This window comes from Vanellus vanellus (assembly GCF_965231255.1).
Source record: "Vanellus vanellus genome assembly, chromosome: 11".
Lineage (NCBI taxonomy): Eukaryota > Metazoa > Chordata > Aves > Charadriiformes > Charadriidae > Vanellus > Vanellus vanellus.
This window is the reverse complement of record NC_138916.1, coordinates 4,624,528-4,768,706: the sequence shown is the minus strand read 5'-3', so window position 1 is coordinate 4,768,706 and position 144,179 is coordinate 4,624,528. Positions and strand designations below refer to the sequence as shown.

The window sequence follows — 144,179 nt, the reverse complement described above, 5'->3', positions numbered from 1 at the left end:
GCAGATACAGTGGAAAGATATTTAAGGAAACCGTACACTTGCATTGCTTTCTCTATCTGGATCTTTCCAAATCCTTCTGAGACCCACAAGTATACTTATTTTTCTATATGTACATAGTCACTTAAGCGGGGTATGACATTCACCAGTATTTTTGAATATGAGGAATGGAGTTGCTTATATTTCAACCTTAGGAAACATCTAATCTTATTCCACCCACTTACCATTACTTTATTGATTCCTGTGTAGTTCTGTAAGGTGAAAGCAGAGTAAACAAAGGATAGATTTAAATCACAGAATTGTAAGGATCTTTCCTGGGCTTTTAAGAGCTTGGGAAGAGGTGTTCTCAACTGATTTGTACATACTATGTTAGCAAATAATTTACTCCTTTGTGATTCCAGTACTTGGAAATCACATCCTAGGGTCCTGCTCCAGTACATACCGCTCTCCAGTTATTGCAGGGAGAACAGTTTATGCATGCAGAAAGCTTATCTAGACTAAGCTTATTTAAAACAAACAAACAAACAAAAAAATTGTTCCTGACCTTTTTTGGCTTTTGTGTTAATTGCAAAATTTTAACATTTTGGATATGAAGCTCTGTCCCTTCATATTAGGATTTTTGGACCCCTTTCAAATGTTCTATAACATGATGCACTTCCTTCATCTAAACTTTCAATTTATACTGTAATATAACGTATTAGTAACGCTGTTAATTCATCTGTTAGTTTTCCCAGTGAAACTCTCCATTTCTCTATAGCTCTACATTTCTTAGGGGGAAGCTTCATACTGGTGAGAAAGGGAAAATTACTAAAGAAAACATACACTTACACATATGCATATATATAAAATATATTTATGTATAAAATAACTGGAGAAGCTGATCTATGTAAAAGATTCTTCTATGGAATATGTAGTTGGTACTTTCTGGTATATTTGCATGCTATGAATAGAATTCTCTTAAAAATACGGGGAAGCATCAGTTAATTTTGGCTGGAGGGAGTTGATACCTATTAAACATGCTAAATTTTTTAGAAAAAAGATTTCTAAAAAAATCTTTTCCATTTAAGACCAACTGATTTCCACAGCAAATATTCCTTTTAATACTTGAGTGAATTGATCTGGTTACTTGATTATCAGGTCCCTGGGAATTTAGGGCTAGTATATTTTAGCCTCTCTTACCTGGCTTTTGGTCTGAGATTAGGAGAGGAAAATAAGCTTTCCAGATTTTTCAATTCCTACTTGATTTTTAAATTTTTAATGGATTATAAAATAAAATTTAGAAGAAAAAGCATTTTATGCACCTGCAGAAGAGACTGCAATTGTGTAGATATATTTATACTGAGCTTCTGAATTCATGTGGTCAGTCAGCAGCCTTCCTCACTTCAGTGGTCAGAGTCAGTTTGAAACCTTTGTAGTAAACATACGCTGCTCAAACATATATTTTGCATTTAGTTCTGGCTCTTTTAATGAAGGCATAGTGTTCTGAGCCCTTAATGTATTAAGCTTCTCAGATTAAATTTTAAATGCTACTATTTAAAAAAAAATCAGAAAATTTTAAACTTTGTATTATGTAGTACCTTCACTGTGTTTTTTTTTCTTTGGCATCCTTCATTTGAATTCCATTTGAATAGGCTTTACATGATAAATAATATAAACCAAGGTGCAGTATATGATATTAATTATACATGTAGGGAGAACTTGAAAAACGTAAGGATGGGGACCCCTGCTCTATAACACCACAGGGTCTGTTCAGCTGTGACTAAGCCAAGAGCTCTTGATTCAATATTGAGTGTAATCCTTGTTGTGCAGTGACCTCTACAGCTAGAGGGATGATAAAGGCTGCTTTTAAGCTGTCTGCTGCTCTGTGACTGGCATCTGCAAGTGCAACCCACATGTCAAAAGCAATCTGCGTAACTAGTGTAGGAAGACCCCAGGGGTTTCAAATAAAGTTAAACTTGTAACAACCTGTCCTCATTTTGTTACTGAATGACAATCATGAGATAGCTTACATGTGCTGATGACATCAGTGTTGTAAAAATGCCATGGATGCGTTCTTGATAAAACCTGACAGAGGAAACCTAAAAACTTATAATGATGGCAAACTTCTGTATATGCAACACAGAATTCAATATAGGCACGGTTTTTCCAGAAGTTTAACTGTGGGTTGTTTCACTTGCAATTATATCTACTTATTACTGAGTTTTCTGTCATGACTTCTTTCATTTCCTGTGCAAAGATTCTAGGTCATGTCTTCCATTGGGGATTAGCGCTGATGATAGTGGAGATTTGTCAAATAGAAAATCAATTCATTGTGGCACAGGGGCCACAGGTGATGATTGTTCTATATACTTGTTTTGTTACATCTACTATGGCACAGTCTCAGGGATGGATTAAAATCACAGTCCTGTTCCACTGAGTGCTGCTGTGCGCACTGGGACATCATCCCTGTTCCAAAGAGCATCCGTTTGTACTGTCCTGCATCGGTCACCTCCAAATGGTGGAGGGAAGAGTATTCTTCTCTCTCTGCAAGATAGGCAGGGAGCAGCTTGGCTGACTAACACAGGAGTTCTGGTGCAAATATGGTTTTGAATCCAGAGCTGGTAAACTGCATCAGAGTTGGTAACCTCAGCATTGTTTTCTCTCTCAAACATCAGATTTGAAATTCCCCAGCATTACAAGGTGGTTGTAAATGAAGCCAGAGAAGACTAACAAGATCTTCAAAGGTTTTAGTAGAATTTCCAGTATCTCTGAGTGAGTAGTAATTACATTATGCTTGTGGAACGAGCTTCTCTGTTCCAGGCTAACATGATCACATAGTTCCTGGTTGCGTCAAAAAGTTTAAGGAGTGTTAGAAGCAATCACTGCGCTAACGGTATGTTTTTCTTGTACCACCCCTTCAAGCTGTTTTGTAGTCTCTTGGTCCAGACAAACCCCTCTGCTAATAGGTTTGATGATGCTTGTCTGCGAATGCGCTTGTCCAAATAGGTATGTTAACTAAAACCTGATTTATTCATTTTTTTTCTCCTTTCTTATTATCTCATCCATTTTGCATAGTGCTAGTAGTACTTTGGTGCCTGTCCACATTTCACCACACCTAGAAAGGCAGGCAAGCTTTCTCACAATTCAGATACAGTAGCATGCTGGAATACAACAAAATGCAGGCCAGGCCTCCAGAAATCCTAACAGCGCAGCCTCCGGGACATAGCACAGAGTGTGGTGTAGGGCTCTGGGCTGTGGTTGCTTACACCTGGCTTACACTGATATTCTCAGGCACTTGTGCATGTCAGACAACCTTAGCTGTGAGCAGCTGCTTCCAAACGTCTTCCAAATCCCTTTGGAACAAAGCCTGGAAGTTTGGTAATGGAGAGGCAAATGGCACTTAGAATGGCTGTGCTGCTGTTTTGTGTTTCTCTTTTAATGATTAAAAAACAATCTTGATGTGCTGTTAGTTAGCACCGACAGAGGAAAAAAGGAAATTGGCCTCCCCGTGAGACATTTATTCATCAATTAAAAATGAGATATCTCATTTTACAGATTAAGTATCTAGAGTGTGTGACATGCTGTATGCTATGGATGGTGTACAATCGAATGACAGAACAGAATGCTGGGTGGACTCCGCCGAAAGGCTCCAGACTGCTGGGTTGCTTCCGCAGGAGCAGCTTGTAAGTCTACAGATGCACACAAATTTATAAGATGATATGAGGCGAGTCTGGTTTTTGTCTTTCCAAAACAAGAAGCAATTACTGTTTCAACACAAACACTAACTTTTTTTGCTCCCAACAAGTTTTGTTTAAGAACATGTTGTGAAAAATGAAAGCAGCAGCAAAATAGTGGAAATCAAAAGTGTTACCTGATATGCATCAAATGTTATCTACTTCTGCAGGGCTTCAAGGAAGCTCAGCACTTCTTAGTTTCAGGTCCCTCAATTTTTCATTCCCCAAAATGAAAAAAACATATTTTTCATGGAGCAAATATAGCAAGTAAGCAAGAAGAGGTTCTGGTGAAGCAAATACTTGATATAGTCAAGGGCTCAATTATGCATCAGTGGATTCAATTTATAGAGCAGAGAGCATCAGTCTTGGATGAAGTCAAACTCCCACACAGAGCACTAAAGCATGCACTGACAGAATGAATTAAATAGAGTGCTAGCCAGAAGTCACTTCTTCCAAAAGGTAATTTGATCCAGTCCTGCAGAAATTAGACTCCAGAAGTGGAATATTTACATCTCTTGTTTGAAATAAGTCAGAACATGTAAGAAAAAATAGCATGTTTATTACTGGCTGGCTTGTTCTTGGGTGAAAACTTTTCCTTTGATACAGGCATAGCTCTCCAGAAGTAATTGAGTGAGAAGACACTCCTGTGCACTTGATTTACAGAATCTAAGCATCTCAGACTGTGTCAGTGATAAATTTTTCCTGGATGTGTTTTGATACAAGTGAGCAGTTTGTGTGACATCTGGATAATGCAGGTGTTATAAAATGCGTATAGGACTAAAGAGCATAAACCCCCATCTTCATCTTCTCTGAGTTATAGGACCAAGAAAACCATATTTGTGAGAAAGTGATGTTCATCCTTGTGTTCTTGGTACTATATGGGCTGCTTTGATACACAGAGAGTGTCAAAAGAGATATTAAAGAACAGTGTTGAGGATCCAGAATGAGGCCAGTTGTGTTCCTGTTTGCTTTTGTGTGCCAGTAAAAGCTTTTATATGGCTGTGGTCAGCTTCCATATGACCCTAGGAAATGAATAGACCTTATCTATTGTTGCAGACAACCAAATCTTGGCTCTCAAGTACTGCTGTATGGGCTTGTACATCTGAACGTTTGGTTTGCTCCTGTTACTCCTGTTGGAAGGAGCATTATCTTTCAGAACCACCTGACAGATTGGAAGACTTTTTCTTTTCTATTGGAAAAGCCTTTGTAGAAGCAGAATGCATCAAGCAGCCAAAACTGTTTTTTACTTCAAATGCAGGGGAGCAGAGAGTTGCCATCAAGCTGTCTTAAGACCTTAAGTTTGACTGAGGCCTTGAAGTCCCATCTCAAATCCCAGATGATGAAATGCTGGTTTACTGCCAAAAGAAGGGAAATAATATGCATTTATCTCTGATGTGTTCTGCTAGGGAAGCTGCTATCGGGTCATATTAGCTGACATAGACGTGAGCAAACACAGAGTAAGTTGTGGTGAAGGACTCTGTTCTGTGGCCTTTCACAAGCCTCACCCACCCATATATAAAAGGCTTAGAGGTGGTTTGGATCTTCTCCAAAACTCAGTGCCCCATCATCTTCTTCTTACTTCATTCCATTAATGAGTTAGCAGCTCCACTTGAGGTTGGTGGACACTACAAAAATGTGTTGGCATTAGACCTCACTTTTCTGTGGCCTGAGCAATTGGTTTGGCATGTGATCTGCGGGTCAGGTTGACTGCAGTGAGCTGTACAGTGTGTTTTGCAGATATTTTTCACTCAGTTGTTGGCAGGGCCCCAGGATACTGCGGCTCACTCCATTGACTCTTTCACTTGCATTTCCAATTTTCTTTGCATGAAGACTAAATCTATCACGGCCAACCTTTCCACTGGCCATTAATTCGCATTGACTGGTTGATTGACTGGACTCCCATGCTGCATCACTTTGAAAGTTGATAGGATTACTAGAAATGCAAGAAATGGCTCACACAATGACTTAAAAAAAAAAAAAAAAAAGTGGGGGGGGAAGGGGATGATAGCCAATTTGTCAGGATTCCTACAGTGAGTAAGTTCACCTTCTCAGAGTTATCCAAAATTGCTTTTGACTGGTGGCAGCCTTAATAGACCAATTGTCATTTTGATTGACAACCCTACAACAGAGTATAATGAGGCTGGTATAAATTAAGTGAAGACACAATGACAGGAGCGGCTCAAAGCTGTCTTCAGGGTACATCCAGACTGCAGAGCAAGTGTGGACCCAAGGCTGTGCTTGATCCCAGCCCTGCCAGCAATTCCTCACTCCCTGCACGCAAGGCTCTGTGCTATCATGTAGGAGACAGGTTTGAGGCCACACTGGGAGGCACCATGGACTAAAATGCCTGCCTGCAGTGGTGAACAGGACAGATGTATGGCGCAAGAGGTGCTCAGCACTGTGTTTTCAGTCTGCTCTGCAAACAGCATAACGTCTCTGTGGAGTCCTGAGACAATGGCAGACAGGACTGGAAGGCAAACTGAGCGTGTCTGCTTGTATGGTATAGCCCAAGTCATAGGCTTTACACTGACAATGTAGAAGCACAATGAAAGGGCAAGGATTTACTGGGATATAGGCCACTTTTTAGTCTAGACAACAGTATAAAGCGCTCTTTTGTGCTGTGTTCTTGTTGCCTTTAGAATAAAAATCTTAAAAGCTGCGTAAAGGGCAGGTATGTTTTCTATTGCCTTTCTTTTGTGGTTGATTGATGTTTGCAGAATTGTAGTTTGCATACATTTTTTTACTGGATATCGAGGAGCAGAGGAGGCTTGTGTGTTTAACCTTGGGTTGAAAAGAAGCTTAATTCCTGTTTCTCCCTGAACTTTCCTTCAACTCCTTTTTTTTTTTTTTTTTTTTTTTTCCATCCCTGGAAAGAGCAGGTTTAGGTACTGTAGGCAAATCTGGTTACTGGTTCTCTCTAACTACAGCATGGAGAGTGAAGTATTTGAGATGTGTTGGGTTTGGCGATACAGAAGGTGTTGCCAAGGTACTGAGACATAATCCATTCCTTTGGCCATCAGGAACCTTGGGAGCACAACCAAAAGTAGCCTGAATAAAGAAGGAAAAGGTGGTATCGTTGGAAAAATTGGGAATGGCTGGAAATCACAAAATTGCACAGGGAGAACTCTGGAAATGTTTTTCACAGAATTCTAATTCCTTGAATCAGAACAAAACTCAGTCTTTTTAACAGTCTTAGCAAGTTCTCACAAAAATGTGTCTTTGCATTTGTAGCACAGAGCGGAAAGTGTTCACATCGGTGCACGCGTGAGACAAACGTAGAAACTGTATCCAAACGATGATGTTCATTCTGTTATGAACCTAGAGAAGGTAAGAAGTGGGGAGATTGTCTCCAAGGAGGGAATACATGAAGCAGTCATAAAGTGAAGATGCTGCAAACCAGCCATTCTTGGGGTTTTGAGGACAGTGGTAGTGCCTCCTGCTGTATTTGACTTTTGCAAGGCTCTTCCTAACATCGCAGGTGTTCAAAACATCCAAACGCTTCCACTTTCTTTTTCTAACTCTGTGTGCTGTAGTTCTCTATCAAGGCAAGAATTTCTTCAGAAACTGTTCTTCATCTGCTGAATTGGTATTGGTTTGGTTTTCTTCACTTGGGTTGTAATCTTGTTTGAAGTGGTTGCGGGGCTCAGTATTGCCTCAAAGTAATTTGGGTGTGGTACATCGTCCACATCAAACACTTCCCTGTGGCAAACACACGGGCGATCGTGTTCTTTTGGGTAACATCAGCATTAAGGCCAAAGAATAAAGCTGGAAGGCAGGATTGCTCACACCCCGAGAGGGATGTGTCTGTGTTCTGAGGCTCAGAGAGAGCCCTTTGGGCAAGGGAAGCAGTTTCTTGTTGCCCTCTATTGGGAATAAACAGAGAAAGGGTTTCTGCTGCCGCCTTTTCCTCACAAAAACACTCAGCAGTTTAATTTTTGATGGAGAGGAGAAGAAATTGATTATTTCTTTCTCAGCCTTTATTGTCAAGTGAAATGTTCTCTCAAGTTAGGATTGCTTTCCTTTTTGCACCTTGAAGACATGTTGCCATCAGCTTTTATATCAGTAAGGCTGCTCTAATTCTTTCCTTCTGCTGATTTTGTGAAAACAATTATGCATGATCCCTATGCTGTAACTTGCTGCTGCTCAAAAGACAGCAGTACTGGTGAGATTTTCCACAGCCGCATGGCCAGAACTGTTTCCAGATCAGTCTATTCGTGTAACACCACATGCCAATCCCAGAGTGAGTGTAAGCTTCTGAAATTGTGTATCCTCACAGGAAATGAGAAGAGTGTTCATGAGGATGACAAGTGCAATTTTAAAATGTGGATAAGTCCAACTTCCAAGACTGATAGTGGTAGGGGATAATTTAGGAACTGAAGATTAGGTTGTTCCTCTCCAACAGCACTTCTAGACCTATCTGCATGTGTAGATTTTCATACTGGTAGAACAAAATCAGTGCGTCAGAGGAAAAAAAGTTGGTTTATATTTTTACAAATATATTTGTCTGATAAACTGATAGTTGTGCAATTCATAATTAATCTGATTAAATTAGAATTAGATTGCTTATCAAATTAGCTTCCTGTGCTGGAAGCTTTTTCCTCAGGTTTGTAAGCTAAAGGCACTGAGGTAGAAACAAACAAACAAACCAGCTCATCTGCTGGAATAGTAATAAGTCAGAAAACTGTCATCTTTTACGATGCACAGCTCTCGTAGGACCCCTATTCTTTTCATTTATGAATAGGCAGAAAGGGATGGATTTAGAAAAAGATGTCAGATGTGACAAAGTGAGAGAATCAAACACAGATGCTGAAACTGAACTTCATTAATATTTTTGTAAGGGGAAGGAGACTGTATGCAAAAGTTTATGTAGTTTCAGGGTAAATGAAGTTTATATGGTTTCCCTTTACACAGGGAAATAAGAGTAAGCTTTTAGTCTCACGAAGAGAACAATGAAGATGAAAGAAAAGCTCTGTCTCCAGGGGGGGCAGATAGTGTGTTTGCTGTCTGCAGATGTATGCATTGACCTGAACAGGTTTTAAAGGTACCATTCAATGAAAAACGACTACTGCAGCCCTGCAGGTTGTCTGGGGTTATGCATTGATTTTTCACAACTGCGTTTGAAGGGGAGGAAATTAACATGGGCAAACCGATCTTTGGAAGGAAAAAAAATGAGTGATCCTTTAATCTGAAGTTATATACTCAAAACAATAAGTACTAGTCCAAACCAAGCATGGAAAGCCACATGTGAGATTCAGAGAGAGAGATATTTGTATCTATACTGTGGACCAGACCTAAATGGTGAGTATAAATACAATGTTGTGCAGCATACATCTCTTACAATCACAGCTGTGTCTGCAGCACAGCAAAATGTCAAATAAGCTGGCAGGTAGCAGTACTGGTAATGCCAGTAGTGTGGCACAGCCCTTCCAATCGTCTACGCGCAGCTACAAGCAGAATTGTAATTGCTCTGTAGATACTCTGAAATCAGCAACTGCAACCTGCACACTGCAAACCCAATTGCTGCTTGAACAACATTTCTTTCTACTGCTCTATATTTTAGTGTCAAGTTTATACTTTCTTTAAGGACTAATTTCATTTCCAAGACAGTCTATCTGAGGAACTGTCTGTCAGAGCAGTCAGAAACAAAGACATATTAAGAAAAACACTAATAGAAAAGCATGTATTTAACCAGTGCATCTAACCACTGCACCAGTCTTGAAAAGGATCACATTTGGATTTCTGAATCATTTCTGTGTCTAGAAGATGGATGGATTTTTATGTGGTGTCTTGGATTTTTTGTTTGCTTGGGCCCTTATAATCCAGAAACAATATGAGTCTACTTTTTCTTTTTTTTTTTTTTAAATAGAAGAAAGGAAGTGATAGCTCTGTGTTTGCCTTCTACTCTCTTATGGAGGGCAAAGCAGCTAGATATTAGAGTACCGTATTCTAACTGTATACTGCTTATTGCAGATTTGATTGTATTATGCCTGGATATGCAAGGCTTGCGAATTTTGTATCTGCAGAGCTTCTGGTAATACTCTCATCTAATGGTATGTTATGGTTTTCTTTTTGCCTTGCTGGCCTTATAAAATGTATGTTAACAGTGTAAGAGGATTTTAAAAGGGTCTTTACATACCGCTTATAAAGTATCTCCAAAGACTAGTAGGAAAACAGTTTGCCTTGCCAATGAATGCTGCCTCTACCAAGATAAAGTTTAATTTCTCGTTAGAGCTGTGAGAGTGATTTCTCAGTGTCTGATTTATGGTGGTGAGTTGTACTCTAAGTTGCTCTTTATCTGTATACCTGTGTGGTTTTTTTATAACAGTCTTGGAACTTTTCTGAAATGGAAGGAGCATTACATTGAGAAGTGAATTTGTGTGGTTTATGGTTTTTTTTTCCGAAAAAAAATGTCCTGGATAAATATGTTTCCTGTCTAATACTGAGATTTTCCAAGATCAATCAAAAACTCTGTTCTCTTGAAAATAGAGCAACAGTGAAGGATCTCAAAGTAAAAAAAAAAAAAAAAAAAAAAAAGCACAGTAAAAGAAGTGTTCCAGCTATGACACATGCTAATAATATCTTGCATGGTTTTGAGCGGTTCCTCATGAGGTCCTGAGTCACGTTATAAAAACATCCACTGGGAGGAACAGTACTCAGGTCTATAGCATTTATGAGCCATCTAAAAATCTGTGTCCAGTTCTGTACTCAGTTTAATCGAGCCTCAGGAAGTGCTGGCAGATTTTAGCGCAGTACATGACAGGTCCTAGGAAGCTTTCCTAGCACATTTGGAAAAGAAACTACTGAAGGCCAAAAAGTACTGAATGCCTCAACTGGGCCAGGAGTGACTGGAATGATTCCTGTTGGCTCATCTCGTGGAAATGGTTGTTCTCGGGCAGATTATGCTCCCCCTGCCACTGGTTTAAATCCAGAAGAACTTCACATGGACGGAAAGAGAGGATGAGCAGTTCAGACATTCAAAAATGAAATTGTCCCGGGAGGTATTGCTTTTTAAACACTTCAGAGTAGCAAGTAGCTGGATACCTGTCTCCTGGAAAACGTAGTTTCTGCTGCTCTTATATCTTTGGAGGAGGACAGGGAAGAGTCTGTCACTTTTTTGAGTTCATTCCTTTAATCGTCGTTGTTTCCATGTCCAGTGCTTCTAAATGATAGCAACATCTATCTTTTCTTCCCACAGTGGCTCAGTTTAGTAGTCCTGCTTTTAACGAGCTTTTTATTGCAAAAATTTTCTGGTTTGCTATTTTCACTGTAGACATCATGTAAGCAGAAGATGACGGTTTTTGCATATCTGGAATGAGACTTTGCCTTAAAAATTTTATTCAGTTACACAAATAAAATCCTGAATTCAATTTTTGCCTGACCTGCTAGGGAAGTAGCTTTGTTAACTCTGGTAATTATTACATATCTTATTACGGTCTGTCAGTTGCATCTAATGTACTCTTTCCTATTTTACTGCATAAGCTCTATACTAGGTAGAAAACAGGACAGGAGACTCTCGTCAAGTCTTGTGCTTGAGTGGAATTTTTTTTTAGTGTGTGCATGTTCTCTCTCCCACCTGGTCCCCCACTCTTTCTTTATCTGCATTGCAATGCTATTGATGATCTCCCGTCTACCAAAGTCAACAAAAATACAACTGCCAGCCTCACTGTGCACACAGGGTAGGAATGGTCTATGTCATCTTTCTTCCACAATCTCTCTTGTTCCATTGTATCAAAATCTCCCTTTGGCCATAGCTAGCAGGCAAAATAGCACTAACAGCATTTTTGTGGGGGTAATCTGTGGCCACATCAGCTGAATGTGTCCTGATATGCTTCTCCATGGCCCCAGCGACTCCTACAACTCTTTCCTCGTTGTCCCTCTTTCCCTCCTTTTCTCACTTCAAAATGGGAAGCTTCAAAGCACTTAAACTGTATGTTTCTGTGTATTAAGAAATGGGTTAGGTTTTTTTTAAGACCCATTAGTCCAAGAGCAGTGGGTCCTGTATGGGAGACAGGAGTTTTCTGGAGACCTTCAGTATATTAAATAAGCAGTGGAGATAGCTCCATCAGGCTGTACCATGCAAAGTGAAGGAAGGTAATAATATTAGCTGTTGTTTTAGATGTGAGCCCCACATCAGGCTTCTGCCACCAAGTTAGAAGAGAGATTCTTGTTCTCTGCTTCTCTGACTGTCTGCACGCACATTCCCAGGCAGGAGCTGAGTGCTATGTGGTGCCTGAAGTGAAGGCTGCAGCTTCTCCTTGAACTTGGACCAGGCTGTGATACTTCCCTCACAAGTTTCTGTTCTTGAACATATGGTTGGTCTGCTCTGAACTTACCACTCTGCTATACTGCAGCATTTCCACTGACTTCACTGAAGTTGTTCCTGATTGGTGTCACTTGAGGGGACTGAGCTCAGTGGCACCAGGAATAGCTCAGTAATCAGGTTTGCTCCGGGATTCTGAGAACATGACGTGTCCAGAATTCCTCCAGACCATAACGACACTTACCTACTGCTTTCTGTAACTGCAGTGTCAACAGGCAGGAAGAGTCACTGCACTTCTTTCTTGTATACAGACTCGGTCCTGGGTCTAGGTTTTGCTTCTCTCTGAAACACCCCCTTTTGCCAGAGGCAGCTGCCACAACCTGCATCTCCTTAACTGGTTGGATAAATGGTCTTGTCCCTGTTTTGCTCTTCCCCATCTCCTGCTATTTCCTACTCTTTCCTGATTTGTGTTGCTGTCATGTTCTCTATTTCTCTTCTGAATTGTCTGATAGAAGTTAAAGTAAATAGTTTTTCTTCTTTTTTATTTAGCAGTTCCAGCTAGTCTACAATAGAGCACTTGTGTACAAAAAATACAAGCAGGAGTATGAGCAATAAATAGTAATGCTCATTAATGCTATATATTTTCCAACCGTGTGAATTCTTTCTTCTAATTATTTTTCCTTCCTCAAAGCCAATTAGTTTAATGTGCTAACAGGAATTTACAATGGGGTTGCCAAGCCATATGTCTCTGAATCTCCATGGATTCCCAGTGTGACTTGGTTATGCACTGAGAAGTGACAGATGTGTGACACTGAAAAGGTTATTCAAACCTGTTCTGTTTTTCTGTAGCTTTGGGCCAGGGTCAGTTTAAAAAAAAAAAAAAGGGTTACCAATAGCAGTACGTATTTTGGGAGTGTGGGACTGTAGTTTCTTGTCCTTTGGTCCTGCAAAGATTCCTGTGTGTGCTGGGGTTCAGATGCAAACAGGTCTATTGCACTTCCCTGAACTGATCATAGAGATAAGTATGAGCATGGGAGTAAATCATGCAGAACTGGGACCTTAAACCTGAGTGGAGCACGAGGATATAACTGTAGCACAGACTAATCTGGTCAGTGTTCTTGAGTACAGGGTGCTTTACATAAATGCTCCATACTACCAGAAGGCATTTCTTTATTGAAGGGCATTTTCCCTAACCTTCTCCTGGCCTGGGTGCTAGTAATCAGAATCTGATGTTAAGTGTGAGGATTGCAAAAGAAATACCACTCCCTCTGTTGATTGCTAGACCTGTGATACTGATAGATGTTATTCTTTTGGCTGAGCTGCACTGTCAGCACTTCCCGTGCCATGGATTTTTCTATGTATTGTGATTGAGACGTGCAGTGCCAGCTGAAACTGTTGGCAGCTGAATGGGACACATTTGTGGTTTTTGGCATTTGTATATGATGATTTGGGACTGGGTTTGAGCACTCCAGCTCACCATCTGAGTAAAATACTCATCTGTGAGACAATTTGCAATTTTAACCTTTCCATTAGTTTTTTTATTATTATAAAATAATTATTTCTTTCTAATTATTTCTTTCTAATAAATAATCATTTCTTTCTAATTATTTTCTTGTTTAAATGAAATTGTTACTGTTCAGGAAGCTCAGAGCTTGTGTCTGAAGCAATCTGGGATGTCCAGAAGATAGCACTAGATGCGATGACTTGCAGGATTTGTGATAAGGATGGCGCTTGAGTAACCTTGACAACCAGGGAGTGCACTATTTCGTCGTCCGTGTTAATCCATGCACAAACCCTGGGAACTTGCTGGGCTTTGGGCAGGAAATCTGTAAGGCTCAGAATGCACCTCTGGCCTGCATGGTGATCCACTGCTGTACACCGTGATGTAGATGCCTTGTACAAAGGCACCTTGTTTTGTGTGGTACAGAATGAAACCCTCTTGTTTGGAAGGCTACAAGTCTCACCCTGGGTTCAGTGGTTTGACTTGCTGCTGGAGCTCCACCAGTGGTCGTGCACTGCCCTCTTAATGTGTCACGGAATCGCAGGTATGCAAATACCTGTTTCCTTCCAAATAATTTTAAAGGGATTTCTTGACAAACCCCAATGCAGTAAGTTATTTAAGTCTGTGATGTGATTGAGGCATATGTCTGGATACACATATGAAGATGAATTCATCCTTGCATACCTTATTAGTTGTGTTTTAGGCATATATATTATATTCATATAGCAATTCCTTCCAGAAACAGTTTGGAAGAGCAAATCATAGTTCTGGAATAATCATTCAAGCTTTACTTGTGTGTTCTATTTATATACCTGCTACTGATGTTTTATCTGAGAACACACAAAGCATTTTCTTAGCAAGGTTCGTGATGCTGTCCTTTCAGACCTGGACTAATGTTCTTTAGCTTTATTCATGGTGCTGCATCTCGGCATAAGTTGGTTTTTGTGCCTGGATGAAAGATGGTTATCTAGGCATTTGTCACTTCAAACAAATCTTTTCTGTCTCTCTAATCAGTGGAGTGAACATAGCTTTTACAGTCACTACTTTGTGTTCACCACCTCTGCTCCCTTAAAGCATTTAAACTAACAACTGGCCCAATTCTGCTATGTTTGAGGCCAGTGGATGGTCCTATTGCATTAACTGGAAGCTGGATGGAGACCAAAAAGAGGGATAAGAATTAGGTTTATTTTGAGCTCTATGCATCTAATACCCCTCTCAGCAGCGGCAGTATCCAGGCCTTAGCATGGGGTTATTTTTTTTTTTTTAAAGATGCAATCTACAATATGTAAACAACAGATATAGTGTGCTTTGTCATATAATCATTTTAGAGGGTAGTAATGCTGAAGAGGAGAGTAGATTATTTCAAGGATTAGGTAGAGGATGAAGGTTAAGCAAATGGAAAGCTAGGATGAATATCAGAGGGGTGGGGGGGGAAATAATCTTGCTATTGCAGTCCAGTGGAACAGAGAGGAAACTGAAGGACTACTGACTGGGTTGTTTCAAAAGGGGTAAGAAAAATATTTAATCAAGAACAAACCTCGGTTAAATTGCCCAAATGTTACTTGCATTCTCAGATTGATGTAACTTGTAAATATAGCATTTGTTCCACCTGTGTTAGGGGCTGGTACAAATATCCACTCACTTTTGGAAAAGCATTGAAGTTTGGATACATGCTTAGAACAAAACATCTGTTTGGAAGGTGTGTTGAATTGGGGGTCTAAACCTTTAGATGATTCATGGGGAATTGTAAACATTGTATTGCAGAGCATCCTTTCATATCAGTACTTTGTATTGCCGACTACAAGCGCTGCTTTTTAGTGCTTTGCGGTATTTCTGTGATGCACTCCTGTCCGTCTGGACTGGGATGTCATGACAGGTAGTTCACATCCAGCCATATGTTCACATTGCACAAATGAGATCTGCTTTGTTCAGGTGTCATAATCTACTACGTAATAGGCACTTCAATGGTAACACTTGGGCAGGCTGAAAACAATGAACTACAAAAGTACTTGGCTCACTTGTTAGTAGGCTTTACTGTCCATAATACAGTATTAGTTTAAATTACAGTCTTTAATTCTTTATGTTATTTTGAAAAGCTGTAGGAGTTGTGTTAAAACTGCCACATTTTCCTTGTGACTTCTTCAGAGGAAGCTGCCAGATGTACTCTTGTCAAAATTTCATGCTGGAAGATAATCAGTGGACCTCTGCTGCATTGCACTAAAGTTGTTTTTTCCATTGTAACCTTGTATAATAATGGGATCCTAATGACTTTGCTAATAGACATCCAGAACGCAAATTGACTTTTTTTCAGCTTTATAATATTTTTCTTAGAAGGAGCAACATAATGGAATCATCAACAGGGTTTCCAAAAGTTCTATCCCTGTTGGTTTTTCTCTGGTAATGTAGTCTCTGTGTGCTGATACTTAACGCATGAGATCACTGAGATAGTACTAGGAAACTAGATTTAGTGTCACTTTAAAAGAAAAAAAAAAAAAAGTGTGTTTGATAGGTGGTGCAATTTGTGGAAAAATAGTCTAATCCTAAATGGAAATCCAAATGGAATTATGGGCCCTCGTGAACTTTCAGGATTGTACATTTAATGATAATGAGTTTCACTTTATCTTCTATACTTTGTGGTTGAAGCTGCAGGGTTGCAAGCAAGCATTAAAATTCAATGGAAGAGACTTTCCCATGGGGAAGATATGTGTCTGATACTGATCAGTCATCCAGAATTGACCCTAGCTGGGTTTTTTTAGGGCAAAACCAAGAAAGATGGGTTGAAGGTATGTATAGACAGAAGAATTATTAGAAAAACAACAATGGTTAGAGACCACTAGGAGTGACTAGGGCAAGTGTGGTAGCATACAGGTTTTGGAATACCAATGCTGGATATGCCTATCATAATTGTAGCTAAAGATGATGTTGTTCTGGCATGTGTAGGGCTCAGCTACTCCTATATACTGTGAGGTAGATTGTCTCTAGTCCAGTTTATGCTTTCTCTGATTTGTCATTCCTGTAAGGAACTCTCATTCACAAACATTAAGTGCTTCTTTACTTAAAATTTCAACAGAAATTCCCTATAGCCATTTCTGTGTGAAAGCTGTGCGTTCATTCTCCTTGGAAGTCCAGTGCTTACTGCTGTAAAGTTTTTATTTTTTCTCTCTTCTGCTTCTACCTATTCAGCTTTGGCTTCTGGTGGCTGAGAATAGCAACTGCCAATGCTCCCTGGTCTTTGGAAGGCTATTCAGGTGGAAAAGAAATTGTGCTTTCTTTAGCTCCAGTGTCACTTGACTTTCCCACAGTTACAAGGATTTCCAGGGGAATTGTTTTCTTCTACTTCTCCCTGTGCCAAGGACTAAAAAGGTGATATTTTTTTCTTGGCTCAAATTTTTTTATTTATTGTGTGCTTAAAACCCATAAGAGAATTGCTAGTACTTCCTTCTGACTTCAGTGATATTGGCCCGAGGCCTGAGGTATGCTGAAGTCTGGCTACTAAATATCCTGAAGTTTGCTCATGAAATGCAGATCTCTCAGGCTGTGATCTCTCTTCAAGTCATAGAGTTACAAATTCCACTTTCTTGGCAGGAGATCATGGGCCATTCTTTATGCTTGACTTATCTATTTTCTATACTGTTGCAGAGAGGTTTGGCTTTGCACTTTCACCATCACTTGTGTCTTAGCAAGCTTCCCCTGATTCCAAATGCTGCTGTGTTCTGAGTCACACGGCCGAACTCCAGATTCTTAGATACCTTTTAGCCAGACTCCAATTTGGGGCCTGGTAAGACAATATAGGTACTATAAAGGACTGAGCAAGGGCTTCTGACTTTGGACATCAGACTTATTATATTAATATCACTCTTGGCCACTTTTGTGAGTGGCACAACAAACTTTTGTTGTTGCTTTGGCTATATGCTTCCATCTTCCCCAGTTTTCTTGCCTTGCAGTCCGTGTTCCTGTGGTCCTTATGTCTGTCTTTCCTTTTCATCGTAGTACTCTGCCAGTGTCATTACAGCACTAAGTGAAAGCACCTTTAACTTAGTCAGCAGTAGAGCATGACATCTTCAAATGTCCACCCTTCTGCTCTTATTTATGTTGCCAAGTAGTAGGCAAGCTGAGTAGGCACCTAGGTACACAAACTGAACTGGGCAATTCACTGAGGTTAATTCTCCCGTGTTGCTGGGCAGAAGACACACATCACTGTTACAAGCAGGAATATATTTTTTTTTTTTTTTTACTTGTTTTCCTCAGGAGCTTTTTAGCGTGTGGATTATGAAAGAACATAAATAGCATGTTCAGCCAGAACTCATGGGAGAGTGTTTTAGTCACCTGTGACCTCTGCTTCCACTTGTAAAGATGCAACAATTGTAATTACCATTGCTGCTAAATTGCAGTGACACTGGCAATGCATGGGGTCTATAGTATATTTGTGCTTGTGGCCATGACCTTTCAATCAGGGTTGAACCTGAAGACCATTATCATCGCAGTCCATCCTGTATTAACTTCCCAATAAACTAGAGAGAAACTGTTTTGTCAGCCGGAGTTTATGCCTGCGGCACAAGATACTGAACCATTTAACTGCTTGCAAATGTCAGCAGTTCTATCTTATCAATTACAATGCCTCACTGAATTTCAAACTACTGTCATGAAGTATGAAAATACTAATTTCTTTCCTATGTGAAGTAAGCCATCTGTGCATTGTTCAATGCAATACTATCTTCCCACTCTTTAGAACACTTAAATAGTGTCAGAGATGAGTCATAGAAGTGTGTTGGTCCACACACTCTAATTATATAAAGTGTATTAGTATTCATGGTGTTTCTTAACATTCCTGCAGCTTAAAAAATGGAGCTGTATGAATTTCAGTTCAGCTGTCAGTCAAGCAAATACATGCTGATGTAAACTCATGTAAGATATCAAAACATGTGGAATGCAATTTAAAAGAAAACCTGCTGAGTTCACTTCTTGCACAGCACTAGAGAAGCTGAGTGACAGTATATGTGCATTAGATCACTTAGAGATTGTGGATACAGGTGTGTTTGCACTGCAGCCTGTTACGCAGGTCTGCAGGAGAGCCCAGAGATGCCTGAGCAAGGCATGGAAAGATGTTCCTCAGTGGAACATCAAACCAGGTGTAAATGTTGAATAGTAGGTGACAAAGTGAGCAGCCAGCAGGAGCAGCACTGAATGGGGCAGCTTTCGGGGAGCAGCCTCTAAGGAACTAAAGGGGCAGCAAAAACCACCGAGAGGCAAAGCTGAAGCTTGGGTACGGCCAAAGCTGCACAGTCCAGTTCAGTTCCCTCCCAGCTTTGGGGATGGTGTGTCCTGGATGCCAAAACAGACCTATCCCATAGGCCTATCCCAAGGCTGGCTTTCGGTACATTCCAGTAGGTCATGGTAGGACTATAATCTGGCAGCATAGAGCTTCCTAGGTAGTTTACAGCTTCCATAGGGTTCCATACTGCTGTGGGCACCAGAACTAGCTCATGGGAAGTTAGCCGAGAAAACTGCACTGAACCATGCTGTACAGGATTAATGTACCCCATGAAACCAACGCTGACCCAGAAGCAAGGGAGGTGGTTGTGCCCAGTTCAGCAACTTCTATGCATTTCTCTATCTGTAAAAATGAACAGTGTGCTGTTTCAGAGTAGTCCTGTGAGAGCAGGCAGGTGCATGCAAAGAGCTGTGAATAAGCATAATGATGGTAATGGGTATTGTCAGTCTGCTCTTGCCCTGAAGAAATGATGCGGAATGAAAGTGCAGTGTGAATTTTCCTGGAGGTAATGTGAAGCTCATTTAAACCGAGCTCCATCTGCAGTTTGGTGAGCCTTATGCGGCAGGGTGTTTTCTTTGCATTCAAATCTTGCGTTTATCACAGGTATTCAGTGCGATGAGATTCATTCCTCTCTTTCATTTACTTTCGTATTTTGTTTTTGTTCATTCTGTTTCATCACCCCCGTTTTGTTGTGCATATGTATTTTCTACATAATTGAAGAACATAGGTCACAACTGATATTTTTGCATGTACAGCAAGGTGGTATGGTTTTGGATCCAAGTCAGTAACGCTTTCTGTATCCATGGTTTTGTTTTTTGTTTGTGTTTTTTTTGTTTGTTTGTTTGGTTTTTTAAAAAAAAAAGGACTGTTATCCTTAAGTCAGTGGCTTGAGAACCAGGAAACTGGAACCAGTCCCTGACTTTGCCACTGTCACTGTGTGTGGCCATAGGAAGTTTTGTCAATTTTTATATCTCGGTTCTCCATCTGTAGTCATGGGTATGATGCTACTACCTCCTGGGTCTCTGTCCTGTATGTAAACTTGAATCTATTGTTCGGATTTAGATAGAGGTGACTGTTTAAATTAGAAGTTCCAGGGGCTTCTTGAATTAAATTGTATTCCTGTGTTTTCTTCATGCCAGGGTATTCACAAACAGTTAATGTGCAGAAACAATGAGCCCAGCCAACAGTGTTGAAGAATATGTGTTATGTTGGCTCTTACTGCTAAGACTAGAGGTGGTTTATTGAGGGAGAAGGCAGGCAGGTGAAAGTGAGGTTTTTATTGCTTCCTCCTGACTGAAGAGTCAGATTCCAGACCAGACTGGTCTGATCCACAGTAGGAATTTGCCTCTCATGCCTGGAGTGTTGAGGTGTGACACGTCCCTTTCTTCTGCAACTGAAACAGGATTTAGTTGCTCCTAGAAAGAATTATATATGGAAAGTACTTTCCACTAGTTGCTGTCATCTCAAGCAAACAGTCTGACAGCTGATTTAAATGTGAGTCTATTCTATTGTACACTCCTTGAGTAGTATCCTCAAGAATACTGTATCAAAGATGCCATCTGAGTACTCTGGATGTTTATAACTAAAGTTGGGTAAAATACTGAACGATTTGATCTTGCCCAAGCTGGACTCCATTGGCTAGGTAGGTGTCTTTCCCAGTTCACCCAGAGGAAAACAAAGCCACACAGATTTTTATATACTACAATTGCACGTAGACTTGGTGTTGACTTTGCCTGAGGACAATTCAAAACTCAAAATGAAAATAAAGGTTCTAAATACCAGGGCTTCTATCGCAAAGTTGCTGAGTGAAGAGCTGTCATGTTACATTAAGAGCACAGTTACTGCAACTGATTACTTCATATAGTATATTTGCCAGTCTGTCTCCTGTGTAATCACGAGGAATGCATTGACTTAAGAATAGCTGTGCATAAATAAGTTGCAAAAAAGTCTGGGAGACAACTGAAAGTTCCTTCCATGATTGGAAGTGTGAAAAATATGCCAGAGATATCAGAAAAATACTATCTTTTCATAATGTATTCCAAAAGGTATAGACCAGACTCCCAAGAGTTCTTTAAAAGATTTGGATAGAAAATTGGCACAAGTATTAACACTTGCTAATGCTTAAGCCAGGGTTAATAGGCTTAGTACATGGAAATACTAATCCATGGCACTGCCTGAAGAGCATCGCTGTGTTTTGTAGAAAGGAGTTAAGGAAATAGCTGCTGAGGCTTGCGGTGGTCATGAAATACAGTGTGTTCCATGGGAGTGTTCCATGTTTGTCTCTTTGGAGACAACTCTTCCGAAGTCATCTACAAAATATGTATTCCCAAATTCTCATGCTGACTAAAACACTTTGGCTTTGTCCAAAGCCCTGAAATATAAATACACTCACTGTAAATTTCCTCTGATCTGGGTAGATAAAACCCAACCAAAAATCTTTTCAGTGAACTTACACAATTTGGAATTGCATCAGGAGAAAGAGCAGCAGCGACTTAACCTGTTCACATAAGTCAATACCAAGTTGCTCAGACACATAACTGTCCCTTTGAAGCCTGGTGGCTGACATTGATTCTCCTGTAGGATTTTGTCGTTAAAAATGCTTCTGGTTTCTTTCTTTCTGCCATAATTCATTTTCTATCTTCTTTCTTGCTCACCAAGTCGTCTTACTGCCAAAAATTTCATTTTTATTTGTCTCTTATCACCTGTTGGCATTTCTATTTGTTAAAGGTTTTTTAAGAAGGGTTGGTTGAGTTGTTTCAGTAAAGATTTGTTTTGCTAGACTTATTTAATTTTTTTAAAGGGAAAATATGCTTTCCATTAATGCAGTCATATTTCTGTCAAAAATGGAGAGGAGAAACTCTCTGAAATCTCACGTTTACAATTTTGCTTTAAACAACTATGATTTGCAATGAAAACTCAAGGAATTTCACAGGAAACCTTGTTTGTGTTTGGAAAACGTTTAATAGAATTTTTTCTCCACCTGTCTTTAACTTTGAATATTTCTAAATCCTTTCCACCTTGCACTGCTTCCTAAACTGTCACTGCAAATATTCCCTCCAGAAATGCTGAATGGGGACACAAGAAGGTTTTTGGCTATTTCTCTGAAGGAAGATCATGGTGCAGTAGCACTGTCTCGTCAGCATTGGGTCGATATTATTGCGTCAGTATATTATCGCGTCAGTATATTGGGTTGATATGGAGGATCAGAAAAGGGCTCTAGACCTATTTCTAAGGGTGTGTTTTGTATTTGTTCCAGATTAGCTGTGACCCAAAAGTTACCATTTAATGACCTTCTGGTTGCCTATGTGTTCAGCTCTAACCACCATCTACCTCATAGCAACAATACGTGTTACAGAGCTCTTCATCCGGAGATGTCTGGACATCTCTTAGAGAATCCTACCTGCTTTTACTCCCCTTCTGTACCCGGTAAAGCAGAGTTGCAGAGATGCTATATTTTGTCCTGTATCTTATGGTGGGTCAGTGGCAGATGAGGCAACAAGAATCAGTATCTTCTCTGGTCCAGCAGCATGTGGGAGGTTCAAAACAGGGAAAAGAATATGAGGGTTATCGCAACGTGTAGATACACTGTGGAATTACTGCCATAGGGTTGCAGATGCCAAAGATTTCCATGAACAAGTTTGTGGAAGAGACATTCATACTATCTAGGCACCACTAAATACTTTGAAACCAGGAAGTCTCTGAGCTGCAGTCTGTAGAAAGATATTTGGGGCTAGTACTTTCCCTCTTGCTTTCTTCCCTGTGCATCTAGCTTGGTCACTGTGCGAGGCAGGACACTCAAGCCAGAGGTTTAGTCCAGCTCTGTGTGGCTGGACCTCAGCTAGAAGGTGAGAAATGAATTAGTTTGTAAATGTAACTGTCTGATCTCTAAAGACTGACTCAGAAGGGCTGAGACACATCATCAGGTCAGTGTCACACAACATAATCTCCTGTTGCTTGGGCAGTACCTGCTATGGGGGCAAACATCAGGCTGCAGTTTTGAGTGCTGGCAGTCTGGCACCTTTTGTGAACACTAAATTAATTTTTAAAATGAAAAAGAGCTGAACCATTGCCAAGAAGTTATGAGGCTGGGGAAGGTACATGAGGCTTGGGAGGAGGCTGCACAAAGAGCACCAAGTGAGAGATTCTTCCGGACAAGATCCGTGCTCTGAGCCATGTGTAACTGCACTGAACTGGAACGTGTTAAATGATTGATAGGTGATGTAGGCTGTCTCCAAGCAGCACAGAGACCCCAGAGACTGGTGAATAATGAATACAATTCTTCTGCTGTTAGTGGTATGACTCACTGCTTGCTGTCTGTTTTAACCACCTACTGCAGGGGCCAGAGAAGGACTGGGCGGTCTCTTAAACCTGGACTGCAAGAGAAAAACAGCTAGGTTTTGAGCTCGCACTGCTGCCTGGTCGTTCCTTATCCACCTGACTATAAAAGATACGAACAGCAATTACTCATAGAGGCAGCCTGAGCAAGGAGGACAAAGTCTGTCCTGTGTTGTTTGGCAGTGGAGGACCTGGATCCACAAGTTATTTGTCTTCCTTGGTTCTCTTAGAAACCAGGGAAGAAGGAAGGTGACAGTTATATGAAGCTCTCCAGACCTATCTCTCAGAGCTTCTGCCAGCAGGCACCAAAGGATTCCCTGTGCGCAAAAGCCTGGAAAAGTGCTCTGACAGAGCCCTTCTGGTAAGGAAAGGCCCTCGAATCACTGACCCAGATACCCAGCTGCTACGTGTGGATTGGTACTGGTGCTGGCAAAATCCTGATGCTTTGTCCCTTCGTTCTGTTCATTTGACCAGGCACAAAATAGTCAAAAGTTAAGTCCTTGGTTTCCTCCCCCAGCACTGACGCTTAGAAAACCAGAAGCCATTCCTAGCTGGTATTTCCACTGGTAATGTCGCTGTCAAAGCTCGTGCCAGTTCCACTGCCCAGTGTTAGGGGCAGCCCAAAGCTGCTTAACAGCATGTATAAAACCAAATTTTGTTGTAACAACAGCATGGTGTTGCAGGATGCCAAGAACGAGGAACAGGTTGCAGTGGTCCCTCTCTTGAGCACTCTCCTTTGCTTGCCTGTTTCTGGGTGTCTGTCTTTGCTCACAAATGCACGTGGTGAACAAATGCAGGTCCTCAGCTCCTTGGAAAGAGTCTTGAATGAGACTTTGATGCAAGTGCCAACCACCAAGTCATAGAGCAATATTGCAGAAGGTGAGTGGAATTGGTCAAGCTTTTACTAGATCTTTCTGGAGCCAAGAAGAGGATAGTAAAAAAGATGAAACGTGTCTCTGTTTGCGTCCCATTTTCTCCCACAGGGAGAGCACTGTAGACTGGGCAATATATCTTTACTTTACACTTGATTCAGCCAGAAATTGTGTAAAATAGCTTAGCAGACTATACTTCAGCTTATTAGAAGTATAGGAAAGCTAAGGCAGTGTTTTGCAAGCAATTTTGCTTATCTTTGGACTTCTAAATACAGATTTAAGCACAGAGCCGTTGACGTGGTTGTCATAGCTGTGTTTTCACCTGTGATGAATTTGATCCACAGCTAATCACATATGCCTGAAAGCAGGATTTGACCTATTGCCTGAAATTCTTGAAAACAGATGGTAAGAAATGCCTGGTAATATGCTGGGAGAACATAACCATGCTGCTTTGCATTTTCTTGTAGTAGGGAAGCTTTCTTTAAAACAAAGGGATCAACTGTAGTGTTGTTGCAAACGTTCCTCTCCACTTTGAGAGTGCTTATTCAGACGTACAACTGGAAGTTGTTCTGGACTAACTTTGACCTCAGATATACAAGATTTGTAAGTGATGTGAGATAAAAGTGAAGATTAATAAGTTAGTCTAATATTTGTAATGTCATAGCACTGAGAGATCAGGCTCAGTCAAACAGAAGCCCAAGAACTGCACGACTTTATTTCTTCTGTAGGTGCTTTGGCATTTTTGTACCTCATTGAAGTTGCTGTGTAAATCAGCAACTCTCAGAGTTTATTCTGCAGTAAACAGTAAAACTGCAAAGAGCACAAAATTTGGGAGACAGCCTGTTCTTTTACTGTGTAATAGAACAGCAGTATTTAGGAGTATGTGGCTGTTCGGCAGGCAGTGTACAGCACTATATACTGACATTAGGCTTAGTTATATTATAGACTTCTGAGTCATTGACATACGTTGATTAACATATCACATAGCTCCTTTTTCCAATGATACCATAGCTAAGACTGTAGAAGGAAATGGTGGGACAGGGCAGGAGAAAAGAGAATGGAGGAATAGAGAAAGAAGAAGAAAAAGGACTGAATAAACCCAAGCGAGGAGAGGAAAAACAAAAATGTTCAGGGAAAAAAAAATGCCAGACACAACACTCCTTGTTCCAGGGGCGTTGCTTGAACGCATCTTAGGGCTGCACTTCATGAACCCGTGGTGGGATTCTCTGATGTCTTGGCAGATATTTTGTTCTTTTATAGTACAGAAAGCTTTCAAAGTGGAAGAAAATTCCTGAAAGTCCAAACCCAGTAACTGGCAGGTACAGCTGTAGCAGCTGTATCTTAATTGCTGAGATGCACTAATCCTCCCTTTGATAATCAGACTACTCTAAACTTAAAGTACCTCATCATCCTCCACCGGCTGTTTTGTCTGTTTTGCTGATGGAGAATCTGTCAGCTGATGAGTGAAAGGTCACAGTTTCATAGGTTTTGAACTGCAATGTTCAGTTCACAAATTCATTAAACCTACTGCACCTGGGCCTCTCCTGGCCTGCCTAAGGCTTGCCGCCCTACCGTCTTCTCCAGCCCAGGGCCAGCCTTAGACTCAGGTCTAACTTTCTTTGGTGACTGTTCCCTGCCTGCCCAGGGCTGTTACTAATCAGCTACTTGTGTGAGATTTGGGAGATATTTATTTATATATATATATCTGTTTTGGGATCAGACTCTTGTTCATATTTCCTAGTTTTGGCCTCTGCAGCCAACGAGAGGGGGTTTTTTAGTGTTTTTTTTTTTTTTTTTAAGTGCTGTTCTCTGATGCCCCATTTTCCATTTTTATCCAGAAGCTATTGATTGTCTGCTTGCTAGTAGGAAAGCCAGCATTTCACACCAACATCCTGCCTCTTTTCACATCTCAGACTGCTCCAAGTTTATAACCACCCCTCATCACAGTAAGTATTTTTCTCTGACGTATATCCACGTAACCACAGGCATTGATAAGTTATCCCCCTGGTTAATCCTTCTTTCTTCTGCAAGAAACTTTCCTTCCTTCTTTAAGAAGTTGAAAACAAAAATCCTTTGAGGTCATTGGGAAACTGGATTGTTCCCTAGATCAGCCTCCAGTTAGATTAATTAGGTTAACTAACAGATTAGTTAGATCATTTTAGTGACTGCACTGTCTGTCCTTCATCCATAACAGTGTGTGTGTCACATGTTGGTTGTCTGCCTCTCCTCAAGCGAATTTGATGACAGTAATGGGTGCTCTCGTTTGCTTTTAGACATTCAGATAAACAATCTTACCTGTCATTAATTCTGCCCTTGATGTATCCTTCTGACAGTACTTCTTGGGCCTCACCAGCCTCATGCTGTGGAAAGTCTTGCGGAATAGCTCAGCTCTGCTTTCATGTTTTTTATTGTACTGCACTTGTGTCTAGAAACCACACCTGTGATCTTGAATGCATTTATTGTAAGAAGCGGCCCTTGTTCTGCAGAGCTGGCAGTCTAAATAAATGAGACAGGTGACAGAAGAAAATGAAACGGAGGCACCAGCAGGCTGTGTGACTTGCTTGACCTCGCATGGCTGTTGCGAGGTGCCACATGCAGGGCCTGTGACAAAGCTGGGAAGACGATCCAGCTGTCTGGGTCCCTGTCTCTTTGGCACATCCTCTAGATCAGACAGTCTCCCAAAGCAGCAGGTAATCAGACCTTACAAATAGTCTAACAGTGCAGTGTGGCTGTAAATCAAAGCAGTGCAAACATTTGTCAGCCCATGAAAAACTACCAGGAATAAGTATATATTCTGTAGAGCCTTTGTTTCTTAACTTGGGATTACTAGGGGTTTATACTTGCTTTTTTCAGGGGCAGCAGTGATTGAGAAATTGTGGAAATACCAGCAGTGATGCAACTACTCCTGTAAACTACAAGATCATTCCCAGAGGGAGTGGTTTCTGGGAAGGCAGCATTAAAGTTCCAGAAAGATGCCTGTGGCAATAAAATAGCCTGTCTGGGGATCAGCCACGCTGCTCCTATTAATTGATAGGGTCTCAGCAAGAATGTTCTTTGGTCAAAGTAGGAAACGCTCAGATCATCATTGTCTTTAGGTTCCCGACTCTGTACACAGCTATGCAGGGCAAGAGAAGGAGTGAACAAGCACACAAAATCTACAAAAAGATGGAACGGCTTCTTTTAGAAAGGGGGACCTGAGGACGTTTCTGTTTCCATTAGCTTTCCTTTTGCCCAGTTTTCATTCAAGGATCGAAGTCTTGGTTTTATGAGAGTTTGCATAATATCAAGTGTATATGTCAGCTGTTGTGTTACTTGTTCCTACCCCTAGAGACACGCTTTGAGATCATCTGCTGAAAAGATTAATTTACAAAATAACTTTTTCACAATATTGACGAAGACATAGCCAGAACCTGGTAAGGAATGGTGAGTTAAACTACTAGACTGGTTTTTCCTTTGTTAACATGATAGGGGAAAGGGTACTGTGGTAAGGAAACCAACGTAACTTGGCCAGAAAGAGCTACAGTATTGCTTTGGAGACAGTTTTTGTATATACCCAGCAGTGTTTTGTTAGTGCACTAGGACACAATACTTATCTTAAAGCTAGTTAAAAGGCATTTTGTTACCATCCCATTGATTTGGTATGCTATAAACCAGATCTAACATAAAACTAAGCATTTGCAAATAAGTGTTTATCAAAGGCTGTGATAAAGGCAGTTGGCACAAGACAACTCTGGGTTTAAGGTATTGTTACCCTGATACTGCAGTAAGAGGGAACGCGCCCAGTGCAAACTGCAAGGATGCACTCTTGTGGCGAAGAGGTGCTATACAGGGAATAGGTGGAGTTTAAATCACCTTCTGTTCATAAGTCGAATGTTTTCACACTCAAATAAGCTGAAGAGATTATCAGCTATACTAGGGATTTTTCACTGCAGTATCAATACATTGTATTAGTTCTCAGGTCGCTGGAACTCGTGTTTGCTCTGCTGGAGGATGCATTTGTACTTCTGTTTTTCTGAACTTCTTAGGGGCAGGTGCTATTCAGCATGCCTCAGTGTTTGCTCCCCTCGTCAAGTGTTCGTAGCTGCCTCCCAGCCAGCTGTCAGAGGGCAGAAGTCGGTGGAGACATAGCCAGCTGTCTCCGAGGCACGCTGCATGCTTTAGCGAGCCTCGCAAGCCATGAAACTCTGTCCCTGCTGCCTTGTCTTTACAGACAATAGGAAAACCCCGCAGCTGAGGCTGTGCAGGACTGTCTCCCACCCCTGTCTTACACAATGCTCTTGAGGTTTATTGAGGAGAGTACCAGGAGAGGATGGCATGGGAAATGGCTGGTGGCGAACACAGCTATGAAGTAATAATGTTAACCACTGAGCAGCAAAGTCAGAACTGGAGGGGGGAAACCTTATGACTAAGAACTGGCCAAGAAGAACTATGGATTCATTGTAGTGAGCTGCTGAAAGACTCTTGAGCCTGTGTTTTAAAGGTGCTCGAGTGCCTGCTGATACGGATGGAATTTTGAACCTAGCTGGAGACTGTTTTTGGTCTTTCTTCTAGGTCTTTGTTCATCCTCTGTAGCTCACAGCTGATCATGTGCTTTTTTTTTTTTCCTCCCACTGATTACCTACTTTGTGTTCAGAGAGGTTCTTTTTTAGCAGTTTGCTAGTGTGTGATTGCAGTCTTTAGCATGAGTCTCCCATCTCGTCTCTGCCATTCAGGGGCCTTGTGTTACATGTCTGTTACAAGAGTTTCCTTGCAGAGGAAGACAGGGGTATTTGCAGACTGTTTATGTAAGGTAGTAGTGCCAAAAAAACATTTGAAACAGTACATAGTTAGGTCATTGGCAGGGTGTTTTCCAAACATTTCTTACCACATTCTGCAGAAGAAGTAGTAGTCAATTGACAGCTAAATCAGCAACATAAAAGGTTAATACCAAACAAATGTGAAGAGTATTGTCGCAGTCTGCCAAGCAGTTGGCTTGATTATGAACGTGACAGATGGAGCCCAGGTACCAAAGCCAACATCTGACATACAGAGGAAAACATAGCCTGTAACACTGCCTTACTTGTCTCATAATCTCCTTCTGAAGGTAAGTGGCTCTGCCTTGCTTTCAAGAGACCCACAGCTACCCTGGCAAAGTTAGAGCAGGACTTTCTAGGACAGGCAATTGGGAAGCATCATCCTGAACTGTCAGATGGGTTGAGAATGATGAGAATGATCCAGTGCAGCTGAGAGAGCTTCCAGTGGTTGTTAGACTTGTTCCTGCATGGAGCTGAGCGCCCTTTCACCTGTGTGGCCCCCCAGTGTTCATGTGCACAACCAAGTGACAGTGAGTACAAAGGTCTGGGCTGTGACTAACTCTGAGGCTATTTGGATGTCTATGGGTGGGTGAAGAGCCCAGAAATAGTGTAAGTGCCACTGGAGGTTGAGTAACTAACTGAAGTAGGTGATACTGAAGATTCCAGTTTAACAGATAATGTGGAGCATTCCTATAAAGCCCTTTTTATTTTGAGCATTTACTATATTAGCATATATAAGCTAGGGACATAGGGCTGATCAGGGCAGATTTAAACAGTTTCCAGGATTCCTAGCTGAGAAGGGGTTGGGAAAAGTGAAATAAATGGAATATTAAAAGAAGGAAGAAATCATGGATAATTACTGAGTGTCACTGCTTCTCCAAACTGCGAGTTTTTCCCCTGTGAAAACATGGCAGTTTAATCGAATGGAATAGATTAGCTTTGGAACATTAATGTGAACATATTTTCCTCTTGCAATGTTAAATAGTAACCATTGCCAATGGGTCTGCACTGGAAACTGTGCATCACTCTGTCCTGTGCTGCACTCGGATGGTAAAGCTCTTCTCCACAACTCTGTGTGGCTATCATACAAAATTAATTCCCTGTCCCCATAAGGCTGACCTAAAGCAAATATTGGTAAACAGATACAGGCTGTATGAACATCAGGCAAAAAAAGATTTCTAGATGTTGTTTTCAGAATATAAAGCATGCTATAGATTTTTAAAGTAGAGTGAAATGATCAGGGACCTTTAATCCAATACTGGAAATACCATGTGATTTTCCCAAGATGATGAACAGGAAAATTGGTGTGATTTAAATTAATGGAGGCAGTTGTCTAGAAATCATCCTCTTTGCTTGAACTTTATAGTTCAGTTTAATTCAAGATGTATTACCTGAACTAACACATCAGCTTGGTAGGAGAAGAAAAGAACCCTTCCGTAGCAACTCATAAAGAATTATCTCTGAAGGTCCATATTTTTGGTCTCTTCTGGATGAATAGAATCATAGAATCATAGAATCAGTGAGGCTGGAAGGGACCTTTAAGATCATCAAGTCCAACCATTAACCTACCCTGATAAAAACACCACCACTTCTAAACCATGTCCCTAAGCACCTCATCTACCCTTTTCTTAAACACCTCCAGGGATGGTGAATCCACCACCTCTCTGGGCAGCTTATTCCAATGTTTAATAACCCTTTCAGTGAAAAAATGCTTCCTAATATCCAATCTAAACCTGCCCTGACATAACTTGAACCTGTTTCCTCTTGTCCTATCACTTGTCACCAGGGAGAAGAGGTCAGCTCCCAGAATACCGACCCGTAGTAGCTGCAGTGATTTAATAAGAATGCTGCAGGTTTACCTGATTGTCGCTGACTTCCTGTGTGGAGACAACTACCAAAGGGCATAGTATTTGCACAACCTTCTGAGAACTAACCATCATGACTTAAGAATATTAAGAATTATTTTCTCCCCTCCTCCCCCAAAATATTTGCAGCTGTTATTTCCTTTTTGTACTCGTCTTACAGATTTTCAGCACATGTCAAATTTCCAGAGCAAACTGGATTTGCGGAACAAAATTATCTGTTTAATTAACCAGCTAAACCCACTATCCACCCATGTCTCCCAGTGAATGGGCATGTCCCCTGCTTTCAAGGCTAGCTTCAGCCCCCGGGAGCTACTGCGTGGCTGGGAGACAGGGTCCCACTATGGCTGACTCCCCTGCAGTCAGCAGGCCCAGCTGGTGGTTTTCTTTGAAAACTGTTCCTCTCACGCCATCTCCTGGTCAGCTCCTTGAGATTAACTATAACTGGGTCTGAGAGATCCTCCTCCTAACCCTTCCCTGGTCTGCTGCCCACAGGAGGTGCATCAGGATGGTAAGATGTCCTTGTTTGGTGAAAGCATTACCATGCTCTTTCCTTCTTGTTCCTGTTGCTTTCCCCCCGGCTTATGCTGAACAGCAAACACGTGGTGCAGATGGCACTTATGAGTGAATGTGTTGAAGACAGCTGTTTGTATTAAATAGCAAGTCTGCTCACAGATACAAAAATCTCAGAAAATACTATGAGCTCCATCCCTATCTAGATAGAAGCTCTACGTGTGCTGGATAGTCCTTTTCTTGAGGCAGGCTTTTCTGTAAATGGTGACAAATATTGACACCAAGGAGGTAATTTCTCCATAATTACTCACACTGAACTGTTGTGTAACTTCAGTGACTGTGACTCTGCTGTCAGGTGCAGCCTGTTGGATTAGACTGGTTTCTAGAGGAGCATCTTGAGCTGCTGGGAGAGAAAAGTTGAAAGTAGACGCTCTTCTTCGGAGGGGTGTAGATCTTACCTTTGGGGACTTAGGAGTAGTGAGCCCACAACTGATTAAACCAACAAAAGTAGAACTAAAGGTCTGTAATCAGTAGAGTAAACGCCCAATTACTGGGAGGAAAAAAAACATGAAAGTTCTGGGGTTTTTTGCCTTGATAACTACACAGGGGTTTTTTCCATCCTAAAAAGAATAGCTTGTTACCCAACTTTGTGTTTCTAAAGTGTAAGTAGGCACTAAAAAGAAATTATCTTGATCACTGACTTCTTATGCCTATTTAATTGGTGTATTCATGCATCATTTAATCAATAGAGATGAAATTGTTTCTTCAGCTGATTTTGAAATTGCCACAGACAGTGATAGTCTGAGAACTTGTGCTCTTAACTTTTGTTACAGAAAGAGTGTCTTCTACAGCTAAATAGGGATAATAAATTTGAAATGCAATCACTTTTTTTAAAAAAGTTAGAGGAGTTCTTGGTACTGCACATCCCCCTGCCCCCGTCTGCTTTAAGTAGATTATAATCACATTTTCCTTTTTATTTTTTTTTTTTAATGTTGTTCTTCTGTGTGTTGTGTGAAAAACCCACACAAACAGGGGAAACTGATTGACAGTCTTGGGGAAACAGTGAAACTGCAAATACTGCCAGGCACACAGAGCAAACTAACTGAAACAACAGGAAACAAGCCATTATGTTTAGGCAATATATGTTGTAACAGGAGCCAAAAGGATTCTGACAGATGTGTGATTTTTTTTTTTGAAAGGAAGAAGCTATCCCCATCACAGATGAGGTTCTACTTCTTGGTGAAATGTTTTTACATGCTGTTTCTCACTTCACCATGACTGATGTGGTCCACTGGAAATTTCAAAATATCAGAGGGTGATGCAGCCTCCACAAAGTCTTTATTTGGAAGATGTAGCTATCTTTGGCTCAATTCCCTGGATGGGAACTGTACGGCAGAGTTCTGCGACTGAAGCAATGTAGAATTCACTGCCTCTGGGGACACCACCCTTTCGAAGTGGCCCTTATGCATCTCATGGACAGTAAAGCCTTTGTAAACAACCTCCACAGGGATTTAAAAACAAACAAACAAGCAAAACTAGGTGCTGACTACCTGGGCCAGCTGAGAGCTGGGTCTGTACTAGTTAAAGGGTCTCGTTGAGCTGTACCAGGACCAATAGGAATTGTGGATTGCTAAGGTGGCCAGGGGCAGTCCAAAAAGCTCAGTGCTGTATCCCTGTCACCAGCTGTTCCCCTGCAGCTGTAGCTGGCACTGAGGAACTGCTGCAGGGTCTGTTCAGGAGCACTCTGTCTCTGGGATCTCGGTCTGGGTGACCCTCCTTACCTGAAGAAGCCAGAAGACATTGGGCCTGAGCTGCAGCTGATGAATTTTGTTGTGCAGGTACCATGCTGGTATTCTGGTGTGAAGAAAACTTCAGAAACCCAGCTTCAGGTTATGTATGTTCAGCTAAATCCCATCTGAGCTGTCTTAGCTGCAAGAAACAAATTAGAAATTCAGACAGATGGGAACCCCTCAAAAAATGTATGCTATTTGGTCTCCCAAAAGGATTTCGTCAAGTTATTTAAAGCTATGCATCCTACTACCTTCTCTGTGTCTGGTCTTTGAGGCACAACTCAAACTGAACTCATGAGAGGTTTGTGTTTCAGCATGGGAAATGCAGAGTTGCCTTTTTGCATCTCTAATGGCAGCAGCAGCAGCAAATAGCAATGACCAGGTGAAAAGCTCATTTAGGTCAAGCAGAATTCACTGTCTAGCCCCTGTAACAGGCGATAAGCATGTGATGACTTATTTTTAAGCGTGAAAAAAAATTCTCTCTTTAGCTCCTTTAATGCATATACAGCACCCAGCATTATTGCTTGGTATGTGGCTGCCTGGAGTTAGCCTTCAGAGGAGACTCAGCAGTTGTATCTTGGGCTGTGAAGTTCTCATGTAATGCTGCAGGCATCAGGTAGGAGTGATCGCTTTTTCTCGGGTATCCGCAGCTGCTGGAAAACCTGTATCTCCAGAATGCACAAATACATGAAATCAAAGATTTGTGGATGAGTAAATCTGAAGCTCAAGCATTTGCCTCAGAAGGTTAACAAGGCTTTTAAAAGGCTTTGCAGTTTTAGTTGGGATTTTTAATTGGAGCCAACAACGAACTCTTCAAACCCCCTAGAGAAACACGTGCAGGCTTGTCTTCCACCCAGCCCTTCCCCTGAAGTGGGGCAGGGAGAGGCTGACCTGAGAGATTTGTTTCTCCTGAACATGCGGTAAAGTTAGGTATTCAGAGAGATTTTGTGTGGCTCCTGGGAATGTTTCTAATCTATCCCAGAAAACGGGGCAGGAACCTGTGTGGGTACAGCCGCACCCTTTGAACAAGAATGCAGTTCTCTGCTGTCCTGGGAGCTGCACAGCTCTTTGCACCTGCAGCAGAGTCAGTGAGAGCAATGCCACCGAAAAAGAATAGGGACACAAGAGACCCAGTTCACGTTAAATGGTGGCCTGCAGCTTAGCGTGGTGGCAAAATAGGCCCTTTTGAGCCTGTTACGGGGGCTATTCTGGGAGATGCTGTTCTGGCTGCTGCTGAAATGGAGTAAGAGCTTGCTGTCTTTGGCTACCCTTCTCCCATCCCTCATAGTAGGCTGTGCTCTGCCGATGTAACTGCACATACAGTCACTCCCTAACCTAGTTCTGTCAGAATGATGCAGGTTAGGTTAAGTATTTTTTTTTATATGGGAAAAGTAGCCTCAAGGCCAGGTTCCCTTGCTCAACTTCTGTTACAATAATAGCATGTGACATTCATATTATGCTCTGCTCGAGCGTGTGTGATCAGCTCCTGATTGGACTTAATGCCTCTGAAAATAAAAGAAACATGGAACAAAAAGCATGATATTTTATAAGCAAATAGTGCCTCAGAAATTGGGCCGGTTCCTGGAAGAGTTAACTCATTTAGAAACCTTTTAGTGAGCCATATTGATTACATCGATGTGTTCAGAGCAGCTGTGGATATTGCAGTAACAATTAACTGAGGCAGTTTATCAGCGCATCAGTTATTTTACTGGTATAAAAATGAGCTTTAATTGGACTAATGATGATGGGCTCAATCTTATGTTGAAGCTATCTGGCCATCACAAAATTATCTCTCAGTGAGCTCATCTGTTTTGCAAGGAAGAAACTCATAATCTCATAGGATGGAAGATGTGCTGGCTATATATAGTTACTGATTTTATTTGTAAGGAATATCATGACTTCACAAGTGCAGTGGCACTAATCTCCTCGGTAAAGCATTTATCCTAATCTAAAGGGAGCTGTTTGCTACAAAGCCAGCCGTGTACTTAAAAGGGCCATTGAACAAATTTGCACGCTGCCTCTCATTTGCCTGTAAAAGCAGCAGGTGAATCAGTGTGTCCTGAATGCATAGCAGCCCGAGAGCCAGACAGCTCTCTGAAAATGAGACAGAGAAGACAATATCCCTACCCAAAATGGCTGCGACTAGCTGAGATGAATGTAGGCAACAGCATATGAGCAGCTGAGAGTGCACTGCAGCCATCCAGCTGCTGGACGTCTGCAAGCGTGGGTTTAATAGTTCTCAATTTAAAAAGCAGGCTGCTGTTATTACACCAGGGACAGCGAGAGAGTTTACTTCTCAGGTATTTCCTACCCTGTTCCAAACTAGCTAGTCTGGGGTAGCTTTTAGTGCTTAGTACGTATTTGCTTTTGGCACCTGCTCCCAAGGGATGAAAATCTTTTTCTGGTTATGTTTGTAGAGATCACTGAGGACTGTGGAGCTAGCTGGAAGGGAAGACATCTCCAACAGATCAAACATGCTTGCAGCTGAGCCAAAAGGAGAATGAGTTAATCAGAAAGCAAGGGTGGAGCGGAGTTTCTGCAGCCTTCGGGGCTGAGAGGAGCAGCGACCCAGTGGAGATCACTGCTGGGATGAAGGCAGGAGACTGTGGAGGTGAGACCTGCTTGCACTAGAGTTCTGTTACCAATTTCACAGGCACTCAAGTCTTCAATAGGATGTGGAGCCAACCCCGTAGGACAGGTTGTGAGTGCAGGGAACAGCACCAGGGCTGCGAGGGCTCTGAAGGGAGGGAGCCTGGACTCGCAGCACCTGCGCTGCTGCTCTCTACCTGGCTCTTGGTTTCTTGCATTGCAGCTGCAGTAACCTTCAGCTATCGGCAAGGTCCTGGGCTGCAGCTGTGCCTGAATGGGTAGCGCAGCCCTGAGTCTGAATTTGGTTTTTCTCTCCTTGGAATCTGCAGGGAGAGAGTGGAGCGGTGTCCTTCACTCGCTTTCAACCTTGTCCGCAGAGGCCTTCCCCTTCTGGTCGTGGGCTCAGTGATTCCACAACAACAAGCAGATTCTTACACAAAGTACATACAGGATAAACTAGGACCACGTCAGTTGAAAAGGCCAGATGTAATAGTGTTCCTTTAAATCATAATCCTTCATGTAATATCACACTTAGTTGTCATAGAAACCATGGCATCACTAAGACTTACAGCTCTTGATCCAGCAAAACAGTTGAGCATTTGCTTTTAATATAAAGTATGTGCCTAAATCCCAATTATTTCTATGGCACTGCTTGTGTGCCTAGAACAAAGCCTACACTTTAATTTTTTCCTAGATGAGTGATGTGGCCCAGTAAAACCTTCTTGTTGCTTTAGTTAAGCCAAAACGTGCATGTTTCACAGTCCTCAAAATTACTGGTACCAGAATGGACTCTCTTTAGACCAAACAGAAGTTTTTAAAGAGAATACATTGGAAACTGAATGCTTGATTAGATTACATCACTGTCTCTGCTTCTGCAACCTGAAAAACCATTAGAATGATGATTTCGTGATTCCTTCAAGTACTTAGGACACTCGACGTCTTTTAATTCTATTGATTGTATGACGATGATAAATTTTTTTTAATGACTCTAGAAAATATAGACGTTTGATCATACATTTTCTAACACAAACATTCACACCCCCAAATTAAATAACTCTTAATGTAGCTGCTCACATGGTATTTTGTGTGTTTTTTTTAAAGACTCAGTGTCTGGATTAAGTATTTAAGAACTGCTGTTTTCATTTTAAGGTATGTTTTAGCACTCAAAGTGGCTGAGAAAAGTATGAAAATATCCTTATGTCTCTAAGAAAACATACAACAATTGGAGACAAAATAAGAAAACCCTACGTGTATTTTAGTTCAAAGATCTGGGGGGTTTAAAACAGCTGTTAGTCGGGTCCATGTTTTATCGTTCTTTGAATAGGTGTCAATGTTGAATGTTCAATTCCTGTTGCAAGTACATTTGAAAGAAAACATGTAAAACTTACTCATTTACATTAACTGTAGTCTTTTGTTGCCCAGATCATACTACAAACAAAATACTTAGAGTACCTCTTCAGTGACTAAATGTTGCCCTTCAGATGGGGCTTCATTCAAAGCTTGGTGGACTTGATGGGCAGACTTCCACTGGAACTCCGTGGTCTGCTTATCAGAATTAGACACGTGGTTTAGTCTATATATTCCTGGTTTATAATTCATATTTATTGGTCCCATGAGTTGTATGGAGTTGTTGCTATTGCTCTGGCTGGCCAATTTGGGTAACAAAACAGTGAGAAGCATGAATTCAGCAACACCAGGTCCATTAAAAGTTTAATGCTTTGACTAATTTGAGCAGTTGATAACTGGACCTACCCACAACTGTTACAGCTGTTCTAGAAAGCTGCACATTTGCGTCTAGTCTATTTGTGCCAAGGAGACCTGTTCTGCAGATCTTCAATAGATGATGGTGGTAGTAATTCCACAGTGAATTCTGTACATTCATGACACTTTCTGCTAGCAGAAAAACAATAAGATCCCAAAGCCGCAAGCTTTTGTGGAAATGAAAGCAGAAGGTTAATAAATGTGGCTGAGTCATAATTCACTACCAATTCAGGGAATGCTTGTGGACAAATCTTCCTGCTACTTACTGAGCTCCACCAGACAGTAAATCACCGAGTATTTCTAAAATCTCCTCTTGTAAAAAGTTAAAATTTTGTGAACTGAAAAAGAGTTTGAAAATGTTACTGGCTAATCTCCTTGCCTGGAGTGGAGGGTATAAGCCTTTGTATAACTGCAAAGATAAATCAATGAGTATGCTGGTGATTTTGCTGATTCCAGAGTACCTGGACAAAAAGACCAGAATCTCATCTGTAAAAGCATTTTATCAAATAGCATGATTGACGTGAAGAATGAATTGAATAAGAACTTATGGTCAGCCACATTTGTTCACAAGGCCAACAGCCAGACAGAGGGATAGTTCCCTAAATTAGTTATTTGGGTTAATATTACCGTATAAATGTAGTTAATTTAAGCCCAGGTCAGCTGTCAAGAAGCTGAGAATGAGACAAGGAAAGGGGACAGTAAACTACTTTTGTCTCTTATACCTATGGGGCTCATGTTCAGTTTTCACATAGCTCACAACATTTGTGCCCAAGCACAAATCCAGGATGGGTGGAGAATGGGTGTAGAGCAGCTCTGAGGAGAAGGACTTGGGGGTGTTGGTGGATGAGAAGCTCAATGTGAGCCAGCAATGTGTGCTCACAGCCCAGAAAGCCAACTGTGTCCTGGGCTGTATCAAAAGGAGCATGGCCAGCAGGGCGAGGGGAGGTTCTGCCCCTCTGCTCTGCTCTCATGAGAGCCCACCTGTAGTGCTGCCACCAGCTCTGGAGTCCCCAACATAGGAAGGACATGGACTTGTTGGAGCACCTCCAGAGGAGGCCATGAAAGATGTTCAGAGGGCTGGAGGACCTCTGCTATGAGAACAGGCTGGAGAAGAGAAGGCTCTGAGGAGACCTTATAGCAACTTTCCAGCACCTAAAGGGGCCTACAGGAAAGCTGGGGAAGGAGTCTTTATCAGGGAGAGTGTAGTGATAGGACAAGGGGTAATGGTTTTAAACTGGAAGAGGGGAGATTTAGATTAGATATTAAGATGAAATTCTTCACTGAGAGGGTGGTGAGACACGGGCGCAGGTTGTCCAGAGAAGCTGTGGCCACCCCATCCCTGGAGGTGTTCAAGGCCAGGTTGGATGGGGCTTTGATCAACCTGGTCTAGTGGGAGGTGTCCCTGCCCGGAGCATGGACGGTGGAACTAGATGATCTTTAAGGTCCCTTCCAACACAAACCATTCTGTGATTCTACGATCTGAGTCTAAGAGCTCTCACTGTTTCAGTGTGTTCCCTGCAGTCCCTTGTAGGTAATGGATAGAATAGGATTGACTTTCCTGAATGCTTGAAAACAATTTCAAAGTACAGAAAAGGGCCACTGCCTTCTTTTGTCTGTATATCTTCTTTTGTCTTCAGGATTTTTTCTCCTCTCAAGCACACAATTAAAACTCTCCAGCCCCGGTGAGTCCGTACCTGCTTCTCCTCCCATGCCAGGGCGGGCGGGCGGGCTGCACCGAGGGGCACCGCCTGGACCTGCGGGGACCAAAGTGCCTTCGGGGAATACTTTTTCCATCCTCTTCCTGCAGCAAAATCTTTCGGCGCTAGGTGGTAGTGTGTGCTCACTGAAAACCGCCGGGGGTGCTGACAGGACCTGACTGAAGCCCCGGCTGAGCCCAGCCGTGCCAGGGCTGTCAATGCTGTCAGGAGCCCAGCAGAAATTAAAACTGGGTTACCAGTGTGGCAAGACCTCGCTCCTTGAAACATACGGGCCAGAGGAGGTTTCTAAGCAGTCTCTAATCAACGTATCTTTCCTACAGCTCGCCTTATCCAGCTTGCCTTGCCACTGTGAAATCACAGCCTTTTCCCTTGGCTTTTCCCATCGTGCCCACCTTGGGCCACCCTTGTCCCCCTTGGTGACTGCTCTTGGCAGCTCTTCTGCACTACGGCATTGCTTCCTCAGAGATTTCTAGGGTCTCTTACATCAAGGTGGCAGGAAGCTTTGGGCCAACATTCAGGTTGTGTTTTCTTCTTCCTGGTTTAGCTTCATTTCTCTTGCTTAAATCCTCAGTTTCCTCTGTATATCGATGCTAAATGATCCCTCTCTGTACTTAGAGCTTGCAGATGTTGAGAGCCAGAACACAAATGCATGCAGGGCTGTGCAACTACCTGTACTATTGGTATTATGATACAACCATGTGCTGATGCAGGGAGGGGTTGATAAAGATCCTTTAACTCCTTCCTTGCAGCCCTGTTCCTCTCCTGCTGTCCGTGTGGGAAGCTAGTGTTTCCCTGTTTAACTATCCTTTAGTTAAAGTGTTTATATAAGACTGGTTCTTCAAGCCAGATAAATCTTCCTCACCCAGGCAGGGGACAAGTTAAGACTCTTGTCGAGAAAAAAAAAAAAAAAAATTCACCCTGCTGAGCATATTGCCACACTGCATTCTTGCAGGTGTCACACAGATGCTGTGTTCTGAGCTTGCTCTGCGTTGTGCCTGGAGCTCGAGTGAGTGCAGGTCAGATCTAGGATTGGGGGGTGTAAAGGAGAATCCTAATGGACATTGGCTGCGTCTGAGAAGCTAGCTCTGGTGTTTAGTCCTTTTAAGTCCCACTTCAGAAATCTGTCCTCCAAGTCCCATGCTTTGCTCTGATAATTTTCTGCCAAGATTGCAGTTGCAGTGTTTTAAGTGCAGTTTTGCCTCGTGTTTATCAAGGAGCTTTCCTTTCTTTATGCCATGATACGGGCGAACACCACATAACTTTATACTGACATTGTTCTTAACAGCTTCTTGAACTTGCTGGACTGTTTCAATTTGATAGAAACCTAGAGTAAAATATTACTTTCTAAAAATCAGTGACTAGCTAGACGAAATAAAGGGTTCCCTCTTTTAGAAATATTGATAAGACCTTCGGTCTTACCCTGTCCGTGAACCAGAGCTCATCTGTGCATACATAGAATATACTGAACAAAAAGATGGAATCTTATCTATAAAAACATTTTCTTAAATAAACAGATTGAAGTAAAGAATACAATAGAATCTACCAGGCAGGGTATATTCTGAAGCCAGCCACAGCATCTGTTCTGTCTCCTCTAGCCAAAACAGGTGGTGAATGTGGGTGGAAATATGGAAAATCCTGTGGAAAGTAAGAAGTGTGGAGACATGGGAAGGAACTGGGAAAAGGTGAGGGAGTTTATAGCATGAGATCAAGTGAGATGCAGTGTGATGGTGATATAAAAATGTAATCTATAGGAAACTAGGATTCACTAGGTTTGTGGCTTAGATCAAGGGGTTGGGGATTTTTACTGTTTCTGACTTTTCTACACCTATTGGAATTATTTCCTTGTTCTCATTGTTATTCAAAATGCCTCTGTCACCTGATAATTTCATCAACGATAGTCTCTTCTAGATCACCGTGGAAGTCTTGAGGTCAACTGTAACACAGCATTACCGTGATCCATTTTAAACACACTGAGCACCTTTCCCTGCTCATTTGCTATTTTAATTCCTTGTTCACAATTCTTAAGTCAGTTCTCAAGCTATGTGGGTGCTGTTATGTCAAGAGATGTGCGTTAATGTTATATTCAGACTTTTGTGATTGTCTTTCAAATGTTTGTGTAAAGCCAAGTATGTTGCATCTGCTACTTCCCTCTTACTCACTGATGTTGCAAATCTATAGGAGGTTCCCTTCCTTGTAAACTCCAGGGCAAATATAACCGCTTGTGAGTCTGTTACCCTTCATCTGTTTAGTGGCTTACTGTGCTTATAACTTGCTTCTAGCAGGAAAAGAGTCAGATTTACAGAATGGGAATGGCATCCTTTTCTGAGTTTTGGTCTTGTGTTTGATTATCTGAGACTGCTGTTTTCTGTGGCTTTTTCTCAGGCAACTCTTTGTACTTCAAGTCATCTTTATAATGGAAAAAAAAGTCTTGTCTTTTCTGCCATTCTTTTGCACATAAAGATACATGGGTTAATTTTCCAGATGTACTTCACTTTTTTTTTTCAGTGCTGTATCTACCAAACTCAATTTTGCGTGTTTCATATTTAAAAGTTACTGGACGCAGAGTACGTAACAACAAAAAAAAAAAAAAAAAAAAAAAATCCCAATACCAGGGCTTGATAGATCTTGACTTGTGGTCTATGGACCTCTGTGACCTCCATAGCGGAGAATGATTGAAAATCACTGATCTAGCTCAACGATATTTTAATTCTTGTTAGTACTGTGTGATCTTGGTAAAGCACAGTCTGTCCTGTTGTGGGGATAGTGAGAAAAAAAATTGCTTATGTTGTGCACTAGAGAGCAACTTAAGATCTGAGATTAACTGATTCCCATAAAACCTTCAGCATCGGCTCAGATGGATATGCCAGCCTCTCGTGCTGCATCTAATGTGGGCCCTGAGCCTATTTCTGCTTCTCTCCTCCATGCCCCCTGTGAGTATTCTCAGCACAGAGGGATGCACAACACCCAAAGTATGGACTCTAACAGCTCCAAAGGCACTTTGCCTGCTCCCCTTGAGCAAGGAGGGTGCTAGAGTAGGGCAGGACAGGACATGGCTAGACACAGTGGAGTTGTGACTGTTTCAGTTTACAAGGCTGTGAACAGAGCGGCTCTAGAACTGGTCCCAGACTCCGGGCATCTTGCCTCTTCTCAGACAGCTGGGTTCTGTTGATAAACAGCATAAACAAGACAAATCCCAGCACTGCCACCAGCTGACTGTGTAACTTTGATAAAGTCTCTTCTGAGTTTGTGTCAGCAATAAAGTTAGCTAAGTTACTGCAGTGCTAGACCATGGTCAGGTCCTAAGACTGTCTATACACCCAGCTCTGTAAAAAGACTACCTCCCAAAATGTACGTGACTTCCTCTACATATAAAATGAGTCTGCATCCTGTGTCTGTTCTGGTGTGATACTGCTAGGGTTAGTGTTTGTGCACCACTTTGGACGTTCTTTTGGGGCTTTGAACAGGGAGAGTACCGTCACAGGGACCACTTTTGTTCCCCCAAAATCTAGCCTTATCTAAAAAAAGTAATGAGTAAATGAGAAGCCATGGATTGTATGGTTGCTGAGAGGCATTTGATTTGTGTTTTCCAGGCTAAGCGATGTGGTGATGTCTGGCTGTGCTTGCAGAATCTGAAACAATAACCCTGACCTGCCCAGTTCAGCTCAGTGTCTGCCAACTCAGATGCCCCAGGCTTATATTTTAAATATAGACAAAGTTATCTGTTTCACTACATATCAAAATAAGAAAAAAGAAAAGGGATGAAGGAGCTGCATATTCAGCTGTGATTAAGATCCCATCTCAGCATCGTGAGTACTTGACCTGGGGATCTGCCCATATCCCTGCCTCCCCCTCCAGCCAGAAATATATTTATTTAGCAGGACTGAGCCTGGCATCTGACCTCTGCTCCTGTCTATCCCTTTTAAGCTCCTGTGATGGCAAGGGAAGATAAGCTTGCTGAGCCCTATAAGGCTTATGACTCTGAGTGGATCCCAACCAAGGAAGGGGTGCAAGTCCTAGGGAGTCCAGGGAAGGTTTGTTGTCATGCTCTGAACAGGGCTCCGTGCAGCTACCTCTTCCCTCACCCAGCTGGGTTTAGAAAAATTGTATTGTGTTTTCCTTTTTTCTCTAGCTGGTTCTATTATTTTATTAAATGGCATGCCTCAGATATGGCTGCCCGGTTCCTTATTGCTTTCACAGGTGTGCTTTTCATCTGTTCTTAGGAAGCTATGTGAGCCATAAAGGAGAACACTAGGCGTATTCCTTCACCCTCATTGTGCATTTTAAAGTACGTGCGTGCGTACACTGGATTCTATTCCCCATCTGCAGCATTGCAAAACTGTGACTAACATGGCTGCGCTTTCCTGTGGCACCTTTCTGCTAATAAATTAATTCCCACAACTTTCACGTGGAACAAAAACATATCGTTAACCTTGCTTTGCAGACACTATTCAGCTTTTGACTGTTCTGAAACATACACTGTTCAGTAATTTATATAAATATAGCCAGAACTACAAATCCACAAACAGTAATGAAATCTTCACCAAAAGGTTATTGCTGTTTCCTGTATAGGATTACAAACACTCTTCAGTGGCTGAGTGAAACACCCTAAAGAAGGGACCTATTTGACCCAGTTGCTGACAGCCACGGGGTTGGACTCAGAAGAACTGTAGCTGAAAACTACTCTCTGACCATCCTGGGTAAAGCCATGCTATTATTTTCTTCTTTTGGGTTTGGGTGTTTTTGTTTTGTTGTTTTTTTGAATCTTAAACTCATGGCCATAGTATTTGAGTGCCTGCAGATACGTCCTTGACCCCTATCCCTGAACATCTGGGAAACAGTATCACTATCTGTCCAAAGCTGCTCTAGGATAGATTGGTTTTGAAATGCCCTTCCTTAACTCTTAAAGCCTTTAAAAATAAAATAGGTATTTGAGGGACTAAGCAATCCCATGTCCACTGTATGCCATGCTTCTTGAAAATACATTGTCCAACCATTTAATCAGCTTTTATGCACTGATGTGTTTTTTTTCTAAAATATTTTGAAAGGGTCTTCATTACTGAAGCAATGACTTTGATGCTGTGAGCTCAGAAGTTGACATGAAAGCCTGGCATTGGTGAGCAAGACAGCTTGGATTGTATCTTGGAAAAGCAGGATCCTCTTGAATCTTTCTGCTTTTGCCCAAGGTTTCAGGTAAGGTTCCTGCCTTATTCTTCTGTCTATGGGTATCAGGTGTTATTTGTCTTTTCTGGTCTCAGGTTGTGCTGCTACCTGTGAAAAAGTTTGTGTCTGTTCTACCCCAGGTTCAGCTATTATCAAACTGCATCATCCATCACTAAAACCAATTTACTCTTCTTCCCATCTCATTAACTTTATCCTTTTCTTTCTCCTTCTGCTGAGGTTCAGGGTTACAGAAGATCTGGGCCTTCCTTATTTCTAAAATGGCAGTTCCTTCTTTGGTGCGTGCCATTTCTCTCAGGAAAGTGACATCAGAATTAAACAGAAAGACCCTTTCTAAGGGCTAGGCTGTAAATGCGAGAAGTGAGGTCAAAAAAACCACCATAAATTATTCTCGGAAAAACAAATCAATCCTCTGCTAGGCACAAACACTCAACTGAACGTACAGGAGCTTCACTCAGGGGCAAAGCTGGAAATACAGCAGTCCTGGAAAAGGCATTCACAGGAAAAAAAGGACTAATATAAACTGAAATTCATTTGTGCTCTGGAACAGCCTTTCTTTAAGCCCTGGACAATTCTTGCTTTCGTCAGACATCCATCCTACATCATTGTTCATTTCCTCCTTGATGGCTCATCCTGAACTCGTCTTTCTTTCAGCTCCTTCACGCCTTGCTGCTGACTTTGTGTCTCACCTGGGACATGCCTAGCTGATGTGTTGGAAACAGAACTGGCACTAAGTGCCAATGGGAAAGCAAATTTTGGTCTAAACTGTTGCCTCCTTTTGTTTCTTGCTAGTTCTCCCCAAGAAGCAATGCTGTTTTTTCTGAGAGTTTCAGTTGAGGACTCTTACAAAACTTGTTAGGTTTAAATGAAAGGGAGGGGAAAGAAACAAAAAAGGCTATGAAGGTATGTTATCTTCATAGCAGAGAAGTTTGGCCAAAGTTTGGATCCCTGGAAGAGAAAATCTAGCTGTATGATAGAGAAAGGTTCCCATGATGTTGAAGATGTACATACAGGAAGAAAGGTAGAAAAAAGTGGTGCTTGCAGGCAACATAGATGAAGGGAACTTAAGAGCATCTGTAATTACTAGAATCTGATGCAGTGCTCTTGAGGGTCTTTACCAGGATCAATTTCCTTTATTACCCAGAGATATCAGGTCTTCCCCTGCGTGCATTCGCTTTGGTCTTTGGGAGACTTGGGATTTCCTGAATCATGTTGTCCAAGGCAAGATTCATGTCAAAGCCCCATGGCAAGTCCCTGAAGGAAGAAACAGGAATGAGTCAGACATGACGAAGAACTCTTTACGCCTCTGAAGCAGCCTCTGTGTTGCAGAGAGCGAGGCAGCCCCAATGTGTTCTCAAGGTCTTATCACAGAAATGAATTCACAGGCGATGTCACAGCTTGCACAATGCCTACTAAATACAGAGAAGTGCAACAGAATTTAGGGGAGTGGTGGCTGTGCAACTGCATGTTGCTTCTTGAAGCCTGCAACAAAAAGGCGGACTGAAGGAGCTGGGGGAAGTGTTCTACACCGGGCTTAAAAAAAATATATAGCTTGCAGGACACGCTTGGCCAATGAAGCCATTTGTTTGGTCTGCCAGATGGTCAGGAGACACTATGATGTTAGGATGACTGGGTGCCCAAGAGAGATTTTCATGCCTTCCACCGGCTTGCCAGCTAGTGCAGGTGAGGTGTCCCCCCAGCCGGCACATATGCACCTCTTGACTCCGCAGCTGCCAAAAAAAAAATGGGGTGTCACAGACAGTGGAGAGGCAGAGGAGAGAGCAGGCAGATGAGAAGGCAAGGAGGATAGGAAGACCAGAGGTGTAGTGATAAAGGCAGTTCTAGTAAGGTATGACGAAAGGTGCGGTTTGAACTTGCCAAGCCTACCCACCAATCTGCTGCAGCGAGGCGTTCTAGGCCAAAATCCTATCATATGAGGGAAACAGGGCTGAGTCACTGCATTCATTCCTCTGCTGTTTCATGCATCGCTTCATGTAACGCCTGACAAAGTCTGATCTGTTTAGTTTTGTCTCTGGTGTTCCCATAGAAAGGCTCTTCCAGGCCCTCTTTTTCTAATAGGTAGAATCGTAATTTTCTGTTGTTTATTTATAGCTGATTTGCCCTTACGTCGTCCCTTATCTCTCAAAGGTGTTCACCCTGCCTGTTGATGCGTGGACAGACAACAGTCATATCTGCCCTGTCTTCACTTTGCGGCCCATACAGTCTGAGCCAACAGAGCCGGTTCAGCCCTTCTAGGAAAACTGAATCACACACACTGTATAATAGGAGTCTTTCAAATGATACCTGAAAAAAAGCAGGTCTTTCAACTCTGTGGATTCTCTGCTATCTTTCATTCAGAGTATTTAACCAGTGTCAATCCTTCCTGGCCTCTTTTGTAGCAAAGTGTGTTCTCTGCAGCTCTCTTTGCTGGAAGGATAGGAGATTTCAAGCCCACAAATCGGTAAGACTTCCATATGCTCAGTTGGGCATGTGCATAACTGTTTTTCTGGATCAAGATTAGAGTTCTCACCACTTGACAAGATTCAGCTTGTGGATTGTGAAGTGCTGCCAGTTTCTCTGGAATTAAAGATTTATATAAAATATCAATGTTAAAAAAAAAAAAAGGGCAATTCCCCGTTCCAGGTTTGTGCGTGTACTGTGTTAATTAAAAGCTGGTTGGGAAACAAGAAGGACGCTCTGCAACAATATTACTTGTCTCACAGTAACCTCTTTATGCCATGTGAGTTGATCTTTGTTCCCAAAGAGCTGTCAACTCTCTGTAGGCAAAGCAGAGATGGAAAGGGACAAATTGAGGTGCAGAGATGGTTTTTTCCAGTGTCAGGAAGCGACAGCAGTAGAGGCACCACGTTTTGATCTCTGAATGTGGCGAGTATTCACTTTAGTGCTTCGTGGTGCTTCGTCTGGGTGTAAGATGTTGTACAAGCAATTACAGATGAACTTAAACGCAACATTAACTCTTTCTTTTTTGGCCCCTCCATTGCTGCTTCTCAGCCTGCGGAGATCGACGCCCGGGTTTATGTGTATCGGTCCGTCGGAAGAGTCGGGAGCGGAATCCCCGGTGCGTGCTGCCTGACCTCTCGCAGCCCTGCAGGGCCGACGGCAGCCGGAGGTGACAACAAGCCCTACCCCACCGCAGGTTTCTTTTCCTCACCAAAACAAGAGTGCGGAGAGGAGGAGGGCAGACACACCGCGCCCTCCCGCAGGGCTGAGCGGTCGCGGAGAGGCAGTACGACGGGTGAGCGGACACCGCGGGGGAGCGGCAGCGGGGGGGGGGGGGGGGGGGGGGGGGGGGGAATGTCATCCCGGGCCGGTCCCGGGAAGGAGGCGGGGGCCGGCCGGGCCCTGCTGCCCGTGTGCCGGGAGCGGGGCCGGCCTAGGCGGGAGGAGGGCAGGGCGAGGGCGGGGCGGCTGGCGGGCCCGGCCCAGCCCGCCGGGGAGGAAGGGGAAGGGGGAGCGGGCTGCGCTGTTGCCCTTTTAAGCGAGCGAGTGGGTGCAGGAGGCCGGTACAAAGGCAGCCGCCGCCGCGCTCGCCGTCCCCTCCCGCCCCCGCCGGCTGGGGCTGCCCCGGCCCCCCCCCCCCCGCCCTCCCGCCATCTTCCGCCCCGCAGGCGCGGCCGGGGCCAGGGTCGGGCCGGGCTGAGGCGGAGGGAGGCGGCGGCAGAGCGGGCGAGGCGGCACAGGCCCGGGCCCGGAGATGAGGCCAGGATGTCGGTGTCAGGGCTCAAGGCCGAGCTGAAGTTCCTCGAGTCCATCTTCGACAAGGACCACGAGCGCTTCCGCATCGTCTCCTGGAAGCTGGACGAGCTCCACTGCCAGTTCGTGCTCCTGCCGCCGCCGCCGGGCTCCGGCCCGCAGCCGCCGCCGCCGCTCACCATCCACTGCAACATCACGGTGCGGGGGCCGAGCGGGGCCGGGGGCGGCGGGGCAGGGCCGGGGGCACGGACCGCCCTCGCCATTGTCTGCGGGGCGCGGGGAGGGGGCGCAGCCTCGCCGTGGGGGTGACTCAGCACCGGGGGGGGCGGGGGGCGGCCGGGGGGCGGCCGGGGCCCGCTTCTCCCCGCCGCTCCGTGTTCCGTCCCCGCCGCAACAAAAGTTAGGGAGCGGGCGCCCCCGGCCTGTCCTCCCCGCCGAGGCGAGAGCCCGGCAGCCCCTCGGGGTGTGTGTGTGGGGGAAGGAAGCTCTGGGGGGGGAACCGCTGGTGCGGGGGAAGGACGCGGACCGCCGCCGCGCCGCTTGCTTCGGGGCCGGGAGCCGCCAGCCGGAACAAAGGGCGGCCGGGCCCGGGGCAGCGGGGGAGAGAGCCCGCGGGCCGGCTCCCCGCCGCGGCGCCCTCCCCCCGGGGCAGCGGAAGGGCGGCGATGGGTGTGAGGGAGCGGAGCGGAGCGGCCCTCCTGGCCGTCCCCGGTCCCGGCGGGCGCGCGGGGGGTCGTTTTCGCCGCTGCCCCGAGCGGAGGGCAGCGCTTTGCGGAGTGCGCCACAGCGGCGCGGCCTGCAGGCGGGCGGCCCGCCCCGAGCCGGGCGGGGAAAGGCCTCACGGGCGGGCCGGGGCGGCGGAGAGGCCTCCCCCCCGCGGGGACGGCCGCCTCGGGGGCCGCGGCGGGGGGAGGAACGGACGGACGGGGAAAGTCCTCATTCTTGCCGTCGTGGAGGAATAAAATAGTGCTTCTGGTCTCCGGCCGGATAGTTGTTTTGTCGTCATGGTGGCATTTAAACTCGCCAGGGGAATAAGAGAAGCCTTGGCGAATCTCGGGGACTTCTACCTGCGATTTGCTTTGGGATTTCTCCTCGTGGGTTCCCCTCCCCCCCTTAAATTCTTTGGGGTTTGTTTGTTGTAAGTGAGTGGGAAGGAAGCAGAATAATATGTTCAGTGTTGTGTGCCATGGTGAAAATCCTTAGTGTTTTTAAAAGTTCAGGGCCTAAACTTGCCAAAGGATTTGAATATATTGGCGTCTGTGACTCATGTACAGGAAAGTGCTGGAGGTGCGTTTTTATTGGACTGGCTGCAGCTATAAGTTAATTTAAATGCCTTATCAAGTTTCAGCTTACGAGTAGAGTACTGAAAATCTTTGACTGAGTGAAAACAGGGTTAGTACATTTGGATTTGAGGAAGGTAAACTCCACAGCTTTTTTTATTTTTTGCCTATAAAAGGATGAAAGGTTTGAACAGATAGCATGGAGGTAGAAACATGCACTTAAGTGTAAATGTTTGAGTGCTGAAAGATGAAAATATGCATTCAAACCAGGCAAATACCATAATCTTGATCAAATCCTTACTTGCCTTGAAATAACTTTATTAAATTAAAGGAGACTTGTTAAGAGGATCTTTCAGGTTTCACAGTTAACTGTCATGAGAAGTCAGTTTTGTGGTCATGGGACTGCTGTTTATTTTACTCGACACTAGTATATACTTGTAAAGTATAAGATGTTTTCTATGGTAAAATAAGCAAGATGCTTTAATGGTGGTGGTTTTAGACATGAGCTATCAGATGATGGATTGTGTGACTTTGCTTAAGTATTTTTTATTTAGTGGAATGTTTCATTGCTGGGGACTCTGGCTGGTTTTTTCCACGCAACATAATCTATTTCATAAGTTTCTCTCTAAAGAGTAAAATAAAAGGTCTGATGATTGTGCAGCCTCAGTTGCCAGTTGAATTTGATGGGTTATTTCTTCTTTGTCAAGTGACAGCTAATAGGGAAGCCTGAAGTTTTTGGTGCCTTGGATTTGTGCTGTGGTGTATATCTACTTCTGAGGCTGCTTTTGTTGTAGCTATTTCTGATGGTAATTCTTTCTCAACTTGCAAAGAAATAAGTCTGCTTACTTGTAGGCCTTTGGTTGAGGTGTGTCTGAGCAAGCAAGAAACAGGCATAGGTCACTCACTTATGTATTACTGAGGAAACAGTGTCTGCAATCTGCTATTACAGTCACTTGCCCTAAAGGTCAAGAGGTCTTTCACATGTCATTAGAACTGTGGCATATGAACTTGCAAAAAGAACAGGAAAAGAGCTGTTTCAAACCTTAGAGCCGAGACTTCTGCTTTGAAAAAAGGCTGTGTCTGAGCTTCTTGAAACTTTGGTTTCACGATTGTCTGTGAGCAGCTTGGTGCTTTTGAATGTTGACTAATTTTTGGCTCTTTGAGGTAGGTGGCTATTTTCCCTATCTGTTAAAAATAAATGGGAGAAGGCAACCTAGGATACAAAGGTGACTGCCTTGAAACAAGTGGGCAGCAGATGACAGAACCAGAAGGAGAAAGATGACCTTTGGACCTCTGTCCTAGTTTTTTGACAGAAGTGTTAGAACTCTTAAGTGTGACAAAAGTTGGGTGTGGGTTTGGCGGTTTTTTGGTTTGTTTTGTGTTTTTTTTTTTTTTTTTTTTTTTTTTTTTTTACACACACAGATACCCACACACCCACTGAATTGAGTTTCTTGGCTCTGACTCCTAATTGCTTCCAGTTTTTTCCTGTAGGTACTGTAAACTAGAAAAGGATGGATCTTGTTTACTGTACTTCAGTGGATCTGCAGGTACTGTGGGAACTAGAACTTCAAATGGCAGTAGTAGCATGGAGAACCTGTTAAGGCTATAAAGTTGTTAGTAAATATGTTTTCTTGGGGAGACTCACCCTCTGCATCAGAAGCTGCTACCTTAGTGCTCTGGATTTACAGTGCAAATATGTAACTTTAGCTGTTTGCTTCTTCCAACCAGTTTAACCCCTACAATACTGATCAAGCCAGGATATTTCCCTTACTCAGCAAAGGCTTACAGTAGATTATGCATCTGGACACTCAAGGATCCTGTTAAGGGGAAGAGTAAGCACAAAGCTCAATAATCACCTTTTTCTTTGTGGTTCTGTTTGGGTACCTCAGTGTTTTGCCTGAAATGAAAGCTGTCTAGCAGCGTACATAGATGCTGAAGTTACTGGGTGGAGAAAAATCTGGTAGGGAAGGAAGCTTCCAGTAGCTTCTGCACTAAGTCTGAAAATAGACCTGATAACTAAGTTGCTCTGATCTTCACAATGGATTTCTTTCTTTCCTCTGGTCTAGTGAGAGAAGGCAGAGGAAAGAGGAGACATTCTCCTGGAGAGGTGAGGGAGAATGTCTGCTTAGGAACTGCATGGATCTCCACAAGTTTCCTTGGCTAAATTCCACAGTTTGGTTAGAAGTCTGCCCTGGAATTTCCCACTGAGATGATTTTCTGATTGTCTGCATTATGAGTTTGTAGAACTGTTAAAGTTAAGCATTTGCTGCAGCATCCTAGGAATAGTCTACCTGTGATACTGAGCAATGCCTGAAATTAAAGCAAGATAGGTTTTACTGGATAGCTCTTTTGTTTCATAAAGTGATAGGCAAACTTTGTCCAAGTCTGCCCTTTGTTGTTTCTGGTAGTGACCCGTATTGGAACTTAAATGGTTAATCAGATTACTTTAAAAGAGGCACTTTAGGGTGGAGTCATCCCGGTCAGAAACATTGCTGCTTATTCCTGAGAACTGTCTTAATTATTGAACTTGTTCGGGCTCTGTACCTTCACATTCCCATTTTGTTATGCCAACAGCGGTGTCTCCCTTCTGGGGTTTTTATTTCTGTTTTTCTTAGGTTTTGTTTTTATTTAACAGCAATATTCCAGTTAATCAATTTCAGTAAGCCAGTGTCCTTTACTGAGTATACGTATTTATCCTCATCCTGTTTTGCATGGTTTTTGACATAGTATCAAAACAGTGGTTTTACTTAGAGGAGTGTGTTTATTGATCATTACTTTAGGGTGTCTTTCAATACAGTCTGTAGTTTCAGTTTGGTACCTTATCAGATTCATGTCATAGTATTCTAAAGGGTGTGTTAGAATTATTCAATCTTTTCCTTGTTACTGCAAAAAAAAGGACCGATTTGGACTGCTCTAAAACATCTCCTATTTTTTATGTAATCTCTTCAGAGAGAAACTGGGTATTAATCACTCTCCACCCATACACAAAAGTAGTATTGAAATTCTGTTTCCTCAAGCGGCACTTGCAGGTAGAACGGGGTTTGCGCCAGCTCTGTGTGGGAGCAGATTTTGCCCCAGACAGATACTGGGCTCTGATGTGCAGTGATATCCTTCGTACATTAACAATTCAATTCATGTGATATGGCTGACTCCACTATACTCTTGCTTCTCTGCTGGAAAGAAGTATCTTCTGCTTTCACTGAAAAATATCCTGCTGCTAGATCGGAGTTAGAAGCTACTGTGAAAGACTGGAAAAGGTTGCTGTCTACAGATAACTGCAATTGATGGGAGAAGACTTTATTTTCCCTTCTAAACCAGAACGGATGAAAAGATATTGCCTGTGAAGCTTTTGACAAGTTGGGTATATACAGAAAGTGAGTGTATTAGACCATGCGATAGTTCTTCAAAGGCGTAAGATTTTTAATATTAAATGCACTCCTAGCTACTGCCTAGACAGCTGATAACCTTTTTAAAAAGGTTATTTATTTGTACACAGAACTAAGCACGTAATGAATGAGTCTTTTGGTTCAAACCACAGATAGTTGGGTTTGGGTTTTTGTTGTTGTTGTTGTTGTGGTGTTGTTGTTTGTTTATTTATTTGTTTGTTTTTTAAGGTTACTAGACATTCTGTAGTGAGGTTGGGACCTTTGTCTTGCAGCATGTGGATACCAGGACTAAATAAAAGCATACACAGGTTTATCTCGATAATATGTACTTTTCTAACTAGAATTAGATACACTTGGGAGTTTAAAAATAGGCACTCAAGTAACTATTATGAAACATTACTTATGTAATAAAAATTGGGAAGTTTAGTCTTGTTTTACTTAGCAAATAAAAATTAAGCAAACAAAAAAAGATACTAAAAGAATGAGGATTTTAAAGACACAGGACCTTACTTTTCTGACACCACAGCTTAGTTGTGCTACGTGTGAAAGGCTGTAACCAGTGCTGCAGGGTTTTGCAGGTCAGTTGTTCTGTCCCCTCTATAACATATGAAGGACTCCTGAAATACCCTAGAAAGCCACAGTGGTGGGCTTCAAATATGAATTCTGGCTTCTGTTGAGGTTTTAATGTACAGGAAATTGTGCTTATTTCAAGTGGGTTACTTATGTGAGTTAATGATATAATAATTTCAGAACTGGGACTGTTGTGGTCCTCAGAAGAGCTCTCCCTGCGCTTTGATAATTAAAAGAAGTTTTATAAAAAGAATTATATTCTTTTTACTCAGCATGCTTCCTCATATTAACTGTTCAGGAGGTTTTTGTAAGTATAAAAGACACCTGGTAACTTTTGTATTTTTCTTCATATTCACCGATTTTGAAGAGGCTAACTCGGAGTAGGGCTACTTTGTAACAGGCATTTGATGGTATGTGATAGTTAGAGTTGATTTGTGTTGCCAAAGATATTTACTTTGTGTCAGAATTGGAGTACTGGTAGTTGGTGTTACCAGAGACCTTTCTTATGCTGCAAGAAGCAAGAGTATGTACTGCTATTCTTGATTTTTTTTTTTTTTATTTTTTTTTTTTATTTTGGGGGGAGAGGAGGCAGGGTGTCCTGAGACTTTGGGCTTTTCCGTCAAAGCTTTTTTATCAATGAAATGAGAAAAAATAGGGAGTAGCGTAGAAAGTTTATTCTATTCTGGAAAATAAGGTTGTGCTTCCAAATCTATCATCGCAGTCTGTCTACAACAGAACACTGTCAAATCAGAAGTTATTAATGGAGTTTATCAAGTGTGTTCCCAAAAATTAGTAACTTCATTCTGTGAGACTTACTCAGACTAGAATGAATCTGCAGGTGGTTTTTCTGTGTTGAGCCAGGGGACGATGGTGTGTTGTTATCCTCAACGTGGATTAAAGATTCTGATTGCTAGGAAGAACAAAGTATAATTGTGTCCTGCGCAGCCTAATACTGCTGTTGCTTGCAGAGCAGCAAAGGCTGTGTGCCTTGCGAGGTGGCCAAAATTGAGTTCACTGGATTAGGGACCTGGCTGTCATGTTAAAAATTCCTTACTGGGTTATTGTTAATCTGGATCGTTTCCCAGTCTGGTTTGCTGTGTGGCTGCACAAACAGCTGTACTGTCACAACAGAGGGCATAGGAGGGAGGGAGGGAGCGCTGGGGAAGAGTGCTGAAGCCAGCATTGCTGACAGAGAGCAGCTTGCCAGGCGCTGGCTGAGTCCTCAGCAGCACTGGGGATCACTCCTGTGTGGAACACCCGAGCCGGCATCAGGCCGGTGGGCCTACATGAGTGTCTGGCTTGTTACTGTCACAGCTCAATAGAGACAACTGCACCAGACTAACTGGAAGTAGTTTGTTTGTTTACTTGTAAAATCAGATTCCTTTCAGGACAACTGAAGATACAAAGGTGGAGACAGTTCTCTAAATAGTATTATTTTAAAGAAAAAAAAGGGGGATGGAGGGGGGCAAAGTTTCTGGATAGGAACAAGTGTTTGTAGAAGCAGATTAACAGAAATAACTATATTTTAGTTACGCCTCAGTGTGGACTACTGTTCAGTACTGCCAGGTTTGCCTTTATGTAGTTTTGAAAGGTTATAAACCCTGAGTTCCTAGCTGAATTGATTTTTTTTTTTTTTTTTTCTTTAGACTATGAATGGTAACATGTCATTTTTAAAAGACACGATAGTTTATGATTTAGTAAGTGTTCCAGTGTATTTCTTCAGCTGCAAGCTTTGTGGAAGCGAAAATGACCTGTCACCAGCTCATGGGAGACAACTGGAAAACGAAATGACTGATTATAGTAAGGAGAGGCTGTTTAACATTTATATCTTATATCAGCCTGCCTGTATAACAGAATAGCTCTCAGTTGATCTTTGCTGGAAACAAGCACACCAGTTTGTGTGTGTCTTATTGATTACTTGCTTCTGGCTTTAATTTTTTAAGTGTGGTATTAAAACAGTGGTCTTACATGTTTTCTTTCTTTTCTGTTATCTCATGCATACAAGGCATCCTGGTGTATTAAGTACTGTAGAGCAGTTAGTGCGTGATTTCTTGAGATTTACTTTGGACTGTATTCTCCTTTCTCCCAGATCCCTAGTCTGTTAACCCCTGTGGGAGAAAGAGTTCAATGCAGTTGCAGATTTTGCAATAGCTTCTTCAGTGTGCATTCAAAAAGGCGGAAACATGAGCTCTGTCAGAACTTGTACGGTGGCACTAGAAAAAAATTAAAGCGTTCCTGCGCAGTGGTGTTCAAGATACCACAGGCTTCCTTGAGTTTTTGAAGTAGGAAATAACTGTGGTAAGAGTGTGGTACTTAACTTACTAATGGTAAACATTAGTTGAACTCTATGGTGCTGAAATTTTGCATGTGGGGGACAAAGTTCTATCTAAATAGCTCTAATCTGAAGGCCAGTGACTAAGTGACAGGAGTCAGGGCAGCTGAGTGCGTGTTGCTGTGAGGGAGAGCTGGGGAACCTGGCGGGTGGTGGCTGGAATGCTCCTCGGGTGTAAGAGCAGCAGGACCTCTGTTAGCAATGGGTGAGAATTAAATCCTTCTATCTGCAGGTGTTTGTAGAGCACTGCAAGTTTGTAAAGGGAGAGTGGGGAAAAGAGAAAAGTTGTTCTCAGACGGAAAAGGCACAGTGCCTTTGCTGGAAGGGGGGGTGAGCGACTTGAACGCTTGAAAGACCTAAATTCCTGAAGGTAAAGAGAATGACGAGGAGGAAGGGGAAGCCTGGATTTTTGGGTGACAGCAGAAGTGACATCAGACTTTGCATGCTGAGGAGTAGCTGTCTAAGTGATAAAGGCAAGAGCAGGTCTGCTAGGAAACTTTTCTTTTTCAAGTCTGGGAGAGAGTGACACGTTGCAACTTTTAGTTATAACCACTTCTTCAGTTCTAGCCATATTGGAAGCCATTTCTTGCTACTGTGGCTTTGTGACGCTAATGTTGAAGATATATTTTTTTTGAATGTACTTGTCTGTATAGTTGCAGGAGGAGGTAACTAATAACTTGATTAGAACGAGTTGATAATTTGTTTCAAGTAACCAGACTTCCTTCAGGAATTTGGACACATAAGATGCTGTGCTGCTGGTAAAGAAAGCATCGGAGAGTCAGATTTGCAAAATACCTTTCTCTTTAGCCCATGTGCCTAGCCTCTTATTAGATAAACCTTTGCCAGCTGGAGTGAATGTATAATGCATGCATTAAAGAAGAGCATGCATTGTGGCTGAGGGCTCTAAAACAACCATCCTCTGACAACTGTCAAGATGAGAGTACAAGCACACAGTGGTTTTTTTGTATGTGAGGAGCAAGATGAGTCGATCCGGCTGCTGTGAGGTGCTATGGTAAAAATCTGGATTCTAGTCTCAGCTCTACAACCTTCTTCCTGATAAGCAAGTTACTTAGTCTTCAGCCATGCTGTGTTCTGTGCTCAGTTTTCAGTGGGTGATCTGTAACTGTATTTGTTGCTGTAGTATTGGCAAGGGAATGTTCCTTAGCTCACTTAACTGGGTTGGCCCTCAACAGCAATTTTCATTTCCAGAGACCACACGCTCTTCTTGAGCAACTGTCACTTGCTATGCTGTTAGCTAAGTCACATTTAGTGTTAACGTAAGAGTTGTGTGGAGCATTAACATTTGGTGAATTTTACTTTGGGTCCCTACAAAAGTGTTGAGTGTTTGTCTTTCCTGGGAATTGCTTTGAAAGGATGGATGGCGTGCTGCATTATGATGATGACCTGGTGAATAAGATGTTGCTTCACAGTGAAGATAAATAACTGTGGTTTTATCAGAATAGTGCCTTTTTTGCTTTTATGCTCAAAGTTCATATTTTAATTCTGTGTAGGTATATCATACTGGGTAACAAGTAGCCTGCTGCCATTTAGTTTGGTAAGGGGAGTGGATGAGGTTGTGGCAACTGATAAGAGTCTGATAAACCTATTTTTCCAAGGGTAATGTGCAGTTTCACGTATCAGAATCAGGAGTTGGGACATTTTGTGTAGATTAAATAGTTTGAAGAATGGCTGTAAAAACTTCACCATAAGAAGTGTAAGAACTGTAATGTCACAGCTGCATTCGTGTTTGTGACCCTTTGTTCTGTGCCTTTGCGAGGTTGGTTGTATATGTTTTGGCTTCTTCTAAGGTATGATGTTTGAGCAGGGAGAGATTTAAATGTGTGTATATGGATAGAGACATGGAAGTAAAACACAGAAGTAGCTTAGATTATTTCACAAACTTCGAAATTATTGGCCTCTTGTATGTGCCTGTTTGAAAGTAGCATTTGCTAAGTCTTATCCAGGATTTTTTTTTTCCTCAAAATTTTTTCTGTCTTAAGCGTATCCAAAATACAAAAGACTCCATAATAATTTCAAAAGAATTCTATGGGCCTGGGTTGAACAAATGAATTTGTTCAGATGAAGTTGCAAATTATAAGCTTCTTGGGTTTTGGAATAATTTTTAGACAAGTGAATTGCCATTGAAATATTGTCCCTGTTCATACTTACTTAGCTGTGCTGTGGTCACCATCTTACAAATATTGGTACTTGCAGCTGCTGCTGAATCTGTATATTGCAAAAAGTGTTCCATAATCTAGGCTTTCAGTTAATTTGAAACCATGGTGTAGTCCATGTGCACTCGTACAGAAAGTGGCTGTAGAAGGTGCAAAGTGGCAGTCTGTTGAACGTGTCTGTAAAAGCCTGGTGCGGCAGGAGGGGAACCGCTTTGCGCTGCCCAAGAGAATGTCTGCTGGGAAGACAAAAGTACTGTCCATAACCATTCTGTATGCTCTTAACAGAAACATTTCCTTGTGGTTACTTTTGTTGGTAGCCTCCTGCAATCAGTAGAACTTGTTTGCACAGAGAGCTATATTTTTGTTTGGGACCATTTGTGATCGTAGAGTGAATTTTACAGGCACCTATAGAGTTGTTGATGGTTTTTCTGTTCCATGAGGCACATGCCTTTGACCCTGCCTTCTCTAACATGGCTGTATTTAAGAACATAAACAATTCTAAAACAAGATACTCTGCTACACTTGCATCATTCCCCAGAGAGTGTGTGGGGGAGGAAAACTGTGTGTTGTTTTAATGCACTCCTGGAGTTACTCGGTTCTGCAGTGATGAGCATGTCAGCAGAACCTACATAGAACAGGATTATGGGGATCTTTCACCTACCTCCTGTAAAGGTGCAAGGTGATTAAGCTCTTGCAATCTCCAGGGGCCTGACCAAAGCGTGCCACTTCATCTGGGACTGTCTTGTATAGGCTGTTGCTGTCAAGGCAGTCATTAAACTTGAGGGTAGAAGTGCAGTAGTTTTCTGTGTTTAAAAGATACCGGTATTTGAGTCAGTTGAACTTGGTGCCTTATTAAATGCATGAGTTGTAACGAGTATTCTCACTGAACTGAGCATGTCAGGCTTTGACTTCAGGAAGAGTGTAAGAAAATTAAAGCTAATACAAGCTTGCTTTCTGTGATATCAAAACAGTTCAAGATCTCTGTTCAGCTGAACTCTAGTGAATAACAGATGTCCTTCTGTTTATGCGCATTGAGCAAGTTAATAGTATGTTGTATACAATCTGAACATTCAAAAGGAAAAGCAGGGTGAAGTTTTCCCCTTGCTCAGTAGAGGTGGGTAATATTCACTTTGCTTCCTCCCCACCCCCAGTATTAAATTTTTTTTAACCCCCCCTATTGCATACACTTTTCTTGTCTTTTAGAACTCTGAATCACTGAACTGTTAGATTCTTAAAGAAATTACAATTCTTTAATGTGTAAAAGTGCAAGTTTTAACTTGAACTTGGAAATTAAGTGTTCAAATATTGTAATATGTTCAATAACTTGTTCAGTTGGTACAACAGAGCAAATGGTGATGTCTGGATGTTTGAAAATACAAATTTTGGGGGTTGTAGTAACTTGAAGTTTCTGGGAAATAGTTTTATTTGTGTTACTTCATTGAAGTTCCAAAAAACCTGAATTGAAAGTGACCCTTCATGCTTTCTACTTTTTTAAATTATTGTAAAGAATGGGATGGGAGGACAATGTGCTGACTTTTAAAGTTTCTTAGCCTATAGATTTCATGGGCGCTCAAGTACCTAGTGGTACAAAATGCTTACTTGCATCTTAAGCTGCCTTTGGAAAATTTGGCCCCTAATAATGGGTAGCAGTCTGTCAGTTGTGTAATCACAACTAATACTCTTTTAAGAAGCTGTAAGTACTAGTATTTTGTGGTCATCAAGCTGAACTTGAGCTTTAAGAATATCCTCTCAAGTCCTGATACTTTTGTTAATATTAATTCTCTTGTTTGGGTTTTTTTCCCTCTAAAGGCTGGCTGATGCAGGTGAAAAATTCATAAGTAGTTGAATGATTGACTAATAATTTCAAATAATACGTACTAAATTGTAGCTAATTGTATAGTTTAATCTTCAGTATTTTTTTGAATGTGCATGTAGGATGTATATATGATCCCTAGCCAGTGGGAGTTGATTTTATTTAGAGAAAAAATCCAATTCTCCTATTTAATTCAAACAAACAACCTTAGTAGCACCAAGGTGTCTGCTGAAGGAAAACCATCTATGACCTGAGATCAATTACTTGATGTGTGTTTATATCTGCAAATGTGTCCATCTTGAAAAGACTGTATTAGCCCTCTGAAATGTCGTGTTACATTAGGATTTACTTCATTACCAAGATTTGTGTGAGCTAGAACGGTCTCTTGCTAGCCTTCTCAAAGCAATTAAGCTGTTTAAAAGACCTGGGGCTTTGATGTTCTCTGTTGTTTGGAAGTAAAGGGGGATGGACAAAAAAAATTGGGACTGAAAAGATAAAAGCTAGGTGTGCTGTTATGAAAATCAGTTAAGTTTGTAACCGGTGTAAAAAGAACAGAACTAGGTTCTGGCAATGATGGAGATTTTGCAAAAACTATAAACAGAAAAGAAATAAAATTGGTTGGATTTTATTCAGGCAGTGTGCTAAGGAATTCTAAAAGAAAAAAAACAAACACTTTTTCAGTCTAAGATGATCTGGAAATTAAAGAAAATGAACAACTGTTAGCATGTAATTGTGATTTTAAATCGTAATGCTGAAGATGTGTTTTTAAATGTGTATTCCTGCCATTTGGCCATGATAAAATGGCTCCGTTGTGTACAAGGAGACGTGGTTACACTATTGCCTCATAGCAAACCGTGTGTACAGGTTGTTCTAATCTTAGGAATGTGAGCAAGATGTGTTGTTTTAATTTAGCAACTTCTTAATTTCAACAGTATTGTAGTAATTTAGAAATAGCTCGTTTAAAGGTCTGTTACTGACATCAAAATTGCATCGCTGTAGGTTTACAGAACAGGATAAAGATTATATAACACTGTCAGTAAAACAGCCTTATTGTTAAGGATGAGAAAGCTTAGATAGGATATACTTAGATGACAGATCTCTACCCAGGAAAAGCTGTCTTAATGCACGTGTTCCTGGTATCTTCTGTCACTTTGTACTGCTTTTTTTTTTTTTTTTTTTAAGGAAAATTGTTAGTAAAATGCAAGTAGACCTTCTTACAGAGGATGCAGTGGAATGTCTGAACGGTGAGGTCCTGTGTGTATTCTTCTCGTATGCTGTGGTTTTCCTAAATGATTTGATAGGTTTTGAAATTGTTCCAGTAGCAGGAGCGTGGGGCTTTTTCCTCTTTGTATTTTGCATGTTTATTAGTAGGCTGAATTCTTTTGCTGCTTTCTGTTACAGAAGCGTTTGTGTTGACAAAGCTCCCAATCTGTCCTGGTGTTAATACAAAGGCTCTCTAGAAGTGATGATCCCATGCGTTGTAATTGTATCTGGGCTGGCTGTAAACATTCAGCCTTTGTCCCCAGGCCTCAGTACATGCTAGGTGTGATGTCATCGTGGCGTGTCATGTCTCACTGAGCAATTGCATTAGCTTTCCAGCCTGTACATAGTGTACGTGCATCAGCTTGTGAAAGCTGCCCAAATCTAAGCACTGTAGCTTTTGCCTCTTATGATGAATTTTTGCTTTTACTGCAGAGAGCAGGAAAATGTCAAGTTACAGCCGTTACATAAAAGATCTCTATCACTTAATACGGATGATACCTGTGCGGCTAAGATAGATTATACAAAATCACTGTACGCCAGCTGTGTAGTAAAAGGCCCAAAATAACGTAGGTCATTTTGTTGGGTTTTTTTAGCTACTGAGAATTAATAGTAGAATAACTGCTATTCTAGTGTTCCCTTCATGAAATGTCTTTGCATTTGGGAAGCTTGTGTTCCTTGTATGACATAGCAACTCAAATCCATGACATAACAACTCGAATCCATCTCTTTCTCTCTATAGGATGCAGATATGGAAGAAGGAGCTTGACTTAATTCTCTCAACAGAATTAGCTCGTGTGAAGTTCAGTTGTTTGACCTTACAAACCACAAGCTTAGTTTTTCATTGCATGCTATGGTGTTACAAACTCATAAGCTTGTTTATATCTCAAAATCAGAATGTTTGAAGTTTGTGTGTGAATTCTTTAGTTCAAAATATAGTGACTCATATCCGCGTGAAACTCAGCTGTTCCAAAAATACGGATTACTTACAGATCTATAGAAACTTAAAAACATACATAGCACTAAGTTAAACGAACATATTTATTGGTAAGTCCAAAGAATTAAAAAATGTTGCAATAAATTGGAGGTTTGATTGAACTAGTATTTTAATGCTAAGCATCTGTTGTGAAAAAGTTGGAATATGCAATTAAATATCCGTATTCCAGAAGCCTAAAATTTGAAATCTTTTCTAATACAGATGAGTGAATGTGCTCAGATAGTGTTTAAGAAAAGCCTTTCTGATAAATGCATTGTTCCCATTCATGTTTCAAAAACTAAAGCAGACTAAAAATTTGAATATTTAGTAATTTTTAGGGTATAGTAATTCATATGTGCTATATAGTAAGAATGCCGGCAGTATCAAACACTAGTATGTTTTCTCACATATAGCAGGACTTGCTTTCATTGCAAAAACTGGAATGAGTTGGAAAGAGAGCAAAGAATGAGGAAGGACTGTCATTCAGTGCAGAAGGCATCAGCACATTCAAGTAGCCACTGTAATGTATTGAAACGCACAGTGGGATTGCTTGATCAGCAAATCTGCACTATCAGTCGTGTTCCTGTCTGATGAAGGATTTGCTGCCAGTATTTTGGAGGAGATTTTTGTATAGCCCCCCCCAGCTGGGATAGATACGGATTGCAAGCAACAAACGTCCTACTGTGAGTTTGTTCATTAAATCCTTCTGGTGGAGAAAGGAGAAACAGAATTGTCAGAAAAGAAGAGTATAGACAGTGAAGAGTTGAGCTTCATTCTGTAAGCAGTCTTCAGATTCCAGATACGGTTTAGAAGAGGGGACTGACAGACGTTTATCTTCTATAAGTCACTGCAATTAATAGACTTGCTTAGACCTGGACTAACATAATTAGCAAGTGCTTACAAAAAAAAAGCCAAAAATACCCGTTAGGAGAATGCGCATACGCAGTCCAAATGTTGACTGTATCCGGAGAATATTTTTATTCTAATGAGTCTGAGGATTTTAGGAGGCAGATGGCTCAGTGAATCTTGGAAAGGATTTTGTTCTTTGTATTTTCTGACGGGAATGCTAGTGTAATCTAAAGTCAGTGTTTACCCTGTTGCCTTTCTTTTAACTTAATGAGCTGGCCAGAGAAGTTCAGGTCTCAAAACTAGCTGGTTCAAACAAGCCTTCAGGCAGTAGTGCCACGGTTAGCAAAGTCTCCCTTGTGATGTTCCCCACTGTGCATAAAGATCCAGTGTGCGGCATGAAAGTCTTGAGGTAAGGGTATTGCACTATTTACAGGTAGGTTGCATGTTGTTAAAAATGAGTAAGATATTCCAGGTTTTGTACTGATAACATCTTAAATGAAGCGTAGCTCCTAAAAATAATCATTTGGGAACCCAGTGGCAACTGGAAACTCAACCTTGTTTCTCTGGCAGTGATAGTGGTTAGCCTTGCAAGGGTGTCTTAAGTGAAACTGAGGAGAAAATATGCTTTTCTAAGGTACTGTGTTTGGTAAAGGAAGAAGCAGATTAAACCTCATGTAACTACCCATCTGTTTGCCTTCGTTAGCCTTAAAATTCTGGCAAGCTGAGCACTAGATTTTCTTCACAGACATTTGAGATGTAAGGCCTTAGTTAATCAAGAATAGACATTCTAAGGTCTCTGCTAAGTGTGTGGTATTCTTCACAGTGAAGCTGAAAGATGTCAACGGTTTGTCTTTTCATAAAGATACCGTGAATATCATATATTCTTCTAAGGTAATTTTAGCTGTGATGTAAAAAAAAATAAATGTAAACTTGGGGGGCGGGTTGAGCTTGTTTAAAAATAAGTTTATGCAAAGGCTTCAGTTTACAGGTGGGAATTTTAGACCTCTGGAGCTAGGACTTCCCTGGAGGATGCTGCCAGGTGGGAACTCTGCTGTGATAGTCTGTTTTGCCAAAGCTGATGTCCTTCATCTAATCGCATGGTTTCTTTTATGAGGTTCAGGACTTCAGCTAGGTCAGTTAGGAAGTCAGCTTCATGTTTCTAACATGCTTGTATTTTTCTTCAGTTTTAAAATGGATGTGCTCTGCATTCTAATAAACCCAGTGTCTTTGAAATGACAGAAGCTAGATTAAGATAGAAAGGTCTGGGTTTTTCTTTTGCACTTTGAGAGCTTGCTAAGGCTAAGTTTGCTTGGGAATCACTAAAGACCGGACAGTAACACTGACAGATAGGTAAGATGTCTTCTTTCTGTGAAAATTGTTACTGTTGTCTTGAAAACTATAGAGCAAAACATATACAATGCAATCAAGAAAGAGTGTAAGTATGTAAGCATAGTGCACATTTTGGAGTCACCTGTTAAGAGTAGCAGTACTTTAAGTGTTAAAGAATGAAGCATGATTGTTGTCTCTGGAATGAGAAATGTGGAATTTTTCCTTTTAAGCTGCAGTGAGGGAAATGAAAATTCCCTCATATTATTTTGTAAGACCTGGGGATATGAAGATAATATCTGGGTGGTAAAACTGAGGTTCAGCAATTTGTCCTCAGCTACTAGAATTTAATTGAGTGGATGATAAATGGAGGACGTGTGAAATAACTAAAAGCAAAAAAAATCCAGACACGTCAATGTTATGAAGAGACACCTACTGTTGAATTGGAAGCTACGTCGTTTCCTCCATCCTCACAGTGTTACGAATCCTGTGTTAGGAAAAAATTGGAATTGCCTTTTGAAACATCTAAACAAGAGGCAAAGGATTTCTGTTTACCTTTCTGTAGCAAGGGCCTTTCTAGCAGCTTTTGGAGGGCTGCATGCTTTGGCAGCTTAGGGACAGAAAAATCACGTCATGGATTGTATGAGTGGTTGTGGACTATGTCTGTTCCGTGTGTTGTATGTGCCCTAACCATGGCTCGTTCTGGAAAATTGAGTACACCTCTAATCCTGTGACCACATTTGGTCTCGCTGTCATTTAGGATGTGTTTTGGCACCTGCCTAACAACTGTAGGACTCTATTGATGGAAGAAAGTTATTCTGTAAGTTTTCTTAGTGTATTGTTCGAGAAATCTTTCAACAGTGGAAAGTCCTGTATGAGCCTTGATGGTGCAAAGATAAAATTGCAGATTTTTGGCATCAGGATCTGCCTGTTAACTTCTCCTCCAAGGCCGCAGGTTTGAGCTATGCTGCTTTAGTCAGACAGCCAGTGCTAGATCAGTTTGAATAATCCCATTTGAGGAGGAAATCTGAAGAATTCCATTGTTTGTTGCTTTCACGTCTTTTATTTGGAACAATCTGTATTTTTATGAGAAATCGGCATCGATCTAGTTTTATTCTTTGACAAGATGTACTGCTTGTAATTTCCATTTTTTTGGTAATCGCCTGTACTGCCATTTCTAAATTTCTCCCTCCTGCTCCACTCGCCTCCAGGGTTTTAAACTTTTCAGCACTGTTTCTTATGTATGTCCATCATCTGATCAAGATGAAAATAGGATGAAATACTAGAAGAACCAGTTGGCTGGATTTCTTTCAACTTCTCTTGCATTGCCTAAAAATATTGTGTCAAAAGCTTCCATGTTATCTGAGTAAGATAAAAAGTGATGTTAATACTGTTGTGAAATTTTGGGGGATGAATGAGTTCTAAAAGCTTTGGGTTTTATTTATTTATTTATTTATTTGTTGGGTCTTTTGTGTTGTGTTTTGTTTTTTTTTTTTTAACAGGAGTCTTACCCCTCTTCATCACCAATATGGTTTGTAGAATCAGATGACCCAAACCTGACTTCAGTCTTAGAGCGTTTAGAAGATATTAAGAAGAGCAATACTCTGGTGAGCAAGTGTTTTGTTTAGTTTTGCATGTTTGTTTAGTTTTGTCACATTAAAAAACAATTAAATTAGTTTGGTTTTAGGGTTATTTGGAGGGTTTTGTAAGCACAACTTTCTCTTCCAAAAACATATGAACCAAAAGTAATCCAAAAGATTTGCTGCAAAAAAGTAGGTGATTTAAATGATTGCTCTCTAAAATAAGGTACGTTTCAGCCCCTTAATTACACAGTCCAAGGTTTTCTGAAAATAATTGAACAGTGAAATGCATGAGAACTTAAAACTACTGAATAAAACAGTTCTTCTGATGTTTTGTTTGCACAGGGATCAATTACAGAGGCAAAAGTTTTGTGTTCTTGAGAATATATATTCTCCAAAACATGGCTGTAGTGGTAACTAATACAAAAAAATTCCTGATTTCAGTAAAGACGACTTGACCCTGACAGCTTCTAATTCATCGGAATGTTCCTTAGATAGTGATAAGTTGTCTTGTATTTCAGAAAACTATCAGAATAGTTCAGAAAACTATATCTTACTTAAATACCCTTTTGATGTAGTGATAGGAGTTGTGTTTATACATATATAAAAAAACTAACTTCTTGTTCTAGGCAGGAAAGTAAATGTCCTTGAATATTACTTGAAGAAAAATGTCGGTAGAAGTGTACTTTGTTCCACAAAGAGCAGTATTGCAACCTACTGACAAATTCAGTGATTATAAGTGTTGGTTTTCCTCTCCAAATTCAGCTTTATGGATATTAAATAGCCCTTAAGGATGATCTTTATTAGCCGATTAATTTAACATTTTTGCTTATTTTGTGTGCAGGAATGTATGAATGAATGTGATGGATACAAAACAAATCTATCTGCAGAATACTGCTTCTTGCATGGATTATGCGCTGGCCTTAATATTTGCTTGGTTTTGGAAAACTTGGGAATGTTCTTTCTCTTGAAATCACTTACCTGTAATGTTTACTGGGATAATGTTAATCAAGCATACTCAACCTTAAATAAGGATGTGTAACTTTATTTTTCTAAAGAATATTTAGAATGCATTTGACCTGTCAGAAATAATTAGAAAACTAACAAGCAAATGAGAATCTTCATGTGCCTTGCCGTAATCAATTAAAAACAAAGGGACATTTCAGAGGAACATTAGTGTTTTAATGTGTTATGGTGGATCTCATTACAGGAAACATACATCAGTTGTGTGTTTTCTTCTTACAACCTAAACCTTAGACTAAAATACATTAACAAGAATGTTATAGATCTCTTATTCTTTCTGACTTCTGCCTAGAAAGACATACCACAGTATAGTAGTGGAAGATGTGGCCAAATCAACTTTTTTCTTAAATGCATTTTTCAGAAGATTTTCCAGCTTGAAGCTAGTGTGACTAATAGCTTCAAGACTAAAGGTTCTAAACAAGCCGTTTCCTGTGTTTAACTACCTACAGGTTTGCTTGCAGTAGGGTAGAAAGCTTTATTTCAAACATGCATAGGACTGGCTGTGCTAAATTGCATATGCAATAGACTGCTTATGTACGTTGCAAGAAAACAGCTTCTGATATCAAGATTGTACTTGCCCATGTAAAAGCTTATGGGTTGATGTAATAGACACCTGTGGATGGCCCATTGGTTTCTCAGGAATCCACCCCACATCATGTTATGCCAAGATGAAGACAGATGGGAGTGGTTGAAGAGACAAATACACTACAAAATCTGACTTCTTTGTTTTGCTCAAAAGGCTTGGATTTGTGGGTTTTGGGTTTGTTTTTTCTCCCTACAGCTTTCCACTTGCAACTCACTTGCTCCGATGCCCTTGAAGGGGCGGAACACAGACTTCTTGGAGTAGGGTAGGAAGGGGTAAGGAACTACTGCTTGTGGAAATCCAGAGGCTTCTGATGTATCACGCTGTCTCCTAAAAACTCACTTAGTTTAATCTAGACTCTTAGAATGTTTCAAACGATTTTTCATTTAATTTATTGCATCGAAAGGATTGCTTGTGCCATGTTGCTCTAAACTCATGAAGTTATTGGAACAGTCAGATTTTGAATGGGAAATTGCATTGGACTCTTCCAGGAGCTCAGCAGAACACAGCAAATGTGCTAAAAGCACCGCTAGTACATGTATGCTGATGTAGCGTTCTTTGGTATTACTCTGCCCTTTCTTCTTGTTTTGTAACTTTTGACAAATATCAGCTGTTTGGGAAACTGAGAATGTGCTCTTTAGGCATAAAAGTTTGACAGGGCTGTATATATGGAAGCCTTGTCATTTGATGTGGTAAAAGAAAAACTGTTTTATCTGTTTAAATCATGCACGCGCTTCCCGGAATATCTTCTGTGGGTCTGAAACTGTGTTACTTGCCTTGGTATCAGCATGGTGCTTTTTGCTATGAAAATTCCTCAAGACACTAAACATTTTGAAAGGTTGTTAAGAACATGATCAGCGTAGATAGCATTAGGTTTGGAGGCTGTAGTTGCTTGACTGTTCATATTGAACAAGTTCCAGTCTGCAGATGAAGGGGCCACAGAATTCTCTCTGACCCATAGCATCTCCTGAATTCCCTTTCAGATCCTGAAAATCAGCACTGCATTAGAGTTGGTAAGCGGCTGAAACTGACAGCTGCCTTCTAGTGGTTGTGCCATGCAAAAGCTAAATCCTTCGTTTTCATTGTTCTGCTTAATATAATGGAAGTTGTAGTTGCAGGTCTAAAGTCTTAAACTCTACTTCATGGGTTATTAAATATAACTACAGGATTTGGAGGTTTTCTTTTTAAAGGGAATAGTGAAATGGACTTAAATTCTGATGGGCAGCTTCAATTCTCACACTCTGCAAATCTTGAGGGCTTAAATTTGCATGGAAGGCTTCAAAAGTATAGAATTTCTGGCATAAGTATGCATACAACTTTAAGCTGCTGTCCCTAAACACACTGTTTCTGTATTAATAATGTACATTCAGTCCCACATGATGGCATTTCCAGAAAGAATGGTGGCTCTTGCAAACTAACAATGCAGCAGCAACTAATTATGTATTGGGAATCATAGAGACAGAGTGCAGGTAGTTGCTTTACTTTCTGAAACTGCCCGGGGCTGCTGACTGTGAGGCCAGTTACTGTCACAGACTACCTGATAGCTACGTAGTGGTCACGCTTCAAATTACAGTTAGTTCTTCCCTCTGTTTCCTCTTGTATCCTTCTTCAGCAGTTTCCTTCAGTGGTAGGCTAAGATTTATTGATTTGTTTATTTTTGTATAGATATAGATTGTGTGTATATATAGGTATATAGATGCATAAGTATGTGTACACTTACACTCTACTACTTCAGTCCGTGTTTCTTGGTAATCAGAAAACAAGGTGCTTTGTAGTGAACCCAGCAGTATATTAATATAATTAAAGGTACCCTAAGATTGTTAATGCTTTCATACTGCCTTAGAAAGATCTCTTTGTGCATAAAAAGGCCTCCTAATGTAGGATAGGTTTCAGAAAAATTGTTCTAAACTGTTTTCAGATTTGTAAGATGTTAACACGGGAAAAAAAAAATTCTTAGAAGTGGTTTTGTGTTCTAAAACAACATTATGGTGTCCATAGGAGCTACTAACTTCTCAGAACTCCTGAAGCACTACAAGTTATATTATAGTTGTATACTTTGTTATTTTTATATTAATTATAATCTATATCATTAATTTATACATTTGTCATTGTATTTGCTCACTTGAGCATTTACCTTATGCATGCTACTGACATTGCTTCTTTAATACCCTGTGGCTTATGCATTCTAGTAGCTGTTTAGTTTCTGCTTTACGCAGTTTGTATTCCAGGGAAACTATTGGTATACTGATAGCCCACTTTTCTTCAGTAGCAGCAAAGAGTGTGTGTTAAGCATTCGTTTTACGTTAGCCAAGCATGTGAAGTTAGCCTGGAAATACATTTAAATTATTAATACATGGCAGAAGTCTGCTATCCCTTTTGATACAGTCTATTCATGTACCATTAACACATACCAAACCATGCTAGGGCCTCCTCAGAGCAGGGAGTTGGATCAGATGACTTCCAGACGTGCCTTTTAGCCCAAAGTATCCTATGATTTTTCATACGTATGAGTGGAGAATAAGGGATAATGGTGGTGGTGATCCATGGCAGAAGGATCAAGGGTATGAAATGAATTCCTGTGGAGGAAAAACATAGCAATAAGGAAGAAGGGTTGTAGAGACAGGATCAGCTTCTCACTCTGCCACCACCTTTGCAGACTGTAAAAACTGATGTCAAGTAAAACAACTTAGCTATAAAAATGAAACTGCAGTTTGACAGTTGCGTTAAGCTCACCCTGAAGCATAGACTGCTGCCAAGGAAGGGGGTCCCTGCTCTCAGCTGCAAATTCCTGCCTCCCCCTTTATGGTGAAATTGTTGCTTCTGTGGATCTGTCTCAAAGCTTGTTAGGTGCTGCATGGTTGTGTGATTGCTGGTGCCAGTGCAAAAGAGAAGGTGAAAATGTGCTGCCGGAGGAGAAGGTGAAAATGTGCTGCAGGGAGACTCCTCTTCAGACACAGCCACTGTGTAAGCTGGTCCAGGTTGTGCCAGCAGCTTGTTGCTTTGAGAGTGCCTGCGTACCTCGCAGGGGTGCTGTGTTCAGAAGGAAATGAGAGAAGATTACAATGTATTAGGTCCTGGCTGCAAAGATTCCTTCCGAATTTCAATTCAGGTGACAGGACTCCTCATGAAGAGGACGAGGAGGAAGCAGGGCAGGTAGCAGTTCTTAACTCTCTTCCCAGCCCTTATTGTCTCTTTCCATAGAGACACATCTAACGTTGTATTCATCTCCTTTTCCAAGCTTTGGACCAGCCAAATGCTGGTGGTGGTGTACTTCCCACAGCATTTAAATTTTTTTGTATGCTTCACAGCAGTTGTAAACAAATTAACGGCTTGCCTAGCTTTACACAGCTGTGTGAGGAGAAATTACAATTCCTGAAATGTTACAGTTTATGCTCCAGCTCTCCGTGAGGCAGTGTTTGTGCAGGGAAAAATTTTCTCAACAAAATGTGTAGCGGTGCAACTTTAAGCATCTTATACATATTGCAAATAATAGTTTTAAGACCTGTGGTTCTATCTACTAACTAACTTCTTGATTTATTAACCTGCTTTCTGCCTGCTAAAAGATTTTCTGACATTTGAGACACCCATGAAGTTTCAAACAGGTGTAGAGTCTTTACACTGATGAAAAATACGATTTTTACAGGAAGCTTCTGGCAACATAAAAGTATCACATCTCATGTATGTGCTCACAAGAAATGAGTTGCTGATACACCAGTTCTTTTGGTGTCATCTGCTCTATTTTTGAGTTAAGGATGACATGAGCGATGCAGAAACATCACACCACGTTTGCTAGGAAAGAAAGTCGTAACTCTTGTAGTGCAGGCTGGTATGGCAGTTCATGGCCTCTGATGAATAAATAACACTCCTATTAAACAGGAATGTTGAATTCTACTGGAGAAGGGAAAAGCACTGAAGCTTTCAGCATAAGGGCAACATTTGATTTGGGCTTGGAAATGAGTTCTTAACCCTGGAGAGGCTGAATTTTCACTTGCGGTAGGGTAAGGTAAGAGCATTTAAACTTGCCAATAGCAAGGCTTTACACATGTAGAACATTTTGGAGGGACTATGTTTTTCTTAGATACCTTAATTTATTGTGTATTTTAAGAAATACAGTACACAAACACCAAATAGTGTTGTAGAGGTATCATTCTATCAGGAGAATACAGTCTGTGCTGTAGCTTGGCTGAAGCCATGTTGCCTGAGGCTCCCTCCTTTATGGAGAGATACTTAAAGGGGAGTGGAGGTTGCCGCTCTAAGCGTAACTACTAGTAGTGCTGAAGGATATGTGAACAGAAACGGGTCTTGCCCACTGCTTTCTGCAAGTGGCCAGACAAACTTCCTTTGGTGTCTGGAAGAAAAGTCCATCAATGGATGTGTAATTTTTCTAAGCTTCATCTGTGGTATTATTCTGCAAATAATGAAGCGTTGACCATTTTGCAAACTATTCTGCAGTACTTTCTGCAGAAATAACAGAAAGGACTATGCAAAGTCTTTCTGCTATGCAAAGACCTCAAAGTTAGGAAATGTAGTAGTACAGTCTTTTATGGTCTTGGCCTTAACTAGGGATCTGAGGCTGCCTAGGGAAAGTTAACAGCTATGGAAATCCACTTAATTAGCACGGTGATCAAGAAGCAAACTTTTTTTTTTTCCTGTTTCTGCAGAACTAAATTTATTTTCTGGATCACATTACAGTGAGTGAAAGGTGTTCTGTATTTTGCAGTTGACAGGATGCAGTCAATGTAAGGTTGAAAGTTGGAAACAGAATTGAGTGATAGTAACAGATTGTGCCTCAACCTGATAGAAGATACGCAAGCAGACTACTTGGGCTCTAGCTCCGAGGCTGGTCAGTTTCTATGCCTTGTGAATGCTCGTCTTGCCTTCTGGTGCCTCCCTGGTGTGCCCTAGAAAGGGATTCAGGATGTGGAAATCGGACTGTTCCTCCCTGGTTTTTTGAAGACGCGGTTCTTTAACCTAGCAAACTGGAATGGACCGTCTTGTCTCATGGAATATGATCATTTGATTATTCCCTAGTGATTTGTAGCTGAGGCACCTATACCTGGAATGGATGATGCTGCCAGAGCAGATTTTCCTTTCGCTCGTGACTTTATTCACTTGACATGAGGAGATGAATGCGACCCATCTTTAACCTGCTTTGTCCTTAGTTTCCCATTGTGGGGATTTTATTACAATGACTACAGCAAAAAAGAGGCATCTTTAAACTTTATTCCAGGGTGTGCATGTTAAAATGCTGTACGCTGACTGAAAGTTCAGTACCAACAGTGAAGAAAATTCAAAATACATTGTTTTATGCTTTGGTTTGAATAGACGTTTCCGTGTTTTCTTTTTTATAGCTTCTTCAACAGCTGAAGCGATTAATATGTGACCTCTGCAGATTATATAATCTTCCTCAGCATCCAGATGTTGAAATGTTAGATCAGCCATTACCAGCTGGACAGGTAAATGAAAAAGCTGTGGAAACCTCCTTATGGCAATGAAGGAGTTGTGTTTTTTCAACTCCAAGAAACGAGGTGGTGGGAATGATTATACCTTGTATAAGACAGAACTGAGGGATGAAGCACTGTTGCTTTACGGTGTCCTCAATCTGAATTTTGTTTGCGGAATCTATTTAATAATGGTGCGATATTACACAATCTCCTTTGGAGTTTCTGTATCATTGAAAGGTGTGCATGTGATACCAGTGCTGTCAGTTTCATTCCCTTCTAAATTCTGTTTAAGTTAATTGCGGTGCATTCCTAGTGCTTCCCAAACTTACTTTTTTCTAAAATGTAGATGTGATTGAACGCTGTTTGCTTTTTCTTGAAGAGTGTATGTTTTACAATATGCGCTTGGATGAACTGCTATTGATGTTTTCCTTCCTCTTCAATCCCTTGCAGAGACATGGGATATCAAGACCATATGCTGCATTGGGTAGGGAGTATCTGAGGTGCCTTGTTAACTTTCTGCGCACTTGACAAATTAAGAATTGTGAAGGGCTGTGAAACATTCTGGTTAACTAAAATGTTTTCTATTGTGCTGAAAACAGAACTGGTAACTGACAGTAACCATTCGCTTTTCTTGTATTTTTAATAAGATTATGATATCTTCTTTTGCTTATACATGTTAAGATGACATGATTTCTAAAAACTCCTGTAGCGTAACAGATGGTTTTCCTGTGGTGACAGTACTATAGTAATGACAAATAACTTGCTTAATTTTGGTCATGTGCCAAATTGTAATCCTATAGGTCTTTTCTCTTGGCCACCTACATAGCAGTGCAATTGGAAGGCAGTAGGCCTGTAATATTAGGAAGTAGCTTTGTTGAAGAATCTTGCTTTTGACCTGAAACTCAAAAACAATCTCATGGAAGGTTTCTCAGCCAGAAATGTCAGATAATTTGCAAGTTAAATAAGAGTGGCCTTAGCAAGTCAGACCAAAGATCCATCTAGTCCCCTGCATTGTCTACAGCAAGTGGCATTCCTTCTTTACCAAAGGAAAAGTAAGCAGAGCACAAGTGTATCAGAACACTCCTGAGTATTTCTGCAGCTCAAACTTCCTGAGCTTGAAGTGGTATCCTGAAATGGAAAGCCATGAAACATGAACTCAATGTATTGTTTTAGTATTTTATCAAATAATCTAATAACAATGGCTATATGATGGTAGTAGTTGTTGCATAAAAGTTCTAGCTAGCGAGACAAAAATCCACAAAGTTTTAGAGGTCTAAAGTTTGGGGTTTTTCTTTAGAGAGGTCTAGCATGTATATGGATTCTAGTCAGAGCCATGATCTGATTTCACGGTTAAGAGATGATGAGTTATAACCCACTTGGCTTGTTTATTGCATTTGTCACTGGCTCAGAATAGGATATCCTTATCTGAATCTCAAGTTTCCACTTAAAACTTAATGTAAAATTAATTGTGACATTCTGTTTATCTTTGCTTAATGCAAAAGTCTCCGGTGTCATGCTCCAGGAAAGGTTCTTTGTGTATCTTTCACGTTAAACTTCAGTCCTTTGCAGACCTTGATAATCGTAACTCTTGTATATACTGCTTTGATAGTAGACTTCCTGTTTTTGAAGGAAAGGAACATATGCGCAATTTATGCAGAAACCTCATTGTTGTATTGCAGAATGGAACAACAGAAGAAGTTACATCAGAGGAGGAGGAAGAAGAAGATATGGGTGAAGTATGTCTATATGAGATTGTTATCCTAATCTAGTAGAATTCTGGCATTTTGCTCTGCAGTGGCTTGCTAATTATTAAGCCAAACTGTAAAGTGTAATCTCCCTAGAGTTCAACAGAAAAGACGGTTATAAATTTGGATGTTTACCTTAATGTCAGCTTTTACTTCAACCACCAAAACTAGTGAAATTTTCTTCTTAAACCTAGATCTCAGCTGTGAGGTACTTGGATACAGAGAATTGGACATCTGTTTGTGCTTTAGTCAAACAATACGTAACATTGTGTGCCAAATCAGTAAGTTTGCATTGTTAACTCCTATTTCAAGCAGCATATGAACTGGCTCTGATACAGTTGAAAGCGCCTCCCAAATTGAAGCAGACTCGCTAAGAGTAAACCAGTTTTCTGATTTATTAAACAGGCAAGCTAGTTTTTAACTATAATACCTTGAAGGAAATGGAAGGACAGCTGAAACAGACACGCTAAACTTTATGTTGCTGTCTGGCAACATGGTGCTCCTTTTAATGAATCTTTTACTGTGTGAGAACCGCCCTTTCAATTACTTCTACAACATGTTAGAATAGCTCCAAGATGCTTACTTTTTAAACCCCTATAAATAGCCAAATAGCCTTATAATAAGAGAACTGTTCTGACTACTTCAGATTTGGATTTTTAATGAAGAAGGTGTGAGGTAAGAATGAATAATGCATTCTTCGAATAGAAGGTCTTCCTTTAGAAAAGACCTAAACATTACCCTTGTTCTGGAATTAATTTGGAGCAGCTTCTCTTAGACCACATTTAGCCTGATCCAGACCACACTTGTTGGAGGCAGAGTTTCTATAAACGTAGTATATATGCTCCTGTCTCCTGCTGCCGCAAGGCTTTTGTTGCTTGCAGGCTTGTAAGTAGCCTTTTGCACACTGTTCAGGTTACTTTAGACAAAAATTTATATTTGTCATTATTTATAAGCTGTCAGTTGGCATCGTGTGTGGCACTGATATCTTCAGCTGGTAATCTAGTTCAATTTCTAAATTGAAAAGCAGCCTACGGTTCCTAGGGCTATGTTGTTCTTTTGAGGAACATGAGCATTTTAAAGAATATTTAGTCTAAAATATGCTACAGTTGGAGGAAACGGTGTCAAAGGCACCACATAGGTGTGTTTCTTACTACAGAAGATATCCTTGAATTTGTGTTTATGGCCAGGTTTTCCTGCCATGCAAACAGACGGTGCATAAAGAGTAGCCACAGGTGTGGTGGAGTACTGCATATTGGAGCATATCTGATAGTTGTCTACTCATAAGCTTGCTGGTGTGGCTACTGTAGTGCTTCCTTTTTCACCTCAAGGTATTTACATCCTTCCCCTCTTCTCCACAAATAGAACTTGAATCACCTTACAGATAGTTGTCTTTTAAGTTCAGAGTGCTCCTCTGCAACAAGATAACCGTGTCTCAGAAAACAGACTGGAAGATTTTCCAGTGTCTTAGTCTAGAACTCAGTTCTGAAATGTTGGCTTGTGTGATCAGAATACTTGACCACATAATTCTGTCTCATATCCTCATTCCAAAATTGCTGCATCTAATCTTCAGCTGAAATGTTCACCTTGAGTAAAGTACATGTAGCTTTCTAATATTTACCTTTCTTGAAGGGTTGCTGTAGCCCTGCCAGATATGTTAATCATTGTTTGCCCAAAGTGCAATAGAGCTAGGATTGTAATGGAAAAAAGAGTGTGCTTTTAGAAACATCTTGGAGACACCTGAACTTCGCGTACTTTTGGATTCTCAAGCCCTGTTCAAAATGCCTTAACTTCCTGTTTTCTACCTACTTTAATGGGCTAATTCGCTACAATCTTAACGTCTCACAGAGGTCTTATTGTGCTTGTTTCTGTGACCAGAAACATGTTGTGAATTTGGGTCTCGTGTATTGTGAAGGCTCCCTATACTTCCAGTGAATACTGTCGGCTGAGAAAGTGAAGTCAGAGCAAAATAGAAATGACATCCAACAATCAATAATACATAGTGCTGTGTAGTATGTGGCTGTATCCTTAAATGCCCTTGGAGAGGGTTTCATTGAACGAAGAGCATAGTTAAGTTATTTACAGTGAATTTTCCTCTATCCTTTAGGACATTGAAGATCTGGATCACTATGATATGAAGGAGGAGGAACCAGTTGACGGGAAGAAATCTGAGGATGAAGGCATTGAAAAAGAGAACCTTGCAATCTTAGAAAAAATCAGAAAAAATCAAAGGCAAGATCACTTAAATGTGAGTTAATGATTTATGCTTTTTCTTTGCAATACTTCTGGCTTTAAAATAGAAATTATTTCCAGCAAATAAAGCCTATTGCTATGCATCCAGACATAAATTAACCTGTAGCTGACTTCCAGCATATATAGGACAAACATTTCAAGTTACAGGACCTAAATAGCTGTTTTTGGAGAAGTTTCAGTAGGCCAGCTAAAATTCCAAGGTCATTTAGTAGACTCATCTTTCATCAAAATTTTTGGCACAGGAAGTTAGTTGTCAGTCCACATCCCACAGAAGCACAAAAACTACTTCAGAGCACACTCATTCACCCTGGGAGAATGCTATCATAATTTATTTTGTCAAACTGGCTTGGGGTATTCTTGGCATTTTGGATGAAGAAGCATCTTTTAGCTTTTCACTAGAGTCAACTCTTACAGGTTAATCCAGGTTTCCCACTTCTTAATGATATTTAACTGCTTGTCTGATTTCCAGAGGTATCAATTTGGTTGTCCCTATGTCTCTTCCTTGATGCCTTTGTTACAAACAGTAGATTCCTTGCAGAATCAATAGAAAGCATCTAGGTCATAAGCATGACTTTTGTTGCTGAGCCCTTATTAAAATAACAAAGCCACATATAAAACTGACTGCATTAAAAGTCATGGGTGACTTAACATGCTTAGTAAACCTAGGAATTTGTGCTTTAAATCCATTTTATGCATGAATTTGTTTTTCAGTAATATCTGCACTGCTTGGAAATTACCGAGGGGTTGGGTTTTTTTGCCAGACATAAAGCAAAGCCAGACACAGAGCTTCGGCAGCTCTGCAGCTTCATTATCACAGTTTTCTGGGGGATCATGCCAGCAGGCAGTTGTGAAAAAACTGTTTGTTCTCCAGAGGCTTAGAAATGTTTTGTCACAAGTGCCAGGTTCCAGAGAAGCTTCTACTTCTCAAAGGTGCGTGTAGGAGGAAATGATGATGTCATACAACTCTATTTAGCCTGGCTTCTGAAGAAGTCAAAACTTGTTTCGTGGAGGCTTAAAATATGTAATACATGAAATTCAATACTTCTGCTCATGACCAATTTAAGCCAAAGGTAAGGGTTCTAAAATTTTCATAAGTCACCTGTACAGAAAGAAGGTGTTTAAATTGCCCTCTACTGTGTGAGCTCATAAGTTTTTATATGCTGTTTGGCAAGCCAGCGGACAAGTAAATCACATCCAGACACAAGATGTGCTATTATTAAGCTAATAGTTGAGGATGTGAGCAGTATTTAGGTACAGGGGAGGAGGGACCTGGAAGTATTTAGGGAAGAAATAAGATTTAGCATTGGTATGTAGGGAACACCTGAATTTTTGCCCAAGGAACCAACTTTGTTCTAGTTCTTATACTTGACGATTTTTCCAGTCAATATTTTCTGAAAAGCCTAAACTACGCTACTAGATTTAGGAAAATTGCTGTTGTAAACCTCTCTTGATTTGTAGCGAGGGCTATATACATTCAAAGTGCTCAGCGCTAGCCAAGCCAATCCATTTTTAATACTGGATGCACTCCTGATAGATCTAGTTGCCATAAGAATTTAGGGAAAAGGCTCCTTTAGTTAGCAGAATCCTGACTACTTCTTGTCGTGAATTACTGGCCCTAAATAGCTTTATCTAGTTTAGAAAAAAAACTTATTCCTCTTAGTTACCGACACTTTAACACAGAAAAGTTTCGGTTTGTAGCCATCTGCTTTGCAATGGAAATAAAATAGTAATGCTTCTATCAGAGTTCTTCAACTACAAGTCTTCCGTTCCTTTCCCAGTGCTGTTCTAATATAACTTGAGTGCAAACCTGTCAAAAATACTTAAGACTTACATTCTGCTGAAATAGGCAGCATGAGATAGCTGGTTAGAGGAGACTGCTCTTGGATTTGCGTATCAATTCAGTGGTTACCTGTCAGGTTGTCTGAAGGAAAGTGTACAGTAATAATAACTCCTTCCAAAAAAAAAAAGTGAAACAAACAAAAAATCCCCAACCAAACCACATACAAAAACCCCCAAACCTGATGAGCAGTTCAGTAGTTAAAAGCAGGTAAACATAAGGTGCCAAACTGTTTTTGCTATACAGTCAAGTCACTAACCATAAACACAAAGGTCCCTTACTGGTTTTGTTTAAACTTAAACGTTTGTTCAAAGTTTGAGAAGATGCTTATTGAGATTCTGTGTATTTCTGTGTTTATAACTCAGACCTTTAATAGCAAGGACTCATTAATTGTTAAATAAAATAAATCCTCTTGCAGCCTGAAAGGCACGGTCTGCTTTACCATCATCTAAAAATGTGGTAGAACTGAAAAAAGTTTCTTTGTAGTGTCAACATTCTTCCTTGGTGTGGAAAGCCTCTTAAAACTGCCGATTTCCTTTTGCTATCTGTTCTTTCCCATTTGGCAAGTATTGCCATTCCTTTTGCATTTTCCCTCCACATCTAGTGGAGCTGAAATGAACACTGCTGTGTTTTTGTTTGACAACAGCAGATTCAACTTACATAATAGCTGTTTCTCATGCCAAGACACTCTCACTGGTGCTGGTGCATAAACAAGGTCAGCTGAGTACAGGGAACAGGGTATTCAACGGCTGCTGAGGAACCACGGTATTTTTGTGGGTCACCAGAAATAGCTGCGCTGCTTAAATAACTTCTCAAAGGACTTGTGAGGGTTTACTCTTAAGTGCCTGAGAACTGAAAACTATAGCTGCACTATTGACCTAGGGAAGAGCTAACCTAGTAGCACTTAAGTGCCCCTTTATGTTGCCAACACATGGGACTTTTAGTAGAACATATTAAACGTGCTCTAAGATAGCAGAAGTTTGCTCAGTATCCTAACATAAAGCAGAATGCAAATCTTGACAGCCCTTCACAGTGTGTTTGCGCAAAGGACAGCATGTGTTTCACAAACTTAAAAGTAGTGGCTAAACATAGTCTGATTTTCACACAAGCTACACCGCTTGTCTGGTATACTTTGTTCCCTCAGCAGAAGAAAGTAAAGCAAAGCCATGCCGTTTACATGCTTGTTGCTGGAAGAGGTAACGTGAAGCCTAATGTAGGGCTTTGACTAGTGCCCAATGGAACCAGAAGATTTTTCAGTTTCTTTATGTGTTCTTTGGCCCAAATCCATGGGTCATCCTCTCTCCTCGTGGCTGTAATGCAGGTTGAAGTTCCAGATCATGCTAAAGGTTTTTCATAGGAAAGGAGCGCATACAGTCCCATTCTCACATATTCTTAACAGGTTAAATACATTTTTCTGCTGCTCAAGACTTTTGTCATAGGAGTTTTTAGGGTTTGTGTGTTTTATACAAGTTAAGAATGTGTATCTACTAATTTTCTAAACTAGTTCTCTTCCTTGGCAGTATCCCTAATCCTATTCTTGCCGGCATCAGGAAATAAACTTAAATTTGGCTTGCGGTACAGTATGTAACTTGGAGCAAGAATTAATCCTCCTCTTAACATTGTAATAACTTTAAAGAACCACTTGCTTACTGGGAATAAAGAAAGGTCTTTGAACTGGAATCATTAACTCCAAATATTTAACAACTTGCTGCTGCTCGCTTTTCAGAGGTCTCTCCCCAGATAGTCATTTTGGAGATTAGTGCTTTTCTTATTTAGATAATACTATTAGCTTTTTCCATTTCCTACTGAGGAGTTTACGCACTTTCCATTAGAAGTCTCAAGTGTCTCCACTTTCATCTTCAGATTTTTATGAAGTCTAAGGTGTCATTTCCATTTTTCAGTCTAATCCTTGAAGTAAGTATGAATCTAATTTGACTTCCAGGAATGAATGTACTTCTGCACAAATGCTGAGAAAGTTCAGTGACAATACAGCAAACTTTTATTCTTTAGGTCTTTTTGGATCACTTCAGATTTTATTTTATTGTCTTGGAGGAGTTTCCACTTTTTGTGTTTTGTTTTGCCAGGTAATTTTTTTGTCTTGTGGCCGAATTATCTGAAATGTATTGTGAGTGAGGCAATTTACTGTGCTGTTTTGATGTGTGCCAGTATTTCTCTGATCAGACAGAAAACAAGACAATCCGGTATTTGGATTTAAAGCCGCAGTGAACTGTACCTCCTACCTCAGATAACTTATTTAAGGAGCAGACTGTGGTTGTGTTTTGAGGGATGGAAGGGGAAAAGAAAATGTCCAAAGGAGAAAAGCTGAGGCTGCAGAACCTCGTGTCTCTGGAGACTTAGTGCAGCAGACAGCTAGGGCAGCGGCTTGTGCTGCGCTGATTTCTGCACAGTTAATGTGTGCCCCACTGACTTGTGAATGCAGTAGTTCTGAAGTCCTGGTTTTCTTAGGGGTTGCTTAACTGTTCTGTGAAGTACATTACTCAAATTTATACGTAAAACCAGGACATATGTTCACACTAAAATACTAATTAAGGATAGAAATGATTCTGAAAAATGCAATGCCTATACTGACTTGGACCAAAGTTTTACACTACTGACAGTAGCAGAAGTGCATCCTTAGAGGGAAGAGTTTGAGAACAGGACAAGATTGTAGTAATGCATTTCATGAATATTTTTCATGTCCAACAGTTTTGGCTCTGGGAATTCCTGCGCCAGGTGTTCCTGTTATTTGCAACTCTCAGCAAATGGCATATTGTCCACATAAATGTTTACCTCCTGTAGCAGGGATTTCTCCAGCTTACCTGCTCGCTGTTCTGGAGCACCACAGGTATGCTTGTACAGGAGAGGATGATAAAGTGAGACTTCCTGCGTCTATTTGATTACTTAATAGGAGAGAAGTCACTTGGGGCTTGTCTGGCAGCTCTTAACTTCTTCAGTTTACAGATCAAATGGCTGTGCCTTTCTGCTCTTGTCATCAACCCCACATGACAGAACCTCTCAGATCCTATGATCGACCCGTTATTTCTAAGGCAGTTGTGACTCTAAGTCTTGATCTCACAACTGGAGAAATGGGAGCTTTATCTCCCTTGGAGAGGTAAGTCCCACTTTTCCAGAAGGATACTCAGTTATTTATATATGAAATCAGTCTTTGAAATTATAATTCGCATATAACGAGTTATTGAAAGTTAAAGTTTTTCATTTTAGTACCATTATAGGAAAAACTGAACTCACTGCTCTACTATATCACACAATGGTGTGATGCAAGTAGTACTCTCTTCTAAACTGCACTTTAGCAGTAGTTATAAAAAACAACAGTGACACCAGAATGAAGACTTTGTGTTTCAAAGCAATGCTGTTTGGCACCATGTTACCATCAGGTAATCTCTGCAGGCTTCCTCTTCAATGTCCTCCAAGGGTATTTCAGAGCATGTTCAGTTCTTTGGTGCTCAACTTCTTAAGTTAAGCTTGCTAGCCTCTTTCTCTTGACCATAGATTACTGTTTTGCAGTCTATTGATTCTTTAGATTAGCAAGTCTAGCTATATCTAATACTGCTATATCAGGAGTGGGTAGCCCAACTAGAAACTCCTCGGAAAAAAGGCTGAAAAACAGTTATAGACAAAGTCTGTTGAGGCTAGCATACGTGCACTGAAACTAACCTTTTTATTTTTTTTAATACCACTTCAGTTTATCAGCAGTTATAATGGCACTCGAGAGGATGTGGGTGTATTAAGTTTTGTTTTTTAAATTACTACAGTACAAAAGATACTTACATTTCCATATGCAAAGATGAACTTCCAACATTATATACAGAAATTCAGTAGCTTAATTTGATGGAAATAAAGATGCAATGAGGAAACTAGTTTTCCACAGGATGTCTTTGAGAATCTAAGTAGTTTTTTAAATAGCCTATATTTAGAGGTTGATATTCTGTGAAAAATTCCTTCTTTCAGTAAGCAATACAGCAGATGAGGCAAGGATATTGCACAGCTCTGCACAGAAGAAAGCCAAAATCTTGACTCTTCTCTGTGAAGTTTCTTTCCTCCAAACTGAACACGTGCATGAGTCTCAACCTTAATGCTCACATACAGGTCTGAAAAAGCACAGCAGTTTTACAGAGAATGGTGGTTAACACTGTGTTAACTTGTTACGTGTAATGCTTCCTTTTTCAGCTAATCTGCAAATAGTGGGTATAAATAGTAGTAATCTGCAAATAATGTATATAAATGACTGGGTATTTTTTTTCATAAATCTTCATTTGCTTGCTGTTAAAGGAAGAGGAATCCTTTCCTTGTCTGTTAATGCTCTATAGACAGGGCCTTCAGTACACTGAGAAATTACTTGTCTGGAGCCCTGTCTTTGTGTAGCCTTTGTTCAATCAGATGAAAGGAGTTGCCTTTTATTTGCATATTTAATTACAAAGTTTGTTCTTCATACTGGTCCATTAAGAAAAACTAGTGGAATTTCAGTAATCTGCGTAATTAAATCTAGTGGAATATGAAAATGAATAGCCTAAAAGAGTAGTCTACAGATTATAGTGTGAAGCTAAGTGTATTATATGATACTACTGAACAGAGAAGACAAAGGAGTATGTGGGGGCTTTAGCATCAAGTAACTATTACTGATATTTAACTGTTACTAAGAAATAATTTGATCCGACAATTAAAACCTTGTAGAATATATAGTATCACTGTTGACTTCAGGCAAACAGGGATGATGTTTCAGGTATCAGGCAGTGGTCATAGCTGCTTCAGATTCCTCCAGAAATACTTGTCTGACACTTCTGTTGAAAAAGGATCTGTTTGTAGAAGTTCATAGAGTCTGAAAGGAAACTCAAGAAACAAATCTCTTCAAATGTTAAGATGGTGTAGAAAAACAGACCCATAAACTAATCATCATATAGGGAGGCTATATTCTTGGTCGGGGCTTTTTGGTTTGTGGTTGGTTGGTTTTGTTTTTTTAATTTCCCCTTCTGAAGCCATCCTTATAAGCTGCATGTATTTCATGAGCCTGTATTTCAGTGGGAGTGACTGAAGTCCAAGCAGCAGCAGAGAACTGCATGGGTCTCATGAAATAGTCAACCTTCGGGAAACAGACTGCTGGTGAAAACCAAAGTTTCACAGGGTTGGGGTTTGGGGTGATAGCTGCCTTACCTCCTTTGCAGTCCACATTCCTTTTCCATATTTTAAATCTTGTAACACTAATTTTTATCTCTCTGTTTTCCAAAGATCTTGAACGTAAAATGATATTTTGGGTGGAATGTGTAAGCAGGGTAATCATGTAACCTCTTAAGGTTTGGTATCAAAATCTTTCCTGATAGCTTTAGCATTAAATTGGAGAGCGTAATCTAGGTACTTTTGGTGATCATGTTATTTTAAACAAGCGCTTCAAATTTGTAAGAGGAAAAAGTTCTGTCCTCACTTTAAAGCTCACAAAATTGAGACAAATGTTAATACCAAGGTAAAAGAACTGTCAGCCTTGGGGATGTGTGCAGGATACATCCAGTGCAGCAGTTGTTGATATAAGTAGGCATCAGTTACTTGATAAGCGGTGTGTTCATTAATTTGTCAATAACTGGTGGATTTTAGAGCTAGTCATATTCGTATATGCATGTCACTTATGTCACTTGATGCATGTTACTTTATATGCATGTCACTCCCCCCCCTCCCCCCCCTTTTTTGCTTTAGCATTATATCTCAGGCTGAAATATCAGGTTCAGAAATGGTACACTAAGCTTTCTATCGCTTTGAGATGCTCAGTAATACAGAACTGAGCTCTGAAAGAACAAAAGAGGTTTCTGCTCTGGTTGCATGAACTGCAAGAACTGTGATAAATCACAACAAAGTATTTTGGTTTTTAAGATTTACTTACCTTAGTTTTCCTCTGCATAAGTGTTGACTGAACTTTTTTTCACTCTATTGCAAATAATAGTGTTGCTTTTGTTCTGCATTTTCTAAATATATTGGTTGATCTTTGTGTAGAAGCTGGTGTTCTATAGTGGATAGTTCCCTCCTTCCCTACTCCTGTACCTTTTTTCATAACCAAATAAAAATATACTTCTAAGAAAACAGTGAAACCTTATGTGCGGGAGATTGTTCTTAGGATTAGTCTTACTCTTCCTTCCAGTGCATAAGAGCAGAAGGTAAAAGGAAATATTTCCCTATTAGAAACATACTATGGATGTCTTGGAAATCAAAATGCCAAAGAGATTTAACTCCTTTACAGAAAAATGTCTGTTGTTGTACCTTGATTAAAAGTTTGTATCACCTATACCACGTAGTAATATATATCAATGTGCTGCTTTAGAGGGAGTGTCTTTTTTCTTTTGAGTAGTCTTTGCTCGGTAGAATATGTAATTTTTCAAAAATGTAATCCTAATACAGAAATGAATATATTCTTTATACCTTCTAGTTAGCATAACTTTGTAATGGAAATAAAGCTGTTTGTAAATATTACTTTTCACTTATTTGGAGTCTTCTTGTTTGTTTCAGGGTGCAGTCTCTGGGTCAGTTCAGGCTTCAGATCGACTTATGAAAGAACTCAGGGATATATATAGATCACAGAGTTATAAAACAGGTAAAATGTTTCAGATTTCCCATCTTAGAATACACTGTAAAATAATTCTCTTGGCAAATACTTCCTGCTAATCCTTCTGTGTTTTGTTGTCGTATGTATGTGTTGTGTATGTGTGTATTTATGTGCACTTATATATAAAAATAAAAATACATAGATGCATACATTTTATATAATCTCATTGTATAAAATAGTGTATTTGTGGAGACAAAGGAAGTCAGGATACATATCCTCTAAAACGTTCTTCCTTTTTGTTATGCAAAGCTTCATATGAGAATTAACAGGATTGGTGTAACTATGAGAATGCTCTTGGGGTGGATGACTACAAAGAACAGCTCAAGATTACTCCTGTGGGACTTCTTGAGTTTTCAGAACTACCTGAAATTCAGCTCTCCAGGTATATAGGACAAAAGCTTTGGCCACTACCAGTGGGTAATACTGCTCACAAGAATACTCTTGCCGCAGAGGGATTTGTGTTCAACAGCAGAAGGTTTTGTTGTTATACAAGATTTAACCTTAATTACACTGCTGTTACTTTTATTAGTTTGTGATGATGTTAATCTGATCCTGAGCTCCATGTATTCCTTGGAGTAAGGATGGCAATAGAAAACAAGCTTGTCTTTTAAATTTGGTGGAATAACAAACACTGATCAGCTTTAGGTAGGTAGGTGGCTGGCTGTTCTATTTGCTCTATATAAGGGCTATATCTAAACTAGCTCAGTAAAGGAATCAGTATATTGAATTGTCTGAGTGTTACCATACACGAAGTAGAAATTACATAGATTACAGGCAAGCTGTATTCCTATAGGTCAGCTGAGTAGACAACTCCATCACTGCAGCCAGGTATGAGAACCTGGTGCAGGGCAGGGATGGCAACAGGAGGAATGCTCAATTAGAAAGACACTCTAAACTTTAATCCTCTATCTTTTACTTTCCTGAACTTCCCCCCTAGTTTATTTCTAGTGGTCTTAAATCTCACTTGTTGGCTAAGGCATTTTAATTCACGTATAAAAGGGCAGAGTTGAAGAGACAATGGGCTCCTGTTTTGATTTACCTTATTTACCTTTTAGGTAAACAGTTTTATGTGCTGTGGACAGTGGCAAAATGTCTGAAGTATGAATTTGATTAGGTAACCTAGTGTTGATTTAATGTACCCTACTTCTTTTAGGCTTTATTGCAACTGAGTGCTTGCCATTATGCCCTAATCACCATCCATCCGGTAAAGAATGGATTATTGGGTCTAAGGAACGACCTAGAAATAGATCTGTATTAAGTCATGAGGGATGCCCATGTATGATTTTCCGGGTTTGTTTTTTGTGGTTGGAACAAAGATTGGGTATAACAAATCTACTTGACTATAAAGACTGTATGGCGCTTAATCATGTTAGTGGTACTGCTGGAGGCACAACCAGGTATCCCTATAATAGGTGTGGTTTGAGGTGAGGATTTGGGTTGCTAAATAATGCCATTTCTTGGCTCTAGATTAATAACAAGTCTTAACTAGTTGCAAAAGACTGAACTCCTGATGTAGGAAAGCATACTCTAAATGACGAGGAAAAGTAAATCTTGCTAAACTGTAAAGAAAGTTGAGATACTACAGGGTGAGTATAATAACTTATTACTAGTTTATGACTCAGGAATATGTAAAAGGACTGCAACTGGATGCCTTGCATCGATCTTTAAAACATATTAATGAAGGAAAATGTCCTGTGGAGGTTGACACTATAAAACTGATGGCAATCCTGCTTTGAAACACAGTCCTACTGATACGTTTATTAAATTTTGACAGCAAATGATGCTGTTTGTTATAAAACTTAGTAAGATTCATTCCTTACTGATTCATTTAGTTTTAGGACTTGAGTGAATTTACGTATCAGTTCCTCTCCTTTGGACAAAACTCCTGCTTTTATAGCTTAGTTCTGTCTTTTGTTCTTAGATAACTGTCACCATGTGAGCAGGGGCATGGTACATAATTGACTTTTTTTTTTTAATGTGATCTTTGTTCTGAGTACTTGCTTCATGGTCTGTTTTTCCCTTAATTTCTTATTATTAACACACAACGGGAACCATTGTGAAACTTAAAGGTTCTGGTAACTGCTGCAAGGTAATTTAACACTGTTTTCATTTTTTGTAATACAACCCAGAAAATCTAAGGCTGCTTTTTAGTCACATAAGGATCACTTTAGTGTATGTGAGGTTACATGTTTTCAGGATTGACAATAGGACGACAACACTTAGACTTCCGAAGTGAGTAATACTTGTAGTAATAGTCCATTATTTTTTTTATTTTCTCTTGAACTGTTATATAAAAAACTAGCATTAAGAAACATTGTCAGGACTTCAGCTGTGGGTACATATTCAAGGTAGTATCCATTTTAGAACTGAAATTCCTTTAGTGATTGAAATACCACTGTTGGAGTCCAAGCAAAAGATGACTACAAGCTTGCTGTCAACAGGAAAGTTGCTTCACCTGGAAAATCTAGGTGAAGAACTAACCTTAAAAACAAACAGAAAATTGTTTTCTTATGAGCTAACAGAAGCAAATTAACATATTCTGCTATAAATCAGACAAAGTTTCATTAACCTGTTTTGATAATAGGAGTCACAAGTCCTCCTAACTAAGATGATCTCATTTCCAAATATGAAGTGGGAGATTTGGTTAGTTCATATGGAAGAATTCACAATGGTCTTAACATAATTTGCGACGTAGGGAGCGGGAGGAACAAAGAATTTGGGAATATCAAATGTAATCTTTTCTGTTCATAACTTTAGCCGTTGTGTTGTTTGTATATACTGACCTCAACTCTCTGCTTTTATCCAAAGACTGTACGGGATTGACTTCCAGTTGTAGTAAAGTTCCTATAAGTAAGACATTGCCTCTATTTTGGAAGGGATTGTTTTTCTTCCACTTTTCATCTCTCATTTTTTTCCGTTTGCTTCATGGTTCTGTGTGCTTGCTTTTACTTCATCACCCCTACAGAGAGCCTTTTAGAGGAACAAGACAAAAAACCTCCTGTGTTTAAGTGAGTGGAACCTACCTTGATTCCCTTCCCTATCTTAAGGACCTCTCAGAAACTGGTACTAATCAGAAATTCTTCTTGACAGTAACTTTTTTCCTCATTATGCCTACATTAAGAAAAAAGCATACGAGCTGGTTCCAAATAACACCTCTTGACTACTAAAAAAAAAAAAAAAATATAAACAAACCCCCCTTCAACTTTGGATGGGGGTGTTAAGAAGCTTCTGTATCAAGACAGCAAGCAACCCTGATGCTGCTGCTGTTCATGAGGGGACACAGATAATATTCAGCTCAAAATCTGGGTGCTTGAAAGGTTCATTAACTAGCTTGCTGTTCTGTTAAGGTGCATTCTTCTCAGTCCTGAACTGTGCATATCCCTCTGAAGAACCCTTTTACAACTTCTGCTTTAGGTATAGTACAGCTCTTAAGGCCAGCAAAAGTTATTCCTTTGTGGAAGCTGGCAAGACATGTGGACCTTGGTAACCCATGGAGCTGAAGGACCAATACCTGAATTCTGGGTGAGCGCAGGACTTTTAGGGTGGTGAAAGGAACGCAGGAATAGGGCTAAAGGCTTAGTGAACAAACAAGCTGTTGGAAGGTCTCTTGTGATCTTCCATTATTTAGGATATTGTTAGAATCTGTACTGTATCTTGTTGTGTTGTCTGTAACAGTATTTTATACTCGAGCTAGGTGCCAAAGCTGTAATACTGAGAGGCTACTTCTTCCAGTCTTCGCTCCCTTTTGGATGTATGTGGCAGAAAATATTCTGGATACAACGGTGACATAGACTAATCATTAATGGGAGTTGACAATGAGTAGAGTTCTGAATGTCAACTCGTTTGTTGTTGTATCAGCGCAGTACAAATTGGAATTCTTACACTTTGCTACTTCCACTTATACTAAGGGCAATTCAAAAAATAGTGTCCTTGGATCTGGGAAATTGTTCATCCTTGAACAGAAAAGTGTGGCAGCTCTGGACTAGCTGCTGATTAAAAGGGACATTGAGAGCACAGTGAGTAATTTTTCAGACCGACTTTGTTGTCCTAGACTTAAAAAAATTTGACATTATGATCTTGGGTGCAGTACCCACTTGTTTGTGGCACTGTGGTAAGGAGAAACAAGCATGGTTTCTTTACCTTGTTTACTGAGTTTTAGAATGCTTTAGAAATAAAGGTGTCTGGACAGCTTGAAATGTCATCTGTGCTCCAAGTACTCATGCTTAAAAGTTTCAACTGCAAGATAATGTACTCTAGAAAAATAAAACTCAGAAATTAATACTGTAATTCGTTGCAGAGAATGTGGTGACTGCAGTCTACTGGTTGTATAGCCTTCAGAAATCCTAGGCAGATTCCTGATTTGCATGTCTTCCAAATAATTACGTCAGCAACAGATATGCCGTTAAATATTAGACCAGGTAACGAGTGTAATCATAGTTGTTTTGTGTATATGCATCAATAGTCTGGAGGGGAAGAGATTAGACTTTTGAACATCACTGATACAGTTTTCTAAATCTTGTCTGATGGTTAAAGACGTACTGCTTTTTCCTGGGCTGCTCATGAACTTCTGCGGAGAGGAAGCTTGAATGTACAAGAAAACAGCAGATAACCTTTCATCCTTCCCTTTGAGTGAAATGCGTAACTATTGTTTAACGTGCATAAAACAAATGGACCGCTGAAAATCACCAGCTGGCTTCCAGAGACAGCTATGCTTCTGATGCATCTTTCTGGCTTCTTTGGTCAGCTGTTGGGAATGTGCTTCATCCAATGCAGTATCTTTTTTTGGGTTTCTACTCCATACACTGTCCGGTGTCCTGTCCTGGTCTGCCAATACCGACGAGAACCTGTGAAATACAATGCTGCATACTCAGACTGTGTGTTAAGTGTTTTAAAAGTATGTTGGTCCTCTACTGGGTGTAAAATATACTGAGTGTACTGAGCAAGCTGGAGTTGTAGCTGTGGAAAGTTTGAAGGGGAACTGGGAGGGGGGGGAAATGGTTAGGTGTCAGAAAAATATTTTGATTCATGTGGAATTACTGTTACAGAAGTGAAAAAACTTTTTTTCCTTGTAGTTGCTCAGAAGTGCTTCTGCTGTTGGAGGAAGGATGTGCCTCTATCAGTATATCAGTATCCTCTCTACTGTATACACGTACTGACAGTATTTGTACTTAAAAGCAAAGAATGTTTTTGCTAAATTTTACCTTGTTAAACTTTTAGTGCGTAATTAATTCTATCTAATATTTCTACAGGGATATATTCAGTGGAACTGGTAAATGACAGCTTGTATGAATGGCACGTTAAGCTTCTAAAGTAAGTTATTAAAGTTTTTTCATGTTCTTAAGAATCTGTTTTATTATTGCTGTAGAGATTCTTGCTTTTGATAAATGAGAAACTCTAGCCAGAGTGTAAAAAAATAGTGTGGGGTGGCACAGAAATGTGTGCGGAGATTGAACTGTAGTAATTGAGCTGGCAAAAAAACCCAAGCCCTCTTTGCACAGCTAACACAGTGTGTATTACTGTAACTTTCATTACTGTTCAGTTATCTTTCCAAAACTACTCCAATATATGAAACTTTAAATGATGAAATTTTTTGTCTAGAGTTTTTGTCTGGATGGTTTCAGTTTAGTTTTGTTTGGGTTTCATTTCAAGAAAATGCAACTTCTAGTTTCATTCAAGATGTAAGAAGGAACAGAACTGTCTTAGTGTCATTAGTTCTTTATTTCTACAGCTAAGCAGACACACAGGACCGAAACTTTTAGGTATAACATAATTAAGACTTATATAATTATATAACTTGTCTTCTATTATGTACTGCTTTTCACTGTGTGTACTAGATGGTAACTCATCTTGCTGTGTCCATAGTCCAGTAACTTTAATTCTAGAGGTATTATACTGAAATTATTCCTAGTAATGGGATCATCTGCCATCAACCTACAAGATAACCTGTAGGAAGCAAAAGCCTATCCAAACTAGGCTGGGTGGCTGCAAAAGATGGCAATGGATGAAAGAACTTCCATCAGTTCAGATACGTCATGATGAATAAGTATAAGGACATAAGCTGTTTCAGCACAATAGCTGACCTTCCCGTAGGAACTGTTGCCTTGTCCTACTGGTAAGACTTGTACAACTATGTCACCAACTGCTGAAATAAAGTTTTTCCTTCTTAGTGTAAATCATAGGCATATGAACGTTTTGAAGCTGAAAATGGCAGGAATTACGTATGTCAGAAAAGTCTGTGCCGTATTACAGCAGGCTTTGTCTATCAAGCACTTCTATAACAAAGTGCTCAAACCACTGTGCAGTGATTTGAAACCTCTTTTCAAGTGCTGTGAACAGGTCTGATTTTTTTGCCTTCAAGAAAGAGAAAATGGAGTGCATGCAGCAAATGGCTTCCAGAATGACTAAGAGAAGACAAGAAGTGTTGTGTTTGTTTATCCCAGCAAAAAGTGCCTGAAAACAAATGAACTGTGTGCAGACTATTTAAGGGGGTAAATGTCAGAGAGAAAAGAGCCCATTGGCCTAAGGAACAGTATTGTTACCAAAACAAGTAATTCTGAACTGGCCTAGTACAAGCTAGGCTGGAAATGAAAGGTTTCTAAGCATTGGGAGCTTTTCTTCTGAAAGAGCTTCCCATTGGTAGGATGGGGACAAACTGCCCAAATAATTCTGAAATGGGATCTAATAAATTTGCGGTTTCACCTGTTGCAGAGGCTTAGATTTAGTAGTCTATCAGTCCCTTTAACATCTGCTTTTGGCTTGCCACAGGCATTTTCTGACTAGTCTCTTTTAAAAGCTGCTGGGCTGTCAGAGCCCGGGTGGGATTAACCCAGTAGTGTCTGAATTTGTCTCGGCTGCTTGCCACCAGCATTTTGCAACAAACAATAGTTGAAATTCTGCTGAGCAGAAGCTGCTGGCTTTAGTACTTCTGCTGATGCAGATTACTTTTAACAGCTGATACAGAACTGTGATCACATATTCCATAAAGGATTCACTGTGTACTGAAAACTAGATCACCACAGTCTTCCTGTTAAAATATATATTTATTTTTTTTTAATTGCCAGCCCCCCGCCCCCATATTCAGTGAACTGAAGAGAATTGAAATTGCTGTTTTCAAATGAACAGGTTATTTTGTGCTAACTGTTCAAATAACACTTGATAGTGTTGGGAACGTAGTGTGTTGCAGCAAGCTTTCATGCTCATCCCATGGCAAAGTGTTTACTTTGTAAAGGGAGCAAGAGTTTTCTACAGTTCACTTCAAATTATAGTTTGTAAACTTACAGATACATAAAGGAGCCCTTGAAGAGTAATTACTATTTACAGGTAGTGAAAATATTAATTTCATCCAGGATCCCCCCCCTGCTTCTTTTACAGGGTTGATCCTGATAGCCCACTGCATAGTGACCTTCAGGTCTTAAAAGAAAAAGAAGGTGTAGAATACATTTTACTCAACTTCTCTTTTAAGGTATGTGTCTATGGGAAGAAATGCTGGAGTTGAATTTGTAGCTTACCATAGAAAGTGACTGAATAGACCCTTAGCTGTTACTTGGGTAAAGATGGAGCTGTAGCATTAAAAAAAAAAAAGAAAAAGAAAAATTGTAACTTTAAGTTTGGCCTAAAGCTTCCCAAAAATTGCTTTTAGCTAGTACTGTGGAAAAGTGATTTTTACAGAACTGAAAAATTTTACTGCTTTAAATCTGATTTGCCAAATAAAGCTATTGAAATACTTCCTGGTTAGGAAAACACTGTCATGGTGTAGTTCTTAACCTGTTTTTTGTTATGCTTTTCAGGATAACTTCCCTTTCGATCCTCCCTTTGTCCGAGTGGTATCTCCTGTGCTCACAGGAGGGTAGGTTTGAGTCGCCTTACAGATATTTGACTTTGTGGTACCAATGTTACAACTTGAGACGGGTTGATTGGGTTTGAGGGAGCATTTTGAGACTGCCATGTAGGCTTCAAGAAACTTCCCCTAAATATATGCATGAGCTGCTGTAGACATTGAGTTTGGTGAAGAGCTTAAAGTGTGATATGGAAGGCTTCCTTCTCAAGCTTTATGAACTAATAGTAGGCAAACAGCCAGGCACAATTCCTCTCTGAATTGTGTAGTTTGTATCTAGCTTTGAAAGACTTTGTGCCTGCCGTCATTGTTAAGAACTGGCCTCTTTGTGGATGGTTAACATTGCCGTTACTTCTCCTGTTCAGAATAGTAGGGTGTTTTGAGTTGGCGCTTTGAACGGGTCTTGATTCTTATGTTACCTTAAATTTGCTGTACAGCCTTAACTGACTCTCTTTTGCTGCTAACACTGTCATAAAGTTTTTGTCTGAAAACTCTTCAAATGCTAATCCAAAAATGCTAAATTTAATTGACACCATGCTGCCAGTCATCTAAAACGTGTTTGAAGTGCTGTCTCTGGTACAGAAACTTGTATACATTCACAGACAGAAGATCAAATCCACCTTCCAAGGCCTTTATGCATCTCCTGCTGGCAGGAAATAATACCTGTACATTTGAAAATGCAGTCTGTGATAGCTGGTGCTGATTCTGATTTTATTTGAATTGCTGTGTGTCTTTTTTCATAGAATCATAGAATGGTTTAGGTTGGAAGGGACCTTGAAGATCATCAAGTTCCAACCCCCCTGCCATAGGCAGGGACACCTCCCACCAGACCAGGTTGCTCAAGGCCCCATCCATCCTGGCCCTGAATATCTTCAGGGATGGGGCTTCCGCAACTTCTCAATTCTTTCGTTGAAGAAATGGTTAGTGCAGTTAAGTAGTGTTCAAGAGGGTTGCTGCTACCATAAAAGTCAACAAGCAGTGCCAGACACTAGAAAACTCAGTTGGATTCTGGTTTTGTTGTACTTGGACTTCTTTGTAAAATGAAAGAAAGAACAGCCCAGAAGGTCTGGATTTCAGTGACCATTTCCCTTTGAATGTTGTACAGATCTACATTGTTTGAACACCTTGATCATAGAGGAGACTACTTTTTTTTTTTTTTTTTTTTTTGAGTGGTAAATTCTACTCCCTCAGTCCAAGTTTTGTGATGGCCAGGCGTGCTGACTGCTGAGTCCCGGTCAGCACGATCCAAAGTGTTACTGAAATTAGAAAGCGGTTTATAGGAAAAGAGGAAGTGGAGATCTGCTTTATCTCATTTGTCTACATCTTTGATTTGTAGGTGTAACTATACTGTTTGGAATTGTGTTAAATTTCTTTGGAGAAATGAATTTGTCTGGATTTTTTACAACTACATGTCAGTACTACATATACATAGTGTAGCCATAAAAAGCAACCTTCCTTCTTTCATGGTTTGTGTGCAGTTGTGCAAGCAGTTGCGCAGACTAGCTTGGCCACTGATTTTAACTAAGTGTAGTTAGCAAAGGAATTATTTTTTGTGTGTGTCTCAATGCTAGTCTTTGCATAAGTACAATATGGCTAACTCGTTACAATGTATTACTGGTTAAAGGGCATTTTGGGTTTATGTGAACAAAACATTTACCAAACTAGCCTGCAAGAGCTTAAAGTGCTGTTCCATCTTTTTGCTAACTGCTGATGTCAAATATATGTTCTTTCACGTTTGTTTCTAGGTATGTCCTAGGTGGAGGTGCATTATGCATGGAACTTCTTACTAAACAGGTGAACACAGACTCTGTTATCTGGATAATAACAAAGCATGCTTTGAAATAATGAAAGTAGGTGTTTCCCCTGAGTTGAAGAATCCCTGTGTAGAATAAATTACACACTCCAAAGGGAACATGGTGGAATAAACCTCAGTTCCACAAGATTTGCCTTGCTGATCTTGTGTGAGATCTTCTTTCCTGCCTTGGGTGGTTTACAAGAGGAAGAGGCAAGAAGTGAGAGCACATCGACTTTGAATTCTCAGAATTTCTGGGGGGGAAGCCAATGTAAAGAGTGAGTTCTGAGGAGCGAGACACATTGTTTTCTTTTCCAGAAGCCTCTGCTACTGCACCAACTCAGCTCTGGAGAAGTGAGGAATGCAGAAGATTGTAGGCGTAGATGACTCCTGTGTAGACAGAGTGATTGGTTTTCTCTTTAAAATAAGTAAATTAATTAAGTGAATATTTGCAGGCTGTGGTAGAAAGTTTTGTGAACCCTGGAAGGTAAAGCAATACCAGAGAGAAGCAGTAATTTTCATGGCAGCAAAATTGTCATAGCTCACTCAGTGGCTTCATCAGGTACCATTCTTATCTGCTTCTTGCAACAGAAGTTGTAATTACTGTTGTGACGTTGCTGAAAATATGTAAATGATGTAATAATGGAGCTCCTCTTGTTTCTGTCTTGCTGTATTTTGGAAATGTGTGATTCCAGCTTTTCATTTTTCCTATAGGTTCTTAGTACTTTGTATCACCTTCCAGATTTTCTCTGTAAACAAAAGTTGTTAACTGAAAACAAGTAATTAAAACTAAAACTGGAGTGCAGGAAAAAAAAAAAAATTAAATATCCCAAAGCACACATTCCGAAATAGATTTGCAAGGTGAGCACAAAAAGCAAGTGCACGTTATATAGAAATGTTTCCCTCCTCTTCCAGGGCTGGAGCAGTGCCTATTCAATAGAATCAGTCATCATGCAGATCAATGCCACTTTAGTCAAAGGAAAAGCCAGAGTACAGTTTGGAGCCAATAAGGTAAATATGCTGTGTGTATCAATTACACAAATTACTGTTAGGCTTCCATTTCTTTGCTGACTTGCATAGAAAAAGCTTAATGACAGAATTGTCATTGCAAATATATTTGCGTTTTGATGTATCTTGATGCCTGGTGCATGTATGAGTATTTTATTGGCAGTTAAGTATGAGTTTATTAAGAAATGATGTGAATGTATGAGGAGGATAAAACCTTGGGATGGACAAGGGTGTGTAAGTAGTTGGACTTGAACTATCCCTATATTGGCAAGGAGGGAGGGAAGGAGGATTTGGAATTGGGAACTGGCAGAATTTGGAAATTCTGGTTCCAAGAAGGGCTGCAAGATGACAGCCTGACTGCAGGATTGCATGCACTGATGTTAAGAAGGTCTCCTTTTGCTGCACTAAGCACCTGCAAAGTTTCATGAGAGGAAGAAAAATAATACCATGCAAATACTTCTGAGATAGCCATTCAGCATTAATTGAAACCATAATTCTGTTCAAGTGTGCATGCTGGTAAGGGGCCATAACTTAAAAGACTTTGAAGTAGTAAATGCTATTTTCAAAGGAGGTTTAAATATTTAAGTCAATGAAAATGTCACTTGGATGCCAGTTTTTAAGTACTGATTCAAGGATAGTGAACCAGGTAAGATGTAAAAGTTTATGATCACAATTCTATCTAACCTGGTAGCCGGTCATCTGAGCAAGATGGACTTACAGTGGGGATTGCCTGAACCCGCTGTTCCAGTTGCACACACTTCTGACTTCCCTCAGGTTCCGAACCCTGTGATAGAGGGGCCTTTCCAGCAGCAGGGACATGCAAATTATTGTCATCGTGATGCAGGAGAAATGAGAAAATAAGGGTATTTGACTTGAAAATCTTGTACTTTAAAGCCAGGAAAGTTGTTAACATCGTGTGTGGTTTTGTCTTTGTAAGTCTGCTGTAGAGTTTCTTCGTAAAACTGTGTTGAAGTTTTGCATGTCTAGATGCAGGTTTTTTTATGGTAGTGTTTTTCTCCTTCCAGAATCAATATAATCTAGCAAGAGCACAGCAGTCCTATAAGTCACTAGTACAAATACATGAGAAAAATGGTATGTATATTCTTGTGACTTTGTTCTTGTTTGCACAGCAACCTGGGAATTGGTATTTGACCACAGTAAAACTGGAAGTGTCTTATGTTGGCTTGGGAAGGCCGTAAATGGTGTTTCCTTTTTCTCGTCTTGCACTAGAAAGACAATAGTGCTTAAAGTGCTTAAAGTAACTGGACTAACAATCATTGCAACTTTTCCAGCTTCTGTGTGTTGCTGCTGTCTTTTGAAAGGTATTTCAATTTCATTAGCAGCCAGTTGATCCAGTAACTTTATTGTTACTGTGGCTTTTAAAGTATCTTTTATGTTAGTGAAGTACCTGGTCGAAGTTTGCCTCTTGCCCTGAAAGGCTTTGTTTCTGTGTGCTGAGACCTTAGTAGTAGTAATCAGTAAGGAAAAGATAAAGTGGAAAGAAAGACCAGAGAATAAAAAAGACAAGAAGTCCCCGTGAAGTGCACTGGCTGGAAAACTGTGCAATAGTAATGGGAAACTCATTTATTTATTATTTTTTACCCTATTTAAAGTCAGTTGATGGTCTCTCAGCTGCATGAAACAAGTATTCAAGTGCTTCAGGTATAATTGCATTCAGTGTGCCAGGATGAGAAGACAACAAATGACTTGAGGCTTTAAAAGGTTCAAGTGGCTGATATGTTATGTAAAAGTAGTCAGCGGAGTCGGTATGCTGCTGTCGTGATGAGAGAGTTAGTCCCAGTTACTGCTTCCATGATGTTATTTGATCCAGGTCAGACACAGTCTCCTCTGGGAATTCACATTGTGTGATCAAGAGAGTGTATTTCACTGTGACTGCAGTGAATGCCTCAGTTTCCCTACCTCTAAAATTGAACGTGATGCCTTCTCTATTATTGGAAGATCAAAGATAACGACTTTAAAATGCTTTCCAGTTTTACGATATTTTGATCTTGCCATTAACTGAGTCTTTTGCTTTTTTAGTTTGCTACAAAAGCCAGCATGGCTGTCTGTTTACTTCTAGCTATGTGCTAGCCTTGACTACAGTGATTACTGCTGCGTCAGGAGCTGTACACAAAGCATTCACAGCATTTATTGCTGCTGCCAAAGGTGTCTTTAACTTAGAGCTGCTATCTGTTCTCTGGGACAACATAAGTAGGCCCTGTATTCTCTGTATAGAAATCTGGAGGATTTTTTTACAATAGTGGCTGGGAGAATTAAGATTGGAGATCTGGAGGTGGCTAGAAAAAAAAAAAAACAACAACAACTATGCAGACTTTCCGGGTGTGATTCAACTGCTAAATATGCCAAATCCTATCAAGAGGCAAGTTATTCAACTGACATTTCTGAGCCCATTCCTACAGCAAGATTTGCAGAAGTAGGATAAACTGTTCTAGTGCTTGTGCGTGCCTAAGTCTTCAGTAGGCAAGATGATGGGGTTTATATATAAGTATCCCAGTGCAGTCGTGTTTGTATGTCTGTGCATTGAGTGGCTTGAAGACTTGGGGGTTTTATCTATTTTCCATTTGGTTTTGGTATGGCAATGTTCCTCCCTCAACAGCTTCCTCTGTTGATGTCCAGCTTGTCCAACTCGGGATAGCTGCTCCCACAAAAAAAAACCCCCAAACTTAGAACTGTTTAGTTTTCATGCCCAAATACAGGTCTGATCCTGGAATATGCCGTGTGCTTTATCTCCCACTGCAGACCACTAGCATTTAGGGCACTGGGTCTGACGGAGCTGGCCTGCTTTGAGAGGGAAGGAAGGAGCCAGATCAGGCTTCCATCTCCCACAAATTCAGAGTAAGATGGTGAGATCGTCTTGATGTAGCTGTGCCGGTACCTAATGCATTTCTCTGTTCTCCGTAGGCTGGTACACTCCTCCGAAAGAAGATGGCTAACATTGAGGACTGTTGTAAACCTGGACCAATGTCAACAAAATGAGCTCTTTTTTATGTTTTCCAACACACAGACTCAAGCTATGAGTGCCCCTATAACAGCCGTACTGAAGACTTTAGCTATTAGATAAGTTAGTGGATAATCTGTCAACTGACACGTAAAGTATAAGTTACAGCCTTACCATTCCGCTCTTCTTAGGTATCTGGACTGAGCAGTTTGGGCCTTTACCGTATTTGTTCTTATGGATTAAGCATATTTGGGCCATGCCCTCCCTTCTCCCTTTTTTTATTTGAAAGCGTAAGCTCCCTACCGCAGGCTACCGAGTTACTAAAGATCGTTCGATAGGAGTGAGCTGTTCACACACTTTTGTGTATTTCTTACCTTTTGCAAAATGCAGACTGCAGAGACTTGCGTTGTATTGTTTCATTTAAAGCCAAGAAGTTTAATACATTGTTTAATACTGTTTTAGGAAATGTCAGGTCTTGCAAATCACAGTAGTTTTTCTGGTCTAAAATGACAGAATTTGTAGTATTTCCAAATTAATGATATAGGAAAAACACATGTATGTTAAGTCATTAAACATTTTTCATGGCTGTATGAGAATATGAACTGTTTCTTGGAAAAGATGTTCTTTGTTTAGATTATGTTAATTTTTTTGTTTGGTTTGGTTTTCTTTGTTTGTTTGTTTTTCTTTTTTCTTTTTTTTTCTTTTTTTTTTTTTTTTTAAAGCAGAGCAAGGCTGTGCCAATAAAACCTTGTAACTAGTCACTTCCACTGGGGCATCAGAACTTGCTGGGCTGTTCCTGCTACTTGTTGGCTCAACCTCCTTAACAAGAAGAGCCGCAGTATGAAGCTTGAAGTTATTTTAAAATACTAAAAAACCTTTTTAGGTGTTCCATTTTATTAACGGGTTGTTGCAATCATTTGTAAACTAATGAACTTAAAAAGTGATTGGCACAAATTGAGATGAAAGTCCTTGAATGAAAAATTTTTATATAAAAGCTACAATAAAGTACAAAAACACGTCATCCGATTCAGAGGTGTAAGAAATGTTGCCATAGTCATGACGGTGGTTTTGTTACTGAGAGACTGATGGGGAACCGTTCGTCCTTTGTTAGGAAATGAATCTGGGTCTGTGTAATTACACCGTGTTTCATTGCCTTACCTAAATCGATTCTATTTTGGTCGTAGTACTCGTCGTTAGGCCTTTGCCCCCCTCCGGGGCCGAGCTAAGGGTGTGCACCGCAGATTAAGCACTTTTTAGAAGCGCAGAAGCATGTTTTTGTTACGGTTTTTAGTCGACTATCAGATTTTGTGCTCTTTCCTCCGTCAGGCACCCGCGGCTCCTTGTGCGTGTTCGCTTCCAGGCCCCGTTTCGGTCTCCGGAGGAGCGTGGGGAGACGTCCGGCCCGGCCCGGCCCGGCCCGCGGGCGACCCCCGGCCCTCCTGCTTGCCCGGCCCTGCCGCTCTGCGCCGCCGCGCCTCCGGTTTGGGTTCCATTTCTCATTGCAGAGTTACTTGGCAATGTACAGTAATTTGTAAACTTGCATCAAGTTTATGAATAAAAACCATTTTAAGAAGTGCCCTGTGTCCCTCTGGGGCGCGCGGGGGGCGGGGAGGGAAGCGGTGCGCGGGGCGGGTCCTCCCCGCCGCCAGGCGGCGCAATAGCGGCTGCGCTCGCTCTGCCTGATCCCGCCCCCGCCCGGCCGGAAGTCCGCCTCGGGGTGAGGCGGAGCGGCGGCGGGGCCAGGGGCGGCGGCGCGATGGAGGCCACCGCTAAGGGCGGCTTCGTCCTGGGCAACCTGGCCGAGGTGGTGGAGCGCGTCCTCGGCTTCCTGCCCACCAAGGCGCTGCTGCGAGCCGCCTGGTAAGGGCCGGGGCGGCGGGAAGGTGGGGCGGGGGGGGGAAGGAGCGGGCGCCGCCGACGCGGCGGGGCCGGGTGCCGCTGGGGCGGCCCTGCCGACGCGGCTTTGCGGGTGTTGCGTTGCAGCGTGTGCCGGCTGTGGAGAGAGTGCGCCCGGCGGACCCTGCGGGCGCGGCAGCGCGTCGCCTGGGTGTCGGCGCTGGAGGCGGCGGGCTCGGCCGACAGCCACGCGCTGGTGCGCGCGCTGGCCCGCGAGCTGGAGGTGGGTGCGCGCGGGCGGCCTGAGGGGACTGGGGCGGGAGCGGCCTCTCCGCGCCTTCTCCGCGGCCTCCCCCTCTCCCTCCCGCGGAGCCGCGCCGCAGCCCCGCAGGTTCTCCCTCCCCTCCCTTCTCCTCGCAGAAGGTGCAGGTGCTGCCGCAGACCGTGCTGTACATCGCCGACGCGGAGACGTTCAGCGGGCACGAGGAGTGCCACGAGCAAAAGAAAGGTAAAGCCTGAGGTAACCCGTTCCCGCCGGGGGTTCTCTGAGGGGAAAGTCAGGCTTTTGCACAAAATGCGACCCCGTAGGTTTATATTTGCGGTGTGAAACGCAGCTTACAGGCATACCGTCTTACACCGACGAGCTCCCGTCCTCGGGAGGCTACGGGTTCTGTTCCGGGCGCTCGTAGCAATTAGTACAGGGCAGCCGCTGACGGGCAGCACGGGTTAAGCAGGACGCGGTTGACTGTAGGGTTTATTCCCGGACCGTTCAGAACAACTAATTTTTACTTTTCTCTGCTTTTTTTTTTTCTTTCTTTTTTTTTTTTTTTAACAGCCAGAAAAAGAAACAGTAAAGAAACAGCAATTGCACTCGAAAAATTGTTGCCGAAGCGATGTCAGGTTCTCGGACTGGTCACCCCAGGGGTTGTAGGTAGGAGGAAAATGTATGATTTCATGAGAGATTGGCTTGAGGGTGTCCAGTGTATCTCACACCTGTTCTGGTTCCTGTTTATCACAGTTTCATGCATTTTTGGAAGCACAGTCCTGCAGACCGACGGGAGAGTTCTCACAGCGATTACCATATTCTGCTCCCACCTTGTTCAGCGCTAGCATAAATTTTAAGGAGTTCACGGTGTCGCTGCGAAGTTCATGTGGAGCTTAAATTTTTACTTCATGTAATGTAGTTATATTGAAGAGGGTTGATTTAATTGAGCAGGCAGTTTATTACAGTTTTTCCTGGCACATTAATGTAATTATTGAATGTTTCTCAGATTTATCTGTATTTTTTGGAGTCATGTTGTGACTTAATTGTACAGGACATCCTTGGTATGTGTCTGTTTGTCATGGTCCAGCAGGAGGCATGCACAATAACTACAGAAAATTCACAGACTCCCTTGGCAGTTGTCTTTTACTGCTTTGCTTTTTTATCAGTAGAAATTTTTTTCCTAGTTTCTCACCTCAAATTCTCTTCCCACAGCTTAAGTAGGGTGTTTGATTATTGTCACTGATATAATTCAATGATATGCTCCCAATATTTGTATTGGTTTGCTTTATGCTGTCATCACATGCTTGTATAACACCTTAAAAGTCTGAGTATGTTTGCATGCCTGCAGAAGTTCTCACGAAGGCTTGAGAGAGCTGTATTGCACAGTGCTTGTTTTCCAACGGATTCATATTTGGTGTGGCTAGGGGGAAATGTCCAAATATGTCCATGTCTCCTTGTCCAAAGTGACTTCAATGTGATCTATAGCCAGCAGGACTCCTACACGCTTCATCTTACCAACGTATCAACAACAACAAAAAAATCACACTAGTTGTCAATTAGATACATTGTTATGGAAATTAACATCACGTTTTACATCGTTTAAGCTTTTCTGCCTTTATCTGTGTTACAGTGTAGACAAAAGTATTAGAGTCACTGAACGTGAGATGTCTGGTTTTGTATCTTTGTAGTTACCCCTATGGGTTCAGGCAGCAATCAGCCTCAAGAAATTGAAGAGGGTGAAGCTGGGTTTGCTCTGTTGTTTCCCAAAATCGATGGGGTGAAAATTCATACGTTCCATTTTTCAAAAGACTTGAAGAACAGGGTCTTTGATGAAAGTAAATTTGCTGAAGCAGGTATGTTCTTGATCTCCCTTTTGTTTGGGCTTTTGTGCAGTGTTGTATTGCTCTTTAAGGTGCCAGTGTGGAAGCAACAGCTTCTGTGCCAATTCCATTCCTAGAGCACTCTGTGGCTTTCCAGGGCTGCAGCTGGTAATTACGCATCTCTGTTCTTCTCATTCTCTGGAGTATTAAGATTACGTTATCATGAGTATTGATCTGAGATTACTTCAGTTATGTTCCCAGTGGAGCTGTTCAGAGGGAGCTGTTAGGTTTTGAGCAACCTCTAATTGGTTAAAAATAATAATAAATGAATTTGTGCCATTGGGAATGATTCCCATCACTACAGTTTAGAAACGAGTGGGGAGGAGCTGCTTCTCCTCTTCTCCAGAATAATTTTGCATTTAGATCCTAAGTCATGCATTGTAGCAAGGAAAGTTAGAACAGGAGATGGCATATTTCAATAAATACAGTTTATATTACTCGCATTGTGTCCTCAGCAGGGTAGATAATTTACGAAGAGTGATATAGTGGGGGTTTCTCGAGTCTTCTGGGAGTTTCTGCTTTGGGATAAGCAACTGGCTGATGTATGCAATGTATTTAATTTTCAGGTAAAGTTATTCACTGCATTGTGGTTTATGTTGAATAACCTATATGCTCAGTTCTTATCTGAATGAATTAAGGATGATTAAGGGTGCTAACTAAAACTGAAGAGCTCTGCCTTCAGAGGCTGTGGTAAAACTCAAATGCTCTGCTAAAGAACTTGAAAGCTGGAGGAAGCAGGTGTAGCTGTCTTTTCCTTGCTAGCTGCTTTTCGGAAATTTTCACTTAAATGGGGAATGCAGCCCAGCCTCTTGATGCCTGGGCAACTTGTGTCATTTTCCCAGTTGCAGCAATGGAAAGCCATTACTGAAGGTGTGATGTATTATTTGAGGAGAGACTAGGATGGATGGACTTCAGGGGTCAGGATTTAAAAATAAGAGGATTGGTGTTTGTGGTTTTGTTTGTAGGTCTGAAGAATAACCCAGATCTCCGGGTGGTTCTTCTGTTTGGCTACAACTCCTGGAAGTCTGGAGCAACTCGGTTTCTTCATCAAATAGTCAATCCTTTGAATGAGAAAAGTATCATCCTGGCTGGGGGACAAGTGGAGAGCTTTACATCACTGACCTCTGAGAAGTAGGTATCTTTTTTAAGGTAAATTGTGAAGAAGATTTAAAATGGGAGAAACAGTGTAGAAGCCATAGTCTTTTAGTTATGTCATATTAGAAATCCCCATTAACGGTAGTAAAATGATACATTTTGGTTTTTAGAGAATAAAGTCCAATTGGTACACTGGGATCTAGCCAGAAAAACTGAAAGCTTTTTATGACTGTGTTACAAATAGGATTCTGGAAACCCAGCTAGGAGAAACCCACTGCGAAGGAGATTTCCAGTTTCAGATGCCTTATGTGTGTTTATTGCAGTCTGTGTTTGCTCTCTGGCTTGCAGATAAATTATCACTCATTGTGACAGAGACCATTTCTGTGAACGCTTTGTTTCTGTATCAACCTCGGTTTGGTTCGCACTACAGAGCAGTAGCTGAACATGCGAACAGGACTGTGCTCCAGGACCACACCTAATGGCTGAAGGACGTGGCACTCACGGGACCAGCATAGATCTCACCCAGTTTAAACCCCTTCCCTCTGCCAGGATCCCTGCAGGGCAGATTTGGGCTCCAGCTGCTCTGCTGCATAGGGAGAGCCCTTTGTGCTGTCTGACTGGCGCATGCTTGGGCGTCCTCCTGTGCTGGGGAATACAGTGCAGGCATTGCCGCTGGCTTCTCTCATGCCAGCGTAGGTCTGGACTCCATAGCAATACCAATGTTTTTCTTGCATCTGGTGTATGCGAGCTGCACCATTACTCCAGATAAGAGAGCCGACCATATTAAATTATTGCTAATAAAGCATAAGTAGGTAAGTACTTGGTCAGCCGAGGAGACTTAAAGCAACACGACTCTGAAGCCGTTATTGACTGCTGCCCTGGTTTGATTTGTAAATGCTGAGTATCTTTGCTTGTCTTAAGTTTAACTAATAGTTTAGTTGGAATTCATACACAAACTGCTGAATTTGGTGTATATTTGAAAGGTAGGCTTACACTTTATCCCTGGTAATGGATGTGAAAGTTTTTCCTTGTGAAAGGTTGCTAAAGAAAAAAAAAAAGAGGTTGCTAAAATTTGAAGGCTTTGGTTTGTTTTTTAAGTATGGTGGCTTTCTAAATCACTAGAATGTTGGTCTGCTTTGAAACCTACTTCTGCCACAGCAGAAGTTTATTCAGGTCGCACGTGGTCTCTCTGGAACGTTATCTAACTCACTGCCTGTTGCCTTTCAGTAACAATGCCCAGCCCGGTGATGCCTGCGGCGTGGTTGGGTTGGCTTTCAGCGGTCCCCAGATCCAGAGTGCCACTGTTTTGTTAGACCAGGACGTGGCTGATGAGAGGACAGCAGAAGCCGCCATGCAGCGTCTCAAAGCAGCAAACATCCCCGAGCATAACACCATTGGCTTCATGTTTGCCTGTGTTGGCAGAGGGTATCGACATTATAAAACCAAAAGGAATATGGAAGCAGATGCATTTAGGAAGTTTTTTCCAAACGTTCCTCTCTTTGGCTTTTTTGGACATGGGGAAATAGGATGTGATCGAATAGTTACTGGGAATTTTGTATTAAGAGAATGTAACGACATAAAGGATGACCTGCTTCACGGTTATACTACCGTTATGACTCTCATTCATCTTGGTTCAACTAAAGCAAACCAAGTGTAAATATGTTTTTAATGCTTCAGTGAGCTGTTTTTTCATTCCAGAAAGCTGAGAAGTCTGGAAGAGTGGACATCTTGCAATCAAAGCCCTTTCCAAAACGTAAACATCATTTTGGTAATATTATCGGATCTTGTAGTTGGAATAGAGTTTAATATAATAGCTGTGAGAAAGCTTTGCATTTTGTGTAATCCCCTGTACACATCAGAATTGCAGGTAAATAATATTTGATGGAGTTCTGCAATTGAAGAAAGTCTCTTTCTTCCAAAAAGAGTGGTTTGCACAAATGGCACTTGGACTCCAAATATCAACATGTAGAAAGAAACAGTAGTTTGATGTGCTCTATTTGTGTATGTAAAACGGTCTAGAAAAACTACTGATGCATACTGAAACACTGATGCATAAAATCCACCATTTCCTGGATTTTATTTTGAGAGATGCACAACCTGCCCGGACTTGAGTCTTATTTACAGAACTGAACGGTTTTACTAGATAAAATGGATGAAAATCTTTAGAGATAAACAACGAAGTGCTTATTCAATAAAGAGGAGTATATGTAAAAGTACCTTGCCTTCTATTCTTAGAGAAAAAGCTCTGATTTAAAGAGGTGTTGTCCAGTTACAAGATCAACTTGGCTCACCATCTTGAACTGCATTTCAATTGTTTTAAATATCTGGTTTAGAATAATAGCTGGTACTTGTGTGTACCAGCAATTTCAGTCTTAGTGTATTTAAGTTTACATGCTCAAAACATGCTGGTTGCATTTTCTTTTAGATTCTCTAATAGCATGATGCTCTCTATTATAAACCTTTAGATTATCTATAGTGTCAAAGATTAGGACTACCTGGTATCTTTAAGTTCCTTTAAAAAGTTTTTTGCTTTTTAATTTGAAATTGTGGGGCATGCAAGATCTGACTGTGTTCTATTTATATAGAGCCTTTAAACAAGACTTGAGCTTTTGCATGTTTTCCCATGCTTTTACATCAGTCACCTGGTTTGATCGCTGCAGCTGGAATGCAGTATTGCTAAGTTCAAGTAAGTAAATTCAGCATAGTCTCAGTATAGCTAATAATATATTTGCTCCTTTTTAAATTTTTTCCTCTCTTTTATTTTCACTTAGTAATAGAATGACAAGAAATTAAGATGAATTTTGCACCATTTCACCACACTTCTAAATGCCAAATCAGGCAGTTGGCCTGTTTTCAGTGTAGTAAAAAGAAAATACTTAGCTGTTGTGCAACAAAGTAATTGTATTTATATAATGTTGTACAACGAAATAACAGTATATATAACCAAGACTAGAGCTGGCAACTTTTTGCCCATGTCTGGTTAACTTTTTTGTGAACTTGGCCTAACAAGCTAAGGTAGAGGCATATCTGTCCTGAGAGTTAACTGTTGGTTTTAGTGGGTGGTGAGCACAGACACCACTTGCTGGTGGCTGTTGATTATGTGGTTTGGGGTTTGGTTTTTTTTTTTCATTTAGAAGACAAGAGGATGAGCTATAAACTCCCAGTGGCCTCCTAGGGATAGGAGGTTAGTAGGTGTGTCTGCAACTGTGAAAATGTTTAGTTGCTGTGTTTAGAATGAAAGGTGTTTGGAAATGGAGTATGCTTGAATTTTAAGAGAATCCTCTGGGTGGAAGGCAGTTACATGTTTTCTCAGCATAACCAGAAGGTCATGTTTGGCCCTTTCTGTCTGCATAAGCTACATGTTTAACAGGAGGCAAAGAAAATGTTTCAGTTCTGTAACACTGACAGGATTCCTGTAGCTGTTGGCAGGAGTTAGGGCTAGGCAGCATCGCTGCGAGCATAAGACCATGAACTTTAACTAACTTTTTGGTGTAGTAGAAGTAGGTGAAGTATCATCAACCACGTGTCCTGAACAACAGTGCAAACATGTCCAGAAGTGTCCAGGGAAGCAGACGGTGAGCTCCAAGAATGGCGCAAAACAGGGAGTGAGTGTGGTTTGAAGTGGCTAACCATCAGCGAGGCCTGGTAGTGGCCCAGTCCTGTAGCTGTGGACATAGTATAGGAAGGATGGTGGGGGGGACCCCAGAACCACACACTGCATGGCTGAACCACTAAGCTGCCTCTCCCAGAGTGCATCCTGCCTTCTAAGTGACAGGGAAGTGGTGTAATGGATCGAATTGCAACATTTGTGATTAAAGTGTTTTGCGATTCAAACTCGTTTTGCCTCCACCCTGTCATTTGCTCTTTAACCACGGCAACTCCTGAGGGAAACCACAATATATTTGCTTAAAAGATGCACCTACCAAAAGGCAGAGCTTGTTCTTAATGGATACAAAGTTTTGGAGTGCAGTAATTTATACGTCTGTCACTCAAAAAATAACCATGGGGTTTTTAAATGGACAAAGTTAGTTAAATGAATATTCATCAACTGAGGCAAATGTGAATAGCAGGACTGCTCTAAAGATAATTATCTGTAGTTACAGTGCTGATGGTAGTATGGTTCCAGCAAGAGACTATAATCCCTAAGTGACAACAACTGGATTTTAGTTTTGTTAAGAAAAAAAGAAAACCTTCAAAGTCACAAGACCTGCAGGGAGGAGTGATGGTTTTGCTAATGAAAGGTAAAAGACATTCTTTTATCCCCATGTTTCGAATATGAATAATGTTTCGTTGCATGTTTTTTCTTAATTCATCTTTCAATTAAGGAAACTGCAGGTTTCAAAAGTACAAGAAATAATAGGCAAGTGGTGCGATGTATAACCTTGTATTTGCACAACTACAAACAGCAATTGCCAAACATAAAACTATTACTATAATTTTTATTTTAGAATTACAAATCCAAAAATCCACTCATTACAGGATGTTTCTCTAGCATGCGGTTGTAAGATACTGGGAATAGTTTGATAATGAAGAGCCAAATTATGCTAAATTGTCACAACTGCTGCCAGAAAGCAATTTCAGTTAGAAACTGTAGAAAAGTGCAAAGATAGTGAACTTGGGTTTTGTTACTCTCTGTGTCAGATTTGTTTTGGCCCAAGTGAATATTGGAACAAGCCTTATTTTATTTAACAGATGAACAAGTCATACTGAATCATGCTCCCTTGGCAGGGAACAGTAAACCAAGATACATGCAGCCAAACATTGACTTTCAGCGTGCAGCGGAGAAGGCTGATAAGAATGTTAAACCTCAGACTGAATTCTGAAAAAAACAAGTAGGTACATACGATTCTTAATTAATTTTTAGTTAAAGGTCTGCCTCAAAATTCACTTGGTGTCATTACACCCTCGTTCACTTTTGTCTTTCTAAAAATGGAGAACTACTGCTAGAAGTAACTGTAGTGGTGTCCATTAACTTTCATATAATACACTAACTGGTATCAACCCAAGTTTTCTGAACCCCTAGTGTCTGGCCAAATGAGAGAACAAGTTAAAAAGCATTTGCCATTCAGATGCCTACTTCTGTTTTACTCAATGGAACGATACAGGAAAATAATGTTTGAGGTCTGGAAGTTTGCATAGTTAGAAGTTACAAAGATAGTAAATGTAAATTTAAATGGTCTTTTGTAGGGTCTTTTATATAATAATCTCTGAGCACTCCACAAACATTAAGAAAATAATTTCCCCCACTGGTTATTTTTCGTGATTGTATTGTGGGGAAGATTTTTTTTTTTTTTTTTTACTGTATGAATCTGTGGTGGATCTCTAAAATATGTTCTGTCTTAATAAAGCAGTTGTATTTTGTGCACACAAAAGCAGATAAGATAAACATTAGACTTTAATTATTGAATTTCTTATTTGAAATTTTACCTGTTCCTGAGCCCATTTCTCAGCCAGACAGGCTCCAGAAGAGGCTGTTGTTTCGGAGGGGTTCGTGATGAGCCTTGAGGATGTTCTGTCTGGCAATGTGTCTCCTGAACTACAGGCTCAAAGCCGTGCAGCGAGGCAAACTGAGCTGGGGGTGGTGGTGGCGTGCCTTGGTCACCTACCACAGTTTTAGGCCAAACAAATACGAATTCAAACATTGTAGGACCCTTGTGCTGATTACTTTATGCCTACCAGCACTTCGTAACAATGTAGGGTATTTTTCTAAACAGACAACATACAGCTACAGTGAAAAACTGGAAACTTTTTTTTTTCCAAAGGAAAGGGCATAAGGTAGGTTTGGATTATTTGGAAATTATATTACCTGGATACTTATGTTAGAATTATTAGCAGACAAATGGCTAATTGGATTTTTTTAAAAGAACTTTGATAATTTAGGGGGGAAAAATTATTCCTAAATCAATTGGATTTGTGCTTCTAATTGCTTTTAAAAAACAATTTCTAAATTGCTATCATTTCATTTCACAGCTAGGTCCTCCCTGAGATTAGCAGGTAGCACAAACTTCTCAAAATAAATGTTTCAGAGTGATTCACATCACTGAATCAGTGGCAGTCATGTCACCTTTTCAAGATAAATATTCACAGCTATAAGAGTTAGAAACAGTTGTTTGTTTTTAAAATAAGCCCGTCTTAGCTGAGTTGTCAGTATGGCAAGAGTGAGAGCAAACACTAATCCCCTCAAAACAGGAACTCTCCTAGAATCTCCAGAACTGGTGAAAATGAATGAATAGTTTGGAACAGCAGCAAATTCTGTGATGGAAAATGTACAACAGAGATTCAAATTACAGAGCCCTGTTAAAAAATGCCACCAGAGTATGCCAAGCTACATTTTTACAGCCCATCATTTGCCTGTACAAAAGTTGTAGTCAAAATAGCATTACTTACATTGAGAGGATAATGTACACTGAAAAAGAATGTTTAAATGTTACACAAACTGACACAGAGATACATTTAGAAGTGTTAGAAATTGGTTTTAATTTTAATTTAGGGGATGAAAACAGCAATATTTATTATTTCAGGTTTTACAGCTGCAGGTTCTGTTTACGCGCCCTTAGCTAGCTATAGAAATAAATCCTGGTGAAAAGTTTTGTGCAGTATCAGTCCCAAACATGGAACTGAGTGGCAACCTGCCTATCAGTATTTCACAAAAATTTGTATTTGATACTTTGCAAATTGCTCTCTCACATTACATACAGATTATGAGCAGGTTACAATCACAAGAAAAGCAAGAACAGACTTTGGATAAGCACAAGCAGATAATTTTACATACAATCATGAAAAAGGTTTTGTTTTTTTTAAACTTTTTCACTAATCTTTACCACAAAAAGCAAGTAATTTATGTCTGGATTCTTTTGATTATTCCATATAATCTGCAATACGGGAATATTCCATCTCTTCATTTAAGTATATAGATGTCAACAAAGGCATTATATCTGGGAGAGGTAAAGTCAACATACACATCCTGGTAATCTAAATAATATTGCCAGAGAATCATAACACAATTTAGTTCCACTTTTTTTCCCAAACTTACACGAATAGGTCTTCATTAATATCCCTGACTTTGAATACGGTCATAGTACAAGTGAAAATTCTTACCCAAACTAACTCACAGTCTTTTCAGTTTTTACTGGAAATAGCTTGATGTCCTTTAAATCTGAAAAGATGTTAAATACCGAAGCAATGCAATTGAGGGGGTTGTTTTGTTTTGTTTTTTAATGTAGAAGAGTTGGGTGTCTGATGTTAAATCCATAGCCGCCTTTGGCTAAAGCTGTCCCTCTTCCTGGGCAGTCCCTTCTAGGTATGTATCTCCTGACACAGAATTTGCTGAACACCTAACAGGAGTTTATAGCCTTTTAGGTAAGCTCGCTGCTTTCCCTTTCTGCCTGGACTCTGGTCAGTTCAGTAGCACCTAGTCAGCATACTCACAACAGAAAGCAACAGCGCAGACACCATTTCTCTTGTGGCAAGTTCTCTCTCCTATTTCTTCTCTGCTTTCCCTTTTCAAAGAACTGAGTCATATTACCAGAGCCCCTCTACTGCTCTTTAACAACACAGGGCCAGGAGGAAACGAATTTTTTTTAGTGCAGTAAATTGTGAAAGGGTTGCACAACACTAAAGGTACCTTTAAAATGGGAAGTGCTACCAAACAGACTTCCCGTTAGTCTTCCCACTTCGTATTTAACAAAATAAATCAGAAGACTATGCAGCACAGAGAAATCGTCTTGTTTTCTTTGAACAGCCATTTCTCCTTTCATTTTACTTTGCCCCAGTGTTTTTTTGGGCTACTAAAGAAAAAAAATTATATACTGAGTAACATATAAGCAACCTCTTATTTAGGTCTATAAAGAGATTTCCTGCTCATGTCTGGCATTTCGTTCTGCAAGTGATCAAAAGGTTTTTGCAATGTATTATGGAGAGACCTTTACTACAAGATTCTGGAAGGAAAACGTGATCCTCAGGTATAAAAGTATTTCTGCCATAACACTATAATAAATTTTTGTGTAATCGTATTAGTGGAGGTTCCTAGGAAATGAGTCTTTTCCCCTTTTCTTCCCGCCACAACTTTTCAACTGGTGGAGGGGCAATTTTAAAGACATGAGATCTTATGTGTCATGAAAATGGGAGTCAAGCGGAGAAAAGACCTTATTACTCATCCCTGCATATACACGATGCTTTTTTAGACTCCAGTGACTCCAACCACAAGATCTGATCCACTGGAACCGGTGTTTCCTTAGCTTTATTGCTCACAGGACTACTTGCTTAATTTGTAAGCAAGCATTGCTAGAGACTGTTGTACTATTTTATTAAATTATACATAATGTTGGCTACCCTGTACTTTCTGTGGCGTTTGACCACCTTAAAATGAATTTGTAGCCTGATCTCATTTTGACCTGAATGTCAAATTCACAAAGCTTGTGAACTAAAATAATTAATTTTAGAAGCTGAAATGTTCTCAAATGCAATGGGTTTGAAGCACTTTGAATTGCTAATAGGATTTCCTTCAGAGATAACATTGTTTCATAAATCAACTTGTTTGCATTTAAATATGGTTTTAGTTTATTCATCCTCACTTTTTGTACAAATTGTTTCCCTAATAATGCAAACAAGATTGGTAACAGTGAATAACTATTCCATGTCTGTCTAGAAAGCTGAGAGTGTTCTAGGAGTTTATAGAGTACAACTTCAGTCCATTTATTTTTTACATCATCTATTAATTTTTCCTTCCTGAATTTCCACTTAAGATGACCACAAGCCTTTTCCTTCTTCAATGAAAATAGTGTACCAAACTTTAGCATTATTAAGTCTGAATGTCTCATGATTAATATATGGAAGTTATCTAAAAAAAGTAGTTGTGTCTGACTAATTTTCACTGAGGCTACGCAAAGTACTTTAGGTAATACTGATTCTAATGTAGCCATCAGCACTGCTACAAATGTCCTAAACTCTGTATTTAACAGTGGCATGTCCCTGTGTGATGAAAAATCACCTTTATCTTTTCCAGTCTTGAAAACAATATTATCAGCTTCCTTCAGAGTACCTGCTAAAGGTTTGAAGTCCAGAAAATAACATATAAGATGGGTTAATTCTGGGAGAAAGTGATCTTTTAGTGCTTTATACAACTTGATCAGGAGCTTCGCTGGATCAGCTCCTTTACTTGATTTGGTACCCTCGAGTACCTTCAGATGCTGAGCTTTAACTTGGAGTTTAACTTTTCTGATGTGAGTCCTCAGAAGGTAATGTATTTTTCTGTTTTGTTTTCTAGTAGCTATTATAATATGGTTTTCTCTTTGACGTCTTACCTTACACACTGTAACAGCATGTCTTTTCTTCTCTCTCTTGCTGTACTTTTGTCTGCATTGATGTAAAATACACAGTATGTTTTCTAACACTACAGCGTGTAGTAGACATCCTAGGAATAGAAGCTTATACAACATTTTCTTTACACCTACATTTTTATACACCTCAAGATTTCTTATTTCAGAGGTAAGAAATCTGCATTCTGCGTTTTCTTCCCTTTCAATCCCTGAAGTTTTCTCAATTAACTTTCTCTTCAATACAACCTTATAAATCCCATATAATGAGCTGCTAGGTAATGTGCCATTATGGAAACATATCTGTTTTTTGCTGGTTTCAACCTCCAGTGCTAGAAATGAGTTGAAAAGAAAATTGGTCAGTTCACGTTTTCTATGCCTCTGACTAACCAGACAGTCTGTTTGTGTTGTCAAGGCAGTAAGAGAGATAGACCATGTCATTTGGCCTCTATATGTCTGAGTAAGAGAATCCTGTGAGGAACCAGATAGTGATATATAATATACTGCTGTGAACAACAAATGGTTATGTGAATAAAACAAATAAATTTTTAGAGAGAGCAGCACTTGTTCAGCCAAGATACCTGGCTGGATAAAATTTTGTGTCAGGAATGGACCTGATGAATAAAATTCCCAACTTCTAGTATCTGAAATATCAACTGGAAAATTTAAGGTAAGGTTTAAATCTCCCTCAGTAGTAAGATTTTCAGAAGAATGCAAGACAAAAATAAAACTGTCAAGGAAGGTGTCTTGATTAATATTAGGGACGTATACCAAACAAAAGGTAAACACTCCGCCTAGTAAACTTCTTTTAACCATTACCAGTCTCTTTTCTTAATGTTTTAATTTGAATTAAAATCTTGTGCCAGGAAGTTGACCAATATACTAGCAGTGGTAACTCACCCTCATGTTGTCTTAGATTAAAAAAACACCTATCGGTATTAGCTGGAGAAAGGTACTTTTTGTTTCCCTACATCTGGTAAGTGTATCTGAAACAAGCCCAATTCTGGACATGTATCACAAGTATAAATTTTCTATTGAATCAAGATAGTCCTGAACTCCTCTGGGGCAATCTTATGAAAAAGGACAATCCTATCAAAAATTCAAAGTATTACCTCATGCTAAACCCCCTATGATTATCTCATATTCTCTGTACAGTGAAAAAAAAGATTATTTCATAATTCCCATGCAGTAAAAATCAAAATTATCTCATGCTTCTATCTATGCATTATTGAAAACAGTGACTTGTCATGAAAAATCTCACAAAATTAAAACAAATTATAGTGATTTCTGTGTAATTTGATACACCTTTAAAAACATAGAAACTCTAATAAGTGCAGCTGTTTCTCTGTCTTAGCTGCAGTCTTCTCCAACATATAAGCAAGCCTCCTATTTCAGTCTACTTTCTTCTCTCATCTTGCTTACCACATCATCCTCTATCACTACTGTGTTCTTAGGGTTCCTCTGCATGATGTTTTCCCACCATTCTTCCGCTCTAATGCATTACTCAGTTATTATTTCTGAAAAATAAACAAAACACAGGCTTTTAATTAAAGAGAACTTCCTCCCCTGGCTTCCTTATGGAGTCAAATCATTTAACTTTAAATTTACTCACTGTTGCAGCCATTGCTGCTTGTAGTCTCAACCAGGTTGGCACCACACTCTGAAGAACTTGTCCTTGGAATGGAAGCTTTCCTGACCAGAAGAAACAAAAAGAGAGCAGGGAGAAAAAGAAAAAAAAAACACACAGAGTGAAAAAAATTATCAGAGAAGAGACAAATTAATTGAATGGTGCTTCCACTGAAAAAAAAAGTTAGGTGGATCTTCTGCAATTACTTTCTAATTAATACTCATCATTTTTGAGAAGCATGTATTTGAGGGAGAATAGGCATCAGAGGCAGAAACAGCACTCAGAACCACATGGGTTCTCTCCTGACGTTAATGTTCCTGTTTGTCTGATTTCTCAGCTCTTTATTTAAGCAATTAGTAGATACCACAAAATAATTTAATTTATCATTAACTCTCTCAGCATTTGGAAGTGAAATATCAATAATGTGATATTTTCCACACTTTCTTGAGGAGAAACAGATCTTTTAAATAGAGCTGATCTCTTGCTGTCTCTTCCTCTTTCTTTTAATAGTAATTAGACATCTGCTCTCTTGAGAAGAGTCATGAGCTATTCTCCTTTCTGTCCAGTTTGTGTCCTGTGGTGATATAACTCCTCCACAAAGTCTGTTGTCTTGGACAGCTTACATGGCTTTATTCCTAGACCCTGTTGTTTTGGCCGGCTGAGTTCCTGTTCATCAAGACACACTTATCGTACAGGTAATTTGGCATTTCAATGTGGACTTAGAATAAAGTATAGAAATGAATTGCAGATTTATTTTAGTTTTCCCTAGGGTTTTCTCTATTCCTCTAAGCTGTGTGTGCGGCATTCAGGCCTCTATATTGTTTTTAAAGAAAAACTGGCTTATGTGGAATCCACACTAACCAGCTACCTTTCTTACTCTTCTTCCAGTAACCCTTGTACAATATGTTTCTGGAGACAAAAGGCCAGATGGACCTGTACTGACAGGTGACTTGCTTGTAGCAAAATATGCCATTTGTTACCTCAGTAACAATGTAATAGCAAGGAGTTTTGCATACTTTCTTATTTTCCCCAGGTCAAAACAGTAGGCTTTATCTACTATTTGTTGCCAGAGGGTGTGTGTGTTTGTTTCAAGATAGACAGTGGCTAGATCTGGATTTGCTCTAACATCATATGCTCTGCTCTGCTAACAGGTTATGCAGCTCCTGAGCCTAAAGTCACACAGAAGCCTACTCCAATCCAACACATTTTTTCATTGTCAAATAGCAAATCACTCTCTTAAAACCAGCTCTGATTTTATATATATATATGGATGTTTTACATTCACAATGTAAATATTTTACTATCTTTGCTAAAATACAATTGTTGGCCTGATGCCATGTCTTCTAGTGAATCCCAATAGTTAGAAATAGCGATGGTTCTATGTGCTGAACTTTTACAGGGATGTAGCAAACAGAGCTGAGCATGCTCTTTAACGATCAGCATTTCCCCTTCGACAGAGAAGCGATGTTTATTGCCTATGAAACAACATATTCCTGGAGAAAACTTGATAAAGTAACATAGGAAGCTAATGTACTGAACTGGTTTTTCACATTAATTTTGGGTATGGACAGTACTGTTGTTATGAATTCCTACAACATGATATAAAATTGTTTTACAATACTTATCTTTGGGGAGAGAGAAAAGCAGAGTCTTTTCTTTGCAACAACATTCCTCATCATTTTTTCAGAAAGTAAATTCAAGCTACTCACTTTAATACCTAAATAATTACATTCTATCAGCCTGAGACTCAGTAGGATAGCTCTACAGTAGCCTGTCCTTCAGGTTGCAGCAACAGCAGGAGGTTTAACCCTAGACTGCTGTTTATCTTTGCCAGTTCTAAGCTGCTTGGTTTTTGTCACCAGTACTTGACCACTTTTCCCTCTTCCCTCCCTCCCTCCATTCTCTGCTGTTCCTTTCACTCAGACCTTCCCTTCCTTTATCTTTATTTTGTTCTACTTTCCATCATTCTAACCCTCTAGCCATTTCAAATACTGTTTGTTTCTTCATTATCTTTGATTCCCTCTCCTCCTCCTCCTTTCAGGTTTGCTTTCCCAAACCATACCATGTTGATGAACCCTAGTGCAGAATCAAGTACAGCATGAAATCAGCTTAACAGCAGATTGTTGGCAGATTGGAAAAAATAAATCCTCATCTGATAAAAATGTGATGACTCAGCTAAATATAAAGGGAGAATTATTTCCCACTGTTCACCCAGAGCTTTTCCTATGCAGCCCTTTTCTTTTATGGGTTACTTTCACCATTACTTATTATTTGGTTTTATACACAGAGTGATGAAATCCCTTCTTTCCACCCTTGTATGCTGAATGGATTTGTTTGTAGGGAGCATTAAATCTACTTGCACATGCCTGGTCCTGAAATCTTCCCTAAGTAGCCTGAGAGGAAGAAAACTTGGAAAGGAAGGGGGTTAGAAATGATGACGGGGACAAGAAAATGGAGCACTGATTTCTTAAATTCTAAAAGATTTGATGTACAATTTTATGGATTCAGTTTCTGTATCCTAAATTGCAATTAATATCTCCTCTTCTGCATCCCTCCAGATTGCATTACTGTTTATACTAAAACTGCACTAGAATCCTCTGCTGAAAGAGCCATAGAAATGTGGACTAACACACAATATGGGGGGAAAAAACTCTCTGCTTTCTGATTCTGGATCAAACATATCTGTTTATGAAGTGTAATAGTGGAAACTTGATAGTACAATATTTCTCTTAACATTTTAAATGTAATATTCCTGTCAAGGGGACAAGTCAAGGATGACGCGAACTCACAGCTAACCCTTACAAGCCCCAGTTCCACCCTCTTCCAGAATGTTATGGTAGAGGTGGTAGATCAAATTTGGGGGGAAAAAAAAATAAATTAATGACAGCTGCTAGCAATAATCCGTGTTTATACAGCTGAAAAGAGGGGAGTAGATGAAAGCATCCACTTGAGACTCCTTATATGTTGGTCACTTCAGTCAAGAGATAAGGACTTTTAGATGTAAAGTGTTTCTTTTATAGATGAGTTCTCTAGCAGATGATGATTGTGCTACCTCAACCTCTGAAGTATAAAGGTAAGACAAAACAAATTTTAGACACTTATGTTCTTTTCTTTATAATAAATAAGTTGATCATGATTTTATGAGATTTCCCAAGCTAGTCTGGTATGTAAGATAGGTTCAAGTGCAACTATGTTAAGACTGAACTGCTGTCCTTGTTATTTCTCTAGTAAAAAGACCCTACTACTTGTTCTGACAGTTAAGTAAAGCTTGAGTAAGTTGATTTCCTATAAAGAAAAAGAGTAGCTGAGGTTCATCTTCCAACTATCTAATAAAAGACTTGCACAGACCTGTAATTCCTGTTATTCTAAGCTTCTGTACTTTGCAATGCAAGACTCTGACAATAAAACTCAGTAGATTGTGCAGTAGATTGTGTCTCCAGCCTTTCCCTAATTTTACTGTATGCAAGAGGAAAGGGATCTTTTAACAGATTACTCTGAATTCTTTGCTCTCAGAAGACTTTTTCTCTTCTTAGAGACAAGCTTTACTTTTAAAGTACTCTCCGTACCTCTAGAAGACTTGAATGAATTTTTCTTTAGTTAGTTAAAGCTGTATTCTATTCTAATAACTTCATAGTAATCTGCAAGTGTTCTTTAGGTAACAACTGCTGTGGCATTCCACTCCTAAGACAGGATTAATTTAACTAAAATGACTAAAGTGGTGGGTATTCTCTACAACAAGGTTTTTTTGATACAAACTAGCAGCTTTTTACCAAATGCTCTCTAGCTCTTCTAAATATATTCAGCTATGGGAAAAACTGGCAGTCAATGGGTTTCCATGACAGCAGCAGAGGTAAAACTAGACCAGCTATTCCAAAGGTCGCTCATTGAAAGGCACTGATCAGAGAGGTTGATTTGGCAATGTGATTATGAGGGAGCAAAGAACAGAATTGCAAGAACCTTGGGTTATCATAACCAAGGAGAAATGCAGCATAGGAGTAACAGGAAGAGGCTGCAAGTCTGTGATGGCTAAGAATTACAGGGACTAGTAAATTGCCTTATAAAGGTATATTAACAGTACATGACAAAAAGAGTTCTTGCAAAAAGTGCTGTACTCTAAAAGCAAGAGGGGACATAGGAGGTTAACCTGTGTACATAAATGCAGAGAGTAAGCCAAGACAGTAAGTTTGTTTGGGTTTGGTGTAAGTGTACTGGTATATGTAGAGCATCAAATAGTTGACTTAATCCCAGTAACTGCTTATGTGTTTTCATTCAAAGTCCTAATACACCTAAAATGCTACTAAACCCAAACCTGCAGCACTTACTGTCTAGCACTGACGTTTTCATGCTATTGAAACATGGATCATCCTGGATAAATGAGTTAGCCCTCTGATTTGTTCTAGATGTTAGTTAGTTAATAAAAATCCACCTGGGGTTATTCTTGAATTTGATTCTTTCCTTAGTTTTCCTTTTTAAAACAGGAGCTGTAAAGGAATTGAGAGCCAGTGTCACCAGTTGGTTTGGCTGCCAATTCAATGCAGTGGAACGGTTTCTGATCCCTAAGCACTTTGGTAATTTGCTTCTACTTCTCAGCCTTCGGACAACATAAAGGTTGACTAATGCTTTAAAATGTTAGCACTAAACTCTAGGTAGACTGTAAAATCTCTCACAAGTGGGTGTACTACATGTATTTTTTACAAAGCAAATATAAGTAATAGCTTAGAAAAGACATTGAGTAAAATATTACAAGCAACAAGTTGAGACATCCACATTAATTATGCTGAATAACCAACCATCCAAACCTTATGGATAATTCATTACATACTTTTACATTCAAATAATTAGTACGTGATTACCAGGAGAAATTTCTACTTGATTAAAATAGCTTCAGCACTCTGAAGCACTTTTACCTGCAAAGGAAGTAGAATGCTCCAATTACAAGAACTCCTAGAAGAAGTAGTGAAGCCAAGAAAGCTGCAAACAGGTCACCTTTTGTTTGGGACTTGATGCTGGGCAGCAAAACTTCCTCACAACGGGCTCCTGTGTAATTCTCAATACACCTGGGAAACCAAGTTTTATTCAGATTAGATGGTAACTTGTCATCTAATATGAAAAACACAAAGGCCTCTTTTGGTGTTAAGTGGGGAGAGAACTTGTTAAGGCATAATTCAAGGTTTATATTTGCTTCACAGCAAGTTTTCATATGGAATTTCCACTCACCTCGTATTTCTGGAACAAAGGGAATTGGGCATATTGGGCATCAAGTTTACATTCTGATCCATACTGCTTTCATGTATTAGACCGTATCTTTCTTAATAAATTCATTGGATTGGCAATATACTTCACAACGGTGTACTTTGCAGTTAAATCTGCCTCCTCCACTGGCAGATTTAAATAATTAAGTCCACCTCTTTAGTGTTAACTGTGTCATCCCCCTGGTTCTCACACAGTAGTCATGCTTTCTTTTCCCCCTTTCATATAACTTTCTAGCTTTCTTTGTTAAAGAGCTAGTACTGTCAGCTAAATAGATTAAGGAACTGGGAATCCATTGATACGCAGTGCACCTTAAATTGCAAAAGTAGTTTATGCAGTGTAATAATTCATGCCAGAACATGTTACATGCTTGGTGAATGACCCTTTCTTGGAGACACCTAGCTAAGAGTCTTCTCTACTATGCTTATTTTATGTATTGAGCTTCTGAAAATGTCTTCTGAAGAAAGGATTAAAATGAATACGGTATTTTACCATGGTAAAATGGTATGATATTTTATTAAAAATAAATAAAATGAATGGCTTAGTAATTCATATTGAGTCAAAAATAGATGGGATGAAGCTAAACTAATCTTCATTTGTCTTATATTTTGCACTTATGCTGCTTAGTTTTCTTAAGGAATTTATTGCATTACAGAAAATGGAAAGTGCTTCATTCAGTAACTACATTCTGCGTGTATCTTTTATGTATGTAAATTTGCTTCTCTCTATTTGTATTACTAAAGATCTTGCTCCTTCTTGCTATTTCTGGCACTGAAGTCATAATAATCTGTGACATAAGCAATTTCAGGCTCCAGCTGAGAAAAATGGGCTGAACTCCGTAACATACTTGAAGTTCTCAACTGCCATTGGCAGCTGCAAGGTACAATTTCAGATGAGGGATAAGAAGGCAGGGTGGGGAGGAACTGCCAAAAAGCAAAGATGTCTAGCATATCTAAATAAGACAAATGGATTACTGTGAGCATACCACTGTGCATGCTTGATGTGACTCGCAGCACTGCTGTCTGTAGATTATAGAACGCTTTCAGTACTACTAGTCTAAACTATTGCACAAAGAATTACTACCATTTCTTTTAATTCTTTGCCTTTGGAAATAAAATGGAAGATTTAGACACTAGGAAAAAAGATTCAATTATCATCATATATTAAAGCTGTGCAACTGATCAAACAGCCATCATTTACTAAGGACAATGTCAGACTTTTCAAAGTTACTCTGTTTGACTCCTGGGAGAAGGAAGGGTAGTCAGACTGCTCTGATTGCTTAAGATAATGTTCCAGATGTTTACTGTAAGTATAGTGGCATTTCAGTGGCCTATTTCTGAAATACTGTAGAATACTTTAAGAATAGAAGTGTAGTTTGAGTGGGGCATTGTTCTCTAGCAGGTGAGAGAGAAATGCTTTGGAGAGCTGAATAGGGATAACAGGGATAGAAAATGGAATCTAAAATTCATAGAAGTATTCTTGAATACCAATAAAAAACGGAGAATAATGCAAGGCTAAAATGATACAGGAAGAAAAAATAAATAGATCTTGGCATCAAACGAAGGCTCATGGAAAAGTTCTAGAGAATGAGTGTAAAGGAGTAAGTCAGTAGCCTAATGAGAAAAACGAAGCACGAGGGAGAAAAGACTGTCCTTCTAGCGCTGAAGAGAGTTGCATATAGGATTAGGTAAAAGGCTAGGGTTAGAGAAATGTTGTGATGTAGAAAATGCTGTCAGATAACCTAAAAATCATGGAGATTTTCATAGAAACAGGAAAATTGAGATGAGGTATGTCTTGGTTACATTTAAATAAACAAAATTATAGCTAAGGTGACCCTACCAACAGGCTCTGCTATAGTTAGGGCATTTCTGAAAATCCAAATGTTCAAACATTGGCTTGCGCAAGCTTTTATGAAGTCATCAGTGCTAATGTACAAATAGGCGAAGGACTATGTTAAATACAGAAACAACTGAGGCTTTCAGACAACCAAGAGAGTGAAAGGTTTCTACTGTAAGTCCTTTCCTAAAATTGGTGGGAAAGAAACTAAGCAGACTTCAGTAATTAGCAGTGGAACTCACTCAGAAGATCTGCTTATCCTGTTGCATTAGCAGAGCTCTAATAATTTCAGTGGAGTTACATACACAGTGACCGCAAGCAAGACAGAAAAGTAGTCTCTAACAAGCATGTGGGCTATGAACGGAATCCAGACTGATGGTATCTATTTATTGTCTTCTAGAGGTAGTTGGTCTTACTATGCACAGCCTTAAAAGTCAGTAGCAACTCATAGTTTATCTTACTTGTAGTGGATGCCTAAAAGTAGAGCACAAGTTAAGCACAACACGCTTGAGGTTGTTAATATAGCAGGCAACTGTGCTTCTGCACTTGAATGAATGAGTGCAAAAGAACAGAGAAGCCTGCTTCTAGGCTATAGTAAGAGGGAGTTACACTAGTTAAATCTTGTGGTCACTAGGCCAGGTGTTGCTGATGCACAACATCATCTGCATGCTGTTAGCCTGCTGTTTCGGCACATGCTGTCTGTTGGCTTTAAGTGGTCCTACTGCGTAGCATTCCAAAGTTGATATTTAAAATGGAAAAAAGGTCTTTCCTCCTCTAAGACATTAGAATTTCCAATTCAGTCAGAGCTGAAAGACAACAGCCTTCAAATGTTTGAGAAAAAGCTGTGAGACTAGAGTCTCCCATTTTCAGATAGCATCCAGATTTCTGCTTTCCTAGAAGCCTGCACACGCATGCACACACACCCACGACTCTTGTCAGATGAAATGAGCCAGCCTCAACTGTTGTATATAAACTTACTATAGAAGTTATGCTGGAGACAAAACACTAACATAATATGTGTAAAGAAACCCACAGAATCTTTCAACATAGGATCTTAATCAAAACTACCCATATCAGTATCCCTACAAGGTAGAAAGAAATAGACTGCATTGGATAAGATGTCAGGAGATGACCAGTGGGTCCACAATTATGTTGATCCTTTACAATCCGATCAGTAACTAAAATACAGTCATAACATCCCTCCAATAACACAAGGCATTTCTGCTATCTCATTTGCAGATGCAGTTCATGAGACAGTACAAGTGATCTACTGCCTGTCTGATTTAGATAAGAAGGTAAGATGTCTTTCTCTTCCAGACTCTAAGGTGGGTGTTGTAAGCAAGTATCTGACAGACTTTAAAAATGGAAGTAGGATTTGAGTCAAATATGCACACAGACTTCTACTGCTTAGTATTATACTGTAAGAGCCTTGACTTTAGTTTTCCTTTAGTCAGGAAAAACCTGGATGCTGCTTGGTATGAAAATTACTTTCATGTAAATACAAAGCTCTAAGAAGAAAGAGACAGCTGAAAAATCACCTGCCTGTCAGTGCAATTTAGATTACATGGCTGATAGCTTCAAAATCACCATAATCTTTATAGTCTGTAGCAGGCTCCTAAAAGTTGTCCTAATCCATACACTATAAGGGCAACTAGTAAGTATGAAAAAGAATTTAAAGACAAAGTGAATAAGGAATGGCAAAGTTAATTGGAAGCCCTGAGCAACTTTTAAAAAAGTTTTCTGTTCAGAGGAGTTACTCTGTTACTCTGAATCTGTATTCATATACACTCATGCTACATATGAAACTCATGCTACTCCTGGAGAGAAGTTGAAAGAATGGGTTATTTTCCCCTAGAACTCCCTCAGCTATATGTTTATATGGCAAGCTGTACCATATCTGGCAATGACATTAAGTCCAATCGCTAATACTTTGCAAACACATAAGATAAAGTTGTATTTTATTTTTTATGTCCCATTAAAAATATATCTTAATTTTTGATCTTTTTTTGGCTATGCTTTAGGTGTGTATTCTAACTTTTGTTCCTACCTTTCAAGCTAAAAGCAGAATTGAAAAATACTAATTGGACATGTTGTTTTCAGAAGAGCCTGGGGTAAGCAAAAATAGTTTTGGAGGCAGAGAAAGCAGAAAAGCCCAGATGAATGGGAAGCCCTTAACTGGCAACTTGCAGTGTGTATATTCTGAAGGCTTATGGCACAGCAAGTATATCACTCATAAGGACATTTGAAAAAGAGAATGAGTGACCCATCTCAGAGAAAGAGCCAGACAAGGATGGGGTATACAGAAAGTGGCAGAAGGAATCTGCATGGGATTTATTGGATTAGTATAGGAAAGGTGGAGGAGAGATTGGATTAGGGTAGAAGCAAAGGAAGGGGAAAGTGGAGATATCTTTTAACCATACCCAGTAATTTCAGGGCGGAGATTTCTAAGGTCTGCCTCTGTCCCTTGCAGTACTTAGCCTGAACACACTGCCCTCTGCAGAATATGATGCCTTCCTCAAAAGGAGGGCATTCACTTTTAATTTCTGTGTGTACTGCCCTCAGAAGCAGAGGAGCTGTGTTTGTGTGGTGTTATACAATCTGTCTGAAATACAGAAAGAAGGCTCTCAGAAATATGCCAACTGTAAGACAAAATGGAAATACCAGAGCTTCCCCTCAGACACAAGGTCTTAACTTAATTCTGCACTGCATTAATTAATGATTGTGGGACAGCTGTGCATGAGGTGCTGAGGCAAACAGCTTTCAGCCTCATGTTTTATGATACACCTGAGGCAGCTGCTTTTCTATCCTTCTCCATTCTGCTGCATGTTTATTTAGTACATTTGAGCATTCCTGGGTTTGAAGCTCATCTTGTTTACGGTGACAGGTGTGCTTTTTGCTGCTGAGAACATTAATGCATTGTTAGGAAAGCAATGAGGGAAGATGGCAGCTGAGCAACTTCATGTTTTAACACAAGTCAGCTGTATTTAAAATCTGCTAATGTTGCACGGGGAAGGGGGTCAACTAATGTTTTGTTTCTATTAAATCTCTACCTTGTATATATATCCATTTCTGAATGGTAAAAATAACTGAAATTCCAAAAGTAAACAGTGGCTCCTAATTTGTCATCATGCTACAAAATACATATTTCTAGAGAATGATGCAATTTTCCTCGTCACATTGTGAAATTACTTCCAATGATGTTGCATCAGGTAATCTGGATGCTTAGCACAACATATTTGTGTAAATAAGTAGCATGTTAAGGCAAATGTGTTTTAAATTATTTTTACAGTTTGTCAGTCTGTTCTTGCTCCCTTTCCCCCTTTGAATCAATGCTGTACTAATGATCATTCAGCCTTTGATTCTAAAACTGATTCAGTTTTTCTGTTTGTGGGAGATGATCATCTGAGAACACTTGGAAGCTTTAGGTGGGCTTTGGCAGAAACCTGCATCAAAGAAACTTTGTGCAACTGTGTGATGATGCTAGTCTTGAAGTTCCAAAGCACCAAATATTTTTCTGAATTCTGCTGAATAGTGATGCATTTTTTTTGTTGTTTCTATTCACATCACTGCTGATTACTAAGATATCTGTGTGTAAACAAAACCTTTCTCATCTATAATTAGCCTTCTCTGACTGATTAAGGAACATGCTTAGAATGAGGACATGCTTAAATAGAATGCTTCTATTTAAACCCGTATAACTTCATAATCAATCACTAGATACAGAAGAAAAATACTTGATAATTTAAATGCAGTAAGATTGCCTGAGTATAACAGAAATGCTCTTAAGATGTTACTTTTCTGCTTCAGCGGATTATAAAATCCTCTAGTACCTGAATTACAAATGACTTCATTTGGAGCGCTTTTAAAGTAGAAATTATCTCTGCTCACTAGCTTGTGCTCCTGAAGAATGAATTGTTCTGAATATTTGTTACTTCATGTTTACAGTTATTGCACCGAATATACCTTCCTCATTACACAGTCTAGCAATAGTTGAGAAGGTGCTTTGAAATTGTGTAACTGATGCTGTTTAGTCTAACCATTCTTTTTTCATATAAGTATTTTCATATCGACCATATGAGGTTCCTTCCAGGAAAAAAAAGTGTATTTCAATGTGTTTTACTTTTTGTGTGTGTGGTATTTATTTTATATCGCATGAGCTTGCAAGGTTTAGCGGTTAGAATAAATCATCATCGTACACCATTTCCGAGCTTTATCCTCACTTCTGGATCCGATTCATCGGATGACATTGGACAATATGCTTAATGATAGTGATATGCTGTGTGTATTTTTCAATGAGCATTTACCACAAAATTGCCTATTGCCACCTCCTAGATGAGTTTACATGCTTGAGTTTAAATGTTTAAATCGAACTGTCCCAAACAAAAGAAAGAAGTACTTTAATTAGGCATCTTAAAAAAGATTTTGTTTCCTTTTTCAGCTGTCTCATCCAGTTATCATTAGTTATACCTCAAGATTGGAGAGAGAGCGGAAGTTGCCATGAAAGAAAAAAAGGTAATATCCTTAAGTGTATGTAATAGGTCTCTGAACACCTATTATTATGTTAAGTAAACCCATTAAATTAACCATAATTTATTTTGATGAATGATAACTCAGAACTAGTAAATGCAGAACCATGAAAAATTAGAATTTAATTTATCATCTTCTTATGTCTTGGTAAATGAGAAAACAAAAGGATAGGGCTATATTTATGCGTGAAACGTATCCACATGCAAAACCAGGAATTGCTTCTTTTCCAGTGTGCTACATGAGCTTCAGAAAGAAGAATGGTCCCATAAATGAATGGTGTAAGAAGTATCTCTATTTGCTGCCTTGATGTTTCTTTATCAAGTAGTCTTTGGCTGTGACTGTAGAGCTGCCCTTTGAGTATTTCAGTGACATTCAGAGAACATAGTAAGTCTTGAATTCTTTTTTCCCCTTAAAAGATTAAATTCCTTTTTGTGCCTCCTCATTTTGTTCAGGTCATGCCATTTTATGTTATAAGGATTTTTTGCAATATAATTCCTCTGGAAGAAAAACTGGGAATGTACTTAGCCTTTCTGAATGCCTTTGCTACAGTCTATATGCTGTAAGGCAAAGGGTATTTTCTTCCTTTATGTGTTGTAATGAGAGGAGGAAATACAGCATATGTAACTGAGTACTGTTGCACATGTCAAACAAGTATACATGTTTATTTTTCTCATATTGTCATGTCTCTGCAAGCTAGATAAGTAATCTGAGCATGAATTACTGAATTTGGAACAGCCATAGGTAATAGGTATTTTCTTTTATGTAGCGTTTTAACAGTAATTTCTTAAAGAAGCAAAATGGAGAAATAGTGTTTAGACAGCTACTGTCCAATACTTAAACACACAAACTGTAGTTTCACTGACCTGCAGAATGGACTGGATACAGTGGGAATCATATAACAAATCCCTCCATTTAGACAAAAAGATCCATAACTGGTGCCACAGAGTTCTTCATGATCTTAAAAATAAGACCAAAACAAACACAGAGAAAAATAGAGACTTGTGTATTTTCATCAATAAAAGGAAATTTCAATTATACTTTTGGGTAGTGGGGGTGGCTTCCTTAAAAAAACAAACAAACAAACAAACAAAAAACGAAACACAAAAGAAACCCACATAACCCCACCAAAACAAACCACCACACACAAACAAAACCCCCCTATGAACAAGTAAGGTATCAGTCTTGCCTTCCAGGCCAGCAACATATAGCAACATCTATCTTGTAGAATTATTTCACGTAATGATATGCAAAAAGATCACAAAGTTATCACCGTATCAGATGTGAAGCACCTAAATTATATGAATAAATGCTAAATTCTCTTGTGGCAAGAGTAACTTTTTAATTCTCTGTTACTTCATTTGCCTTTCATGACTACAAACTGTACTGAGTACAGTGATGCTCATGATGACCTATATGAAGTCTGGTTTGTCCTGTCCCAGTGGCACAAACTATCTTTAGATTAACTAGCTTCTGCGAGAGAATTGGAGTCAGTACAGATAAACCCAGAATAGTCTCAGGTGTGGACCAGGACATTGTGAGACTGCTTCAGGCTGTATTAAAAACCTGAATCACAGTGCAGTTAGACACCACCAAGTTTTCTCACCCCAATTTTTAACAACTAGTGGAGGAGCTAGCCTATGAAGGCATCACTTAAGTAGAAGACTGCCTGTTACAATATAATTTCCACAGATCTCAAAAAGCCTTTTTTCTAACTCAATAGGCTTCTTATAGGAATTGTTAGTGTTTTAAACACAATTAGGCATTCTAATAAAACCTCAAATACAGGATACTAATGTTGGTACTCATAGCAGCAGTTGTCCGTTTTATGCTTAAATAGAATATCTAACTGTACCATTTCATTCTGCTTGAAAGCAGTCTAAATTTGGAAGTTGGACTGCATATATTTATGATACATTTAATGCATCAGTAACTCATTTTACATATATGCATATATATATTTTTATAAATATATTTTTTCAATCTTATGAAAGCACAATATCTCAATCAGAAGAAAAATAGAGCAGTCTCCTGACATCACAAAAGTGAGAATCATGTGTTACCTCACACTTTAGGTGTTGGGTTTGCTGTTATTTCTCCCAGAAGTTCTGAAAATGAGAATTCTGCTGTCTCATTATTTATGTATAGAAGACATTTTCTCTAGAAAATATAGAGTTGTTTAAGAGGAATCAAGATTTTCGTTATCGTATTTGTCCTTCAGGAAAGAGAGTTGGCTTCCCCTTTACTCCTGCAGAAAGAAGGGAGGAAGTATGGCCACAAGACCTTCTGCCCTAGAGGGAGCTTCTATGCTTTGTATATAAAATAAACCTGACTTTTTTAAGAGTAGCAGAAAAGATTAGCTACTTCTAACCCTGTGCAACAAAAACGTCATGCATCCTGCTATCCCCTAGACCATCTCTAGTAATTCCACTTCCCCATCTTTTAACACATTCTTCCATTTCTCTGATGGCATATTAGTGTATTAGTGTGAGTAAATTCCTTATATTATTTTAAGACGATGGCAGTTATACTACAGAGCTCAACAGGAATTCAGTTTCATGTTGTCAAAGTGCTAGCATCCAAATGGTAACTGGAGCTTTTTGCATGCGTGCAGATATATTAGGGAGCTGGAGGAGGGGGGGGAGGTAAGGCTGGAAAGATTGTTCATGTTTGACCTTGTTGCATTGGCTCAGGATGTGGCATAACAGATATGTGTTCTGCCCTACCTTGTTAGAAGTTAAATGGAAATTTATTTTAACTCTGAAGCTTTCTGTGCTCGTCTGCTGGCAATTCATTTACTGCAAGTTCACTATTAAAAGATTTTTTCAATTGTTTCACAGTATAATTGCAATAGGAATAAAATGGTAACAGAAAAAAACAAGCAGTTTTTTAAACAAGAACCATAAATTATTTTATTTTAGTCTATTCAAACATGACAGTGGAACTTTTGTGACAGTGTAATGAAATTGAAGGCTACATCCTTCCTTAAATGAAAAGAGGACATCGAATACATGAACACTGTATCAGGATAGCTATACAATTATAAGAATCAAGAGAGGAAAAGCAAAACTCTCAACTTTGACCTGCTCCCAACTCTATTAAGCATCTGAGGGAGTTAAGTGTTTTTGAAATTCTACCAGATGGAAAAGTGAAATGATAGAAGGTAGGCCTCACAGAAAAATCCCTTTAGACAGCTCATGGAAAGCCTTCAAAGAAATTCTCATGAGAATTAATGAGAACTTGTTAACCTCCTTAAAATCCTGCCTTACAGTTCTATTTCTTTTCTTCAACGTTATGCAGAAATAGGCCTGTCTCACACCAGCATAGTGGTAGAGTACTGAAGAAAACTAAATGCCTCAAGTCATTCAGGTCTCAGAACATTTGGGAGAATGATTCTCTCACTGTTATGGTGTGATCTGTGTATTAAGGACCAGCTCTGCAGCCCAACTAGACATTTCTGTTCTGGCAAAATACCTCAGGCACTCTGTCTCAGGCCTATTAGAGAAAAGTGAGAGGTGGGGAGAGAACAAAAAGTGCCTAGGAGCCTTCGAAACCTTTTTGATTGTAATTACAGACAATTTCTCTATAGGCTATTTCTTTCTAGATCTAGACTTCTTTCCAGGGCTAAGGGAAAAATGGTAACCTTAATTTTACCAGTAATGAGACATTTGAAGAAACCTCTATGTCCATGTAGATCATGCCCCATTTTCCATCTAATTGTGTTTTTCATTAATTCTGTTTTGTGTATTAATATTTTGCTACTACTTATTGAAAGTACCAGAGTAGTAAAGTAGATGACAGAATTATGAAAGAGAGAGAACAAAAGAAAATTCAGGATGCTCTAACACTAAAAAAAAAAAAAAAAAAAAAAATTACTAATTACTAGTAGTAGCGGGTTTTGCTACAATACAAAAATATGTATCATTGTACTCCATACATACTTTACTGAAATGCAGTAGTTTGGATCGAATTTGAAAGCTACAGTTCTGTATTTATAGACAGGAAAGTATGAAAGCAACAGTTTATCCATTTACATTTATAGTCAATGATACAAAAGACTGGAGAGTCAGAAGGGGTTCAATACAAGCCAAAACCCAATTACATTAGCATCCGTGAATGTGTTATGATTTTTCATGAGGTAAGTCAATACATTATATTAATCTAAAAATGCAAATTGTATGCTTTGAAAGTCAAATGTATACTACATTCGGACTACCATAATCAAGATAGAAAAGTTTAACAAGTCAAGTGACGACAGGTGATTAAGAAAAGATACAAAAGATTTAGCTTTTCAATTAATACAACTGTACAAACTCTAGCAACATATGTTCTACATAATATATATATGTATTTTGATATATCCTTCCATGGGAGAGATTAAATAAAGAGAAGTAGAACACAAATGTTACTGTTAAAAAAAGTTGCATTTCGGTGAGAGAAGTGAAGAGGAATGAAACAAGATTGTTCTTTCTAATGCTAGACTGTGAATACTTAAAACTGGCAGAGGTAATAGCAGCCTCTAAATACACTGATTCTCAATCATTCTTTCTGAGGACATGCACAAAAACCTGTCCCTAAACTATCTTGCCTGTTTGCATTTAAACTTTTGTAACCTGGCTGTCCTATCTATTAAAAAGAAAAACAAATAAAGGCTCAACACCACCTTAACCCCCAAAGAACCAAGCCAGCCTTGATAATCCACACGTTGACTCAGCTGTCTTGCCTAGTCCAGAGGCTAAAATACTACAGACTGTCTAATCCTGAGGTCTGCTAAAAGCAAAAAGGGAAGGGGGAGGAGTGGGAAATGTTGACAGAAGATAAAGGGCCTGATGTATGCTTCCTCACTTATAAGCAACTTTGGACTGTATGCTAATCAATCACGAACTGTGAAATATTAGGACTGATCAAAGCAAACATTTCCGTAAGAGAATTTGTACGACTGCCTGGTGAACTCTAGTTTGCTGACTAGTAAGCGAAGACAGCCCTAGGGAGCAGTTGAGGTAATCCCAATGGCAGCTGTCAAAATTAATGCAATTTTAATGAATTCTAATTATATATGCATACACATCCAAGTAAATTGGAAGAAATTACCTGTTCGCATATTATTCCAAAAACAATTCTTATTCTTGATCAGAGGCTATTCTTCTGAAACAGCACCTAAAGACAAACATGTAAATTTAGCATATCATTTTTAATCCCAGTGACTTTTTTCACTGAAGAAATAGCTATTGGAATCTTTCAGTGTTGCTGCTAAGATGTTTGTTGTACTTTGACAGTGATACATTGCTATATTATATGTAAGTTCCATTACTTCACAGTTAGCGGCAAACATTCCAGTGTACCATCAAGTTCAGTGAACTCCTGAGGGCAGTACTACAGAGTAAAACTAAATTCACACTAAAGCACATTTAAACAATGAATACTTTCTTCAAACTGCCATGCTTATTCAGAATTGTAATACCTGATGCTTTTAGGCAATCTAAATTATTCTTTCTGGCTAGCAAATTAAATTGACATTTGTACCTTGAAAGTCAGTGCATACAATTGAACCAGTCCTCAGACTAATAATTACTCAGTCAGGTAAGATCTTAGTGGTGCAATTCTTGCATTTCACAAACATGAACTTCCCAATTTGTAATTTCTCAGAGAGAATGTGTGTGTTTCACTTGAGTTTCTCATGTCTGGATGTCAGGTGAAATTAGTAATATAGGCCGTGAATTTAGCAGAACTCAGCAAGGTCAAGACTTATACAATTATTTTTAAAATATGGAATAGAAACTCTCTGCCTGGATCGAAACTAATCTTCACTTGACATTGCTAAAAAGAAACTTATTCTGTAGACGTGCCAACCCTATAAACATCTACCATAGCTATATTCTGTTTTCTTGCAAGGTATAGTCAAGTTTTATTGTACCAAATACTTTACTGGATAAAGCCTGACATGATAGATCTTATTTTTTAATGTTTGCTCTTTTTTTCTTAATTATACTTTAATGTGTACGTAAAGTAAATATTTAAGCAAACTGTCCTATATCGGAGAGAGATTTTTTCCCATTAAATGATCAAATAAAATAAATTATCAGCTTACCAGAAATAATTGCCTGTACTTCAGCTTTTAGTACTAGAAAGGCAACTCTCTGTAGAGGCCCATTTCAAAAGGTATAGTGCATTTGTACTTACTGTATAAGCAGACAGAACCTCAAATGTCTTCTCTAGCTCTTTAGGTCCCGTCCATACAAGAAAATCTGAAATGGCAGTTCCCTGTGATACTGGACTGTAACAGCAAGGTCCCCACCCAAAGGCTGTCCTCTTGGGCTGTCTCACAGATACCCAACTTTCCTTGCTTTGTGTACATAACCAACTATAATTAACATAGCATGTGGCACAAAGAAACAAACAACATGATTTGCTTCAGAATAGAATCCTGTTTTTAAAAGAAATAAATCATCCTAGAGATGGTTACTTTTAGCAGTCAAGATCTGGATTCTATATGGGCTGCTAAAAAGGCTTCAAATTTCAATATAGTGCAATGTGGGTGAGGTTATAACAAACATGCACACAGAGGCCAAGTACACAATAGGGTAACACCCTGTTATGCTCACAGAATCACATGCTTATTTTTCTAAGGTTACCAGTACTACAATTTATTGCTGAATTCAAAACATTCACATAATGTAGTGCATGTATATATTGCACCATAAAAATATAATATGCAGGAGTCAAAAATCTGATTTAAATTTCTATTTTATTGGAGCAATCAGTCCTTTTTCATTTATTTTCCCTTTTCTCAGAACATGACACAAATTGTATAGTATCCAATAATTCTCATAACACAAAATATAAATAGGATATATAACATAAATTTCAGACTGGCTCCTTTTCCAGATTTAATTAGGATATGGGTCCTTGAATGGACAAAATAACTTGATTTTGCAACTGCTAAAAGGAGATGTCACATCTCCTTTCCTTCATCTTATTGTTGGTATGCATCTCACTATCTCTCTGGTGCTGCTACTGGTGTAAGTTGAACCTTTTCAGGAGATGCTTAAATCCAATGATCCAGCAGAAGATTCCTTGGAGGAAGCTGACAGTTTTCTCCTGCATCCATGTGTTAAATAGATGTGCTATGCACCTCATCGGCTGTTTGGACTAGGACTAAATTGTTACATGTACTAAAAACTGTTTATAAGATGACTGCAGAGAACAAAAGAGATTGAAGAAGGCTATGGGACTACTAATTATTTTCAAACTTTATTGCCTGCATATTCAAGGAAACGGAGTGGCAAAGAAAGGGGGTGAAAATACTGCTTAATGTAAGAGGATGTATGCATACACGCATAATTCTATTCTTTAAGTTCTGATAACAAATATCACAATTTGGGTCTAAAGATCACTTTCAAAAGAGATGTTGCTGACAGCATTCACAGTTGTGGTTTTCTTTTTTTTAAAAAAAAAAAGACTGAAAAGCAAATGATTAGGTAGTCATGTATTTATATGTAAACGTTTTTCTCTGGGGTGCTTGTTGCACTGTGAATAGAAGTTTAAGTATGTATTGGTGTCCTAAAAAGAATAAATTGGACTCTCTTATCTCATTAGAAAAGTAAGCCGATACAGTGTAAAGGAAATGAAATGCGATAGCAGAAATTGTTGCTAAACTCAATTCTAACTTGCTTACATCTGTGCACGGAACTGGTACTTGAAACACAAGAGATCATTTGTGCATCTACCTAACACTTTCCAAACTCAGTGTCGTCTTTTAAGATACAGCTGTAGCCTGTGCTCACAGAAACTAAGAATCCTATTCTATGAATGCTCAAATGTTTATCTTGGGTGCATCTTGGGAGTTCATGAAAGATTACTTTGTGTATCAACTTAAGAGTATTTTAAACTGAAATTTAAAATACAGCCTAATTTGCTCTGTGCCAGCTTGTTGAAAAAAACCCCTTCAGATCAGTTCTACCCTTTTCCTCACATCTTTGTCATCTAAACTGATATTAATAACCATACATTATTTGAAAGATTACAGTTTATACATTAAAGTTGGGTCACCTGTGTATACTGATATATACCATTTCAGCCTCTTCAATTACTTGAAAGTCCTATGCATCTTTATTTTCGTAGTCTGAATCCGTTAACAAGGGCTTCAGTTTAGGAAAGGATTTAAATCACATGTTTAGAGTTAATCATATCCTAAATCACTAAGTTAAAGTGTATTTGAGTGCTTTGCTGAATAAAGCATGAACTCTATGTCTACGTGCGTATCACGCTGAAAGCTGCAAATGTGATGGAAATACTGGGTTACTACTCTGTAGCAGAGAAACCACAGATTAAAGTGAGCCACACAAGAAAATTTAGACACCCTCATGCTTTTTGGGCACTAAACCAGTAGGGGTAAGAATACATTTTTTTTCTTTTTTGGCGAACTGCTATTGGATTTCTGGACAAATTGAGGGCTTGGACACAAAACTGCAATGGGTTCAGCTCTTCAGCAAAAAATATGTGCTAATATCTGGCCGTACTGGAGGCTGGCTGGAATAAGTCTTGTGAACTCATTAGTTTTGTCTTTAAATGAATTCTTTAAAACAGAATCTTATTGCCACTTATTTTTGTGTACTTTTAATGGCTAACTATTCTAAGCAGCCATGAGATGCAGTATCCCCAAAAGATGATAACTGTAAGTTTTAATGAGCACAGGCAGATAAAAAGAAAGCACTGAATAATGATTTGGGTTTTGCTTTATGGTTCTTTGCTATCCAAACATTCTTAAAATTAATCACTATACAAACTCTCCCCCAAATTAAAGATCATTTCAGTCACATGGCTATCTCAAATATTCACTGTTTGTTCATTTAGATGAAGTTGCACCTTACAGCTGTCTCTAAGAATGAGATTTTACTGCATTATGTATTCTTTTTTAAAATCCAAAAGAAGTAAAATCTCTTTCTGTCCCAACACTGAATTCAAATATTTGTGTTGTGAAAACAGTGAAGGGGAAAAAAATTAAAAAATTGCACTATCTGCTTAGTAGGCTAATTACATCACAGAAAGAAATTTACATTTATCCTTGATATCTATCTAGCAGTTAGTCATCTGCACCTCTTATTTTCTCCAAGAGCCAGGAACTGTACTGGAGTCTTGTTAAAAGAAGTCTGTTTATTCTCTTTTCTAGGTGATAACTTCTAATACCCTTACCATATGAAGCTCATAACTGATTTTAGCACAGAAAATCATCAGCTGTCAGACAAAATCATCAAACTGCCGGAAACAAAGGGAGATTCAAGGTAAGATACTACAACAAACTTGTATAAGGACAAAGTGTTACTCAAATTTACACACTGAAAGTTTATTTTAAGATGGGATAGCCACAAGCTGAAAGCACTCTAACAAAAGACAGCAGCAAAGGCAGGTTCCAAATAGCTCACAAGTCTCAACAAGCTTGTGATTGACAGATGATTTTTTTTAACACAGTTGTTCAAAATCCTTCCCATTACAGTTTTCTGAAATGACAACAAATGACTGAGTCCTCTTGTCTTAGGAATGCCTACAGCAAAACTTCAGCTTTACATTTTGATTTTATCCACTGAAGTATGTCTAGGATTAGTTATATATTAAAACAGCTAGTAAAACTGTTGTCATGATGTTGAAATCACAATTTGAGACTTTACAGTAAACATAAGGGAAAACTTTCCATTCCTAAAATTTCTTAAGTGATTTGCAACCAACTGCAAATTCCCATCTGAAACCCCAGTTCTGCTGTATGAGATATTAACACAAAAGCTGGCAATGCTACATTTCAGTTGAGGCTTCTGTCAAATATAACTACTATAGTCATACTACATATTTGTAATTTTGAGATAAGAGATTCCAGTCTCGAGCTTGTGAGCCCTCATAGGGGGATTAATAAATTTTAGTAGACACTTGCATTAAAAAAAAAAAAATCAAGCTTGGGAAAAAAACAAACCACAACAAACCAAAACAACAAACACAACCCACAACACTGTTTTTTCATTCTGTATGTTTATTGATTTCTTCTCTGGCACTTTCGGTCCCAGGTTTCATCCCTAAACTGTCTAAGACATCAACTGAAATGTAATACAACTTAAGGGTTCTCACTGCATGATTAATTTTTATTCATATCTCAGTGTCCATCAGAACATCAACTCTCAAATGTCGGTAATCTCAGATCCAAAAATCATAACTCAAAAAATCCATATTACAAACTGGCATACAAGGAGCCAGTTTAGCACATGGACGTGTAATAAAATAGACCAGTACAATGTAAATAATTTTGAGATACTAAAAAATATATATCGCAAGAGTTTAGATATTTACTTTTACATGGTAGTCAGCAGGAACCTAATGTAACTGGTTTTCACAATACCGATTTTGATTTTTTTAAGCTAAGCGTCATCCAGGCAGCAATGAGCGATTGCTGCCAACACCAAGTGACCAGTGACAACTGGTTGCTGCCAATTCCACAGCAGCCCCGCAGACCGGAGAGGGCTGTTAAAACTTAAATTTCAATCTCTTTTCTTGTTTTACTTTGTCCATTTTAAAGCACCTTCTTAACCTTGGGAACCTTGGGGCTTTTTTGCTTCCCTCCCCCCCCCCCGCATTTAATTTTGTATTGAGTTAATTTGTTGCACTTAAACCACAGCTTACCACAGCAAACGGGTATTCTTAACTCTGCTGGTGTAATCTTTCTCAGACATGCACAGGACAATCTGCTGAATCGACGTAATCTCTAATCTGCATCGTGTAATCTTGCAGCTGCTCTCTCCGTACGCGTTTATGTAATCCTGTTGTCTAGAAAAACAAAGCAAAACACAAAAAAGAACAGGCGGAACTTTTACCAATAACGTTGTCAAAGCCCCGGCGCGCCTCACAGAGCGGCCGCCCCCACAGAAACCAGTCCCCGCCGCCCCCGGGCTCCTGCGGCGGCTCCTCACAGCGGGGCGCACCCCCGCACCCCGCGGCCCCTCACGCCGGGGCTCCCCCACCTGCCGGCCCTGTCCCGAGGGTCGGCGATCGCGACACGGCGGCTCCTGCCGCGAGGGGAACCTACCGGGAGGGGGGCGGGGCCTGCGCCGGGGGACCCGACCCGCCCTCTCGCGCCTCACCTTCCCCGGCCCGTAGTACTCCAGCGCCCGCCGTTCGCCGCCGCTATTGGGTGGGCGGCGCCCACGTGACGCGGGGCGAGCACGCGCGCGCGCCCCCTTTAAACCGCCCCCCCCTTCCCTTTTTCTCCCTGCCGCTCACCGACCTGAGCGACGGCCCGCTGTTTCCTAGGCGACCCGCGAGGAAGGGAGGGCGCGCGCAGGCGGGCGGGCTCGCGCGCGGGCATTCCCCCCCCGCCACCTCCCCCCTTCCCCTCACAGTTGCTGGTTCCGCGCGAGGCGCGCGCGCCGGACCGTTGGCGGAGAGGGGCTGAGCGGGCGCCGGCGGAGCGGGCAGCAGGTACGTGCCGTGCCCCCGGCGCGGCGCTGGGAGCACTACCCCCCGCCCCCCTTCTCCTCCGCCTCCCGGTGCCGCCGTACGCCCTGTCGCCGCGGCCGGGCCGCCCCCGGGGGCGGGCAGGGCGGCCCGGCGAGGTGCCGGGGCCGCGCTGACGGGGCCGCGCTGGCGGAGGGGTGCGCGGGGAGCCCCTCCGCGGCGGAGAAAGTTTGGCGGTGGGTGCCGCCTCCCGCCAACTTCCTGGCGGCGGCGGGGCCGGGAGGGGGGTGTCTTAGGATGCCCGGCCGCGGGCCGGCCTGCGGCGGGGCCGGAGAACCCTCTCGCGGGGTCAGTCAGGCGGCGGGCGGAGCGCGGCCGGCCGGGGGGGGGGGGGGGGGAGGGGGCCGCGTCCGCCTGTGGTGAGGCGTTGCTCCCTGGGGGGAGGGGGGCGCGAGGCGAGGGGCTCCGGGAGCCGGCGGGCGGCCGTCTGTCCACCCCCCCACCCCCCCCCCCCCCCAGACCTCTGCGGATCCCGCGCCTCAGGACGGTGCGGGGTGCCAACTTCTGGCGTGCAGTCCCCGAGCTCAAATCACCCCAATAATGCCTTAGCGTGAAAATGGCTTTTAGTCTCTCTTTGCGTGAAAACCCACCTCACGTGTAATACCTTCGTGATACGGCTACTTGTGCAATTTCTTCATTGAGAGAGTGTGCTATAAATCTATAAGACGCTGCAGCTCTTCTTGGAAGCCTTCTGTCCTAGACTAGCGTCATTGCTTGCCACGAGAAAAGGAACAGTAGTTTCTTTTTTGAAGTCGGAATCCATTTGGACTGCTCTTAACCAGGGAATTTTCAGTTTGCCTTCTGTAAAAATGTAATAAACTTAATAGGCCTTTTTTGTTACATCTGTAGAGGTAGAATCTGTAAATTGTGAGAACTGATGTGCTGTAACAGGATGGCATGTCACAGTAACTGTACCTAAGGGGAAAATAGTACATAAACATGCGTGGTTTCTAAGTTTGCTATTATGCTAAAGTTAGGAAAAGGGTCTGCTAGATGTGTCTCCCGCAGAAATTCTTGGTTCTTACATGTGGGTTTGAGAGCAAACCACCCTCCAAGCTCTATATTAAATAGAGCATGCACCTGACACTGTTGTTAACAGCTGCAAAAGATTGTCTGCATAAAAGGAGTAAAATGAGTAACGATGTAGGGGTATTTACAGCTGTGACTGCAATCAGTAGAGAAGCCTCATTTGTTCGAACATAGGGCACCTGTCACATTATAGGCAAGCAAAGTCAGAAATTGCTGTTTTGTGATGCGACTGTCAGGATTCCTAGACTTTTTGCAAGATGTATTACTGGTTTTTGCACAAATGAAAGGTAAGCAACCTGTACATTTTTAATGTCCTCTAAATGTTACTCTCCAAACATGGATCGAGTGAGATGATATTGGTAGTCAACGGTTTTCTGATAGTTCCTGTGAAGATACTGCAAGCTCCGGCAGGACGCTTGTAAAAGGGTTGTTAATAGCACAGTCATATTAGGGGACTATTATAAATTAGACTGTGCAGTAGTAGGATGTAAGTGCTTTGCAACAAGATACTGTGATTAACATTATGCAGCAATTAACTTACATGAGAAAAGCTGTTACTTGATCTTGCGAACAATATCCGTATTGTGAGGTGGTATACTCTGTGCAGAGAAGGGAAGGAGTACTTCTCTTTTACAGAGGATGTGGAAACAGAAGCAAGAGTGTACTGCTTCAAACGTGTTATGGTTCCTAAACACTGTGAAGAGTATGCTTAGAGTCAGGGCAGTCACCATGAGTGAAGAGTCCACATTCCTGAAGCAATGCATACGTATACACCTTTCTGTATGTTTATGAACGAAGTGGAGTTTTTGCATCTCTGCCCTGATGCTACCCGTTGGATTGCAAAATTGACTGTCCTCTGTTTAGTGCAAGGTGGGGTTTTTACCTAAAGGGTGAAAAGAGGTGTAAGTTGTACAGAAAGTTGGATGTGGTTAGGAGATAGTAACTATGCTGAAGACAACAGTGGGCAAAGAGAATGGGTAATGAGAGTATGCATCAGCTATTCTGGCTTCAGAACAGGAGTAGTAGGTGAGATGAAGATCTTAATTCCAACCAGTTTATGAAAAGGTCAGTAAGAAAATTAAGGTGTGAGCTATGTATGCTTGCAGAGCAAGTACTAGTGTAAGCCTGCTACTCAGCTGAAGTATTTTCAGGTTATGACTGACAGCATAAATGCGGGACATAATGCACAAGTGTTAGCTGTTTTCCCTATTGCTGGGTCTGTTCCCAAAGGTTAGCTAGGTGTATGTGTGATTACAGTTCTGAAGGTGCCCTGTAAAAGATGCATACAGCTAATTATATGTCCCCTCTCCCGGCCCCAGGTACTGTTGTGCTATTACTCCAACTTGGGTTTAGTGGTGATTCCCTGAAACCTGGCTACCTGGCAGCTTGCTGGTTTGTCTCTGATGGTCTCTACACTGCAGTTTCTGACTCTGCAGTAATATTGCATCACAGATTACTTTTAGCACAGAGGGACAGAACTAGCAAAACCTCAAACATGATGAAGAGTACGGTTTCAGTGTTACTACATGTGATTACATCCAAATTAGGAGGAGAAACTGCATTGCCCTACGAGATCCTGATACGAATAAAATATACCTATAATATATTATCAGTATTAATTTAAATTATTTGCATTACCTGGTAGTAGAACAATTAACTGATTTGTGTTATGTAGTATAAAACTGTCTGCATACTCTGTAAGAGCAACAAATGGGGTATTATGTTGGTATAGTGGTGCTCATCTGCTTCTTGGACAACGGGATTACTTAACAGGCAAAATACTTACAAACACTGCAGAACCAATATTGACATAGGAGAGTGAGCTGAATTCCTTTCTGCCTTATGTGTTATCACCGAAAGTGTCAGCTAAGTGCTGTGTGCAGAATCTTGCTAGTTGGTATATGAGAGGAAGACCATGATTTGATTCTTCCTTTTCCTCTCCTCGCTGGTTCTAGCCTAATACTGTGTGCTGTTGGAACTCGTTTGCCACACACTCATTAGGTTTAATAATATGAGGGGCAAGTCTAGAATCTGCAGTGTTGGAAAATGGGGAGTTTGCGCTTTTCTGACTTGAAAAAAAATTCTGAGCTCTGTTGATACTTTTAGGAGTATTTTTGTGGTATAGGGGGACACGAATATGCTTGGTGAAATTCCATCTTCAAGAGAAAAATAATAAAGGTTGGTTTGCTGTCACTGTGGGGTAGAACTTGGCTGTTGTGTGTTCTTTGGCTCTAGAGGTTCCTGCCCAAGGAGAATTGAAAGCTTTTTTTCCACCAAATTCTTAGACAGAGCATTGGGGGCAGAGGCTGGGTGAAAGGCGGTGGAAGGTTTACTTCAGTCGCTCTGTCATATTTCAGTCCGCCTATTTGCTGGGCTTAGGATTTGGCTTGACAAGAGTGATGTATTAGGGTTTAATTCTTAATTTAGTTATAAGGTCACAATGAGCTCTGTTACATCCATGTAATCCTGTTGAAATCACTGGTTTTGCATGAGTATAATGAAAGACGTGCCTTCTTGTAAACTCAAGTAGCAATGGAGGTTTTCAAATTTTACTTTTGTCATTAACTAAGCATTATAAAACGTAATATCGGCTTATTTCTTGCTTTATTCAAAATCATAATATTTTCAGCATAAAGAGGTTCTCCATCTGTCTCACTTTGATTTATCTTGTTCAGTGTTGCTTTGATATATTTCAACTGTAGATTTTTTTCGTGGCAACCATTTGCATCATGTAAAGCACTGTGTGCACCTATAGCATTACACACAAATGAAATACATTTAAAAATATACGTTCACTTACTTTGGTTGCAAAGTCAGATTGGTAAATCGGAAAATGTCTGCTTTGGGGTTGCGCAGATGTAGTTCTATGTTGTGAGCCACGCTGTTCACTGAATGCGCCAATGATTTGCAGGAAAAATAGTATGTGATCTTAACAGTTAAAAAGAGGATTAATGCAAATGGGGCTTAAGTCATATGCTGTTTTAAATATGATGCTTCCTAATTTTCAAGAGCTTAACTTTCAACCCAAATAACCTCCTTGCAAATTAGTTTCTAATGTCGAACCTCTTAGTATTGTGGGTTTTAGGTTGTTGGGTTTTGGTAAAACAATATTATATCGAGGTATAAACTTCCCTTGTTGACCTTAACAAATCCCTAAGTGGGATTTGAGCCTTCAGTAGTGATTTCTAATTCAGGTAATTGCCTTACTTGGTAAGGGCTGTTATTTTGTGAATGAGGAAAGACCTATGGGGCCTGTGCTTTGTCTGGGGCAACAATAGGTAAAGTCTGACCTGTTTCATCCTCCTTTCTGCTGTCTGTCCTGCCACTCTGCTTTTTTGCTTCAACAACTTGTAAGTGCTTCGTAGCACACTGTCTGCCACTGTCCTGTCAGAGGTGCGAGCTGCCCAGCCATTGTGTACATGGAGTTCATGTCCGTTTGATTATTTTGTTTTTGAGAGGCCACCAAACACTTGATTAAAAAAAGCAAGCAGGCATAGGAAAACAGTTCAGTTTAACTTGAATGGATTGGCATGAGACAAAGAGCATCTCTGCTATTCCGGGGAACTTCAAAGGCTGCCTGCAAATGAGGCAAGTGTCAGAGCTTCTCAAAAAAGTTGCAAAAGTCTTTGTAGTGGAAAGTGTTATGCGTCTGATATTTGTGTGCCTACCAGCTTTTTCCACTAATAGAAAATGAAAATTTATATCTAAAAATAGCAAAATACAAATTTTATTGAAGTCAGTAAGACTTTTGCTGTTGAATTATTTTAGTATTTTGCCTTAAATACTTTTGTTCAAGTCTATCAAATAATTTTTATAGAAAAGCACACCATTTGGCATTTGGACTATCAGTCGATTTTGCTGATGGTACAAATTTAGAGAAAGCTCTTCTTAAAGTGAACTAAAGAGCTCCTGTCTGTAATAGTTAATAAAGATCCAGGATGTAAACATGAGCTATGTGTGTGGTGTGTCTCAGCTAACAAGCAGTCCATAATTTTTCTCTGTATATAATAGCTGCCTGGTTTTTACAACCCACATCTAGTAAATAATTACATTCTTATCTGGAGTGATAAAATTAGACAGCTTTGAAAACAACTTTTTAACAGGAGAATGAGATGTGGGTTAAGGCTCACATGTTAACTCGCAGAAGTGTCTCAAGAAAAAAACAACCCTGCAACCTCAAAGATTTTTCTTGCACCTATTTGCTGTTTTTTCTTCTTCTGTTACCAGCTGCCACCTTCAGAAATCTGAATGCTTCCCCCCCCCCCCCCCCCCCTTGGTCTTAAGAAGAACTTTCTGAGCAGGGAGCAGTAGTGTAATTAAATAGATATGTTTAACTTTGAAAGGTGTTATTTTTAGGACTAGCTCAAAAGGGCAGGTACTCCTTGGAGACATTATAATATGGCCAGATTGTCTGCTCCAACTGAAAGAGCAATGCAAGTATCAATGTAGCATCAAGGTTTACTTAAAAGTTTTTGACGCATGTTGTCTGTGGGCAAAAAGAATTTCAGAGGAGGCTGCAGAGTGGGCACAGCTTCTGAGCTTTTTAGCTCTTAGTGCTGTGTTGGAAAAAGTGTCAGCTTCCAGAGAGGTTGACCCTATGGAGTGATGTCTCTGTTCCCTTCCTTCACTTTGTTAGGGCCATGGTGATGCTGGTTCTTTTCCCCATGCTTGTACAATGGTTCTTAGGAACGCGGCACTGTTGGATATAGCACAGATATGTACCTGCCTAGCGAGGAATATGCTGGAGACAACAGCTGTTCTCTAGCTGGCCCCTAATCATTGCCGTTGCTTCCCTGCAATTCAGATCCTATGGTGTACAAGGAACAGAGAAGTTTGTGTATGCTTCTGGCAGGAAAGGGTGTGTGCATGAATTAAAGGGCATACTGCAGAGACATTTGTCTCCCCACTTGCCTTCCTTTTTTTTTTTTTTTTCTGATTCATATTTGCTCACTTTTCCACCTTTCAGCAAAGGGGAGCATATGGCAGTGTGCTGTCCATCTGGTTGCCACTTACTGTGAAATCATTATGCAGGCAAATTTGGCCCCATCTTGAATTTCTTATGTAGGTAAAACTGGTAATAGAATGACAGCTGAAGTGTTTATTCTGAACTGTAAATGGGAATTAAGCACAGGTAGTGAACACAAAGGGTATTTTCTGAATATTTTCAATCTTCTACATTAAAAAAAAATACTTGTGTTATGCTAGTATTTAAAGCAAAAAAACCTGGGGCCCTCGTTGTGCCGTAGAATATTCAAGTATGGATAAAAGACAAGTCCTGTCCCAGAGGATTTGCAATCTAAATACATTTTAATGAGAACATTGTGAATGGTGATAGATGCTTAGGAAAGCCTTAGTTAATACATAGGTAATACTGTATGTATGTCATTAAAAAGTCTGACGGTTTTGCATCCTAGCACAAGTTTGTAACATAGTCTCTTTAAATGCATAGCAGATACTAAATTTATTGTTCAGTAATAGTTGCTTTTTTTTTAAGTGATTGAGTGTGACACTTTAAAGAATCTTTGTTAATTTAGGTC

General features: G+C 40.3%; 3 protein-coding genes across 3 annotated transcripts; 2 read left to right on the top strand and 1 right to left on the bottom strand.

Annotated features, from left to right (window-relative positions):
• Positions 1-47,617: 47,617 nt before the first annotated feature.
• On the top strand, positions 47,618-99,083 carry UBE2Q2 (ubiquitin conjugating enzyme E2 Q2). Its single transcript, XM_082488616.1, has 13 exons — positions 47,618-48,066; positions 65,337-65,441; positions 72,372-72,476; positions 74,144-74,200; positions 76,314-76,454; positions 84,804-84,888; positions 90,150-90,210; positions 92,272-92,362; positions 92,688-92,746; positions 94,480-94,528; positions 95,442-95,537; positions 96,560-96,626; positions 98,457-99,083. Exons 1-13 carry the CDS (start codon positions 47,881-47,883, stop codon positions 98,486-98,488), a joined length of 1,134 nt encoding a protein of 377 aa, XP_082344742.1. The 5' UTR covers positions 47,618-47,880; the 3' UTR covers positions 98,489-99,083.
• A 1,158-nt stretch (positions 99,084-100,241) lies between these two features.
• Positions 100,242-106,306, top strand: FBXO22 (F-box protein 22). The gene is made up of 7 exons (XM_082489095.1): positions 100,242-100,353; positions 100,477-100,612; positions 100,750-100,837; positions 101,165-101,260; positions 102,283-102,447; positions 103,440-103,605; positions 104,797-106,306. The coding sequence occupies exons 1-7, from the start codon at positions 100,250-100,252 to the stop codon at positions 105,224-105,226; spliced, it is 1,185 nt and encodes a 394-aa protein (XP_082345221.1). The 5' UTR covers positions 100,242-100,249; the 3' UTR covers positions 105,227-106,306.
• Positions 106,307-114,235: 7,929 nt separating this feature from the next.
• On the bottom strand, positions 114,236-136,837 carry NRG4 (neuregulin 4). The gene is made up of 5 exons (XM_082488728.1): positions 136,783-136,837; positions 131,212-131,277; positions 126,987-127,080; positions 119,418-119,567; positions 114,236-114,575 (listed from the first exon to the last, which is right to left on the bottom strand). Exons 2-5 carry the CDS (start codon positions 131,219-131,221, stop codon positions 114,488-114,490), a joined length of 342 nt encoding a protein of 113 aa, XP_082344854.1. The 5' UTR covers positions 131,222-131,277; positions 136,783-136,837; the 3' UTR covers positions 114,236-114,487.
• Between the last annotated feature and the right edge of the window lie 7,342 nt (positions 136,838-144,179).

Coding starts and splice junctions, on each gene's coding strand:
- UBE2Q2 (XM_082488616.1), top strand. CDS start 47,881: ATGTCGGTGTCAGGGCTCAAGGCCGAGCTGAAGTTCCTCGAGTCCATC. Junction 48,067..65,336: donor CCATCCACTGCAACATCACG/GTGCGGGGGCCG, acceptor TTTTTTTAACAG/GAGTCTTACCCCTCTTCATC. Junction 95,538..96,559: donor TACAGTTTGGAGCCAATAAG/GTAAATATGCTG, acceptor TTCTCCTTCCAG/AATCAATATAATCTAGCAAG.
- FBXO22 (XM_082489095.1), top strand. CDS start 100,250: ATGGAGGCCACCGCTAAGGGCGGCTTCGTCCTGGGCAACCTGGCCGAG. Junction 102,448..103,439: donor AAGTAAATTTGCTGAAGCAG/GTATGTTCTTGA, acceptor TTTTGTTTGTAG/GTCTGAAGAATAACCCAGAT. Junction 103,606..104,796: donor ACATCACTGACCTCTGAGAA/GTAGGTATCTTT, acceptor GTTGCCTTTCAG/TAACAATGCCCAGCCCGGTG.
- NRG4 (XM_082488728.1), bottom strand. Junction 119,568..126,986: donor GTATCCAGTCCATTCTGCAG/GTCAGTGAAACT, acceptor TTGGTTTCCCAG/GTGTATTGAGAATTACACAG. Junction 114,576..119,417: donor GCATTCTACTTCCTTTGCAG/GTAAAAGTGCTT, acceptor TCTTCTGGTCAG/GAAAGCTTCCATTCCAAGGA.